General features: G+C 39.0%; 7 protein-coding genes across 21 annotated transcripts; 6 read left to right on the top strand and 1 right to left on the bottom strand.

Moving 5' to 3' along the window:
• Positions 1–8,954: 8,954 nt before the first annotated feature.
• Positions 8,955–21,370, top strand: LOC125019077 (multiple epidermal growth factor-like domains protein 6). The gene is made up of 54 exons (XM_047603581.1): positions 8,955–9,067; positions 9,233–9,259; positions 9,415–9,429; positions 9,778–9,804; positions 9,925–10,020; positions 10,214–10,234; positions 10,350–10,445; positions 10,639–10,659; positions 10,775–10,870; positions 11,063–11,083; positions 11,172–11,267; positions 11,461–11,481; positions 11,597–11,692; positions 11,885–11,905; positions 12,021–12,116; positions 12,320–12,340; positions 12,456–12,551; positions 12,745–12,765; positions 12,880–12,975; positions 13,168–13,188; positions 13,302–13,397; positions 13,591–13,611; positions 13,727–13,822; positions 13,979–13,999; positions 14,115–14,210; positions 14,417–14,437; positions 14,553–14,648; positions 14,842–14,862; positions 15,190–15,285; positions 16,215–16,235; positions 16,351–16,446; positions 16,640–16,660; positions 16,859–16,879; positions 16,995–17,090; positions 17,284–17,304; positions 17,420–17,515; positions 17,709–17,729; positions 17,845–17,940; positions 18,134–18,154; positions 18,270–18,365; positions 18,558–18,578; positions 18,694–18,789; positions 18,983–19,003; positions 19,119–19,214; positions 19,408–19,431; positions 19,547–19,642; positions 19,836–19,856; positions 19,972–20,067; positions 20,257–20,277; positions 20,393–20,488; positions 20,682–20,705; positions 20,810–20,905; positions 21,123–21,143; positions 21,258–21,370. Exons 2-54 carry the CDS (start codon positions 9,253–9,255, stop codon positions 21,368–21,370), a joined length of 2,997 nt encoding a protein of 998 aa, XP_047459537.1. The 5' UTR covers positions 8,955–9,067; positions 9,233–9,252.
• A 4,736-nt stretch (positions 21,371–26,106) lies between these two features.
• LOC125018922 (CUB and zona pellucida-like domain-containing protein 1) lies at positions 26,107–29,092 on the top strand. The gene is made up of 11 exons (XM_047603369.1): positions 26,107–26,132; positions 26,290–26,313; positions 26,425–26,520; positions 26,605–26,640; positions 26,717–26,861; positions 27,063–27,268; positions 27,533–27,708; positions 27,812–28,042; positions 28,136–28,296; positions 28,616–28,860; positions 28,949–29,092. The coding sequence occupies exons 6-11, from the start codon at positions 27,184–27,186 to the stop codon at positions 28,993–28,995; spliced, it is 945 nt and encodes a 314-aa protein (XP_047459325.1). The 5' UTR covers positions 26,107–26,132; positions 26,290–26,313; positions 26,425–26,520; positions 26,605–26,640; positions 26,717–26,861; positions 27,063–27,183; the 3' UTR covers positions 28,996–29,092.
• Positions 29,093–44,512: 15,420 nt separating this feature from the next.
• On the top strand, positions 44,513–48,311 carry LOC125018919 (deleted in malignant brain tumors 1 protein-like). Its single transcript, XM_047603355.1, has 14 exons — positions 44,513–44,572; positions 44,676–44,696; positions 44,929–44,952; positions 45,310–45,333; positions 45,456–45,482; positions 45,596–45,691; positions 45,789–45,824; positions 45,900–46,044; positions 46,249–46,454; positions 46,691–46,866; positions 46,970–47,200; positions 47,294–47,454; positions 47,797–48,041; positions 48,131–48,311. Exons 1-14 carry the CDS (start codon positions 44,521–44,523, stop codon positions 48,175–48,177), a joined length of 1,491 nt encoding a protein of 496 aa, XP_047459311.1. The 5' UTR covers positions 44,513–44,520; the 3' UTR covers positions 48,178–48,311.
• A 21,670-nt stretch (positions 48,312–69,981) lies between these two features.
• LOC125018916 (deleted in malignant brain tumors 1 protein-like) lies at positions 69,982–104,050 on the top strand. 12 transcript variants are annotated; one of them, XM_047603341.1, is made up of 27 exons: positions 69,982–70,050; positions 70,154–70,165; positions 70,876–70,905; positions 71,080–71,106; positions 71,222–71,248; positions 71,430–71,456; positions 71,680–71,709; positions 71,884–71,910; positions 72,148–72,174; positions 72,355–72,381; positions 73,034–73,060; positions 73,767–73,793; positions 74,032–74,057; positions 80,641–80,668; positions 80,906–80,932; positions 83,544–83,639; positions 83,833–83,856; positions 84,029–84,046; positions 84,159–84,254; positions 84,339–84,374; positions 101,617–101,761; positions 101,935–102,140; positions 102,468–102,643; positions 102,734–102,964; positions 103,058–103,218; positions 103,536–103,780; positions 103,870–104,050. In XM_047603341.1, exons 1-27 carry the CDS (start codon positions 69,999–70,001, stop codon positions 103,914–103,916), a joined length of 1,902 nt encoding a protein of 633 aa, XP_047459297.1. In that variant the 5' UTR covers positions 69,982–69,998; the 3' UTR covers positions 103,917–104,050. The 12 variants fall into 12 exon arrangements, with proteins under 12 accessions (XP_047459297.1, XP_047459296.1, XP_047459301.1 ...); XM_047603340.1 differs by lacking the exons at positions 101,617–101,761; positions 101,935–102,140; positions 102,468–102,643; ... (2 more) ...; positions 103,536–103,780; positions 103,870–104,050 and adding exons at positions 84,450–84,594; positions 84,765–84,970; positions 85,407–85,582; ... (2 more) ...; positions 86,490–86,734; positions 86,823–87,003; XM_047603345.1 differs by lacking the exons at positions 71,680–71,709; positions 71,884–71,910; positions 101,617–101,761; ... (4 more) ...; positions 103,536–103,780; positions 103,870–104,050 and adding exons at positions 73,504–73,530; positions 84,450–84,594; positions 84,765–84,970; ... (3 more) ...; positions 86,490–86,734; positions 86,823–87,003.
• Positions 104,051–104,151: 101 nt separating this feature from the next.
• ikzf5 (IKAROS family zinc finger 5) lies at positions 104,152–108,117 on the bottom strand. Of its 3 annotated transcripts, none has more exons than XM_047603636.1 (4): positions 107,697–108,117; positions 107,345–107,504; positions 106,931–107,104; positions 104,152–106,851 (listed from the first exon to the last, which is right to left on the bottom strand). In XM_047603636.1, exons 2-4 carry the CDS (start codon positions 107,475–107,477, stop codon positions 105,887–105,889), a joined length of 1,272 nt encoding a protein of 423 aa, XP_047459592.1. In that variant the 5' UTR covers positions 107,478–107,504; positions 107,697–108,117; the 3' UTR covers positions 104,152–105,886. The 3 variants fall into 3 exon arrangements, with proteins under 3 accessions (XP_047459592.1, XP_047459593.1, XP_047459594.1); XM_047603637.1 differs by having other exon boundaries at positions 107,748–108,117; XM_047603638.1 differs by having other exon boundaries at positions 107,941–108,117.
• Positions 108,118–108,225: 108 nt separating this feature from the next.
• On the top strand, positions 108,226–128,807 carry hmx3a (H6 family homeobox 3a). 2 transcript variants are annotated; one of them, XM_047603640.1, is made up of 5 exons: positions 108,226–108,405; positions 109,404–109,455; positions 123,257–123,392; positions 126,086–126,387; positions 127,248–128,807. In XM_047603640.1, the coding sequence occupies exons 4-5, from the start codon at positions 126,099–126,101 to the stop codon at positions 127,868–127,870; spliced, it is 912 nt and encodes a 303-aa protein (XP_047459596.1). In that variant the 5' UTR covers positions 108,226–108,405; positions 109,404–109,455; positions 123,257–123,392; positions 126,086–126,098; the 3' UTR covers positions 127,871–128,807. The 2 variants fall into 2 exon arrangements, with proteins under 2 accessions (XP_047459596.1, XP_047459597.1); XM_047603641.1 differs by lacking the exons at positions 108,226–108,405; positions 109,404–109,455; positions 123,257–123,392 and adding an exon at positions 125,697–126,002.
• Positions 128,808–134,111: 5,304 nt separating this feature from the next.
• hmx2 (H6 family homeobox 2) lies at positions 134,112–136,574 on the top strand. Its single transcript, XM_047603642.1, has 2 exons — positions 134,112–134,598; positions 135,211–136,574. Exons 1-2 carry the CDS (start codon positions 134,328–134,330, stop codon positions 135,756–135,758), a joined length of 819 nt encoding a protein of 272 aa, XP_047459598.1. The 5' UTR covers positions 134,112–134,327; the 3' UTR covers positions 135,759–136,574.
• Positions 136,575–143,452: the final 6,878 nt, after the last annotated feature.

Raw genomic sequence — 143,452 nt, 5'->3', positions numbered from 1 at the left:
GCCCCAAACCTAACCCTCGGTCTCTAACACGTCTTTTTTGCCCAAATTTGGTTTAAAAATTACAATGAGATTTTAAAATTTAGTTACTGAAAACCAAAGCAGTTTTAAAAAGTAATGAAGCTCACCCCCAGACTTTTAAATTGCTGTGATGGGGGGGTTAAATGAGAAAAAAACTGCCCAGATTTTGTCCTATTTTTTTTTTCAGTTGCCCCAAAAGAAAACAACAACTACATGTAAGAAAATGTTTTTTTGATCAATTTTTTATATCAAAAATTTTTATTTAAATCAGTTACTACACCAAGTCAGTATAAAGATAAAAAAAACCAAAACCCTAACCCTCGGGCCTGAAACAGGTCTTTTTTGACCAAGGGTTTTAAAAAATTTAACGTGATGATTTTAAAATTTTGTTACTGCCCCCAAAGTCAGAAATGAAAATAAAAAAACTCAAACCCCAAAAAACCCTCAGGCCCTTGTAACAGGTCTTTTTTGCCCAAATGGTTTAAAAATTACAATATGATTTTAAAATTTATTTTACGGGAAAACCAAGCCCATTTGAAATTTAATAAAACTCTAACCCTAACCCTCGGGGTCTGAAACCCAGGTCTTATTTGCCCCCAATCTTTAAAAAAAAGAACAATAAAAATCAAATTCGGGGACCCGAAACAAGTCATTATGAAAGTAAAAAAGCTCTAACCCAAACCCCTTTCAGGTCTGAACACTTTCTTTGCCCAATGGTTTTAAAAAATACAATAAATGATTTACTTTATTACTGCACCAATTTCAAAATAAAAGTTTTGAAGCCAGCCCTCAGACCTTTAACGCTGTATGAAAGAGGGTAAAGGATTTGAAAAACTGACAGATTTGCCCCCTTTTTTTTCTTTCAGTTACCCCAAAGCAACAATAACTACACTATGTAAATTTTTTGTTTGTTTAAATTTTTTCATATCAAAAATGATGAGGGTTAAATCGGGTTCTACACCAATCATTTTTTAAATTTAAAAAAGGGCTCAAACCCCCAAACCCCCAGCTCCTAAAAAACGTCTTGTATGCCCAAAAGGTTTTAAAAGTAAAATTTCATAAAAGGAAAAATCATTACTACACTAACCCAGTATAAAAGTATAAAGCTCAAAAACCCTAACCCCTCGGGTCTTTTTAAACATCTTTTTTGAAAAACTTTTAAAAAAAAACAATAAAAACAAATTCTTTGATCGCAACAAGGTCATTATAAAGTAATAAAGCTCTAACCCTAACCCTCGGGTCTTTTAAACGTATTCTTTGCCCAGGGTTTTAAAAAAAATAAAATCAAAATTTTTACATTGGGTTTACTGCACCAAGTCAGAATAAAGAAATGAACCCCTCAGGCCCTCAGCCTTTTAACGCTGTGAGAGAAGAGGAGTAAAGGAGTAAAAAAACTGACAATTTGTCCTGATTTTTTTTTTCGTTACCCCAGAAGCAACAAAACTACACGATGTAAATGTTTTTTTGCCCCAATTTTTCATATAAAAAATGTTTGAGGTTAAATCATTACTACCCCAAGCCCAATAAAAAGAAAAAAGTTTTAACCCTAACCCCCAGGTCTCAAAAATCTTGTATGACCAATTTTTTAAAAAAGACAACCCATGATGGTAAATCAGTTACTACACTAAGTCATATGAAAGTAGAAAAGCTCTAACCCTAACCCCCGGTCGTAAAAAGGTCTTTTTTTTGACCAATCTTTTTAAAAGAACAATAACATAAAATTCGTGATTCGCAAAAAAGTCTTTATAAAAGGGAATAAAGCTCAAAACCCAACCCTCAGGTCTGAAAACCCGAAATTTTTGGGGCCCAAATTTGGTTTAAAAAATACAATCAGGGATTTAAACTTTAAAGTTACTGAAAACCAAAAGTTCAAATGAAAGTTTTGAAGCTCGGCCCTCAGCCCTTTTAACCTGTGATGAGAAGAGGAGAAAAGGGGGTAAAAAAACTGACAGTTTTTCCCCCTAAATTTTTTTTCTTTCCCCCAAAAACAACAAAAACTACAGGTATTAAATGTTTTTTGCCCAATTTTTCCATATAAAAATTTAAAGAGGTTAAACCCTTTACTCCCCCCCAATCAGTATGAAAGAAATTAAAAGCCAAACCCTAAACCCCCGGGTCCTAACACGTCTTGTATGCCACTGGTTTAAAAAAAAATCATGGGGGGGGGGGGGGTAAATCAGTTATACACAAAAGTCAGATAAAAAGTAGAAAAGGGCTCAAACCCCAAACCCTCAGGTCTGTAAAAGGTTTTAAATTTGACCAATTTTTAAAAAGAACAATAACATCAAATTCGTGGATCGAAAACAAGTAAAATTGAAATAAAAAGCTCTAACCCAACCCTCAGGTCTGTAACACGTTTTCTTTGACCAAGGGTTTTAAAAAAAATTCAACCCGGGATTTTTACTTTTTTAAACTGCCCCAAGTCAAAATTTAAAAAAGTAATGAAGCCAGCCCTTTAGCCCTTTTAAAAACGCTTTTATGAGAAGGGGAGAAAAGGGAGTGAAAAACTGCCCAAAATTTGTCCTGATTTTTCTTTCAGTTACCCCAGAAGCAAAAATTAACTACTGTATGTAAATGTTTGTTTATAAATTTTGGGGAAAGAAAAAACTAAAAAAAATTAACTTAGTTACTGCACAAAGTCAGAAAGAAATAGTAAACCCTAACCTTTAACCCTGGGTTCTTTTGGACAGGACTTTTTTGGGCCAAAAAAATGGTTTAAGAAGAACAATCATATGTTAAATTAGGGGTTTGCACCATGTCAAATAAAGAAAGGGAAGCTCGGGCCCTCAGCCCTTTTAAAAAGGGCTGTGATGTAAGGGGAAAATGATTAAAAAACTGACAGTTTTTTCCGGATTTTTCTTTCATTTGCCCCAAAGCAACAACAATACAGTTTTGTAAATTTTTTTTTGATCACTTTTCATATAAAAAAATGATATTTTTTAAATCAGTTACTACCCCAAAAGTCGAAATGAAAGTAAAAAAGCTCTAACCCTAACCCCCAGGTCTCTACCACTTTGTATGACCAAGGGTTTAAAAATAAAATTCATGAGGAAACCCTTACTCCCACAAAGTCATTATGAAATTTGTAAAGCTTTTAACCCAACCCTAGGCCTGAAACAGGTTTTAAATTTGCCCAAAATCTTTTAAAAAGAAAAATTTAAACAAAAATTCTGATCGCAACAAGTCATTATGAAAGTAAAAAAGCTTCACCCTAACCCTCGGGTCGAAAAACTTATTCTTTGCCCAAAAGGTTTAAAAAAAAATCATGATGTTACATTATTACGGGCACCAAGTCAGAAAAAAAGTAATAAAAGCCAGCCCTCAAAACCTTTAACCCTGTGATAAAGGGGAGTAAAAAGGAGTGAAAAACTGAAAATTTTGTCCGGGATTTTTCTTTCAATTACCCCAGAAGAAAACAAAAAAACTCCCCACTAGGGAAAATTTTGGGTTGATAAATTTCATAAAAGGGTAAAACTAAAAAAATTTAAAACTTAGTTATTTGCCCCCAAGTCAGTATGAAGTAGAAAAACCTCAAACCCGGGAAACCCTCGGGTCATTCCCCCAACTTGTATGCCCAAAAGGTTTTTAAGAAAAACCCAATCAGGATTTTAAATTAGTAAATTGCACCATGTCAAATGAAAGAAATGAAGCCAGCCCCCAAAACCCTTTAAACTGTGATGTAAGAGGAGTAAAGGAAAAAAACTGCCAGTTTTTGCCCCTGATTTTTTCTTTCAGTTCCCCCACAAGTAACAACAACTACAGGAAATGTAAATGTTTTTTTTGTTAAATTTTCGTGAAAAAAAACTTAAAAAATTAATTTAGTTACTCCCCCAAGTCTTAAATGAAAGTAGTAAACCCAAAACCGTAACCCTAGGTCAGAAACCAGGTTTTTTGCCCAAAGGGTTAAAAGAAAAACAATCATGTTTTTTTAAATTAGTTACGCCCCCATGTCAGAATGAAAAGTAAAAAGCTCACCCTCAAAACCTTTAGCCTTGATAAAGGGGAAATTGGGGGGTTTAAAAAACTGACAGATTTGTCCGTTTTTCTTTCAGTTGCCCCAAATTTAACAAAAACTACTATGTAAATGTTTGTTTTGATCATTTCGTGAAAGCAAAATGCCCAAGTTAACTTAGTTACCCCAAAAAAAATTTCCATTAAAAAAGTAGTAACCTCAAACCCGAAACCCTCGGTAAGAAACAGGTCTTGTTTAAACCAAGGGGTTTAAGAAGAAAATAATAAAAGTTAAATTTTTTTACTGCCCCCAAATTTTTCAGAATAAAAAATAATAAATTTCACCCTAGACCTTTAAACCCTGTGTGAAAAAGGGGAGAAAAGGGAAAGAAAAAAAGGACAAAATTTGGGTCCTGATTTTTCTTTCAGTTCCCCCAAGAAAGCAACAATAACACACGTTTGTAAATTTTTGTTTGATAAATTTTTTTCTTTATCAAAAATGATAAATTTTTTAAAATCGTTACTACCCCAAAGTCATATAAAAGAAATTTAAAACTCTAACCCAAAACCCCCGGGTCTCAAAAACACCCCGGGAAAGGAGCGGGGGTTTTTTAAAAATACAATCAGATGGGAAAAATCATTTACTACACCAATTCAGTACAAAGTAGAAAAAGCTCTAACCCAAAAACCCCAAATCGTAACAGGTCTTAGTTGACCAGTGTTTTAAGAAGAACAATCATGATGTTAAATTAGTTACTGCACCAAGTCAGAATAAATTAATGAAGCTCGGGCCCTTTCAAAAACCTTTAACGCTGTGTGTGAAGAGGAAAAAGGATAAAAACGGACAAATTTGTCCTGATTTTTCTTTCAGTTGCCCCAGAAGTAACAACAACTACATTTTATGTAAATGTTTTTTTGGGATCAATTTCGTGAAAGAAAAAACTAAAAAAAAATTTAACTTATTTACCCCACAAAGTCAGTATGAAAGTAGAAAACCTTAACCTTTAACCCTGGTCAGAAATGGGCCCTTTTTAAAACCAAGGGTTTAAAGAAGAACAATGATAATTTTAAATTAGTTACTGCCCAAGTCTTTATAAAGTAATAAAGCTCTCACCCCAAACCCCAGGTCCTGAAAACACTCTTTTTTGGGCCCAAATGGATTAAAAAATACAATCATTGATTTTAAAATTTATTTTTACTGCCCCAAGTCAGTAGGGAAGTAGTAAACCCCTAACCCAACCCCTCGGGTCTTTAAACGGGTCTTGTTTTGCCCAAAAGGGTTTTAAGAAGAAAAAAATAAGATTTTAAATTTTGTTCCCGCACCAATCATTTTTAAAAGTAAGAAGCTCGCCTCAGACCCTTTAACGCTGTAAAGAGGGGTAAATAAATTTAAAAAACTAAACAGATTTGTCCTGATTTTTTTGTTTCAGTTCCCCAAAAGGGTAACAACAACTACAGGTATGTAAATGTTTGTTTGATCAATTTCGTTAAAGCAAAACTGAAAAAATTTAAACTTATTTTACTGCCCCAAAGTCATTAGAAAGTAAAAAAAACTAAAACCCTAATCCTCGGGTTCGTAAAAAGATCTTAGTTGACCAATCATTTAAAAAAAACAAAAACTTCAAATTCGTGACCCGAAACAATCTTTATAAACGAAATTTAAAGCTCTAACCCAAACCCCCCAGGTCTCAAATTACTCTTGTATGCCCAAAGGTTTTAAAAAAGTACAATCATGATGGTAAATCAGTTACTACACCAAGTCATAAAAAAGTGTAAAGCTCAAACCCCTCCCCCTCAGGTCTTTTAACGGGCCCTTTTTTGGGCCCAATCTTTTTTAAAAAGGGAACAAAAAACTTTAAAATTTTCGTATCGCAAAAAAAATTTCATTAGAAAGTAATAAAGCTTTTCACCCTTTAACACTCAGGTTGTAACACGTCTTTTTTTGCCCAAAGGTTTAAAAAAAATTACAATCATGATGTTAATTTAGTTACTGCCCCCAAATTCAGTATAAAATAATAAACCCTCAGCCCTCAGCATTAACCGTGATGGGGGGGTAAATGATTTAAAAACTGACAGATTTGTCCGGGATTTTTTTCCTTTCATTCCCTCAAAAAACAACCAACTAAAAGGTATGAAAATGTTTTTTTGATAAATTTTCTTTTAAAAGCAAAACTGAAAAAATTAATTTTAGTTAGGGCACAAAGTCATTATAAAAATATAAAATTCAAACCCCAAAAAACCCTCAGGTTTTCAAACCCACGTTTTTTTTGCCCGGGGTTTAAAAAGTACAATCATGATGGAAAAATCATTTTACTAAAACCCAATCATTAAAAAAGAAATAAAGCTAAACCCCTCCCCCCTCGGGTCTTTACGGGTTTTATTTGACCAACCCTTTTAAAAAGAACAATAACATAAAATTTTCTTGATCGCAACAAGTCATTATGAAAGAAATTTAAAGCTCTCACCCCAAACACCAGGTTTTAAACACGTCTTTTTTTGGCCCAAAATGGATTAAAAAATTAAAATTCATGATGTTAAATTAGTTACTGCCCCAAAGTCATTATAAAAAGTATTTAACGCTCAAAACCCTAACCCTCGGGCTTTAAAACGGTCGTTGTTTGACCAATTTTAAGAAGAACAATCATGATTTTAAATTTAAATTTACGGCCCAGGGTCAAATGAAAGAAATGAAGCCAGCCCTCAGCCTTTAGCCTGGGGGGAGAGGATAAATGGGTTAAAACTGAAAGTTTTGCCTGATTTTTTTTTTCCAGTTCCCTCAGAAGCAACAACAACACATGTTTGAAAATTTTTTGTTTGACCCTTTTTTTCTTTAAAAAAACAAAAATGATGATGTTAAATCAGTTACAAACACCAAGTCAGTATAAAATAATAAACCCCTAACCCAAACCCCGGGTCGTAAAAGGTCTTGTTCGCCCAAGGGTTTTAAAAAGTCCAACCCTGAGGGAAATCAGTTACTAAAACCAAGTCAGTATAAAAGTATTAAAAGTTTAAACCCCTAACCCTCAGGCCCTGCCCAACAGGTCTTATTTAAACCAATCTTTTTAAAAAGGGAAAAAAAAACCATAAAATTCGGGGATGGGGCAACAACTCATTATAAAAAGAAATAAAAGTTTCTAAACCCAAACCCTCATTCTGAAACAGCTTCTTTGCCCAAAATGGAAAAAAAAATTAAAATAAATGATTTTAAAATTTGGTTACTCCCCACCAAGCCCGTTTTAAAAGTAATAAGCTCAGCCCTCAGCCCTTTAACGCGGGGGAATGGGGGTTAAAATTTATAAAAAAACTGACAGATTTTCCTGATTTTTCCCCCCATTTCCCCCAAAAAGTAACAACAATACAGGTATGAAAAAAGGGGGGTTTGTTTTATCAATTTCGTTAAAGTAAAACTGACAAAATTAACTTAGTTACTGCACAAAGTCATCATGAAAGTAGAAAAGCTCCAAACCTAACCCTCAGGTCTTGTTTGACCAATGGTTTAAAAAGTAAAATCATGATGTTAAATTAGTTACTGCACCAAGTCAGTATTAAAGTAATGAAGCTCAGCCCTCAGACCTTTAACGCTGTGATGAGGAGTAAATGAGTTAAAACTGACAGATTTGTCCTGATTTTTCTTTCAGTTGCCCCAGAAGCAACAACAACTACAGGTATGTAAATGTTTGTTTGATCAATTTTTCATATCAAAAATGATGATGTTAAATCAGTTACTACACCAAGTCAGTATGAAAGTAATAAAGCTCTAACCCTAACCCCCAGGTCTCTAACACGTCTTGTATGACCAATGGTTTAAAAAGTACAATCATGATGGTAAATCAGTTACTGCACCAAGTCAGTATTAATGTAGTAAAGCTCTAACCCTAACCCTCAGGTCTGTAACACGTCTTGTTTGACCAATGGTTTAAAAGGAACAAAAACATTAAATTTGTGATTGCACCAAGTCAGTATTAAAGTAATGAAGCTCAGCCCTCAGACCTTTAACACTATGATGAGAAGGGGAGTAAAGGAGTAAAAATTGACAGATTTGTCCTGATTTTTGTTTCAATTGCCCCAGAAGTACTGGTATTTAAATGTTTGTCCTGAAATAATACATGAAATATAATCAATTAATATTATAATTTTTGCTTCAACAAAATTGATCATATTAAATTATAACATCTGGAAACAAAGGCCATATGTGATGTACATGTGTGTATTTTAGAGAAACGTATTTTCAGCCCGTACTTCGCTGGCTTGTTGGGGACATACTGTCTCAGTTTGTAGGGGTCTCTGAAGGTACCAGCTGTCTCTCCCATCCACAGAGATGTTGTCCTCTGGATTGAACGAGAGTGGGACATTGAGTGGACAGAAAAGAACGGACAAATCTGATCCATCCATCTCATGCCGAGATGTTGTGCTGCATTCAAGCAGATGTTGTGGTATGTGGCATCAAGCCGGTGGTGCCTGAATGTAGCGCAGGATCTCTGCATGAGATGCAGTCCAGACTTGTCCATTCTTTGCTGACCACTCACTGTTAGGATGGGCAGGATCCACAGCATCAGAGGAATGGTTCAGACTCTTAGAAGTGAGGGACTCCAGTGATCTTTCCATGTCAGATTCCCCCTGAAGCTTGTGTCTTATTCAGATGGGTCCAGATAAAGGCTGCATGACCATTTCTAAAACATCTTCTGCACTAAGATGCTTCGTCATTTTTGTACCTTCTCTTCACTACAGGTCTTTCTCTGCTCACTAATGGCATGTTGCCCAATATCTCTGTTGTTGAGCAGCTGGTACCTTCAAAGGGCCGCTCCAAATTCAGACAGTACATCCCCAACAGACCAGCTAGGGATGGCTTCCTGTGGATGTACTGTCCACATATCACACATAGCCTTTACAATTTACAATTCCGCGTATGTAAATGTTTGTTTGATCAATATTTTTAAACCAAACATGATATTAAATTAGTTACAGCACCAAGTCAATATAGAAGTAATAAAGCTCAGCCCTCAGGTCTTTACCAATGTCACAAGCAGGGCAGGCTTGAAAACTGACAGTTTTATCCTGATTTTTCTTTCAGTTGCCCTGGAAACAACAACAACAACAGGTATATAAATGTTTGTTTGATCAACGATTTTAAGTCAGAAACATGGTATTAAATTACTTACCGTACGAACTCAGGATAAAAATGAGCTCAGCCCTCAGGTCTATACCACTGTGACAAGAAGAGCAGGAGTGAAAACTGACAGTTCTATCCTGATTTTTCTTTCAGCGGCCCTGGAAATAACAACAATGACAGGTATTTAAGTGTTTGTTTGATCAATCATTTAAAAAAAAAAAGTGATAACATTTAATTAGTTACTAGTTACACCACTATGAAAGTAATGAAGCTCAGGCCTCAAGTCTTTGACACTGATCCTGATTTTTCTTTACTTGCCTCTGAAACAACAACAGCACCATGGACTACAGGTATTAAAATGTTTCTTTGATTAATGATTTTAAAGCAAACATGATTGTAAATCATTAGTTCTACAATACAGTCAACGTGACTGGGGTATTATAACTGTGACGAGCAGAGCAAGAGTGAAATCTGACAGTTTTAGCGTGATTTTTATTTCAGTGGCCCTGGAAACAATAACAACTACATATTTAAGTGTTAAGTGTTTGTTTGTCCAATCATTTCAAAACAAAAATGATAACATTAAATTAGTTACTACACCAACTCACTATAAAAGTAATGAAGCTCAGCCCTCAGGTTTTTACCACTGTGATGAGCAGAGCATGAGTAAAAACTGGCAGTTTTATCCTTTCTTTCAGCAACAACAACACCATCATGGACCACTGGTATGTAAACAGAAATTTATTTTTACCAATCATTTAAAGGTAACAACTACAGTGAATTCATCTTTTCTTATTGAGGATCTTCAATAGCCTGATAACACATTATCCTCCTGCGTTTTCCAGCAACCTCATGTCGTTACAACTGTGGCAGTTACCTGGGAAACTGCTCCTGCTCATACAATTGCCAATACTATGGCAATTGTTGTTCTGACTATAACTGTAAGTCCAACATATGAACAGTATCAGTAGACTCTGCAGTCGTCTCTTGTAGGAACAATAATTCATTCAAATTCCAGTGTAATGCTGTGCATTGTATGAGTCAGGACAATGTCTCTTTTACTGAAAGTTAGTGTTTAATCATTTATTATGGAGCGTGTAATGATCACTTTAATCTTCTCTTTCTGTCAAATAGATTACTGCCCATCAACCACAGGTTTGTACATATTAATTTCATCAAGCTTGTAAACGCAACAAGTCTACTGAATTCATCTTTTCTTGCTGAGGATCTTCTATAGTCTGGTGACACATTATCCTCCGGTCTTTTCCAGCACCCTCATGTCGTAACAACTGTGGCAGTTACCTGGGAAACTGCTCCTGCTCATACAACTGTCATTACTATGGCAACTGTTGTTCTGACTACACCAGTAAGTCCAACAAATGAACAATATCAGTGGACTCTGTAGTTGACTCTTGTAGGAACAATCAGTCTGTCAAGTTCCAGCCTAATGCTGTGCAGAGTATGACTCAGGACAATGTCTCTTTTACAGAAAGTCATTGTTTAATCATTTATGATGCAGCCTGTAATGCCCACTGTAATCTTCTCTTTCTTTCAAATAGATTACTGCCCATCAACCACAGGTATATAAATGTTTGTCTGACCAAGCATTTAAAGGCAACAACTCTACTGAATTCATCTTTTCTTACTGAGGATCTTCAATAATCCTGTGACACATTATCCTCCTGTGTTTTCCAGCACCCTCATGTCGTTACAACTGTGGCAGTAACCTGGGAAGCTGCTCCTGCTCATCCTCTTGTCAATATAATGGCGACTGTTGCTCTGACTACACCTGTAAGTCCAACAAATGAACAATATCAGTGGACTCTGCAGTTGACTCTTGTAGGAACAATCATTCTGTCAAGTTCCAATGTAATGCTGTGCAGAGTATGACTCAGGACAATGCCTCTTTTACTGAAAGACATTATTTAACATTTAGTATGCAGCGTTTAATGGACACTTTAATCTTCTCCTTCTGTCAAACAGATTACTGCTCATCAACCACAGGTTTGTAAATGTTAATTCCACCAAGCAGTAAATGCTTGCTGAGGATCTTCTATAGTCTGGTGACACATTATCCTCCGGTGTTTTCCAGCACCCTCATGTCGTAACAACTGTGGCAGTGACCTGGGAAACTGCTCCTGCTTATACAATTGTCAATACTATGACAACTGTTGCTCTGACTACACCAGTAAGTCCAACAAATGAACAGTATCAGTGGACTCTGCAGTAGTGTCTTGTAGGAACAATCATTCTTTCAAATTCCAGTGTGATGCTGTGCAGAGTATAACTCAGGACAATGTCTGTTTTGATGAAAGTCAGTGTTTAATCATTTATTATAAAGCCTGTAATGAGCACCTTAATCTTCTCTTTCTGTCAAATAGATTACTGCCCATCAACCACAGGTATGTATATGTTTTTTTGACCAATCATTTAAAGGCAACATCTCTACTGAATTCATATTTTTTTACTGAAGATCTTCAATAGTCTGGTGAGACATTATCCTCCTGTGTTTTCCAGCACCCTCATGTCGTTACAACTGTGGCAGTTACCTGGGAAACTGCTCCTGCTCATACAATTGTCAAAAAAATGGCGAATGTTGCTCTGACTACATCTGTAAGTCCAACAAATGAACAGTATCAGTGGACTCTGCAGTCGTCTCTTGTACAAACAATCATTCTGCCAAGTTCCAGTGTAATAATGTGCAGAGTATGACTCAGGACAATGTCTCTTATACTGAAAGTCATTGTTAATCATTTATTATGCAGCATGTAATGACCACTTTAATCTTCTCTTTCTGTCAAATAGATTATTGCCCATCAACCACAAGTATGTAAATGTTTGTTTGACCGAGCATTTAAGGGAAACAACTCCATTGAAATCATCTTTTCTTACTGAAGATCTTCAATAGTCTGGTGAGACATTATCCCCCTGTGTTTTCCAGCACCCTCATGTCGTTACAACTGTGGCAGTTACCTGGGAAACTGCTCCTGTTCAGACAGCTGTCAATACTCTGGCAACTGTTGCTCTGACTACACCTGTAAGTCGTTTGACAGTATCCGTGGACTTGTGGACATCTCTTGTAGGAACAATTATTCTGTCAAATTCCAGTGTAATGTCTGTGCAGACTGTGACTCAGGACAATGTCTTTTTTAATTTAAGACCTCAAAACTGAAAATCATTTTTAATCAATTATTATGCAGTGTGTTATGACCACTTTAATCTTCTCTTTCTGTCGAATAGATTACTGCTCATCAACCACAGGTATGTAAATTTTTGTTTGACTAAGTATTTAAAGGCAACAACTCTGTTAAATTCATCTTTTCCTGCTGATGATCTTCAATAGTCTGATGACACATTATCCTCCTGTGTTTTCCAGCACCTTCATGTCACAACAAGTGTGGCACTAACCTGGGAAACTGCTCCTGCTTGTACAATTGTCAATACTATGGCAACTGTTGCCCTGACTACACCAGTAAGTCCAACAAATGAACAATATCAGTGGACTCTGCAGTCGTCTCTTGTAGGAACAATCATTCTGTCAAATTCCAGTGTAATGCTGTGCAGAGTATGACTCAGGACAATGTCTGTTTTGATGAAAGTCAGTGTTTAATCATTTATTATAAAGCCTGTAATGAGCACCTTAATCTTCTCTTTCTATCAAATAGATTACTGCTCATCAGCCCCAGGTATTTAAATATTTGATTGACCAAACATTTGAAGGCAAAACTCTATTGAATTAATCTTTTCTTACTGAGGATCTTCAATAGTCTGGTGAGATATTATCCTCCCGTGTTTTCCAGCACCCTCATGTCGTTACAACTGTGGCAGGGACCTGGGAAGCTGCTCCTGCTCACATGATTGTCAATACTATGGCAACTGTTGCTTTGACTTCACCTGTAAGTCCAACAAATGAACAGTATCAGTGGACTCCGCAGTCGTCTCTTGTAGGAACAATCATTCTGTCAAATTCCAGTGTAATAATGTGCAGAGTATGACTCAGGACAATTTCTCTTTTATTCAAAGTCATTGTTTAATCATTTACAATGCAATTTGAAATGACCACTTTAATATTCTTTCCTGTCTAATAGATTACTGCCCATCAACCACAGGTATGTAAATGTTTGTTTGACCAAGCATTTTAAGGCAACATCTATTGAATTCGTCTTTTCATAGTGAGGATCTTCAATAGTCTGGTGAGACATTATCCTCCTGTGTTTTCCAGCACCTTCATGTCACAACAAGTGTGGCACTAACCTGGGAAACTGCTCCTGCTTGTACAATTGTCAATACTATGGCAACTGTTGCCCTGACTACACCAGTAAGTCCAACAAATGAACAATATCAGTGGACTCTGCAGTCGTCTCTTGTAGGAACAATCATTCTGTCAAATTCCAGTGTAATGCTGTGCAGACTGTGACTCAGGACAATGTCTCTTTTACTGAAAGTCAGTGTTTAATCATTGATTGTGCGGGGTGTAATGACCACTTTATTCATCTCTTTCTGTCTAATAGATTACTGCCCATCAACCACAGGTTTGTACATGTTTGTTTGACCAAGAATTTAAAGGCAACATCTCTATTGAATAAATCTTTTCTTACTGAGGATCTTCAATAGTCTGGTGACACATTATCCTCTTGTCTTTTCCAGGACCCTCATGTCGTAACAACTGTGGCAGAGACCTGGGAAGCTGCTCCTGCTCAAACAATTGTCAAGACTATGGCAATTGTTGCTCTGACTACACCAGTAAGTCCAACAAATGAACAATATCAGTCACATATTCCAGTGCAATGCTGTGCAGAGTATGACTCAGGACAATGTCTCTTTTACTAAAAGACCCTGTTCATTCATTTATTATGTAGTTTGTAATGACCACCTTAATGTCATCTTTCTTCGAAATAGATTACTGCCCATCAACCACAGGTATGGACATGTTTGTTTGACCAAGCATTTAAAGGCAAAAAATGGATTAAATTCACCTTTTCTGACTGAGGATCTTCTATAGTCTGGTGACACATTATCCTCCTGTGTTTTCCAGCACCCTCATGTCTTAACAACTGTGGCAGTTACCTGGGAACCTGCTCCTGCTCATACAATTGTCAATACTATGGCGACTGTTGCCCTCACGTCACCAGTAAGTCCAACAAATGAACAGTATCAGTGGACTCTGCAATCGTCTCTTGTAATTACAATCGTTCTGTCAAATTCCAGTGTACTGCTGTGCAGAGTATAACTCAGGACAATGTCTCTTTTAGTTTAAGAACTCAGAACTGAATGTCACTAATGTCACTACTATGCAGCGTGTAATGACCACTTTATTCATCTCTTTGTGTCAAATAGATCACTGCCCATCAACCACAGGTATGTAAATGTTTGTTTGAACAATCATTTGAAGGCCACAACTCTATTGAATTCATCTTTTTTTACTGAGGATCTTCAATAGTCTGGTTAGACATTATCCTCCTGTGTTTTCCAGGACCCTCATGTCGTTACAACTGTGGCAGTTACCTGGGAAACTGCTCCTGCTCACCCTCTTGTCAGTTCTATGGCGACTGTTGCTCTGACTACACCAGTAAGTCCAACAAATGAACAGCATCAGTGGACTAAGCAGTCGTCTCTTGTAGGAACAATCATTCTGTGAAAGTCCAGTGTACTGCTGTTGAGATTATGACTCAAGACAAAGTCTCTTTTACAAAAAGACATTTTTTAATCATTTATTTTGCAACGTGTAATGACCGGTTCAATCTTTTCTTTCGGATCAATAGGTTACTGTCCCACAGCCCCAGGTATGTACATGTTTGTTTGGCAAAGGATTTAAAAACCAAAATGATAATGATAATGATAATAATACATGAGTTACTGCAACAAAGTCAGTATAAAAAAGTAAAGCTCAGCCCTCAAGTCTTTACCACTGTGACGAGAAGAGCAGGAGTAAAAAGTGACAGTTTTACTTGTGTTATCCTGTTTCTTTTTTCAGTGCCCCCAACAGCAACTACAGATATTTAAATATTTCTTTGACCAAGCGTTTAAAGGCAACATCTCGATTGAATCAATCTTTTCTTCCTGAGGATCTTCAATAGTCTGGTGAGACATTATCCTCCTGTGTTTTCCAGCACCCTCATGCAGTTACAACTGTGGCAAAGACCTGGGAATCTGCTCCTGCTCGGACAGTTGTGAATACAATGGCACCTGTTGCTCTGACTACACCTGTAAGTTGTCAGCGTGTTCGTAAATTCTTCTGGAAAAACCACTATAACGACTTCTTGCTGTCAATTTCAGGTATTTATTCAAGTAGGTTTTGGAATATAGAAATTCATGTGCATGGACCTTGTCTGTTTAGTCAACCTTGGCCAACGTCCCAGAAAAGGATGATTTTCAGTAGTTTCACACCATTATAACAGTTTCAACAAAATTAATATGATTGGATGGCTACAGGTGGGGAGGAGTCGTGGTTTAGACCTAACTCTCCCATCGTTGGTGGACGGGTCCGTCCCAACCCATGGTCACTAAGGTCCTCCGATCCCCTGGGACAGCGCCTTAGAAAGAAGAGAAAGTCCTTCCTACCTGTTCCTCCCTGACATAGACCTCACATGCTCTGTTCCACGCTCATCCTCCTCTGTCTGACCCTTGCAGCTCTGTGACTCCCTCCTTTGAAACTTTTATCACTTCAGAACAGCTCCTCATTGTTCTCTATTTGGTCTGTCAGACTCGCTATATGTTTCCTTTCTCCTCTGTGCCAGTCAGCTGATTGCTACTTTCTCAAAATGAATCAACCCTACACAAGTAAACTTAAACAGGGTTGATGCTTTTGACCCTCACATTATCTAGGACCTCATTCTTTATTATATGAATGTTAATTACGTTAATATTCACACTTCTGAATACAATCTAGAAAATCACAACTAATTATCACACGTCTAGACAAAAATCAAAAAATTATTCTAACAAACTCCAACAAATGAACAGTATCAGTCGACTTTGCAATTGTCTCTAGTAGGAACAATCTCTTTGTCAAATTCCAGTGTAATGCTGTGCAGTGTATGACTCAGGACATTGCCTCTAATACTGACAGTTAGTGTTTAAGAATTTATTATGCAGTGTATAATGACCACTTTAATCTTCTCTTTCTGTCAAATAGATTACTGCCCATCAACAACAGGTATTTAAATATTTCTTTGACCAAGCATTTAAAGGCAACAACTCTATTGAATTCATCTTTTCTTACTAAGGATCTTAAATAGTCTGGTGACACATTATCCTCCTGTGTTTTCCAGCGCCCTCATGTCGTCACAACTGTGGCAATTACCTGGGAAACTGCTCCTGCTCACCCTCTTGTCAGTTCTATGGCGACTGTTGCTCTGACTACACCAGTAAGTCCAACAAATGAACAGTATAAGTGGACTCTACAGTCGTCTCTTGTAGGAACAATCATTCTGTCAAATTCCAGTGTAATAATGTGCAGACTATGACTCAGGACAATGTCTCTTTTACAAAAAGACATTTTTTAATCATTTATTTTGCAACGTGTAATGACTACTTTAATCTTTTCTTTCGGATCAATAGGTTACTGTCCCACAGCCCCAGGTATGTACATGTTTGTTTGGACAAGGATTTAAAAACCAAAATGACAATGATAATGATAATAATAATAATAATAAATTAGTTACTGCAACAAAGTCAGTATAAAAAAAGTTAAGCTCAGCCCTCAGGTCCTTACCATTGTGACGAGAAAAGCAGGAGTAAAAACCGACAGTTTTACTTATGTCCTGTTTTTTTTTTCAGTGCCCCCGACAGGAACTACAGGTATTTGAATATTTCTTTGACCAAGCATTTAAAGGCAACGACTCTATTAAATTCATCTCTTCCTCCTGAGGATCTTCTATAGTCCGGTGACACAGTATCCTTCTGTGTTTTCCAGCAACCTCATGTCAACACAACTGTGGCAGTTACCTGGGAAACTGCTCCTGCTTATACAATTGTCAATACTATGGCAACTGTTGCTCTGACTACACCAGTAAGTCCAACAAATGAACAGTATCAGTGGACTCTGCAGTCATCTCTTGTAGGAACAATCATTCTGTCAAATTCCAGTGTAATGCTGTGCAGAGTATGACTCAGGACAATGTCTGTTTTGATGAAAGTCAGTGTTTAATCATTTATTATAAAGCCTGTAATGAGCACTTTAATCTTCTCTTTATGTCAAATAGAGTACTGCGTACAAGCCCCAGGTATGTATATGTTTGTTTGACCAAGCATTTAAAGGCAACATCTCTAGTGAATTCATCTTTTTTTACTGAGGATCTTCAACAGTCTGATGAGACATTATCCTCCTGTGTTTTCCAGCAACCTCATGTCAATACAACTGTGGCAGAGACCTGGGAAACTGCTCCTGCTCATCCTCTTGTCAATACTATGACAACTGTTGCTCTGACTACACTAGTAAGTCCAAAAAATTAACAGTATCAGTGTACTTTGTAGTCGTCTCTAGAAGAAACAATCCGTTTGTCAAATTCTAGTGTAATGCTGTGCATAGTATGAGTCAGGACAATGTCTCTTTTACTGAAAGTCAGTGTTTATTCATTTATTATGCAGCATGTAATGACCACTTTAATCTTCTCTCTCTGTCAAATAGATTACTGCCCAACAAACATAGGTTTGTACATGTTTGTTTCACCAAGCATTTAACGGCAACATCTCTATTAAATTCATCTTTTCTTACTGAGGATCTTCAATAGTCTGGTGAGACATTATCCTCCTGTCTTTTTCAGGACGCTCATGTCGTTACGACTGTGGCAGTTACCGGGGAAGCTGTTCCTGCGCATCCTCTTGTCAAGACTATGGCGACTGTTGCTTTGACTACACCAGTAGGTCCAACAAATGAACAGTATCAGTAGACTCTGCAGTCGTCTCTTGTAGGAACAATCATTCTGTCAAATTCCAGTGTAATGCTGTGCAGAGTATGACTCAGGACAATGTCTCTTTAACTGAAAGTCAATATTTAATGTTTTAATACACAGCGTGTAATGACCACTTTTATCTTCTCTTTCTGTCTAATAGATTACTGCTCATCAACCACAGGTATGTAAATATATGTGTGACCGAGCATTTAAAGGCAACATCTCTATTGGATTCCTCTTTTCTTACTGAGGATCTTCAATAGTCTGATGACACATTATCCTCCTGTGTTTTCCAGGACCCTCATGTCAAGACAGCTGTGGCAGTTACCTGGGAAACTGCTCCTGCTTGTACAATTGTGAATTCTATGGCGACTGTTGCTCTGACTACAAACGTAAGTCCAACAAATGAACAGTATCAGTGGACTCTGCAGTCGTCTCTTGTAAGAACAATCATTCTGTCAAGGTCCAGTGTAATAATGTGCAGAGTATGACTCAGGACAATGTCTCTTTTACTGAAAGTCATTGTTAATCATTTATTATGCAGCATGTAATGACCACTTTAATCTTCTCTTTCTGTCAAATAGATTACTGCCCATCAACCACAGGTATGTAAATGTTTGTTTGACCAAGCATTTAAGGGAAACAACTCCATTGAAATCATCTTTTCTTACTGAAGATCTTCAATAGTCTGGTGACACATTATCCTCTTGTCTTTTCCAGCACCCTCATGTCGTAACAACTGTGGCAGTTTCCTGGGAAGCTGCTCCTGTTCAGACAATTGTCAATACTATGGCAACTGTTGCTATGACTACACCAGTAAGTCCAACAAATGAACAGTATCAGTGGACTCTGCAGTCGTCTCTTGTAAGAACAATCATTCTGTCAAATTCCAGTGTAATGCTGTGCAGAGTATGACTCAGGACAATGTCTTGTTTACTGAAGGTCATTGTTTTATTACTTATGGCCTAGTAGGTTATGATCACTTTAATCTTCTCTTTCTTTCAAATAGATTACTGCTCATCGACCACAGGTATGAAAATGTTTGTTTGACCAAGCATTTAATGGCAACAACTCTACTTAATTCATCTTTTCTCACTGATGATCTTCAATAATCCTGTGACACATTATCCTCCTGTGTTTTCCAGCACCCTCATGTCGTAATAACTGTGGCAGTTACCTGGGACACTGCTCCTGTTCAGACAGTTGTCAATACTATGGCGACTGTTGCTCTGACTACACCAGTAAGTCCAATAAATGAACAGTATCAGTGGACTCTGCAGTCGACTCTTGTAGGAACAATAATTCATTCAAATTCCAGTGTAATGCTGTGCAGAGTATGACTCAGGACAATGTCTCTTTTATTGAAAGTCATTGTGTAATAATTCATCATGTAGTGTGTAATGATCACTTTAATCTTCTCTTTCTGTCGAATAGATTACTGCTCATCAACCACTACAGGTATGTAAATGGTTGTTTGACTAAGCATTTAAAGGCAACATCTCCATTGAATTCCTCTTTTTTTACTGAGGATCTTCAATAGTCTGGTGACACATTATCCTCCTGTGTTTTCCAGGACCCTCATGTCAACACAACTGTGGCAGTTATCTGGGACACTGCTCCTGTTCAGACAGTTGTCAATACTATGGCGACTGTTGCTCTGACTACACCAGTAAGTCCAACAAATGAACAGTATCAGTGGACTCTGCAGTTGACTCTTGTAGGAACAATCATTCTGTCAAATTCCAGTGTAATGCTGTACAGACTGTGACTCAGGACAATGTCTCTTTTACTGAAAGTCATTGTTTAATCATTTAACATAAAGAATGTAATGAGCACTTTAATCTTCTCTTTCTGTCGAATAGATTACTGCGTACAAGCCCCAGGTATGCAAATGTTTGTTTGACTAAGCATTTAAAGGCAACATCTCTATTGAATTCATCTTTTCTTACTGAGAAACTTCAATAGTCTGGTGACACATTATTCTCCTGCGTTTTCCAGCACCCTCATGTCGTTACAACTGTGGCAGTAACCTGGGAACCTGCTCCTGTTCAGACAGTTGTCAATACTCTGGCAACTGTTGCTCTGACTACACCAGTAAGTCCAACAAATGAACAGTATCAGTGGACTCTGCAGTTGACTCTTGTAGGAACAATCATTCTGTCAAATTCCAGTGTGACGCTGTGCAGAGTATAACTCAGGACAATGTCTCTTTTACTGAAAGTCAGTGTTTAATCAATTATCATAAAGAATGTAATGAGCACTTTAATCTTCTCTGTCAAATAGATTACTGTGTACAAGCCCCAGGTATGTAAATGTTTGTTTGACCAAGAATTTAAAGGCAACAACTCTACTTAATTCATCTTTTCTCACTGAGGATCTTCAATAGTCTGGTGAGACATTGTTCTCTTGTGTTTTCCAGCAACCTCATGTCATAACAACTGTGGCAGAGACCTGGGAAACTGCTCCTGCTCATCTTCTTGTCAATCCTCGGGCAACTGTTGCTCTGACTACACCCGTAAGTCCAACAAATGAACAGTATCAGTGGACTCTGCAATTGTCTCTAGGAGGAACAATCATTTTGTGAAATTTCAGTGTAATGCTGTGCAGAGTATGACTCAGGACAATGTCTGTTTTACTGAAAGTCAGTGTTTAATCGTTTATTATGTAGTTTGTAATGACCATTTTAATCTTCTCTTTCTGTCAAATAGATTTCTGCTCATCAACCACTACAGGTATGTAAATGGTTGTTTGACCAAGCATAAGACAACATGCCCATTGAATTCTCACTGAGGATCTTCAATAGTCCGGTGAGACATTATTCTCCTGTGTTTTCCAGGATCCTCATGTCAACACAACTGTGGCAGTTTCCTGGGAAGCTGCTCCTGCTTATACAATTGTCAATATTCTGGCAATTGTTGCTATGACTACACCAGTAAGTCCAACAAATGAACAGTATCAGTAGACTCTGCAGTCGTCTCTTGTAGGAACAATCAGTCCTAATGGAGCATTGTAATCAGTGTAATGCTGTGTAGAGTATAACTCAGCATAATGTCTCTTTTAGTTTAGAACCTTTAAACTGGAAGTAAGTGTATGACCAATTATTATGCTGCATGTAACAATCACTTTAATCTTTTTTTTCTGTGAAATAGATCACTGCAAACCAACCACAGGTATGTAAATGTTTGTTTGACTAAGCATTAAAGGCAATAACTCTACTGCATACATCTTTTCTTACTGAGGATCTTCAATAGTCTGGTGAGACATTATCCTCCTGTGTTTTCCAGCACCCTCATGTCGTTACAACTGTGGCAGTAACCTGGAAAGCTGCTCCTGCTCATCCTCTTGTCAAAACAATGGCAACTGCTGCTCTGACTACACCTGTAAGTCCAATGAATGAACAGTATCAGTGGACTCTGCAGTCGTTTTTTGTAGGAACAATCAGTTTGTCAAATTCCAGCGTAATACTGTGCAGAGTATGACTCAGGACAATGTCTCTTTTACTGAAAGTCTGTGTTTAATCGTTTATTATGTAGTGTGTAATGACCATTTTAATCTTCTCTTTCTGTCAAATAGATTACTGCTCATCAACCACTACAGGTATGTACATATTTGTTTGACCAAGCATTTAAAAACAATAAAAATAAATTAGTTACTGCACCAAGTCAGTATGAAAGTAATGAAGCTCAGCCCTCAGACCTTTAACGCTGTGATGAGGAGTAAATGAGTAAAAACTGACAGATTTGTCCTGATTTTTCTTTCAGTTGCCCCAGAAGTAACAACAACTACAGGTATGTAAATGTTTGTTTGATCAATTTTTCATATCAAAAATGATGATGTTAAATCAGTTACTGCACCAAGTCAGTATGAAAGTAATAAAGCTCTAACCCTAACCCTCAGGTCTGTAACAGGTCTTAGTTGACCAATCATTTAAAAAGAACAATAACATCAAATTCGTGATCGCAACAAGTCATTATGAAAGTAATAAAGCTCTAACCCTAACCCTCAGGTCTGTAACACGTCTTCTTTGACCAATGGTTTAAAAAATACAATCATGATGTTAAATTAGTTACTGCACCAAGTCAGTATGAAAGTAATGAAGCTCAGCCCTCAGACCTTTAACACTGTGATGAGAAGAGGAGTAAAGGAGTAAAAACTGACAGATTTGTCCTGATTTTTCTTTCAGTTGCCCCAGAAGCAACAATAACTACAGGTGTGTAAATGTTTGTTTGATCAATTTCGTTGAAGCAAATATGATGATGTTAAATTAGCGATTGCATCAAGTCAGTATGAAAGTAGAAAAGCTCTAACCCTAACCCTCAGGTCTGTAACAGGTCTTTTTTGACCAATGGTTTAAAAACAAAAATGACAACATTAAATTAGTCACTGCACCAACTCACTATAGAAGTAATAAAGCTCAGCCCTCAGGTCTTTGACACTGTGATCTTGAATTTTCGTTCAGTTGCCCTGGAAACAACAACAGTACCATGGACTACAGGTATCAAAATACTTCTTTGATCAACCATTTTTTCAATCAAAAACACAATATTAAATTACTTACTGTACTAATTCAGGATAACAATGATGAAGCTTAGCCCTCAGGTCTTTACCACTGTGATGAGCAGAGCAGGGGTGAAAACTGACTGTGTTATCCTGATTTTTATTTCAGTTGCCCCAGTAACAATAACACCTACAGGTATTAAAATGTTTGTTGGACCATCAATTTTAAAGCAAAAATGATTATCAGACATTACTTCTGCAATAAAGTCCATGTGAAAAACTATACCACTGGGGTATCTATAACTGTGGCTGTAAGACTGTGACGAGCAGAGCAGGAGTGAAAAGTGACAGTTTTGTGTTATCCTGATTTTTCTTTCAGTGACCATGGTACCAACATCAACTACAGGTATTTAAAAGTTTGTTTGATCAACTTTTTGAAGTAAAAATGATAATATCAAGTTAGTTACTGCACCAAGTTAGTATAAAAATAATCAAGTTCATGCCTCAGTTCTTTAAGACTGTGAAGAGTAGGAGTAACAACTGACATTTTTACCCTGACTTTTCTTTCAGTGACCCTGGTACCAACAACAACTTCAGGTACTTAATTGTTTGTTTGACCAATCATTTAAAAACAGAGATGCTAATACTAAATTAGGTTATGCACTTAGTCAGTGTAAGAGTAATAAAGCTCAGCCCTCACGTCTTTGACACTGTGATGAGAAGAGGAGTAAAGGACTAAAAACTGACAGTTTCATCCTGATTTTTCTTTCAGATCCCCCGGAAACAACAACAACTACACGTATGTGATTGTTTGTTTGATCAACGATTGAAAGCAACAATGATAATATTAAACTAGTTACTGCGCCAAGTCAGTAAATACAATTGCCCTTGAATGCATCGCTCAGGCTAGCCAACCGCCAACCTTATTTCATGCTTGCTGTGGATCAACAGCTGAAGCCAACCATTGACAAAACATAGGGGGGCGGGAATGAGATAGAGTGCGGAAGATAATGCTACTGGTGGCGGTGCAGAATTCGCCAAAAACATAAATCATCCTCCATTATTTGGAGGTATTTTGGATTCAAAAAGGACGATGTCAACCGGAATGAGGTGTTGTGCAGGTCATTTAACAATCATTTTTCACCACCTGAAACAACACCATCGCGAAATTCGTGGACGTGATTTATTTATTCGTAATTTATGTTAATGTTGATGACTGATGGCGAGTTGTTAGAAATAAAACTGCACTTTCCAATTTTTTTTTGTATTGATGCAGTCATGTCGTCTCAGATAGATAGAGACAGACAGACAGATAGATAGATGCTTTATTAATCTCAAACTGGGAAATTTCACCTTGCAGCAGCAAAGTACAGGCACTCAACACCATACATACTACATACATACATACAAACACAATCTACTATATAATCGTTATTTACAGAATTATAAAAATAAGTGAATTAAAGCAAAACGTGTACACAAGGAGGGAAAAGAAATAATGTACAGAGTGTTATCTGTCACATGCAGGTGAGGAGTTGAACAGGCGTATGGCTTGAGGCAGGAAAGATTTCCTGTAGCGTTCTTTGAGACAACGGAGTTGTCTGAGTCTCTTGGAGAAGGCGCTCCGTTGTCTGTCTATCGTTTAGTGAAGAGGGTGGTCGGGATTATCCATGACTAATACAGTTTGTTAAGTGTCCTCCTCTCCACTACCACCTCAAAAGTTTCCTGCCTGCAGCCAATGACAGAGCCACCCTTCCCTCCCCCAGAAAAGGGTGCTTGCCACAACAGACTGGTAGAAGATCTCCAGCATCTTACTGCACATGTTGAAGGATCTCAGCCTTCTCAGGAAGTAGAGTCTGCTGCAGGCCTTTTTGTATACAGCTGTACTGTTGGCCTTCCAGTTCTGTCTGCTGAGGGGCTGAGGAGCTGTTCCTTTCCTCCTGAAGTCAATCACCATCTCATTGGTCTTGTCCACATTAAGCAGCAGGTGATTCCTTACAGCCCACTCCACAAATCTGTCCACCAGTCTTTTATACTCCTCTTCATCCCGTCCACCGCTTATACACCCCACATCTGCAGAGTCATCAGAAAATTTCTGTATGTGACATGACTCTTAAGTTGTGCTGAAAGTCAGTGGTGTATAAGGTGAACAGGAACGGAGCGACACCGCTCACTACCACATCAGAGAGGACAAATTTCACAGTTGCAGCAGCAATGTACAGGCACTCAACACCATACATACTATATAACAGGAAAACACAATATAGTATATACACGATACAGTAACCAGAAAAGAAATTAAATAGGACACAGAGCAGGCAGCAAAAAGACATTAAATAGGACAGACACAACAGTCAACAAAAAATCCAGCCATGACGGGCGTACGCAAAGGAAAAGGCATCAGTGGTGTCCACCAAGAAGCACTGTATGCTAAGACTGTCCAGGTGGTTGATGTGATGAACACTGTTGTAAAAACTGTCAACATAATTCGAGCTAGAGGACTGTACCACAGAGAATTTCAAGCTTTCCTATCTGATGTGGAGCTGCGACTCTGTGCTGCAGTGGTTTTATTCACTGAGATCAGAAATCGACCAGTTTTTGAAAGAGAAGGGCCGACCTCTTCATGAACTGAGTGACCCTTTGTGGCTGGCAGACCTGGCATTTTTAGTTGATCTTACTCATCATCTGAATACACTGAACAAAAACCTACAAGACAAAGAACAGCTGGTGCCACACCTGCATGCGCACATGAAAGCCTTCTGTGTAAAGCTCTGCCTGTTTGAGACACAACTACGAAAGTTTAATGCTCCCCACGCTATCTGAAATCAAATCTGCTTTTCCAAAGGCTGACCTTTCTGCTAAAAAGGAAAAATATGTGTCTGTGATTGCATCTCTCATGACAGAATTCAACCTGCGTTTCCAAGATTTTTCTGTCATTGAAAAAATAAATCAAGCTGTTCTCCACCCCCTTTCTGGTGGATGCAGAAGAAGTGGAAGAGAGTAGGCAGTTAGAACTGATTGAAATGTGTGTCTTAATGCACCACACCACATCCAGGGTCACAGGGTCACGGTGTAGGGGCTTGCTTCCTCATCAGGGACTGAGGAAGCACAGTAATAGGGACACTGTCACTTTTCATTATCCATTGGCACGGCTTGGGGGGCCTGGTCCTCCGCTAGCAGGGGGATCTTGGGCTGGCGGTCTGTGGCCCCACGGCCGTTGGTAGGGGTATCTACCTAGGTTCTCTGGTGTCCTCTTGGCCTGGCTTTGTCTCCTGGTGCTGCGTGGCGACGGGTTCGTGGTGGCTTGGTGCTTCCCCTCTCCCTTCGATGGGGGGCTGGGGTCTCTCCCTGGCGGGTGGGGGTTCTCTCTTCCCGTGGTCTCCCTGGCCCGGGTGCGCCAGAGGCATGGGGCCGGCTCCCTGGCCCCCCTGCTCGGATGGCCCGTCCCTGGTTGGGCGCTGGGCCGGTGCCCGTCTGCGGGGGCTTTGCTGGGCTCCTGGGGGAGTCCTCTCGGCTGGAGAGGTGTCCATAGCTGCCCTGCGGGCGGGGGGTGGGGTCTTTGGGGGGGGTGTTGGCGGCGGTGGGTGGACGGGCTGAAAACAGTTTTAATTGTGATATCCTGATTTTTCTTTCAGTTGCCCCAGTAACAACAACAACTACAAGTATGTAAATGTTTGTTTGATCAATTCTTTTGAAGCAAAAATTATCAGCCAGTATAAAAATAATGAAGCCCTCAGGTCTTTACCACTGTAACAAGAAGAGCAGAAGTAAAAACTGACAATTTTACTTCTATGACCCTAACCCCTTTTCTTCCAGCAGCAACAACACCACCAGGGACCACAGGTCTTTAAATTTTTCTTTGATCAAACATTTAAAGCAACTCTACTGAATTCATCTTTTCTTATTGAGGATCTTCAACAGTCTGGTGAGACATTATCCTTCTGTGTTTTCCAGCACCCTCATGTCGTTACAACTGTGGCAGTTACCTGGGAAGCTGCTCCTGCTCACACGATTGTCAATACTATGACAACTGTTGCTCTGACTTTGAGGGTAGGTATCATGTCAGGCAATGCACTATAAATCAGTGTCCCACCCCCCACATGACTTCTAAAACATTTTCTTTTCTTCAAATAGCGTATTGTTCAGTGACAACTTACCCACCAAGCACATGTAAGACCCTCAGTGTTGAAAAATAGCTTTTTGCAATTATACTACTTGCAATGACATCTACCATATCCACCTTCAGCGGCCCCTTGTGGAGGATCATTGTTTAGCTCCGGCACTTTCTCCAGCCCCAACCATCCCTCCTACTACCAGGACAATAGCTACTGTGTCTGGCATCTAAGGACTACATATGACCGAAGAATATTCCTGGCATTCACATACCTGCAGTGAGTAAAGAAGGGCGTGAAAGAGCAGTATTATTATCATTATTACTATTATTACTATCAAAAGTTAGGAAATTATGTGAAAACAGATGTAAGATATAAAAAACAAAACAAAAAAGAACTTAATAAATTTGTACTCATTTTTCAACTTTTTCTCAACAATCACAGTAATTTAGAGCTTTTCCTTTTTTTAAAAAATAAAAGACTGGAGAGCTGCTGCTCCTGTGACTACATATCTGTCTATGATGGGCCAGATACTTATTCCCCATATTTGGGGAAGGTTTGCAACAGCAGCGTGAACTCTTTTCACTCCTCTTCCGACTACATGACTGTGGTCTTCCGCGCTGATGGATCTGTTGTCGCTCGAGGGTTCCAGGCTGAGTTCTTCAGCACTCTGACACCGAGCTCAGGTACAGTTACTGTTCGAATAATAATGGATAATAATTCAGATCTTTACAATCACTCGAAGTTCGTGGTAGACTGGTCAAAGTCACTTTCAATTTTAGCTAAATGAAAATATGATCACCAGTTAACACCGTTCATCCTTTTGTGAATATCTACCAATATTTACCAACTCTCATGCCAGACCATTCAGTAGCTTCACTATAAATAAGCATGTTAACCTCACAATGGCACATTGAATGAATTGTCTTGTGAACATCACTTTATGTCAGGTCACGTGGACTGCTCCTCAGACTACATGACCATTGTGCTCAAGAACAGTTACCTGAACTCTCTGGGCTATAACGGCAACAGTCTCTATGTGAATGACCCGTACTGCAGACCTCAGATTTCCAGTGACCAGGTGGTCTTCAAATTCCCCATCAACAGCTGTGGCAATGTTAAAGGGGTAAGAAATGCTCCACCTTCTGGAGAACACTAACATCTTTTCCCCTTATAATTCTCCCTTATAGCAAGTTTTACATTTTCCAATGCCTTCTTCTTTTTAAAAGTTTCACAACGGCAAAGTCGTGTACACAAACGCTCTCCATACCAGCGACAACAGCTCCGGAGAGATCACACGGCGCTCTTACTTCAAGGTGAACGTCAGCTGTCTAATGGAGCAGGACTCAGTCTCCCAGATTTTGTATGTTGTCCAACATCCTGGTAAAAGCAGCATTATAGGCACGGGCAGATTCAACACCAGCATGGCCTTCTACACGTCCAGCAGCTACTACTATAAGGTGTGTTTGTGGTAGTTAAGGAGTGACTGCGAAGAAAAAATATGTCCTTCTGGAAATATATGATGCTGATATTTTGCTTTCAACCTCTGTCAGGTGACTCAAGATCCTTATGAGGTAGCACCCAATCAGAACTTATATGTCCAAGTGGACCTGACGGTGGGAGACAGCTCAGTGGTCATCTTTCTTGATACTTGCGTGGCTTCACCATCCCGTTATGATTTCCAGACCAGACGTTACTACTTGGTCCGTAACGGGTAAGATGAAAGTGTGCTTTGCTCATTGCCCCATGCAGTCTACAGCATGGGAAAACAAGAGAATTTGTGATGGGAATGCTATACAGTGACATTCAGAGATACTTATGCTTACAGTAATTTTATACCCCTACATTAAAGAAAAAGAAATATTGCACTTTCACCCCACTATTTTATATCGACATTTGAAGATTTTATATTAAATCACATTATAATTAAACTGATGATTGAGTCTTTTTTGGGCTTGTGACTTCCTAACTACAGTTTTTAAATGACTAAATATCTGTATTTTCAAGTAACACCATCTTTGTTTCTCTTTTAGATGTCCCATTGATAACACCTACTATTCCTACGTTTCTGGCAATTGCACCTACGCCCGTTTCACATTTAAGGCCTTCCAGTTCCTCCGAGCTAGTGAGTCGGTCTTCCTCCAGTGCAAAGTCCTGATATGCCAAGCCTCTGACTACAACTCCCGCTGCCGCCGTGGCTGCAGCAATCGTGTTGCCAGAGACCTGGGGTCACAGCACGAAAGCCAAACTCTGGTACTGGGTCCCATTAAACTCAAAGGTTTGTATGAATTTGCACCTGTGAAAAAAGTTTTAGGCTACAAGAAAGAAGTCACAGCAATAAGACTTTTTACTATTCTTTTTCACAGGCCCTGAGAAACAGGAAGAAGGGACTAATGAGCAGAGCAAGGCCTAACTTGACACTGCAGCATCATACTCCAATCAACTTTTAACAACTCTTTCTGTTCCATTTTATTGTGACTTACTGTGATTAAAAGCATCATCAAAAGACAGTCAGTGTATTTCATTATGTCAAACCTAATGAGCTTGAAACATTGACATCCCATAAATAATAATATGTCTCATATATATTGAATATACATATGTGGAGGAAAAGACAACACAGAAGAAACATTCAGTTTTTACTTAAACTCCAAAAAATTTACTTATAAATTCGTTAGATTAATCCATCTCACAATAAAATGATTCACTGTCACACATAGGTAATGGTGAATGTGATCGCCCAAAGGCTTCAACATTCACCATTACCTATGAACCTACAACACACCAAGAGAACATAAGGCAGTCGTTACTGGATGTCCTCGTTACTGGTGAGAAGGTGGCCCTACAAACAGTTAACTATGTTCTCCACACATGTTGCTAAGCAACAGACAACAGTACCCAAGACACAGGACATCCTTGCTTAAGTAGCAGTCTTACTGTGACACGATTTTGCTTTTTTGACACTGAACATCTATCCAACCATTCAGATACAATACTCAGTAAATATTCAGAAAAACACAATAATCCTTATTTGAAACTTGAGAAAATACCGACTGATTGTTTCTCATACAGGCCTATTAGTCTTATGGGAGTAGACACCAAAATATTGTCTTAAGTTTTTGCTAAAAGGCTAGATCCAAGCATCCCTTTTTTGGTGCAAAGTGATCAGTAAGGGTTTGTACAGACTTGTCAGGGACTTCATAATGGTCTAAGTCTAAAAATAATACCGGGATACAGCGCTGTTATCTCTAAATGCTAGACAAGCATTTGATATAATTGAGTGGCATTATGTGTTCAATTGGTTACCAAGATATGGACTTGGGGGAAAATTTTTGAAATGGATAGAATTATTATATACCAATCCTATAGCACGAGTAATAACGAATAACAACTTATCAAGCTAACTCTAGAGAGGTCAGCTCGTCAGGGCTGTCCTCTCTCCCCACTATTGTTCATTTAGGCCATTGAGCCTTTGTCCATGTCCATTAAAGCCAAAGCCAATTTGTCAGGAATAACAATCGATGATCATGAACATAGGATATCATTATATGCAGACGATGTAATTCTCTTTTTGTCAAACTTATCAAACAGTGTCCAGACATTATTACATCTAATCAATAGATTTGTACATTATTGCCAATATTGATACAGTATCAATAATCAAAATCTAGTATCAAGTAAGTATCAAAATCTTCTATACTTTGCTGAATAACGAAAGAACTACTCAAGTTAAAGCAACACCTTTTTCTAATGCAAGGGAGGGCTTTACCTATCTTGGAATTAAGATTACCCCCTGAAAATTAATACAGTTGTTCAAGCAAACTATGACCTGTTGATGAGAGAGGTACGAGAATTACGAGAATGGACAACAATGCCAATATCATAGACATGTCGGTGATACACCTCCCATCTCTCAATTTTCACCTACTTGGAGTAATGCGCAATTCACTCCTGGCCGGGCAGATGGTGGCTTTCAGGTTTGGGCCGACAGGACCCTCCAACAAGAGGGTGCAAAAAAATGGAGACTTATATGTTCAGAGCACTTTACTAACATTTAACGACCTTTGTTTGAAATATTCAATTCCAAAAAAAAAAAAAACACTTTTTTAAATACTTATAATTGAAGCACTTCATTTCATCAAAGTGTCATCAGGATACACAAGAACCGCAGCTGCCCTGCCTTGAGGATATTGTGTTAAAACACATGAATGGAAAACACCAAATCTCTATATTATATACAGTACTTGTCTCACATGATGAGGAATCTAGTCATGACAAAAGGAGGGCATGGAGTTTAGATATTAAGGAAGATATTGAGGAAGCTGAGTGGGCGACAGCTTGTGGGCGACAGCTTGCTTCTACAACACAAGTTTTTTATGCAGATATACACAACCTGTGAGAAACTTAAGAAATGGTCCCCTGGCACTCCAGATACCTGTGTGAACTGTTCGACGGAGAAAGGTACTTTGATCTAGGAATATGCAGGTACTAATCGATTCAACTGCGACCGCCTCTACAACCTCTGGTTCTGGCCTGCTCAAAAGGAGATTGCTCACCTTGGCCTAAACCATGGAGATGGAGACTCCAGACTCTCCGCATAACGCAGTAGTATCGTGTTTCAGTGAGTGTAGCACAGACATGAGCTCCTCCATCACACTCCAGCTGTCACCTGTCAACTGGAGGGTCCGTGCATCTGACAGTTTGATGAAGGCTCTGTGTGACAAGACAGCAGATATTGTGCATTTTTGTTCAAGTAGTTGCTGGAACATATTGTGAGTAGAATTCCACCTTGTACGGCAGTACTGGACTAATTTGTGCTTAGGTAAGTGCTGAAGTTGTTGTTTTTGTTTCAGCGCTTGTGTTGCTGTTGTACCGTGATGGAAATGTGAAACCAAACAACTGGCAGATGCAACCACAAGGTTTATGTGTTGAGGCTTGAATCCATCGTTTATGGCAAGTTGCAGTGAATGTGCGAAACATGGCTCGCACCATGTTGCTTGCGTTGTCATGGACACAGGCTATGACACAGGACGCCGTTTGCTCCACACGTCTGTCATCACATGTACGTCTTCTAGTGGCAAAGCGAGCAATTGACTGTTGCCACGACGGCCCGCAGCTTTCCCCCAGGTGCTTTGCTCTCATATAAGAGTGCATCTATCCAACTATTCAGATACAATACTCAGTAAATATTCAGAAAAGCACAATAATCCTTACTTTGAATCTTGGGAAAATACCGACTGATTTCCTCATACAGGCCTATTAGTCTTATTGGAGTAGACACCAAAATATTGTCTAAAGTTCTTGCTTTGCATCGCAGACTTTACATTGTACCTCTGTTTCACTTGTTTTTTTGAAATAGCTCCACGTAGAAGTTTTTGGTGGCTGCAGTAATCTCTCTATCGTGTCTTCTCCTCTGTTTGTTTCCTTCTACAGCTTGGCATCTAGCCCGCCACGCTACGCTGCTCCCGTGCGGAAGGTGCCAGTAATATAACATATTTTTCATCCAGATACGATGAACTACTCAATTTTTGATGATTTAATGACTATTCGAATATTTGAAAATTGATGCCCATCCCTACTTTGATCCATTGTGTATGGGAATGTCCTAAACTGGTAGCTTTTTGGAAAATGGTTATTCACAGGTATTCAGATACCCCGCGCAGCAAAACTTTGTATCTTAGGGATAAACCCAGATTGCTTTTCTGTCAACTCTAAGTGTAAGACTGATCAACTTTGGCCTCCTGCAGGCCAGGAGGATGGTTGTTTTATCTTGGAGAGAGACTGAAGTATCGTCAACACAATCTTGGATTAGAGAGATGGCAAGGTATGTTACGTTACAAAAGTTAACCTATGTAACCTAACTAACCTAACTTTCTCAGGCAATAGTAGATTATATCTATCTGTAGGGCTATTGAGTGTGACATTTTTATTTTATTTCTTATTATTATTTAACATGGGTATGTATTTTTGTGTGCATGTTTATTTTTATTTATTTATTTCTCTTATTATTATTTATTTTTTTTTTTTTTTGTATGTGTATACAGTGAGGTTCATCTGCATTTCATTGTGCAACTTGTGTGGTATGTGTCAATGTGTTTTGTAGGTTCTTATTGGAAATTAAAAAATTCAGAAAAGTACTGGGACCTGACCTCATACAATATCGAAAGATTGGAATGTGACATGATGTCATTAAAAGATACAAAACCCCTTTAACAAAGTGAGAGAAGTTACTATGATTGTAGTCGAGGAAGGGCGCTGTATTGAGGAGCTCCAAAACAACATAACTTCAACAAAATCTAGTTCAGCAGCCTCACTGGCTGACGAAAGACCACTGATTCAAAGTTTGGCCAGATTTCACTGTAAATGTCATCCATATAGTAGAGCTGGCATTTAGTCTTAAGTTTCTTATCAGCAGTCATGGAACAAAGTTTTGGCAAAAAAAAAACATGGCTACCACAGCAAACTACAATGACCACATCCCCTCGCCCTAAGGTTCTGGTCTGTCCATAAAAGTAAGAAAAGGATACTGTAATAAAAACTACTTGTCTCCAAAGTAACAGTTCTCTATCATTGATACGTAAGAAAGTGACTATGTCAGGCACTGCAAAGAAATTGTAAAAAAAAAACACCAAGCACTGAAACTTACAAAAAGGCTTAAGTAAACAGTGTCAGTCTTCAGTTGGCATCATCAAAAGCAATAATTGCTCCATATTAACAAAATTTGAGTACTCCATATTATGTAGAAGCTGTGCAGTGATTAACTGTATTATTTAAGTTGAGAAACCCTCAAACAAGTGATTAAACATTGATAAAAACTAAATAAAAAATAATAAATAAATAAAAAAATGCGAAAGCTTTTGTTAGTGCCTCTATTAGGCATTTGTAACATTGTTTTTTGGTTATGGAGAATCTTACGGAATAGTGATTACAACAGGGGTGTCAAACTCATTTTAGCTCAGGGGCCACATGGAGGTAAATCTATTCCCAAGTGGGCCGGACCAGTAAAACCATGGCATAATACCTTAAAAATAACAACAACTTCAGGTTGTTTTCTTTGTTTTACTTTGGTCCAGAATAGTACAAGCGCATTCTGAAAATGTACACATCACAAATAATCCTCTTGACAAAACACTTCAACTTAGTGGAAAACTTTGAGGGAAAAAACTGGTGCAATTTCAAGAACACAATGCCTCAGTGACTGGAACTTAGACTTTGTCTCAGAGTATCTACAAAGCCATTGAACTGTAAGTCACAGCCTATCTGGGATTGAAAAAAATACAAGATAAAGAATAAATAAATAAAACAACTCTTCTAGGTATTGTCATTTCCACAAATTATCCTGTGCTAACTCAACAAATCATACAAACTGCCTTGTAGGCTACACTATTGATAAAAAAATAAAAGCTGTGCAATACATGAACAATTTCAACAAACCAAACTTAGAAACTGAAGTGACAGACAGTATTGCAGTAAATCACACACTGTTCGCTTTCTTTAAATTTCCACAGAAGACAATCACAGAACTGTATCAGGGTGCAGTGTGTCCTGCAGCATTTTAAGTGGGGTTACCCACTGTTTATTTTACTCCTGAAACCTGACATCTTTTAGCTTTCACAAGTGCATCAATAACAGGTGTCACATCCTGAGTGGCAGCCAATTTCAGGATGTTATTCAAGTGCTTGTGCGTGAGCCCTTTTATTGATGCTCGTTAAAGAGAAAACTTGCTCACAAAGATATGTGGTTCCAAACATGGACAAAAGTTTTGCAGCAAAGGCTGTCAAGTTGGGTAACCTGGCAAGAGACACTGATAAAATGTGTCCAAGCCAGATGCGGCAAATTTGCCCTTCAAATCGGAGTCACACTGCAAGTCTATTATTTCAAGCTGGATGTTGACGGTCAGATCAGAGGCATTCACGGTGAATGAAGAGCAAAAAACTTTGAAGTCTTTCTCTAGTTCACCAAAAATCTGATGGCGTTGCTCAAACTCCCGCAATAGTCCCGTTATTTTGTCTTTGAACCGCTTCATGTCTGTGGCATGTTGGGTCGCGCACACACCTTTTAGACAAGGAAAGTGAGCTGCATCACCAGCTGCGAGTTGCACCTCCCACAATGACAGCTTTAGCTGCGGGGCTGCCTCAAATCGTGTCATTGGCAACTGTGACATTTTCGGTGGCATCTCTAGATGCCATGGCCGATGCCATGGTCGATGTCACTGTCATCGGCGATGCCATGGCCGTTGCTACGGCCGATGCTACGGCCCATGCCTTTGTTTATGGGAGATGCCACTGTCAATGTCACTGTTTATGCCGCTGTTTGTTCGAGACAATAGGGTCTTGCGGCAGACCTCTAGCGTGATGCCGCTTCTGTGTCAGGCGCTCAGAACAATAAGTACGCGCAAGAAATTTCGAAATAAAATCATTATACACACATTATACACGCGACTCTGTCAGCACCCGCCATTTAATGGGTCACCGCCGGAGCATCATAATGGCCTGGGGTCATCGCGGATGCCTCCCAACGAGAAGGACTGTGTTTGAGTCCAGTTTGGGCCTTTCTCGTGTTAATTTTGATTCTTCTTTATATGTTGTAATATAAGTTGCCAATCACAGTTTTAGCTATGTTCAAATAACAGTGTCAGCATGTGTGGAGGAGAGGAATAATTAAAACTGTATTTTTGTAAAAAAAAAACAAAAACGGCAACTTACCCGTGTTCTTAATGATAATAAGTTATTCTTTTTTAAAAAAAATAATAAAAAATAATAAATAAACAAAAATAAACATAAAATGTCAAGTATTGTATTTATATGTTTACATTTATTGATGATTTGAATATGCTATTGAAATCAAAAGCATTGAGAATACACATAAATTGTTCAATATAAATGGTTTCATAAAGGCACTGAACACATGCTGTATTTCAGTCTACAACAATGTTATCTATTGAATTTTCAATTCAATTGAAAATATCAGTAAGTACACCTGGGTGTTTAAGTGGAAACAGAGCCTACTCTAAATATAGGTCAATGAAACAACATGGTAACTCAAAATACAAAGAGAGCAGAGGTAATCTTTGAATTTACAGCTGGTTTTGGAAATGGCAATTGGCACATAGAACAAAAAATGTCCACACAACGTTCTCTGTCAGTCCTGTGGATGTACAAAGAGTGGTTGTTAGCTACTCCAGCTACGCTTTTATTCAGCATTAGTGCTCCATTTCACATTCACATTATGCCAAGTATCCTTGTCTGTCATTAATCTCCTCAAAAAAAAAAGATCCTCTTTCTGTGGGGCATCGTCATTCTGCCTCAGACCAAAGGATGGCATACTACAGTACAGCCTCTGCCAGCTATTCCTCTCTCATTTTTACATCGGATCTCAGAGTGGGGAGAAACTGTACCCATTACAGGCACAGATAGGATTAAACAATTTCATCTAAAATTAAGTTAGCCCTGCGATAGGCTGGCGACTTGGTGTACTGTTGTATCAAATTATTCCGAAATAGGAGACCCTTGTAAAACTTAGTCTTTGAAAGATGTTCAATTCAGCCTGAAGATAACTTCTCTTTGGAGTCTCAAAAATCATCAGGAGTCTAAGTCCAGAGCATCAGAGTGATCTTCATTGCCGGCAAAAAAGGAGAGCAGCATCACAGGACAAAAAATTGTCACTACGACCCCGCTCTAAGGTGCGAGGGCCTTGGATGCCAGATGGGCCACGTGGCTCTGGAGCATCGTGATCTACTCCAAATACCTTTTCTATTTTTTTCCTCAGGTTCAAACACCTGCAGTTACGTCAGTAGTTTTGGAATTTCCCTAGGCTCCCAGTTTCACAAAGTAACTCCCGTCCATTTTACACCCTTATCTTCTAGTCCACTCTTAAGCCCATTATTCTTTAAAGTAACTTTACCAAGTGCGATAAGCACAACTATCTTCTACATACACACGTGCTCTTGTGAGGAATACAGTAGATATACATTTGGTTCCAGTGCTCTCCCTTTGTGTTCTAGTAGCATATGCCTGGTGAAGGCCCATCATATCAAACTTAATGTTGTAATCAAGCTAATGACATTATGATCGGACATACTGTAATTCAATCATAACCTTATAATTAAACATGATCAAACTAAAGGTATTATTATTCGATATATCATCATAATCAATACAACCTTATAATCAAACATGATGTCAAAGTCATTCAGCATGCATCTTATTCAATTATCTTCTTTGTAGCACATCACAGACTTTAAAATTACACTACAGTACCCCGCCTCCCGCCCGATGCCAGCTGGGATAGGCTCCAGGATTAAGCAGTACGGAAGATGAGATCTTCAGTTAAAAGGAGGTTATTTTCATTTTCACTCAGTTGTTACGCATGGTGTGTGGATTATCGCCTGTAACTTCATTTACTAAAGCTATATTTTGCAACTTAGTTTATTGTCTGTGTTCTTTTTTTGTGTGATTATTAGCCTTTGCCAGGAATGGATTTCCGCTGCCACAGATGCCACGGATGTCACTTTCAGGGGCACATGCCACGGACGATGTCACTGTTTGGGAAGGCTGCTTTTCAGATCCCGAAAGCTTAGTTTATGAACTGTAGCAAACTAACCTAAGCTGATGAAAGCTATGTTACTGGAAAGCTACATCTTGGACAGGTCGCAAGTCTATCACAGGGCTAACACCATTAAACTTGTTAATGTACAGAGGCAATACTTATGAGAAGGTTTGTGGCACTTTAGAACACAAGGGGATTGAGGGGACATTTCATTTTCATTTATAATTTTATTTTGAACATGTAAATAAGATCACATGAACAGAAACATATGACCAGTGTGTTATGTTATGATGCTGTGGAAATAAATATATTGAAAACTAAGTTTCATCAAAAGTTTTATAACACTCCAATATTTCTGCAGTTTAATGTCTCATTTTAATGAAAGTGTAGACCAAATAAACAACTGAAGTTAAAAATAATAATAATAACCATGGAATCAATATATAACCCGAAATCTATCTTACATTTTCGAATCATCAAAGTAACCATCTTTGGAGTTCTTCCCAATTTTGTTGCAGAAGTTCCCAGAAATGTGAGTCACTTGTAGGTTACTTTGCTTTCACTCTTCTGTCCAGTTCATCACAAACCAGCTCCATGGTGTTAAAGTCCAGATACTGGGCCATGGAGACATGGTCCACTCCTTGTTTTCAAGCTTTCCATCTTGTTTTTATCCTGAGGTAGTTCTGGTAGAGCTTGGACTAGAGTTTTGGGTCATTATCTTGCTGTAGGAGGAAGCCAAGCCTGAACAACTATACCAGAGCCCAGTCAGCATGTCCATGTGGGGCCCACGAAGGTGAAATATGGGCTATGTGGACACTGAGTCCGCATGGGGTTGAACTTGGGAAATTTTACAGGTCCCATGTGGTTTGAGGTACATGTGCCCCACATGTGGAACCCATGTGGGCTGGCTGTATGAGCCCCATAAGAGATGTAAGTGGGCTAAGTGGGCTTAGGCATAAAAAGGGCAAATTTGTTGTTGGGCCCCATTTAAGGTCCAGTCTGATCCCCCTTCGTGCCCATGTGGGCAAAGATATGAGGCCTACATGGGTCCTGTGCAACTCAGCAAGTTAGGCCCCACCTGAAACCTGGTCAGAACGTACCTGATGCCAATATGGGCAAACGCAGGTGGAGTTACCATGGAAGCTGCGGACAAACCCACTTGGGACCCTTATCTGCAGCCCACTTAACCTTTATGGGGCCCACATGGACACGATTGGCTGAGAGGATACTGTGTGCTGTTCTAAAACTTTTGACCGGTATTCTATATATCTACACTTTCCCCAAAAAGATATGTTTCTTGAAGAACCTGCCTCCTGTGTTTTGTGGACTCAAACTGTGTCATACTGTACAGTCCCTCGGGATATGAATCTTTTAATGGAGTACAACTCAATAGATTAAGAAGTTTAACTTTTTTTAAAAAAAAATAAATAAAAATAAAATTAAAAATTAAAAAATTAAAAAAAAAAGACTGAATAATACTACTAAGGAGTTTATCAAGCATTTAAATAGTTCCATTTAATGGTGCATGTTATATTTACTCTCAGTTTGTTTAATACATAAGTGCTTCTCATTGCCTGTTACATACATCAATTTTCCATTGGGTTACGATGAATCATCTGAATGCTATCTTACATAAAACTGCATTGGAAATCATATATATTATGAATGTGTAGTGGTTTCAGGCTTTTGATAACAAGTATTTACAGACATGTCAACAAATGCCTGTTTCGTAGAAATAATTAAATGTTTTTTGATGACTTTGAGGATGTATGTATGGATGGATCCCAGAATACGCCTCTAGACTCTGGGCGGTGTCGGCGGTGGCTAAGTAGTATGAAAATACCACCAATTTTTTTTAATGACTGGCATTAACAAACCAACTTACTTCATTAAATTTCTAGAACATTGCTTTGAGCCTAATATCGTCCTTGAAAATTTGCAGAAAATACATTGTTTGCTCTATATTAATTAAATTAGACGAATAAAAGCGCTTCAACAATTCACTGAACTGCTCAGTACCAATGAACAGGGTCTATGTGCCTTATAGCCTTGTTTCAGTGCAAATTCAGTCTTTCTTCTCTCATTCAAAGTGTGAAACGCAGGAGTTGTGAGCATGTATGTGCATGTCCGAAGGCAAGCCAGGGTGTGTGTATGTGGCTGGAGGGGAAAGGGGACGGAGTGTGAGTGATTTACAACAGTGTGATTACAGATGGAGAAGAAGCACCCTGAGTGCCTAAGTTTGTTTGTGTTTGTATAAATAGTATTTTGTAAAGACTAAATTCGTCTAATAGGTTGTAATAATGTAATTCTAGTTCACCAATTCTTTTGTCTTTCATTCCAAGTCTTGTGTGCACGTAGTTACATCACCAATGTTTTTTTTCTATGTTCCTAGTCTTCAGGGTACCTTAAGTGTATAGTTTACACTAATTCATTATTTTTTTTAATCTTCACAAAATAAAATATCACACACACATTAGACTACACTGAGTAAAAATGTGACAGAAACAAAAAACGGCCCGAAACTGCTTGGGATTCAGAGGGTTAATCAAGAAAACCTTGAAGAATACTACTAAAATCCCAATAGCAGAAGCAGTGACATCTTCCCTAAAACAGCGGCATCGGCCATGGCATCTGGGGATGCCACCAGAAATGTCAAAGCTAGTTGCCAATGCCACGATGTGAGCTTGCTGTCTCTCTTAGCTTGAATGCACATACGCTGTCATGATACTGCATGATGAGTTTATTGCGCCCTTGCAGCATTTTGTTCAACTTATTCAGGTGCTCTGTAACATCCACCATAAATGCAAGGTCCTGCATCCATTCTGTGGACTGAAATTCTAAAACTGGTTTGCACCTTTCTGCCATGAACTGTTCAATTTCCTCGCGAAGATCAAAGAAACGCCTCAGCACGGCACCTCGGCTTAGCCATCTTACCTCGGTGTGGTACGGCAGGCCATAGTTGTGGTCTTTCTCTCTGAGAAGGCTGTCAAACTGACGGTGATTCAGGCCTCTGGATAGGAGGAAATTAACAGTTTGGATGACCACCGCTTCAACTGGCTGTCCAAATCCCGATCAGTAATCAGAAATCCCGTCTGCAACTGTGTTTCTTATCAGGCTGATATTTGCAAAAGCCTGGCGCTTTTCAGGGCATTGAGGGTGTCCAAAGTAGAAGATGTAAAAATGGCAGCTACAACACAAGGTAGCTCCAGATTAGATGTGCTTGTATTAACGGTTTGTTTGCTTAACAAAATTACTATCGCGACATCCAGTGGACACATTTAGAACTGCAGTTTGTTTCATGGGAAAAATTACAGCTCATTTTCATACTTTGTAGAATCATCTCACGGGCCGGATTAAACCCGCTGGCGGGCCGTATATTTGACAGCCCTGGATTATAAGATGTTTTTAATTATGTGTCAATGAACGGTCCAGCATAGAGATAAAGTCCAAACTTGAGTTAAGCCCTTACCGGGTATGTCTGCTACGGAGAAAGGTGCTGTATGAGATTTGGACTTCTCTGCTCCCTTACTTTGACCCAGCCAGCCAACCAGCCCTGGTGATCCCTGGTTACTGATTAACCAAAGAAGCACTGAGTGAGGGGCGCTACTGCCATGACTCACAGCCCGCTGTACTGATAAGCTCCAGCTTCAGATAAAAAGGTCTGACAGAGAGCGGAAAGAGACCACCCAGTGTCCCTCTACATGTAGGAGGATGATACAAGTGCATCCTGGAGGGGATGAAAAGGAAAGCTCAAGTAGAAAGCAGTGGGATACGTAGGCTTGTTTGCGTTCAATGTTGTTTTCCCTGTGATTCAAATATCACTATGTCATGGTGTGATGTTTATTAGTAAAGAGGGGATTTTGTTGTGGAAAATTACATATTCTGCTCAACCCAGGGGTCAAACATCTTGTAACATCATGTAAACACATGTCAAATCAGCATCAAAGTAGATTCATTTCAATCTATGCAAGATTAAAAACCAAAGAGAGAAAGTGTCTAATAAGGAGATTTCCCTTTATTATTCTGCTACTGTTATTCTTTATTAATTCAGGTATAACCTAAAACAAAAAGGCCAAACAGGACTACTGGCGATCTCCAACTCAAACTAAAACAACTAAAATAAGAAAACTCTGCCATCAAGGTCAGAGGAAAAACCAAGGGTTAACTTATTCAAAAGAAAGAAAGCAAACCTTCCCCTGCTGCTGCTCCAGAATGAGAGAGAGAGCTGGCCTCTCTCCTCCTTTTTATCCCCTACTTGATTGGAAATGCCTACCAGCCTATGAAGAAGGGAAGAGAGAGAGAGGAGAGAGAGGAGAAACAGCAGCATTCAACATTCTAGGTGTGGAGCTACCTAGCTACACATAACAATTTTTCATTCAACCTTTAATATACATTTCCAGGACTTGTCCAAAGGTGTCTGGACATATGCATTTTTATATTCTTATTGTTATTATAATGTTGCTGGAGTCTATCCCATCCTGGACAGGTTGCCAGTCTATCACAGGGCTAAACAGTTTTATATCTTAATGAGAATCTTAATGAATAGGGTCAGAAGGACAAACAACCCAACGTGTCATGAGAAAGGAGTAAACACTGTTCAAATGTTCATTGTAATAAAACAATGCACTGTAATCCTGTAGATGTATCAAATGATACAACTGCGCATATATTGATATGCTGCCACACCTGATTCAACAGGGCAGGCTACATTGCATTTTCTCAGAAGCAGAATGTGGCGTGTTTTATAGTCCTGATTTTATCTTTAACAAACATTAGCCAGTGATGAACAGGTGAAACTTGAATTCAGTTTTTGTACTGCTAGCCTACTGTTAATTATGTATTACAGCTACATTTATCCATCTTCTCTGGTCTTAGGTTTTAGTTTGTTGATGGCAAAACTAATCTGAATAAATACCTTTTTAATTTTTTTTTTGTCAGTCCCTATGTAGCACCTGAGTCATATCTACTTATTAGGTCTTACTGTTGACACCACTATTCATATACAATATTTTATGTTAATATTAATATCATTATCATGTATGAACATTATGTGGTTATTGCTTTTGTCTGAGATCGGATTAATCAAAGTTATGTGTTAAGGTAGAACATTTTATATTGTATGAACTTTATTTCAGAGCAGCATAGTCCATATAAATACAGGCAGAAATAAAAGTAGCAGACAGAGAAACATCAATAAACACAGTACAACAATTCATATCATAACTAGCTAAAACACATACAATCATTTACTCCAGCACTTCCAGAAACAGAAAGAGTATCTGGTGTCACTCAGCGTAGGCTCAACTAAAACCTGGGTAACTTTGTTATCTGAGTCAGATAATCTGTACAAATAAATTTAAGCACTGCGCACACGGTGGGGACATCACTGCTCACAAACTTTTGACTTGCACTTGTACGCCTTGGAAGTTTAAGCAGTATCCTAAAAGCATCATTTTTCATTTTTGCTTTACTGTAACTGCACCACAAGTGACCTGTATAGAGCCCCCCCTCCAGCACCAGGCTCACCCCACCACCTGGAGAAGAGCCCTTCAGCGTGTCACTGGAGAATCTTAATGAATAGGGTCAGAAGAACAAACAACCCAACGTGTCATGAGAAAGGAGTAAACACTTTTCAAATGTTCATCGTAATAAAACAATGTACTGTAATCCTGTAGATATATCAAATGATACAACTGCGCATATACTGAGGAAAATCCTGCTTCCACACCTGATTCAACAGGGCAGGCTACGTTGCATTTTCTCAGAAGCAGAATGTGGCGTGTTTTATAGTCCTGATTTTATCTTTAACAAACATCAGCCAGTGATGAACAGGTGAAACTTGAATTCAGTTTTTGTACTTCTAGCCTACTGTTAATTATGTATTACAGCTACATTTATCCATCTTCTCTGGTCTCCTCTCAGTAAATTAATCATGATTTGGGTTTTAGTTTGTTGATGATGAAACTAATCTGAACAAATACTTTTTTTTGTCAGTCCCTATGTAGCACCTGAGTAATATCTACTTATTAGGTCTTACTGTTGACACCACTATTCATATACAATATTTTATGTTAATATTAATATAATTATTACAAATAAACTGATTTTGTTTGTTATTGCTATTGTCCAAAATTGGTATTTAACAGAAAAACACAGTTTGACTTTGATCGGATTTGTTCATTTTATTTCAGAGCAGCATGGTCCATATAAATACAGAAATAAAAATAGCAGACAGAGAAACAATCACATCAATAAACAAAGTACAAAAATCCATATAATAACTAGCTAAAACACATACAAACATTTATTCCAGCACTTCCAGAAATTACAAAAACACTTTTGTTACATACAATTTTAACTGTTATACACCAGTATACACAAAGGATGGCCACTCCTAGATATTCTGGCACCCTGTATTGTCATATTTAAATTTGTTGTGGACTCCCCTGCCTCATGGAAATCAATATTGATAGGGTTGAGTTGGTATCTTGAGTAAGGTCTTTTGAATATACTTTATACTAGATGATAGTCATACTGTTGATCATTGTTGTTAATAATCATTCATATATGATATGCTAACCGCCATGTTAGCACGCTAATATTAGCAGATCTGTTTACTGCGTCATTTAACATCTTAACTTGGATTGTTAGCATGCTAACTTTGGCTAATCATAGTTGAGGCTGAATCAGAATGGGGGTAGCTTTTAAGGTATTTGGTGACATAAACCAAAATACTGGATAAATTAAACTACAATGAATGATCCATTTATATGCTTATTATACAGTATGTCATTCGGGTTTAATGGTGAGTAACTGACAGTCAGTTCAAACCACTAGACATTTATAATTAATGTGCTCATAATGGGCATTATTCATTGAGACATCGGCACACTTGATACATAAGTTTGTTTTAAAGAATAAGCCCACAGCTTATCATGAAAAGTGATTTAGTGTAGTTTAGTGCTGCTTTATTTTATGTTTTCCCAGGCTTTTACCAAAACCAAGTCTACTAGTTTCCTCCAGACTATTAGAAAATATTCCCCCTATCAAATCCAGCCGTGTGCAACTGTGTAGCGTTATTTCTTCATCTCTCCTAAGACTGTAAGAGTGCATATTTCATAATCTGCACAACTTCCCCAAACCCCCCATTAAGCATTAAATACATAATGAAACGGGGAGGAGGGGGGTGGGGGTGGGGGGAGTCTTTGCATGTCTTTTATGATAGTTAACCAAGTGTTCATTTCTCATGCACCCTGTGTAATCTGTCAATTTGGCATTCTGTGACATCAATGCCTTTATGGGTGCTATAACAACATCTCCATGTTGGCTACTGACTATATAAGCTGCCATGTTCAGCACCTACAGCAGTTGGTTGGTGAACGAATTCATCATGTGGACTCTCTTGTTTCTTTGCAGTGTGCTCATCACACATGGGCCTCAAGGTACTGTACACTGTCTTCTGTTGTAATATAAAGTATAATTTTTATGTTTAGTCCTCATGTTAACATTTCTGTCTTCTTACCTGTTTGTCCCATCATCCTTCAGGTGCTGTTTCGTATACCACAGGTACAAACTTAACTGATATAATACTAACACGTTCTTCCAGATAACTTGTCGGTAGAGGTTATAAATAACTTTTGTCTGACAATTTTCCTCCTCTAAAAGTATTAGTACATGTGAGAAATGAAGAAACTTTTTAATTGTGTGATGTCATTATTTCTGTTTCAAGTCTGTTAAAAAATATTTAAACATAACAATAAATGTAACTGTGACTGTGTTATCCTGATTTTTCTTTCAGATGACGGATATCCAACAACTACTGGTATGTAAATATTTGTTTATCAACTTTTGAAAGCAAAAATGGTTGTAAAAACATTAGTTAGAAATAACCTTTGTCTGACAGTTTTCCTCCTCTAAAAGTATCAATATATGTGAGAAATGAAGAAACTTTTTTTTTGTCTGAGGTCATTAATTATGACTATGGATGACTTCTGGTTTTTCCTTCTTTTTGAAAATTTACACATCCACAAGAATTTAAATGTTTGTTTGACAAATCATTTAAGCAATGGTTTTCAAAACATCGCTTTCCTTTACATTATCCTCCTGTGTTTTCCAACCATGCATTACTTTCTGTACAACTGTGGCAGAGACGTTTTACTTACTCTGCTTTTTCTTTCAGCTTACCAGGACACAACCACACCAGGTATTTAAATACTTGTTTTGACCAAGTTTATTAAAACAAAAGTTATTTAAAAGTAAAAATAAAGATAACTATGATGAGCAGTGAAATGTGTTTTATTTCGGTTATCCTGATTTTTCTTCCAGCAACAACAATGGAACCATGGAAGACAGGTATATATATATGTGTTTGAGCAAAATTTAAAACAACATCTCTACTGAATTCATCTTTTCTCACTGAGGATCTTCAATAGTCTGGTGAGACATTATCCTCCTGTGTTTTACAGCATCCTCATGTCGTGACAACTGTGGCACTCATTGGGGAAACTGCTCCTGCTCATCCTCTTGTCAATACTATGGCAACTGTTGCCCTGACTTTGAGGGTAGGTATCATGTCAGCCAATGTATATCAGTGCCCCACCCCCCACATGATTTCTGAAACATTTTCTTTTCTTCTTTCTTTTTCTTTTCTTCAAATAGCGTATTGTTCAGTGACAACTTACCCACCAAACAAAGGTAAGACCCTCAGTGTGTAAAAATAGCCTTTTGCATTATACTCCTTGTGATGACATCTACCATATCCACCTTCAGCGGCCCCTTGTGGAGGATCGTTGTTTAGCTCCGGCACTTTCTCCAGCCCCAACCATCCCTCCTACTACCAGGACAACAGCTACTGTGTCTGGCAGCTAAGGACTACATATGACCAAAGAATATTCCTGGCATTCACATACCTGCAGTGAGTAAAGAAGGGCATGAAAGAGCAGTATTATTATTTTTATTACTATATTTACTATCAAAAGTTAGGAATTATGTGAAAACAGATGTTAAAAAATAAAATAAAATAAAATAAAAAAGAATTTGTCTCTAAATTTGTAATAATTTTTCAACTTTTTTCTCAACAATCACAGTAATTTTGAGCTTTTTATTTTTTATTTTTAAGACTGGAGAATTGCTGCAACTGTGACTACATTTCAGTCTACGATGGGCCATATACTAATTCACCATATTTGGGGAAGGTTTGCAACGGCACTATGAACACTTTCCACTCCTCTTCCAACTACATGACTGTGGTCTTTCGCACTGATGGATCTGTTGTCGCTCGAGGGTTCCAGGCTGAGTTCTTCAGCACTCTGACACCGAGCTCAGGTACAGTTACTGTACAAATAATAATGGATAATAATTCAGATCTTTACAATCACTCGAAATTCATGGTAGACTGGTCAAAGTCACTTTCAATTTTAGCTAAATGAAAATATGATCACCAGTTAACACAGTTCATCCTTAGGGCGTTGTGAATATTCAGTACTTTCACTGAAAATAAGCATGTTAACCTCACAGTGGCACATTGAATGAATTGTCTTGTGAACATCAATTTATGTCAGGTCACGTGGACTGCTCCTCAGATTACATGACCATTGTGCTGAACAACAGTTACCTGAACTCTCTGGGCTATAACGGCAACAGTCTCTATCTGAATGACCCGTACTGCAGACCTCAGATTTCCAGTGACCAGGTGGTCTTCAAATTCCCCATCAACAGCTGTGGCAATGTTAAAGGGGTAAGAAATGCTCCACCTTCTGGAGAACACTAACATGTTTTCCCCTTATAATTCTCTCTTATAGCAAGTTTTACATTTTCCAATGTCTTCTTCTTTTTAAAAGTTTCACAACGGCAAAGTCGTGTACACAAACGCTCTCCATACCAGCGACAACAGCTCCGGAGAGATCACACGGCGCTCTTACTTCAAGATGAACGTCAGCTGTCTAATGGAGCAGGACTCGGTTTCCCAGATTATGTATGTTGTCCAACATCCTGGTAACAGCAGCATTATAGGCACGGGCAGATTCAACACCAGCATGGCCTTCTACATGTCCAGCAGCTACTACTCTAGGGTGTGTTTTTGGTAGTTAAGGAGTGACTGCGAAGAAAAAATATGTCCTGCTGGAAATATATGATGCTGATATTTTACTTCCAACCTCTATCAGGTGACTCAAGATCCTTATGAGGTAGCACTCAATCAGAACTTGTATGTCCAAGTGGACCTGACACTGGGAGACAGCTCAGTGGTCATCTTTCTTGATACTTGCGTGGCTTCACCATCCCCCTATGATTTCCAGACCAGACGTTACTACTTGGTCCGTAACGGGTAAGATGAAAGTGTACATGAATCCAGTGTGTTTTAGTAAAAGGACAAGGGATAGCTTAACAATGAATGCAAAATGATGATAATAATGTATATTTATATTTAGCACTAGGTCGAGTTTAATATAGAACAGGACTTCCCTACTTAATTTCTCCATCAGTTTGGGGGTCCTTGGCCTGAAAAACATTGAAGACCCCTGGTCGACACTATGTGGACTGATTTCTTGTGCCTGTTTTGTTTATGAGAACAAGAGGACTTGTTATGGGAATACTATACAATGCTGAGATACTCATGCTTACAGTAATTTTATATCACTTTATAACACCATCTTTGTTTCTCTTTTAGATGTCCCATTGATAACACCTACTATTCCTACGTTTCTGGCACCCGCACCTACGCCCGATTCACATTTAAGGCCTTCCAGTTCCTCCGAGCTAGTGAGTCGGTCTTCCTCCAGTGCAAAGTCCTGATATGCCAAGCCTCTGACTACAACTCCCGCTGCCGCCGTGGCTGCAGCAATCGTGTTGCCAGAGACCTGGGGTCACAGCACGAAAGCCAAACTCTGGTACTGGGTCCCATTAAACTCAAAGGTTTGTATGAATTTGCACCTGTGAAAAAAGGTTTTAGGGTACAAGAAAGAAGTCACAGCAAAAAGACTTTTTACTATTCTTTTTCACAGGCCCTGAGAAACAGGAAGAAGGGACTAATGAGCAGAGCAAGGCCTAACTTGACACTGCAGCATCATACTCCAATCAACTTTTAACAACTCTTTCTGTTCAGTCTTATTGTGACACTGAATTGTACTCACCTTTCATTCTACCTTTCTCATATTACCTGATTAAAAGCATCATCAAAAGACAGTCTGTGTATTTCATTATGTCAATCCCAATCCCATAATAATAACAACATGTCTGATATATTTTGAATATACAAATGTGGAGAAAAAGACAACACAGGGAAAATGTTCAGTTATAAAACACTTTACTTATAAATTAGTTAGATTAATCCATCTCACAATAAAATGATTCACTACCACAGAAAGAGAGAGTGATCACCCAAAGGCTTCAACATTCACCATTACCTATGAACCTACAACACACCAAGAGAACATAAGGCAGTCGTCACTGGATGTCCTCGTTACTGGTGAGGAGGTGGTCGTAAAAACAGCTAACTATGTTCTCCACACATGTTGCTAAGCATCAGACAACAGTACCCAAGACACAGGACATCCTTGCTTAAGTAGCAGTCTTACTGTGACACGATTTTGCTTTTTTGACACTGATCATCTATCCAACCATTCACACACAATACTAAATATACACAATAGTAAATATTCAGAAAAGCACTGGGATCCATATGATGAATGGGGACGTCTATGACGTCTGTCCTAAATGAACAATTTCAACAAACCAAACCAAACTTAGAAACTGAAGTGGCAGACAGTACTTCAGTAAGTCACACACTGTTTCTTTAAATTTCCAGAGAAGACAATCACAGAACTGTATCAGGGTGCAGTGTGTCCTGCAGCATTTTAAGTGGGGTTACCCACTGTTTATTTTACTCCTGAAACCTGACATCTTTTAGCTTTCACAAGTGCATCAATAACAGGTGTCACATCCTGAGTGGCAGCCAATTTCAGGATGTTATTCAAGTGCTTGTGCGTGAGCCCTTTTATTGATGCTCATTAAAGAGAAAACTTGCTCACAAAGATATGTGGTTCCAAACATGGACAAAAATTTTGCAGCAAAGGCTGTCAAGTTGGGTAACCTGGCAAGAGTCACTGATAAAATGTGTCCAAGCCAGATGCGGCAAATTTGCCCTTCAAATCGGAGTCACACCGCAAGTCTATTATTTCAAGCTGGATGTTGACGGTCAGATCAGAGGCATTCACGGTGAATGAAGAGCAAAAAACTTTGAAGTCTTTCTCTAGTTCACCAAAAAAAGCGTTGCTCAAACTCCCGCAATAGTCCCGTTATTTTGTCTTTGGACCGCTTCGTGTCTGCGGCATGTTGGGTCGCGCACAGTCCACTCGGAGCCTGTCCAGCGCCGACGAGTGCGGTGAAAATATCAGCTGTGTCCGTCATTGGCACCAACTCCACCAACTCCTCTGTGACGATCAAAGTGTCATCAGCTCCGCGGATGAACATGGCCGGTTGCGCAACACCAGTAATGTCCGTGCTTTCATTGATTGGAACTGAAAACGCAATGAATGATTTTACTTTGCGCTTCAACTGGCTGTCCAAATCCGCCGAAAGATCAGAAATCCCGTCTGCAACTGTGTTTCTTGTCAGGCTGATATTTGCAAAAGCCTGGCGCTTTTCAGGGCACACAATCTCCGCAGCCTTCAGCATGCATGTTTTCACAAATTCATCCTCATTAAATGGTTTTGAAGCAACTGCAATTTCATTAGCAATAAGGTAGCTTGGCTTTCACTGCAGCGTCACTGATTTCTCGGCTATGAGTAAACACAGACCGCTGTTTCTTCAGAACCGCCAACAATTCATTCACCTTCTCTCTTCTCTGTTGTCCTTGAAAGTTGTTGTATTTGTTGGCATGAAGAATCTCATAGTGGCGACGAAGGTTATATTCTTTCAGCACTGAAACATGCGGTGAACATACCAAACACACAGCTTTCCCATTCACTTTCGTGAATAAATAGGAGGATGTCCATTTTTCATGGAACACTCTGCGTCCATTTTTCTTTTTTTGACACAGAAATCTTGGGGCATTGAGGGTGTCCAAAGTAGAAGATGTAAAAATGGCAGCCACAACACAAGGTAGCTCCAGATGAGATGTACTTGCTTAACATACCTGTTCTGCTGTGCTATATACAGTTTGCTTGCTTAACAAAATTACTATTGCGACATCCAGTGGACACTTTTAGAACAGCAGTTTATTTCATGGGAAAAATTACAGCTCATTTACTTTGCAGAATCATCTCGCGGGCCGGATTAAACCCGTTGGCAGGCCGTACGTTTGACACCCCTGGATTACAAGATGTTTTTTATTATGTGTCAATGAACGGTCCAGCATAGAGATAAAGTCCAAACTTGCTGTATGAGGTTTGGACTTCTCTGCTCCCTTACTTTAACCCAGCCAGCCAACCAGCCCTGGTGATCCCTGGTTACTGATTAACCAAAGAAGCACTGAGTGAGGGGCTCTACTGCCATGATTCACAGCCCGCTCTGTACTGATAAGCTCCAGCTTCAGATAAATAGGTCTGACAGAGAGCGGAAAGAGACCACAATGTCCTTCTACACGTTGGAGGATGATACAAGTGCATCCTTGAGGGGATGAAAAGGAAAGCTCCAGTAGGAAGCAGTGGGATATGCAGGCTTGTTTGCATGCAGTGTCAAACAACTATCATGTAAACAAATGGCTAATCAGCATCAAAGTAGATTCATTTCAATCTATGCAAGGTTAAAAACCAAAGAGAGAAAGTGTCTGATAAGATTTACCTTTATTATTCTGCTACTGTTGTTCTTAATTAAGCCCCTTAACCATAGGGGTGCTGCTGCAAAGATCACCTTGACCTGGGCAGAGAGGCGGGCTCCACACCGAGGTGCAGAACATGTAACCACCCAGGTCACCGGCTTGTTAAATGCCTCTGTTAATGTTGACCGTTTTGGTCTTACACTAGCTGCTGCCACCGCCTGCAGTGCCACAGGGCCCCTCCCTGTTTGGCTCTCAGCATATTGTTTGGGATGCTTCCTCTTCAAATGATTGAACAGGTTCGTCATGTTGCCACCCGACGTGCGAACCTGTTCTGTGCATTAGTTAAGGAAAATCCAAACCAATTCCATATAATGCAAGTGGAATTTTTTTAGTGAGTAACTCCGTTTGGATTTCAACATTGGCTCTCCGTGCGGCTACCGGTACACAGATAAACAAGGAGGCGGATAAGAAAGCGCGTCACTGCCCGTAATTCGCTATGATTGGTCGGTCAGGTTGACGACGTAATACGTCTGGTGCGTCGGTGCATCAGCACAGATGTGCAATTTATAGAATGTGCCCTCGACGATCCGACGATCTCTGCAGTTTGACAGATCGTTTTCACGTTGTAATCGTTCACGATTTAATATCGTCACATCGCCCACCCCTAGCTCCACTCCACTCACCTGGTTGTGACAGCTGCCACCGGCTTAGCCAGAGGATCCAAGAGCTGGAAGGGAGGATGTCCACGCGCTACCAGCTGAGGGAAGAGGAGCACATCATGGACTCGCTGGTCGTCCCTCTGGGTCCCGCTGACAAGTCCAGATCATCCACGGGTGAACTAGACTTAACGGTCCCACTCCAGTCTCCGAACAATCCTGCCATTGCGGCCGCAGCTCATTGGTCCCGCAAGGAGCAAAGCCCAAGGCGCCGATCAACTTCACCTTTTAAACCTTTTAAACTTTTACAGCAGCTGCGGGAAGTCTGTTTTTATTTCCGGGCCGATTCCCACCGTGGCCCGCGGAGCAAAAGGTTTTAGCAGGATTCTCAGTCTCCACACCTGGTTACAGTCCACCTGCTCCACTTGCAACACGCCATCCACACTGCCTCACGTGCATGACTGTTTACCTGCCACACCCCCTCCACTCACCCCGCTCACTCTTCCTCTACGCCCAAAGCTTCACTGGCAGTACAAAGCTCATTCATGACCTACAGCGCATCCCCCTGGCCACATGAGTCATTACACCTACAACCTGTAAATTTTCATATTCAGATCATCACCAGATGCAGAAGCTCCCGTCCACTGAGCACAAGACATATTGATCAGGTTAACCTACGTCCACTTCCCTGGTCCTCACAGCCCCCCACAAAGCAACATCACCTCAAAGTGGCCTTATTTAACACACGCTCCCTCAACAACAAAAGCCTCATCCTCAACAAATTCATAATGGACAATAACCTGGATTTTCTCTGTCGCACTGAAACCTGGCAAAAACCTCTGGACTACTTCTCATTAAATCAAGTCACTCCCACAGGATACACCTACATGGACAAACCCCGCACAGAGGGCCAGGGAGGTGGCATTGCTGCCATTTACAGAAAAAACATCAAGACAACTACCATCTCCATTCCTCCTGTCTCCTCATTTGAACACCTCACCTACAAACTGTGTGGTGCAGAGGGCTTTTGTTCATTTTCAGGGCTCCTGGAGGATCCCTTTTGAGGGCGGAGGTGTTACGCCCTCTGCATTTTCACTGGCTATACAGGTGTGTTCAGCCTGTGCCTAATCACGTTGATCAGCCACACCTGAGAAGACTGACTAAAAGGCCTTGTTGAAGAGGCCTGAGGGATGACTTTTCCACTGCAGAAGCTCACCATGTTCACCTGTTTTTCTGTCCCTTCTTGTAAAATAAGTACTTTTTGAAACTCCATCATGTGTCTCCACTTTTATGTTGCGCCTCTCGAGCCGGGACGTAACAGGCCAGTGCTGGAGGACCTCAGGGTCTGTGAGGGTTGATACAGTAAAAGTAAGTCAGACAAAATAAGAAGGCCCAAGACCCTTAAGACATTTAAAAAATACCAAAACGACCTTAAAATAGATCCTGAAATGCATGGGGAGCCAATGCAGAAATTTTAACTGGTATAATGTGCTCCCACCCAATAGTCCTCGTCAGCACACGAGCAGCTGAATTTTGTAAAAATGGTAGATTAGAAATGGTCTTTTTGGGAAGAGCAGAGTTTTACAATAATCCGGGCGACAGGAGATAAAAGCATGCATCAGCACCTCCGTGTTAACCTGAGAGAAAAACAGACGGACTCTGGCTGGATTCTTAAAACGGTTGTTCTGACTCCCGTCAGTACATTTTGAAATTTAAGTGTTTCCCCCTAGTGGTGGGTTTGAATTACTGCAGTTTATTGCCAAGTCATTTCAGCGTGCCGACAGGTTACAAGTGCTCCACCACAGACCGTTTGTTGTTTAGTCCTGGAGTGGAATTAGCTGTAAATATAAAAGAGTTATTTTATTTTAGTTATTTCACTGGGCTACAAGGTGGTGTTTGGGGCGTTTATTTTAATTTATTTTAAGGTACGCTAATGCTAAGGTTGAGCTTCATTTGTGTTATATAGGGGAATTTACCTTGTGGTACTGCATTTTCTATTGTGCCTGTCTTCCTGTGGGTGCATTTGTGTTGTTGTGTTGTGTCTCTTGGAATGCAGTGAGTGTTAAATATGTTTTATGTATCTGAACTGAAACATGTTGTATTTGATTTGTATTACAGTTTTACAAAAACGGTAATTGAGAAGAGTCAGTAAAGTGACCAGACCAAACCAATCTGCTAACTCTCTCATTTTGTTCGCTATCTGTCGGCCAGGACAGAATAGCAAAAAGCTAACTACTCAGCGGGAAAGGGCAATTGAACAACTGTGAACAGCACACAGAAAGAGTACAAGATGAGCGACAACGACAAAGAAGAACGTCAGTCTGAGCCGGAGACAAGGTCTCGAGTCTCAGCTTCACACAAGTCCTCCAGAACGTCATCTAGGACTTCAGTCAGCGCTGCCACCACAAGGGCCAGAGCTAAGGCCGAAGCAGCAAAAATTTAAGTATCCTTTGCAGAAAAGGAGGCAGCCATGATGAAAGAAAAGGCTTCAATAGAGGCTAGTCTCCACGTGTTAAAACAAGAAAAAGAAGCTATTGCAGCGTCAAAAGAGGCAGCTATATTTGAAGAAGCCGCAGCAGTGATTGGACATAGTGAAAGAGACTCTCTTGGTGAGTTACAGGATTTAGGTCTTGAAGATCCAATAAAACACACCAAGGTCTATATGGAAACTCAGCAATTTGATGTGCATGCTCCACAAGAGCTTCAAAATGCTATGCTGCTGCCAACAATCGTTCACCATGAAACCCGATCCCTTAGTAACAAGGCACAAGATTCCCTGTATGAGTCCTTTAAGGAGGAAAATGAATGCAGACTTATCACTGGTGAATGCTATGATCCTCCCCCTGTGTCAGAGATATTTTTGCCAAAGCAGAAAGGTTCACCTGTTGCTCCTGACATTCAAGGGAGATATACAGCTGCTACTCCTCCACCCTACTCATCACCCTGTCCAGTGTAACAAGTACTCACCTGCAACACCTCAAACACCTAACCTAGCCCAGTATCTCATGAGAAGAGAGATGGTGAGCTCTGGGCTCCTTGCCTTCGATGATAGCCCAAAAAATTACTGGACGTGGAAAGCGTCTTTCCTAGGAGCTACAAGGGAATTAGACCTATCTCATCAGGAAGAGCTGAAACTCCTGGTGAAATGGCTCGGGCCCGAGTCATCACCTCAAGCCAAGTGGATAAGGTCAGTGCATGTAAATAATCCTAGAGCAGGGGTGTTTATGGTTTGGCAGCGCTTGGAGGAAACATATGGTAGCCCAGAGGTGATCGAAAATGCTCTAATGAAAAAAGTAGATATTTTCCCAGCTATCACTAACAAAGATACACACAAACTCAGAGCTGGGTGACTTGTTGAAAGATCTAGAAGCTGCAAAGGCTGGGGGCTTCTTGCCTGGACTCATGTATCTAGATACAGCAAGAGGTGTGAATCCAATAGTGGAAAAATTTCCTTTCTCTCTGAGGGAACGCTGGATCACACAGGGATCCATGTATAAAGAAAATGGTCGTGTCCCTTTCTCACCATTCAGATTTTTTGTTGACTTTGTATGCTCGCAGGCTAAGACACGCAATGATCCTAGTTTTGCATTTAACCCCTCCTCTACCCCTAGTCAACCCAAGTTTGACAGAACACCAAAATACTTACCAAAATCAGCCGTAACAGTTAGGAAAACTGGTGTCACTGCTGCCGTTAATGCACCTCCAGTTAACACGTCTGTGAAGAAAAATGAACCGGACAATGTCCTATACATAACAAACCTCACCCGCTGTCGAAATGTCGTGGTTTTAGAGGAAAACATCTTGATGACAGGAAAGCATACTTAAAAGAACTTTCAATCTGTTTTCTAGGTTGTGCTAGCACCAAGCATATAGCAAAAGGTTGCAAGACCAGAGTGTGAAAGTGACAAACATATCTTTGCAATGCATCCTGGTCCGGCTCCATGGTCATTTGGTGGGCAAGCCGAACACTCACCCGAGGACAAGCAAAGCGGGGAGAGTGAAGATGTTGCACCCCCTATAGTCACTTCCAAGTGCACAGAGGTATGCAGTGCTGCCCCCAGGCCCAGATCCTGTTCGAAAGTCTGCTTGGTCAAGGGTTCCCATGCCAACAATCCAAGTAAGTCTCACAGAGTGTATGCAGTACTTGATGACCAAAGCAACCGATCTTTAGTAAAATCAGAGTTCTTCAGTCTATTAAACATTAACAGTTGTGTGTCTCCCTACACTCTAAAAACATGCTCAGAGAGACTGCAGGGAGGAAAGCGAGTAACATAATAGTGGAGTCACTTGATGGGAAAACCAAGGTGACACTTCCCACCTTGTTGGAGTGTAACTATCTACCTGACGACAGATAAGAGATCCCAACTCCTGAGTGCACCCAATATTTCCCTCACCTCAGACCAGTGGCTGAAAAGATTCCTCCGCTTGACGACAGTGCTCCCATCCTGCTGCTGCTAGGCAGGGATATACTGAGCCTGCACAAGGTACGTGACCAGCGTAATGAACAACTCACCATATGCCCAACGTCTTGACCTTGGCTAGGTCATAGCAGGGGAGTTATGCTTAGGTGGTGCTCACCAGACAGAGGAAGTCAATGCCTATAAGACATATGTCCTTCAAAATGGACGCTCCTCTTTCCTTAAGCCATGCACCTACAACATCCGTATTAAGGAGAGTGTAAAAGGCCTGATCCAGTGCAATTTTCAGATGCTGTCTCACTCAGAGGAAATCTTTCAGGAGACATGTAAAGATGGCCTGGGGGAAAGTGTGTTTCATAAAACACCAGAAGATGACAAACCAGCTATGTCAGTGGATGACAAAAAGTTTCTGAGCATAATAGGAAAGGAAGTGTATATGGACAATGAGAATCACTGGGTGGCTCTGCCACCCTTTCGTTCACCTCATAACCCCCTTCCGAATAACAGAGAACTGGACGCCCAGAGACTTACCTCCCTCCAGCGCTCTTTCAGGAAAAGACCAGAGATGAAAGAGCAGTTCTTTGACTCCATGCAGAAGGTCATCGACAACCACCAGGCAGAGCAAGCTCCTCAACTAAAGCCAGGGAAGGAGTGTTGGTATTTGCCGACTTTTGGAGTATATTACCCCCAGAAACCTGCGAAAATAAGAGTTGTTTTTGATTCCAGTGCTGAGTATAAGGGAACGTCATTGAATGATGTGCTTCTCACTGGACCCAACCTCAACAACACACTGATTGGTGTTCTATTAAGATTGAGCAGGGAGCAAATAGCCGTCACAGCCGATGTAGAACAGATGATAATCCGGACGAGGAGATCGTTGACTACTGGATGACAGTACATGTGTCGGGAAACAGCCTGTCACCAGCAGTAGCAACATATGGATTGAGGAAGGCTGCAGAGTATGGAGAAGCTGAGTATGGCAGTGATGCAAAACAGTTTGTCTTCAGAAATTTTTATGTTGATGATGAACTTGCCTCAATAATGGTAAAAACCTATCTTTGCAATATTGTTGGTATTTGGACTAAAACTCAGCTCAAAACTCACCCATTTTTTTAATAGTTTGTGATATCTTAAAATCCTGTAGTTTTGGTAAAAGTTTCTCCCTCTAGCATTCAGAACCAATGACTAAAACTTCTGTTTTGTCCTAGTTGAGCTGCAGGAAGTTCTCTACCACCCATGACTGGATATCTAAAATACAGTTTAAAAGGGCATCAATAGGTCCTGTCTCATCAGGAGACACGGACATGTATGACTGTGTATCATCAGCATAACTATGGAAGTTAATGAGGACACAACGGAACCTAATTTCTTAAATTAAAGATTTCGATTTATTTAACTTTGTTTAGTTTTATCACATGCACATCAACTCTGATGAAACTGAAAAATACTGGCTGGTTGAAAATATGAAATAAAATTCAACTTGTACATTGAAACTGCCCTGTGTTATGTTTGTCATCAGTGTGTAATGATTGTTGGGATTGTGTTGTCCTGTCCCAGTATGCTGGAGCTCCTATTCCATCCTGGACAGGTTGCCAGACTATCACAGGGCTAAACAGTTTTTATCTTAATGAGAATCTTATGAATAGGGTTAGAGGTACAAACAACCCAACGTGTCATGAGAAAGTAGCAAACACTTTTCAAATGTTCATCTTAATAAAACAATGTGTTTTCGTGTGTGACCTTTTCTACTTGTAAAGAGTTATTTTTCATTGGGAATATTGTCAGTTGAATGAATTGAGTTTTGTTTTGGGACTCTTTTTTATTTGTGATTAAAAAAAAAAAGAAAGAAAAGAAAAAATGCAGAACTTTCCTGGAAACAAAACTTTTGTGCTCTGTGATCCTTATGTCGTTTACTTAGGGTTAAGGTATTGCATTAAATAATGTATTGCCTTTGTGAATGTGTTGGTGGTTCTGGCCTGAAGATCAGAGGTTGTCATGGCAACTTAAGGTGGTTGTCAATGATGACAGAGGCACGCTAGGCAGAGACAGACAGAAACGTGGAGAAAAAGGCCATTTTTCTCCCTCTGCACTGGTCTCACATTCGTGCTTACTGTGACAAAACAGTAGCTCCTATCAGAGAAAAACGCAGACTCACAGTTTAAATTCTGTAAGTCTAACTGCTTTCACAAGCACATTGTGAGAGACAGAACAAGTTTGTCTACAGCTGTGGAAAAAACATGTGTGTAGAGTGTAAATTGTGGCTGGGAGGAACGTGTTTCAGGCGATTTCAGACAGCGTCTCCCACTCTAACTGATGATGTCAACCACTCTGACATGAACATTATGCGCAATACACACCCATTATAATCTCGAAATTCCTCCAAAAAGGATCATGGTCATTGAACAGTGATTGATCAAAAACTATAAACTATATGTGGATTAATACACCAATACACGTATTGGTGTATTAATACACATTTTGATAGGTCATATAGTTTTTCATGTAGAAGAACGTCTGATTTCTACCCTGATGTAACAGGAGGAGGAGGACTTCTCTGGACAGTCCATAATGGACAGGATTGTTTTGTTTCCTTTGCAGATTTCTGAGCCCATAAAACAAAGCCACACCAAATCAATCAAGCGTCAATCCACATTCAGGCAACCCACAGATAAGAAACCAGACCTACAGTCGTCATTTGAACCATCTGGCGAGATAAACGTCGGAAATTATTTAGAACTGCAGCACCTCTCTTTGACTAAAACTAGAAACTATGAAGTGTACAATGTACACCAAAGTACCAAAAGTACAACGTTTAATCTACACCCAGCTCTTGATCTGAGTCAAAACCATGCCTTTGTATGCCTTATAATGACCAAGTTGTCCTTTGAATAGTTTTATCATTTCCATTTCCATCATGGAACCATAGTGCCATCCAGAGGCTAGTTAATGAAATACCTCTGGAATGTAATTCTACCGAGTAATACTGTTAAAGCGCTTTACGTGTATGCGTGTATATTCTACAAAGACCGGTTAGCATAGCCCAAATATAATCTACCTTTCCTTCTTCTTGATATTAGGTAGCGTAGCTTACTATTATTATTTAATTGTATGAGTTAGGATATTCAGGAAAGTCGTAGAAATGAATGACTGTTTCTGATAATGTGCATTCATACCGACATGATGTTTGATTGAAAGTATTTTATTTCATGTGTCTCATCTTAATTCTAAATTTAACATTGTGAGAAGTACAACCATTATTTAATGCTCTTGAAATGAAAGCACTTAAATGTGAAAGATCCCAAAAGGCGCAACGACCAGTTTCGCAACAAAGGGGGAGAAGCCCGGAGAGAAGTGGTGTGATAAACTAGCAGCTGGCCAGTCTTAGCTCACTTCTCTCTTAGTTCTCTCTTAGTTTTAGTTGAGTCTTTGTCTTAGTTCTATCGTAGCTCACTTCTCTGTCAGTCTTTGCTTAGTTCTGTTCTTTTCCTAGTTTGTCCTTGCCTTCGTGATACTTTTTTTAACTCGACATTTTTGTTGCCCGCCTATTGGCGTGTTTTGGCGTCAATATTAATTATTAGTAAATAATCAATCTCACCATATCTGAGGCGTCAGCTCTCAGTACATCTCCCATACTCTCTATTTCCAGATAACAATGACCTTTCTGACTACGACTTAAGTGAAATATGTGTTTTATTTACAATGTTGAATGATGAATAATAAACAATATGATGAATAATATAACAGTTGGAGTAATAGAAAATGGTGAAAATAACGGGATGAATGAGTTTTAAGGAAAGTGAGAAGTATGAATGAAATGACATGTCATGAAAACACATTATCAGATACATTCATTCATTTCTACGACTTTCCCCAATATAATTCATACGATTAAATAATAAGAGTAAGCAACGCTAACTAATATCAAGAAGAAGGGAAGGTTATATTCGGGATAGGCTGACCAGTCTTGCTTTGTAGAATACAGACGCATTAAAACGCTTTAACATGTTACTTGTTAAAATTACATCCCAAAGACATTTCCTTAACTAGCCTCTGGATGGCAGTATGGCTCCGTGGTAGAAACTTATGATTAAACGACTGAAATGCTAACTTCTTTGTTTTAGGGTCTAGAGAGACGGCCAAAACTGTAAATTGACACAGGTCACGAGCTGGATGTAGATTAAACGTTGCAATCAGATTGATCAGATTCAACTACACTCGGCCACAGGGCAACTTCATAAGTGCCACTTTGTCCGTGCAACATTGAGGAAGACTTCTGCTGTAACCGACACTGAGGTCAGGACCTGGATGACTGTCACATTAAAGGGCCCTCAACATCTTGGTACCGCTGCTTTCCCCCGACGGCACCGCAGTGGAGATCTGAGCTCACGAGGACAGCTTGGTCACCCGGAGTGGCATCAACGAAGTTCCCCTGGACATAAGTAGACTCATCATCTTTATCTTTGAGCAGAGTTGATGTGCGTGATAACTCTAAACAAAAATCATATTCGTTTAATCTTTAATTTAGGAAATTAGGTTCCGTTTGCGTGCACATTTTCGCTCACACTACTCACATTCATTAAACTCATTGTTCCCGTTATTCTCATAATTTCTACACTAACTGTATTATTATTCATCATATTGTTTATTATTCATTAGTCACCATTTGTGCACATAAACCATATATTTCACTTAAGTTGTTGTAAAGTCCTTGTGAGCCGGATTAAATGATCACTGTACTAACAACTGATATGATGATACTGATTATTTACTAATAATTAATATTGATCCAATATTAATTGCTTAATTCTTACAGTTTATTTTACATCTATAAGTGGTGTCCCTAGGATGAGTGCATTTATTAGATTTAAATGTTTAATAACTTACACAAGACTTGTGTCTGCAGTTTAAAATTAAATGAAGTCTCTAGGGGAAAGTACCCTGATCCCGCAACATTTTGATATATAACTCGTCCTACAACTCTTCAGTAAAATACAATACAATACAATACAATGTCAAATTCACTTCACTACTGTGGCGTGGAGTGAAAAGTTACATTTTTACTTATACGTTACTACTTGGTCCGTAACGGGTAAGATGAAACTGCACAGTCTACAGCATGGGAGAACAAGAGGATTTGTGATGGGAATGCTACACTGTCTTTGTTTTACTTTTAGATGTCCTATTGATAACACCTACTATTCCTATGTTTCTGACCAAAGCTGGAGGCATAGGTCTATCAACGATTAAAATCATCATAATTCACTGAACTTTCAACCGATTTTCAGTCCGTTCGGTTTATTATGAATATCAGGCATATATTTATGACACAATATAGACTGGTTGAATTCAAAATGCAGACAATGTGCAACACCATTGAGTGTCTAGGGATTTGTCAAAATGGATTGAGATATAACAATAAAAACATAACAATAATAACAATATATTTCATAATAATGAAATAGAATTTCATTTAGTATAGTATTTGTGAAATAACATAATACAACAATAATATAATAGGAATAATAGATTTTATTTATAATGCACTTTACATTTGATGGACAAAACAACTCCATCTGACCAACACTCTTATTAAGTGACTAACACTTATGCAGCTACAATTCAGACACATAACTTACGCTAGCAGTTAAATTTAATGTTATTTTATATGAAATTTATAGATGATTTATACATTTAATACAATTGCATATAGTGGCTGATTTCTAAGTGTCACTTTCTTACCACCACAAACATCTTTTGCTGTTTCATCCTTACATAAGATTCAGTAGCTTAATATATGTTAGCTTTAGAGATAGATCAAATTCAACACATTCATAACACTGACATAAATATAAGAACATATGTATATACATATACATCTTCTCACTTGTGGAATGGCTTTTGTTGCTTGGTTTTGGTGTTTCTTTCACGGGAACATCTGTAAGCAGCGCAAAAGTCTAGCTGTCGTGATCCCTGCCCAAGATGGCAGCCGGGTTGACGTGTCTGAGAAGCCTGAATGCAGCATCTAGTGCATATATCTACGATTTCTGGCAATCTACACCCGTTTCACATTTAAGGCCTTCCAGTTCGTCCGAGCTAGTGAGTCAATCTTCCTCCAGTGCAAAGTCCTCTGACTACAACTCCCGCTGCCACCGTGGCTGACAGCACAGGGAAAACATTCAGTTATAAAACACTTTACTTATAATTTTGTTAGATTAATCCATCTCACAACAAAATGATTCAATGTCCCAGAGGGAGAGAGTGATCGCCCAAAGGCTTCAACATTCACCATTACCTATGAACCTACAACACACCAAGAGAACATAAGGCAGTCGTTACTGGATGTCCTCGTTACTGGTGAGGAGGTGGTCCTACAAACAGTTAACTATGTTCTCCACACATGTTGCTAAGCAACAGACAACAGTACCCAAACAACTGCAAACTACCCAAGACACAGGACATCCTTGCTTAAGTAGCAGTCTTACTGCAACACGATTTTGCTTTTTTGACACTGATCATCTATCCAACCATTTAGATACAATACTCAGTAAATATTCAGAAAAGCACTGGGATCCATATGATGAATGAGGAATCTGTACGTGCGTTATCACAAAGGCTAAAACGTGGCCATTCAGCTAAAGCGTAGATTATACATAAGACACAAGATGTCTGTCCTAAACACAGAGATACTGGATATCAAAGTGACCTCATACAATATCGAAAGATTGGAATGTGACATGATGCCATTAAAAGATACAAAACCCCTTTAACAAAGTGAGAGAAGTTACTATGATTGTAGTCGAGGAAGGGCGCTGTATTGAGGAGCTCCAAAACAACACAACTTCAACAAAATCTAGTTCAGCAACTTCGCTGGCTGACCAAAGACCACTGATTCAAAGTTTGGCCAGATTTCACTGTAAATGCCATCCATATAGTAGAGCTGGCATTTAATCTTAAGTTTCTTAGCAGCACTCATGGAACAAAGTTTTGGAAAAAAAACAAACAAAAAAAAAACATGGCTACCGCAGAAAACTACAATGACCACATCCCCTCGCCCTAAGGTTCTGGTCTGTCCATAAAAGTAAGAAAAGGATACTGTAATAAAAACTACTTGTCTCCGAAGTAACAGTTCTCTATCACTGATACGTAAGAAAGTGACTATGTCAGGCACTGCAAAGAAATAGTAGTTATGCAGCCAACAGTGTCACTCTTCAGTTATGATCGTCAAAAGCAATAATCAGCTAAAGCTCCAGGAGAGCTGAGAATTTATTTGTGTGTGTATGAAATATATGAATAAATAAACAAAATTTGAATACTCCATATGTAGAAGCTTTGCAGTGATTAACTGTATTATTGAAGTTGAGAAACCCTCAAACTTAAAAAGTAATTAAACATTGATAAAAAACAAAAAGTCAAAGCTCTTGTTAGTGCCTCTATTAGGCATTTGTAACATTGCTTTTTTGGTTATGGAGAATCTTAGGGATTAGTGATTACAAGATGTTTTTAATTATGTGTCAATGAACGGTCCAGCATAGAGATAAAGTCCAAACTTGAGTTAAGCTCTTACCGGGTGTGTCTGCTGCTGCTGCTGCTACGGAGAAAGGTGCTGTATGAGGTTTGGACTTCTCTGCTCCCTTACTTTAACCCAGCCAGCCAACCAGCCCTGGTGATCACTGGTTACTGATTAACCAAAGAAGCACTGAGTGAGGGGCTCTACTGCCATGATTCACAGCCCGCTCTGTACTGATAAGCTCCAGCTTCAGATAAATAGGTCTGACAGAGAGCGGAAAGAGACCACCCAATGTCCCTCTACACGTTGGAGGATGATGCATGTGCATCCTGGAGGGGATGAAAAGGAAAGCTCAAGTAGAAAGCAGTGGGATACGTAGGCTTGTTTGCGTTTAGTGTTGTTTTCCCTGTGATTCAAATATCACCATGTCATGGTGTGATGTTTATTCGTAAAGAGGGGATTTTGTTCTGGAAAATTACATATTATGCTCAACCCAGGGGTCAAACATCTACCGTGTAAACACATGTCAAATCAACATCAAAGTATATTAATTTCAATATATGCAAGATTAAAAACCAAAGAGAGAAAGTGTCTAATAAGGAGATTTCCCTTTATTATTCTGCTACTGTTATTCTTTATTAACTCACTTTCCCATTTTTTTCTGATATAGATCAATATAAACTAATCAACTCATTTTATTATTAACATTTTTAATTCAACTTTTAATATAAATTTCCAGGACTTGTCCAAAGATTTCTGGACATATGCATTTTTATATTCTCATTGTTATTATAATGTTGCTGGAGTCTATCCCATCCTGGACAGGTTGCCAGTCTATCACAGGGCTAAACAGTTTTATATCTTAATGAGAATCTTAATGAATAGGGTCAGAAGAACAAACAACCCAACGTGTCATGAGAAAGGAGCAAACACTGTTCAAATGTTCATTGTAATAGAACAATGTACTGTAATCCTGTAGATGTATCAAATGATACAACTGTGTATACACTGAGGAAAATCCTGCTGCCACACCTGATTCAACAGAGCAGGCTACGTTAGATTTTCTCACCAGAAGCAGAATGTGGCGTGTTTTATAGTCCTGATTTTATCTTTAACAAACATCAGCCAGTGATGAACAGGTGAAACTTGAATTCAGTTTTTGTACTGCTAGCCTACTGTTAATTATGTATTACAGCTCCATTTATCCATCTTCTCTGGTCTCCTCTCAGTAAATTAATCATGATTTAGGTTTTAGTTTGTTGATGGTGAAACTAATCAGAATAAATACCTTTTTTTTTGTCAGTCTCTAAAGCACCTAAGTAATGTCTACGTATTAGGTCTTACTGTTGACACCACTATTCATATACAATATTTTATGTTAATATTAAGATCATTATTACAAATAAACAGATTTTGTTTGTTATTGCTATTGTCCAAAAATACTGTTTGACTATGATCGGATTTGTTAATCAAAGTTATGTGTTAAGGTAGAACAGTTTATATTGTATGAACTTTATTTCAGAGCAGCATAGTCCATATAAATACAGGCAGAAATAAAAGTAGCAGACAGAGAAACATCAAAAAACACAGTACAACAATTCATATAATAACTAGCTAAAACACATACAATCATTTACTCCAGCACTTCCAGAAACAGAAAGAGCATCTGGTTTCACTAAGCGTAGGCTCAACTAAAACCTGGATAACTTTGTTATCTGAGTCAGATAATCTGTACAAATAAATTTAAGCACTGCGCACACGGTGGGGACATCACTGCTCACAAACTTCTGACTTGCACATGTACGCCTTGGAAGTTTAAGCAGTATCCTAAAAGCATCATTTTTCATTTTTTTTGCTTTTCTGTAACTGCACCACAAGTGACCTGTATAGAGCCACCCCCTCCAGCACCAGGCTCACCCCACCACCTGGAGAAGAGCCCTTCAGCGTGTCACTGGAGAATCTTAATGAATAGGGTCAGAAGAACAAACAACCCAACGTCTCAGGAGAAAGGGGCAAACACTTTTCAAATGTTCATCGTAATAAAACAATGCACGAGCATGATAGTTCAGAACAGGCGGGTGTATTAGTGTCAATAAATCTATTGTAGTTATAAATCTGAGTCCGACTCGCATTTTACGCCGCAAAACAATGACACGAAGAAGTTTAATTGTGCGCGATGAACAGAGAGAGGTATAGAGAGAGAGAGAGCTGTGGTAGAGATACATAGAGTAATAGAGAGCTGATTAATACAGCTGTTATTAATCAGACAAATAAAAAGTTAATTCAGCAGGTATAGACGCGCCCATGGCAACCCACCTCAGCTCCCCTCATCCCCCCACTACTGCACTCCCTCACCACCGGTTGCCAGTCTCCCTGTTCCTGTCTGAATACAGAGGCTTGTTTGCGTCCAGTGTTGTTTTCATTGTGACTCATTCAAATATTACCACGTTTTCACGAGGGGATCTTGCTCTGGAAAAATTACACATTTTACTCAACCCAAGGGTCAAACATCTTTCATGTAAACAAATGTCAAATCAGCATCAAAGTAAATTCATTTCAATCCACGCGCAGTTAATGAAAAGTAATCAACACAACAAAATTTGTGTTACAAAACTAACTTACGTTAGTGGTCAGCAGTCATGTCCAGGAGAGCAACTAGCCACGTCTGTTGAAGCCAGTGCCACAGTGGAAGCTGGAGTTTGATCTTTTTTTTTTTTTTTTTTTTTCAAATCTACTTTTGTCTCGGTTTGACAGGTGCCCGCTATGAGCTCGCGACACTCACACATGACAGACAATGCACTTCATAGACGTACTAATTTCCAATCCAAATGCAGCAGTCAGTGGCAGTTTTTATATATATATATATTTTTTTTTTTTATCAGCAGCAGCAGCAAAGGTGTGTAGTGACTTGACTCGTAAAAACAGAGATACAACGTTTTACGTCAACTTTTGTTCATATAAAATAGTTTATCAGAGTACAAAAGTTACCCGGGCCGTGCCCCCACTTAATACTTGTAGAACAAGAATCTGGTGGAGTTTGCAGAAAACAATTTGTTTAGTTTTTTTAATTATTTTTTTTAATCTGCCCATATACATCATTCATGGAGCCAATTTCAACACAAGTTTATTTGAAAATGATGCAGTGAATTAAGTTGAAAATCACCACAGTGGTAGCTGGGGGCATGTAGAACACGAATCTGGTGGAGTTTGCAGAAAAAAATTTGTTTTTATTTATTTATTTATTTTTTAATCTGTCCATATACATCATTCATGGGACAGGATTTCAACACGAGTTTATTTGAAAATGATGCAGTGAAATATGTTGAAAATCACTACAGTGGTAGCTGGGGACGTGTAGAAGAAGAATCTGGTGGAGTTTGCCGAAAACAATTTGATTAGTTTTTTAAATAATTTTTTTAATCTGCTCATATACATCATTTATGGAGCATACTTGCAACACAAGTTTACTTGAAAATTATGCAGTGAATTAAGTTGAAAATCACCACAGTGGTAGCTGGGGATGTGTAGAACCAGAATCTGGTGGAGTTTGCAGAAAACAATTTGTTTTGTTTTTTTAATTATTTTTTTAATCTGCCCATATACATCATTCATTGGATAAGAATTCAACATCACATTTTCAGAAAGTGATGCAGTGAAATAAATTGAAAATCACCACAGTGGTAGCTGTAGAGTATGCGGAAAACAATTGGATTATTTTCTTAATTAAGTTTTCAAATCTGACTATGCAGAAATGAGTTGGATTCTGAATATGCTTCAATAATTATGTTCTGTCACTTAGTTTTAATCATTAAATAGAATGTAGTAAAATAACAACAAAGTAATGACTGATATATGTATTTCAACAAGTGAAAATAAGAAGAAAAATATAGACTTCCGAGTTTGCGGGATGCACTTGAATGCACCATAAAACCGCTCAAACGCTTTACCGTCCGATGCGATGTAGACGGGCACTCGATTTTCAAGTGTAGATAGCGCGACCGTGCCTCGCCGAAGCGCAGATGGCGTGACTGCAGTAGATTCAGAACCAGAAAGTGTCTGATAAGGAGATTTCCCTTTAATATTCTGCTACTATTATTCTTAATTAATTCACTCAGTCACGCAGTCTATCACAGGGCTAAACGTAAAAGTTGTATATCTTAATGACAGTCTTGTGAATATAGGGTCAGAAGAACAAACAACCCAACGTGTCGTGAGAAAGGAGCAAACACTTTTCAAATGTTCATCGTAATAAAAGTAAAACAATGTACTGTAATCCTGTAGATGTATCAAATGATACAACTGTGCATACACAAAATCCTGCTGCCACACCTGATTCAACAGGGCAGGCTACGTTGGATTTTCTCACCAGAAGCAGAATGTGGCGTGTTTTATAGATGTAGACTTTGACAGACTTTAATGATCCACGAGGGAAATGACTTTGTCACCGTAACTTCGTTGCAGATAAAAGTAAACACTCATAAAAAACACAATAAATATAAAATAAATTAGATTAAATTAAAGAAAAAAGAAGAATAAACAATGTAAAGAAAAAAATAGCATTAGGCAGTAGACAGTAGTGGACGGTGCATGAGGTGTTCAGAATCAGAATCAGCGAACCTTGATTTGTCCCACAAATTTGGGAAATTACAGGACAAAGAAGAGATACAGAGTAACATGAGGAGAGGGGAGGAGAAAAAGCAACCCCCACACTATGCTCCTGTGAGGAGTACAGTGTGGGAACATAAAAAAAAAACACCTCAGCAACACAAGCACATCGGCCGTTTGACCAGTTGCATAGCAGCGGCGGATCGCACCGAATGGTATCTCCTTGTACTTGTACTTGTACTTGTGACAGAGGGATGTAAATTCAAACAGAGCATGTTCGCCGTAGAGTGTGAATCCGGGCACAGACGTGCTGTGGTCTAATGAACCACATCTCCAAAACACTCCAAAGTGCACACAGTCCATCGAATCCCGCTACCGAAGACCCGACGATCCCCTTGAGGACAAACGGCACCGCCGACAAGAAGCTCCTTCTCCGCTACTCCACCGCCAACTCCAGCCTGGCATCCCCGGGACTTCTTTGGAGGTTCAAAGCACTTAGACCTCAGTTCAGGCTCAGGGGACATGAACAACCATTAACACATAGAATAAAACAAGTTAATCTTCACGGAGATACTGGCGACACGCAGCCACTCTTTCAGGCGCATTTAAAAAAAAAAAAAAATGTTTTATGTTTTACAGCTACATTTATCCATCTTCTCTGGTCTCCTCTCAATCAGTTAGTCTAATCATGATTTGAGTTTTAGTTTGTTGATAATCGATGAAGAAACCAATTTAAAGAAATACTTTTTTGTCAGTCCTTATGTAGCACCTGAGTGATATCTACGTATAAGGTCTTACTGTTGACATCACTATTCATATACAATATTTTATGTAAATATCAATATAATTATTATGTATAGAGAATTTTTGGTTATTGCTATTGTCCAAAATCGGATTTGTTAATCAAAGTTATGTGTTAAGGCAGCACATTTTATATTTATATATTGTATAAACTTTATTTCAGAGCAGCATGGTCCATATAAATACAGACAGAAATAAAAATAGCAGACAGAGAAACAACCACATCAATAAAAAGAGTACAAAAATTTCCTATAATAACTAGCTAAAACATAACCAGACATCACTGCTCACAAATATTTCACTTGCACTTGTACACCTTGGGAGTTTATACACTATCTGTAGCTTTTTCATTTTTGCTTTACTGTAACTGCGCCATAAGTGAGCTGTATAGAGCCATGTGCAGTAAGATCTGAAGACGACTATCTTAACATCATCAGTACACATATGGAATTTGTGTGACAGCATGTTCACTTGTGCATACAATTTACAGCACTGGTGCTGCATCATCACATAGATTATCTCTGATGATGTGGCCCAAGTACCTTACCTTACAATACATCAGTACATCATAAGTAGCACTGATTCTCTATGGCTAGCATGCTTAAGATTTTCTGCTGTTATTTATCTATAGCAAAACACACTTCATCAGTTCGGATATACATACCATCCTTACTAACACCGTTTTAAAATATGTTATATTGTTCTACCAATATGTGATACCAAAACCAAGTCTACTAGTTTCCTCCAGGCTATTAGAAAATATTTCCACTATCAAATACAGCCATGTGCAACTGTGCACGCGTTATTTGTTCATCTCTCATAAGATTGTCAGTGCGTCTTTCATAATCTGCACAAGTTCCCAAAAAACCCCATTAAGCAGGTGTGTGAACAAACACCTTAAAAATACATAATGAAACCGGGGTTGGAAAGTCTTTGCATGTCTTTTATGATAGTTAACCAAGTGTTCATTTCTCATGCACCCTGTATAATCTGTAAATTTTGCATTCTGTGACTTTTATGGGAATGTCTTTATGGGTGCTATAACAACATCTCCATGTTGGCTGCTGACTATATAAGCTGCCATGTTCAGCACCTACAGCAGCTTGGTACGTGAACGAATTCACCATGTGGACTCTCTTGTTTCTTTGCAGTGTGCTCATCACACATGGGCCTCAAGGTACTGTACACTATCTTCTGTTGTAATGTAAAGTATCATTTTTATGTTTAGTCCTCATGTTAACATATTTGTCTTCTTACCTGTTTGTCCCATCATCCTTCAGGTGCTGTTTCAGGTAAAAACATAACTGATATTATACTATATCCTATTGGTTGTCTGTAGAAAATGTGTTGCATTCAGTTGATTTTAGCAAGGAGTTTGAGACTAAATGGATCCAATAACTAAGAATATAAAAATATAATACAATACATACAGTACATCTCTATTTTCTGTTGTTTTTCCAAATAACTTGTAGGTAGAGGTTAGAAATAACTTTTGTCTGACAGTTTTCCTCCTCTGAAAGTATCAATACATTTGAGAAATGAAGAAACTTTTTAATTGTCTGATGTTATTAATTATTTGTTTCACTCCTGTTTTTCATTCTTATTGAAAATTTACACATCCACAATTATTTAAATGTTTGTCTGACAAATCATTTAAGCAACGGTTTTCAAAACATCGCTTTCATTTACATTATCCTCCTGTGTTTCCAACCATTGTTTTACCAAGTCTGTTACAAAAATAATGATTTAAAAATAAAAACTGTGACGAGCAGAGCAGGAGTGAAATCTGACAGTTATCCTGATGTTTTTTTCAAGTCTATTAAAGCAAAACCTAGTTCTAATAAATAAATAAATAAATAAATAATACTAAAGAAAAAAAAAGAAAAAAAAAATGTTTTCCAAAAAAGTCAATATAAAATAGTAAAGCTCAGCCCTCAGGTCTTTACCACTGTGACGAGAAAAGCAGGAGTAAAAACTGACAGTTTTACTCCTATTATCCCAGGATATGACCCAGAAGCAACGTCAATTACAGGTATTTTAATTTCTGTTCGATCAGCCTTTTAAAAACAATGATAATACATTAGTTACTGCAACAAAGTCAGTATAACATTAGCAAAGCTCAGCCCTCAGGTTTTTGCCATTGTGACAAGAAAAGCAGGAGTAAAAACTAACAGATTTACTTCTATAATATTGATTTTTCTTTCAGTTGCCCCAGAGGCAACGACAACTACAGGTATTTCAATTACTGTTCGATCAACCTTTTGAAAATAAAATCGATGATGATACATTAGTTACTGCAACAAAGTCAGTATACAGATTTACTTCTATTATCCTGATTTTTCTTTCAGTTGCCCCAGGAACAATGACAACTACAGGTATTTTAATTTCTGTTCAATCAACCTTTTAAAAACAAAAACAATGATGATACTTCAAATTACTGCAAAAAAGTCAGTATAAAATTAATAAATCTCAGCCCTCAGGTTTTTGCCATTGTGACAAGAAAAGCAAGAATAAAAAACTCACAGTTTTACTTCTGTTATCCTGTTTTTTTTTCAGTGGCCCCACAAGTTACAACAACTACAGGTATTTAAACGTTTGTTCGATCAATCTTTTAAAAACAAAAACAATAGTGATAGATTAGTACTGCAACGAAGTCAGTATAAAACCTTTTAAAAACAAAAACAATGATAATACATCAGTTACTGCAACAAAGTCAGTATAAAATAGTAAAGCTCAGCCCTCAGGTCTTTACCACTGTCAGGAAAAGCAGGAGTAAAAACTGACAGTTTTACTCCTATAATCCCAGGATATGACCCAGAAGCAACGACAACTACAGGTATTTTAATTTCTGTTTGATCTGCCTTTTAAAAACAATGATAATACATTAGTTACTGCAACAAAGTCAGTATAACATTAGCAAAGCTCAGCCCTCAGCCTTTTACCATTGTGACAAGAAAAGCAGGAGTAAAAACTAACGGATTTACTTCTATTATCCTTATTTTTCTTTCAGTTGTCCCAGAAGCAACAACAACTACAGGTATTTAAACGTTTGTACGATCGATCTTTTAAAAACAAAACCAATAGTAATAGATCAGAACTGCAACGAAGTCCGTATAAAACCTTTTAAAACAAAAACAATAATAATACATTAGTTACTGCAACAAAGTCGGTATAAAATTAGTATAGCTAAGCCCTCAGGTTTTTGCCATTGTGACAAGAAAAGGAGGAGTAAAAACTAACAGTTTTACTTCTTTTATCCTGTTTTTTGTTTCAGTGGCCCCAGAAGTTACAACACCTACAGGTATTTAAACACTTGTTCGATTAGTCTTTTAAAAACAAAAAAAATGATGATACATCAGTTGCTGCAACAAAGTCATTATAAAATTAGTAAAGCTCAGCCCTCAGGTTTTTGCCATTGTGAGAAGAAAAGGAGGAGTAAATACTAACAGATTCACTTCTATAATCTTGATTTTTCTTTCAGTTGCCCCAGAAGCAACAACAACTACAGGTATTTTAATTTCTGTTCGATCAACCTTTTAAAAACCAAAACAATAATAATACATTAGTTACTGCAACAAAGTCAGTATAAAATTAGTAAAGGTCAGCCCTCAGCCTTTTGCCATTGTGAGATGAAAAGCAGGAGTAAAAACTAACAGATTTACTTCTATTATCCTGTTTTTTGTTTCAGTGGCCCCAGAAGCAACAACAACTACAGGTATTTAAACATTTGTTCGATCAATCTTTTAAAAACCAAACCAATAGTAATAGATTAGTACTGCAACAAAGTCAGTATAAAACCTTTTAAAAACAAAAACAATAATAATACATTAGTTACTGCAACAAAGTCAGAATAAAATTAGTAAAGCTCAGCCCTCAGGTTTTTGCCATTGTGACAAGAAAAGCAGGAGTTAAAACTGACAGATTTAATTCTATTATCTTGATTTTTCTTTCAGTGGGCCCACAAATTACAATAACTACAGGTTTTTAAACGTTTGTTCGATCAATCTTTTAAAAACAAAACCAATAGTAATAGATTAGTACTGCAACAAAGTCACTATAAAAATTGTAAAGCTCAGTCCTGACTTCTTTTCCATTGTGACAAGAAAAGCAGGAGTAAAGACTGAATGTTTTACTTCTGTTATTCTGTTTTATCATTTCAGTGGCCCCACAAGTTACAACAACTACAGGTATTTAAACGTTTGTTCGATCAATCTTTTAAAAACAAAAACAATAGTAATAGATTAGTACTGCAACAAAGTCAGTATAAAACCTTTTAAAACAAAAACAATAATAATACATTAGTTACTGCAACAAAGTGAGTATGAAATTAGTAAAGCTCAGCCCTCAGGTTTTTGCCACTGTGACAAGAAAAGCAGGAGTAAAAACGGACAGATTTAATTCTATTATCTTGATTTTTCTTTCAGTGGCCCCACAAATTACAATAACTACAGGTTTTTAAACGTTTGTTCGATCAATCTTTTAAAAACAAAACCAATAGTAATAGATTAGTACTGCAACAAAGTCACTATAAAAATTGTAAAGCTCAGTCCTCACGTATTTTCCATTGTGACAAGAAAAGCAGGAGTAAAGACTAACTGTTTTACTTCTGTTATCCTGTTTTTTGTTTTAGTGGCCCCAGAAGTTACAACAACTACAGGTATTTAAAGGTTTTTTCGATCAATCTTTTAAAAACCAAAACAAAAGTAATAGATTAGTACTGCAACAAAGTCACTATAAAACCTTTTAATACAAAAACAATAATAATAGATTAGTACTGCAACAAAGTCACTATAAAATTAGTAAAGCTCAGCCCTCGGGTATTTTCCATTGTGACAAGAAAAGCAGGAGTAAAAACTGACAGTTTTATTTCTGTTATCCTGTTTTTTGTTTCAGTTGCCCCAGAAGCAACAACAACTACAGGTATTTAAACATTTGTTCGATCAATCTTTTAAAAACCAAACCAATAGTAATAGATTAGTACTGCAACAAAGTCAGTATGAAACCTTTTAAAAACAAAAACAATAATAATACATTAGTTACTGCAACAAAGTCAGAATAAAATTAGTAAAGCTCAGCCCTCAGGTTTTTTCCATTGTGACAAGAAAAGCAAGAGTAAAACTGAATGTTTTACTTCTGTTATCCTGTTTTATCATTTCAGTGGCCCCACAAGTTACAACAACTACAGGTATTTCAACGTTTGTTCGATCAATCTTTTAAAAACAAAAACAATAGTAATAGATTAGTACTGCAACAAAGTCAGTATAAAACCTTTTAAAACAAAAACAATAATAATACATTAGTTACTGCAACAAAGTCAGTATGAAATTAGTAAAGCTCAGCCCTCAGGTTTTTGCCATTGTGACAAGAAAAGCAGGAGTAAAAACGGACAGATTTAATTCTATTATCTTGATTTTTCTTTCAGTGGCCCCACAAATTACAAAAACTACAGGTTTTTAAACGTTTGTTCGATCAATCTTTTAAAAACAAAACCAATAGTAATAGATTAGTACTGCAACAAAGTCACTATAAAAATTGTAAAGCTCAGTCCTCACGTATTTTCCATTGTGACAAGAAAAGCAGGAGTAAAAACGGACAGATTTAATTCTATTATCCTGTTTTCTGTTTTAGTGGCCCCAGAAGTTACAACAACTACAGGTATTTAAACGTTTTTTCGATCAATCTTTTAAAAACCAAAACAAAAGTAATAGATTAGTACTGCAACAAAGTCACTATAAAACCTTTTAATACAAAAACAATAATAATAGATTAGTACTGCAACAAAGTCAGTATAAAATTAGTAAAGCTCAGCCCTCAGGTTTTTGCCATTGTGACAAGAAAAGCAGGAGTAAAGACTAACTGTTTTACTTCTGTTATCCTGTTTTTTGTTTTCGTGGCCCCAGAAGTTACAACAACTACAAGCATTTAAACGTTTTTTCGATCAATCTTTTAAAAACCAAAACAAAAGTAATAGATTAGTACTGCAACAAAGTCACTATAAAACCTTTTAATACAAAAACAATAATAATAGATTAGTACTGCAACAAAGTCAGTATAAAATTAGTAAAGCTCAGCCCTCAGGTATTTTCCATTGTGACAAGAAAAGCAGGAGTAAAAACTGACAGTTTTATTTCTGTTATCCTGTTTTTTGTTTCAGTTGCCCCAGAAGCAACAACAACTACAGGTATTTAAACGTTTGTTCGATCAATCTTTTAAAAACCAAACCAATAGTAATAGATTAGTACTGCAACATAGTCAGTATAAAACCTTTTAAAAACAAAAACAATAATAATACATTAGTTACTGCAACAAAGTCAGAATAAAATTAGTAAAGCTCAGCCCTCAGGTTTTTGCCATTGTGACAAGAAAAGCAGGAGTTAAAACTGACAGATTTAATTCTATTATCCTGATTTTTCTTTCAGTGGCCCCACAAGTTACAACAACTACAGGTATTTAAACGTTTGTTCGATCAATCTTTTAAAAACAAAACCAATAGTAATAGATTAGTACTGCAACAAAGTCACTATAAAAATCGTAAACCTCAGTCCTCACGTATTTTCCATTGTGACAAGAAAAGCAGGAGTAAAGACTAACAGATTTACTTCTGTTATCCTGTTTTTTTTTTTCAGTGGCCCCAGAAGTTACAACAACTACAGGTATTTAAACATTTGTTCGATCAATCTTTTAAAAACAAAAACAATAGTAATAGGTTAGTACTACAACAAAGTCAGTATAAAACCTTTTAAAAACAAAAACAATAATAATACATTAGTTACTGCAACAAAGTGAGTATAAAATTAGTGAAGCTCGGCCCTCAGGTTTTTGCCATTGTGACAAGAAAAGCAGGAGTAAAAACGGACAGATTTAATTCTATTATCTTGATTTTTCTTTCAGTGGCCCCACAAATTACAAAAACTACAGGTTTTTAAACGTTTGTTCGATCAATCTTTTAAAAACAAAACCAATAGTAATAGATTAGTACTGCAACAAAGTCACTATAAAAATTGTAAAGCTCAGTCCTCACGTATTTTCCATTGTGACAAGAAAAGCAGGAGTAAAAACGGACAGATTTAATTCTATTATCCTGTTTTTTGTTTTAGTGGCCCCAGAAGTTACAACAACTACAGGTATTTAAACGTTTTTTCGATCAATCTTTTAAAAACCAAAACAAAAGTAATAGATTAGTACTGCAACAAAGTCACTATAAAACCTTTTAATACAAAAACAATAATAATAGATTAGTACTGCAACAAAGTCAGTATAAAATTAGTAAAGCTCAGCCCTCAGGTTTTTGCCATTGTGACAAGAAAAGCAGGAGTAAAGACTAACTGTTTTACTTCTGTTATCCTGTTTTTTGTTTTCGTGGCCCCAGAAGTTACAACAACTACAGGCATTTAAACGTTTTTTCGATCAATCTTTTAAAAACCAAAACAAAAGTAATAGATTAGTACTGCAACAAAGTCACTATAAAACCTTTTAATACAAAAACAATAATAATAGATTAGTACTGCAACAAAGTCAGTATAAAATTAGTAAAGCTCAGCCCTCAGGTATTTTCCATTGTGACAAGAAAAGCAGGAGTAAAAACTGACAGTTTTATTTCTGTTATCCTGTTTTTTGTTTCAGTTGCCCCAGAAGCAACAACAACTACAGGTATTTAAACGTTTGTTCGATCAATCTTTTAAAAACCAAACCAATAGTAATAGATTAGTACTGCAACATAGTCAGTATAAAACCTTTTAAAAACAAAAACAATAATAATACATTAGTTACTGCAACAAAGTCAGAATAAAATTAGTAAAGCTCAGCCCTCAGGTTTTTGCCATTGTGACAAGAAAAGCAGGAGTTAAAACTGACAGATTTAATTCTATTATCCTGATTTTTCTTTCAGTGGCCCCACAAGTTACAACAACTACAGGTATTTCAACGTTTGTTCGATCAATCTTTTAAAAACAAAACCAATAGTAATAGATTAGTACTGCAACAAAGTCACTATAAAAATCGTAAACCTCAGTCCTCACGTATTTTCCATTGTGACAAGAAAAGCAGGAGTAAAGACTAACAGATTTACTTCTGTTATCCTGTTTTTTTTTTTCAGTGGCCCCAGAAGTTACAACAACTACAGGTATTTAAACATTTGTTCGATCAATCTTTTAAAAACAAAAACAATAGTAATAGGTTAGTACTACAACAAAGTCAGTATAAAACCTTTTAAAAACAAAAACAATAATAATACATTAGTTACTGCAACAAAGTGAGTATAAAATTAGTGAAGCTCGGCCCTCAGGTTTTTGCCATTGTGACAAGAAAAGCAGGAGTAAAAACGGACAGATTTAATTCTATTATCTTGATTTTTCTTTCAGTGGCCCCACAAATTACAATAACTACAGGTTTTTAAACGTTTGTTCGATCAATCTTTTAAAAACAAAACCAATAGTAATAGATTAGTACTGCAACAAAGTCACTATAAAAATTGTAAACCTCAGTCCTCACGTATTTTCCATTGTGACAAGAAAAGCAGGAGTAAAGACTGACAGTTTTACTTCTGTTATCCTGTTTTTTGTTTCAGTGGCCCCACAAGTTACAACAACTACAGGTATTTAAACGTTTGTTCGATCAATCTTTTAAAAACAAAAACAATAGTAATAGATTAGTACTGCAACAAAGTCAGTATAAAACCTTTTAAAACAAAAACAATAATAATACATTAGTTACTGCAACAAAGTGAGTATGAAATTAGTAAAGCTCAGCCCTCAGGTTTTTGCCACTGTGACAAGAAAAGCAGGAGTAAAAACGGACAGATTTAATTCTATTATCTTGATTTTTCTTTCAGTGGCCCCACAAATTACAATAACTACAGGTTTTTAAACGTTTGTTCGATCAATCTTTTAAAAACAAAACCAATAGTAATAGATTAGTACTGCAACAAAGTCACTATAAAAATTGTAAAGCTCAGTCCTCACGTATTTTCCATTGTGACAAGAAAAGCAGGAGTAAAGACTAACTGTTTTACTTCTGTTATCCTGTTTTTTGTTTTAGTGGCCCCAGAAGTTACAACAACTACAGGTATTTAAAGGTTTTTTCGATCAATCTTTTAAAAACCAAAACAAAAGTAATAGATTAGTACTGCAACAAAGTCACTATAAAACCTTTTAATACAAAAACAATAATAATAGATTAGTACTGCAACAAAGTCACTATAAAATTAGTAAAGCTCAGCCCTCGGGTATTTTCCATTGTGACAAGAAAAGCAGGAGTAAAAACTGACAGTTTTATTTCTGTTATCCTGTTTTTTGTTTCAGTTGCCCCAGAAGCAACAACAACTACAGGTATTTAAACATTTGTTCGATCAATCTTTTAAAAACCAAACCAATAGTAATAGATTAGTACTGCAACAAAGTCAGTATGAAACCTTTTAAAAACAAAAACAATAATAATACATTAGTTACTGCAACAAAGTCAGAATAAAATTAGTAAAGCTCAGCCCTCAGGTTTTTTCCATTGTGACAAGAAAAGCAAGAGTAAAGACTGAATGTTTTACTTCTGTTATCCTGTTTTATCATTTCAGTGGCCCCACAAGTTACAACAACTACAGGTATTTCAACGTTTGTTCGATCAATCTTTTAAAAACAAAAACAATAGTAATAGATTAGTACTGCAACAAAGTCAGTATAAAACCTTTTAAAACAAAAACAATAATAATACATTAGTTACTGCAACAAAGTCAGTATGAAATTAGTAAAGCTCAGCCCTCAGGTTTTTGCCATTGTGACAAGAAAAGCAGGAGTAAAAACGGACAGATTTAATTCTATTATCTTGATTTTTCTTTCAGTGGCCCCACAAATTACAAAAACTACAGGTTTTTAAACGTTTGTTCGATCAATCTTTTAAAAACAAAACCAATAGTAATAGATTAGTACTGCAACAAAGTCACTATAAAAATTGTAAAGCTCAGTCCTCACGTATTTTCCATTGTGACAAGAAAAGCAGGAGTAAAAACGGACAGATTTAATTCTATTATCCTGTTTTCTGTTTTAGTGGCCCCAGAAGTTACAACAACTACAGGTATTTAAACGTTTTTTCGATCAATCTTTTAAAAACCAAAACAAAAGTAATAGATTAGTACTGCAACAAAGTCACTATAAAACCTTTTAATACAAAAACAATAATAATAGATTAGTACTGCAACAAAGTCAGTATAAAATTAGTAAAGCTCAGCCCTCAGGTTTTTGCCATTGTGACAAGAAAAGCAGGAGTAAAGACTAACTGTTTTACTTCTGTTATCCTGTTTTTTGTTTTCGTGGCCCCAGAAGTTACAACAACTACAAGCATTTAAACGTTTTTTCGATCAATCTTTTAAAAACCAAAACAAAAGTAATAGATTAGTACTGCAACAAAGTCACTATAAAACCTTTTAATACAAAAACAATAATAATAGATTAGTACTGCAACAAAGTCAGTATAAAATTAGTAAAGCTCAGCCCTCAGGTATTTTCCATTGTGACAAGAAAAGCAGGAGTAAAAACTGACAGTTTTATTTCTGTTATCCTGTTTTTTGTTTCAGTTGCCCCAGAAGCAACAACAACTACAGGTATTTAAACGTTTGTTCGATCAATCTTTTAAAAACCAAACCAATAGTAATAGATTAGTACTGCAACATAGTCAGTATAAAACCTTTTAAAAACAAAAACAATAATAATACATTAGTTACTGCAACAAAGTCAGAATAAAATTAGTAAAGCTCAGCCCTCAGGTTTTTGCCATTGTGACAAGAAAAGCAGGAGTTAAAACTGACAGATTTAATTCTATTATCCTGATTTTTCTTTCAGTGGCCCCACAAGTTACAACAACTACAGGTATTTAAACGTTTGTTCGATCAATCTTTTAAAAACAAAACCAATAGTAATAGATTAGTACTGCAACAAAGTCACTATAAAAATCGTAAACCTCAGTCCTCACGTATTTTCCATTGTGACAAGAAAAGCAGGAGTAAAGACTAACAGATTTACTTCTGTTATCCTGTTTTTTTTTTTTCAGTGGCCCCAGAAGTTACAACAACTACAGGTATTTAAACATTTGTTCGATCAATCTTTTAAAAACAAAAACAATAGTAATAGGTTAGTACTACAACAAAGTCAGTATAAAACCTTTTAAAAACAAAAACAATAATAATACATTAGTTACTGCAACAAAGTGAGTATAAAATTAGTGAAGCTCGGCCCTCAGGTTTTTGCCATTGTGACAAGAAAAGCAGGAGTAAAAACGGACAGATTTAATTCTATTATCTTGATTTTTCTTTCAGTGGCCCCACAAATTACAAAAACTACAGGTTTTTAAACGTTTGTTCGATCAATCTTTTAAAAACAAAACCAATAGTAATAGATTAGTACTGCAACAAAGTCACTATAAAAATTGTAAAGCTCAGTCCTCACGTATTTTCCATTGTGACAAGAAAAGCAGGAGTAAAAACGGACAGATTTAATTCTATTATCCTGTTTTTTGTTTTAGTGGCCCCAGAAGTTACAACAACTACAGGTATTTAAACGTTTTTTCGATCAATCTTTTAAAAACCAAAACAAAAGTAATAGATTAGTACTGCAACAAAGTCACTATAAAACCTTTTAATACAAAAACAATAATAATAGATTAGTACTGCAACAAAGTCAGTATAAAATTAGTAAAGCTCAGCCCTCAGGTTTTTGCCATTGTGACAAGAAAAGCAGGAGTAAAGACTAACTGTTTTACTTCTGTTATCCTGTTTTTTGTTTTCGTGGCCCCAGAAGTTACAACAACTACAGGCATTTAAACGTTTTTTCGATCAATCTTTTAAAAACCAAAACAAAAGTAATAGATTAGTACTGCAACAAAGTCACTATAAAACCTTTTAATACAAAAACAATAATAATAGATTAGTACTGCAACAAAGTCAGTATAAAATTAGTAAAGCTCAGCCCTCAGGTATTTTCCATTGTGACAAGAAAAGCAGGAGTAAAAACTGACAGTTTTACTTCTGTTATCCTTTTTTTTTGTTTCAGTTGCCCCAGAAGCAACAACAACTACAGGTATTTAAACGTTTGTTCGATCAATCTTTTAAAAACCAAACCAATAGTAATAGATTAGTACTGCAACATAGTCAGTATAAAACCTTTTAAAAACAAAAACAATAATAATACATTAGTTACTGCAACAAAGTCAGAATAAAATTAGTAAAGCTCAGCCCTCAGGTTTTTGCCATTGTGACAAGAAAAGCAGGAGTTAAAACTGACAGATTTAATTCTATTATCCTGATTTTTCTTTCAGTGGCCCCACAAGTTACAACAACTACAGGTATTTCAACGTTTGTTCGATCAATCTTTTAAAAACAAAACCAATAGTAATAGATTAGTACTGCAACAAAGTCACTATAAAAATCGTAAACCTCAGTCCTCACGTATTTTCCATTGTGACAAGAAAAGCAGGAGTAAAGACTAACAGATTTACTTCTGTTATCCTGTTTTTTTTTTTCAGTGGCCCCAGAAGTTACAACAACTACAGGTATTTAAACATTTGTTCGATCAATCTTTTAAAAACAAAAACAATAGTAATAGGTTAGTACTACAACAAAGTCAGTATAAAACCTTTTAAAAACAAAAACAATAATAATACATTAGTTACTGCAACAAAGTGAGTATAAAATTAGTGAAGCTCGGCCCTCAGGTTTTTGCCATTGTGACAAGAAAAGCAGGAGTAAAAACGGACAGATTTAATTCTATTATCTTGATTTTTCTTTCAGTGGCCCCACAAATTACAATAACTACAGGTTTTTAAACGTTTGTTCGATCAATCTTTTAAAAACAAAACCAATAGTAATAGATTAGTACTGCAACAAAGTCACTATAAAAATTGTAAACCTCAGTCCTGACTTATTTTCCATTGTGACAAGAAAAGCAGGAGTAAAGACTGAATGTTTTACTTCTGTTATCCTGTTTTTTAATTTCAGTGGCCCCACAAGTTACAACAACTACAGGTATTTAAACGTTTGTTCGATCAATCTTTTAAAAACAAAAACAATAGTAATAGATTAGTACTGCAACAAAGTCAGTATAAAACCTTTTAAAACAAAAACAATAATAATACATTAGTTACTGCAACAAATTGAGTATGAAATTAGTAAAGCTCAGCCCTCAGGTTTTTGCCATTGTGACAAGAAAAGCAGGAGTAAAAACGGACAGATTTAATTCTATTATCTTGATTTTTCTTTCAGTGGCCCCACAAATTACAATAACTACAGGTTTTTAAACGTTTGTTCGATCAATCTTTTAAAAACAAAACCAATAGTAATAGATTAGTACTGCAACAAAGTCACTATAAAAATTGTAAAGCTCAGTCCTCACGTATTTTCCATTGTGACAAGAAAAGCAGGAGTAAAGACTAACTGTTTTACTTCTGTTATCCTGTTTTTTGTTTTAGTGGCCCCAGAAGTTACAACAACTACAGGTATTTAAAGGTTTTTTCGATCAATCTTTTAAAAACCAAAACAAAAGTAATAGATTAGTACTGCAACAAAGTCACTATAAAACCTTTTAATACAAAAACAATAATAATAGATTAGTACTGCAACAAAGTCAGTATAAAATTAGTAAAGCTCAGCAGTCAGCTTTGCTAAGAACAAGCTTATGACAGCTGTCTGTGGATCCTGTTCATCTTGCCACAAATTACAAAACCTTCTCGCTGAGACAAACCAGCGCCAAACCCCTGTTTAATTTATCACTCATTTAGCTCGATTTTAGCGAAAATATTAATTTGTTTCCAGATATTGACTGTAATTATCTGTTTTAAAAAATGGCAGTTGGGACAGAATAGAGACACCTTTTATGAAGTGGATATAGTTCAAGTAACACACACTTATTCATTTGTCTTCAGAGATTATTCACAAATGGATTTTAACACGAAAATACTTGTTGTTGTTTTAGACCAGCATCATGTACTGTACATGTGGGGAAGTGCTGTGGAAGCAGAACACTGGGGCTACTTACTGTGTTGCTGATCAAATGCTGGTGAATTGGCTATAAATATGTTAGCTGTGGATCATTTATCATCCTTGAACTGATGTTCAGTGATGCCTTTGACTCTGAGTTGGATATTTTGGTTCATTCTTCTTTTATTCGTAAAAGAAAAAGTTACATTGTGAACCCCTGTGTGCGGTATTGTGAGTATAATCCAATCCATAGTATTGATAGTGATAATTGATAAATTGTCTAAAGCTTCTTGATTTTGCTCTCAAATCGCACCAGGTTGCTCCATTTAAATTTACAATGCTCAAAAAAATTCCGCATGGGGAGAATCCCCCGGACTCTACAGATGGGGTGATCCTTGCCATACCTTGTCCAAAACTGAAATGACGCCACTGATTCAAACATCCAAATACAAAAAAAGACAACACGGAACATCCATGCTCCCCATGGTGCAGAGGGGAAAAGAGGGGACAGTGAGGTGGAGGGAGGAGGAGGATCTGAGGGAGCGTGCTGGAGTGGCAAACTGGAGGTGGTTAGACAGATATGGAGGGGCGAGGTTGTGGATAACTTTGAAGGTGTACAGAAAGATTTGAACTGAATTCCTTTATAATTTTGACAAGCAGCAGAGCAGGAGTTAAAACTGACAGTTTTACTTCTGTTATCCTAATTTTTCTTTCAGTGCCCTCTTGTCGTTACAACTGTGGCAGTTACCCAGGAAACTGCTCCTGCTCATACTATTGTCTATACTATGGCAACTGTTGCCCTGATGCCGCCTGTAAGTACAACAAATGAACAGTATAAGTGGACTCTGCAGTCGTATCTTGTAAGAACAATCATTCTGTCACATTCCAGTGTAATGCTGTGCAGAGTATAACTCAGGACAATGACTCTTTTACTGAAAGTCATTGTTTAATCATTTATTATGCAGCGTGTAATAACCACTTTAATCTTCTCTTTCTGTCAAATAGATTACTGCTCATTAGCCACTACAGGTATGTAAATGGTTGTTTGAGCAATTATTTAAAAACAATAATAATGAATTAGTTCCTAACAAGGTCTGTATAGAAGTAATAAAGCGCAGCCCTCAGGTCTTTACCACTGTGACAAGAAGAGCAGGAGTAAAAACTGACAGTTTTACTTTTGTTATCTTGATTTTTCTTTCAGCCCCGCCAACAACTACAGGTATTTAAGTGTTTGTTCAATTAACCTTTTTAGAGCAACTCTACTGAATTCATCTTTTCTTACTGAGGATCTTCAACAGTCTGGTGAGACATTATCCTCCTGTGTTTTCCAGCACCCTCATGTCGTTACAATTGTGGCTATTACCTGGGAAACTGCTCCTGCTCATCCTCTTGTCAATACTATGGCAACTGTTGCCCTGACTTTGAGGGTAGGTATCATGTCAGCCAATGTACAATACATCAGTGCCCCACCCCCCACACGATTTCTGAAACATTTTCTTTTCTTCAAATAGCATATTGTTCAGTGACAACTTACCCACCAAACACAGGTAAGACCCTCAGTGTGTAAAAATAGCCTTTTGCATTATACTTCTTGTAATGACATCTACCATATCCACCTTCAGCGGCCCCTTGTGGAGGCTCATTGTTTAGCTCCGGCACTTTCTCCAGCCCCTACCATCCCTCCTACTACCAGGACAACAGCTACTGTGTCTGGTATCTAAGGACTACATATGACCAAAGAATATTCCTGACATTCACATACCTGCAGTGAGTAAAGAAGGGCATAAAAGAGCAGTATCATCATTATTATTATTATTATTAAATAATAAAATTAGAAAATAAAATAAAATAAAAAGTATTTGTCTCTAAATTTGTAATACTTTTTCAACTTTTTCCTCAACAATCACAGTAATTTACATCTTTTTTTTATTTTTAAGACTGGAGAATTGCTGCAACTGTGACTACATTTCAGTCTACGATGGGCCATATACTTCTTCACCATATTTGGGGAAGGTTTGCAACGGCACTATGAACACTTTCCACTCCTCTTCCAACTACATGACTGTGGTCTTTCGCACCGATATATCTGTTGTCGCTCGAGGGTTCAAGGCTGAGTTCTTCAGCACTCTGACACCGAGCTCAGGTACAGTCACTGTACAAATAATAATGAATATTTCAAATCTTTAGAATCACTATAAGTTTGTTGTAGACTGGTCAAAGTGAGATTCATTTTTAGCAAAATGAAAAGATGATCACCAGTTAACACAGTTCATCTTTAGGGTGTTGTGAATATCTACCAATATCTACCAATTCTCATGCCAGACCATTCAGTAGTTTCACTGAAAATAGGCGTGTTAACCTCACAGTGGCACATTGAATGAATACAGCCAGATGGCATCAAATACCTGTCAAAAAATTACATTAAATATTTTTGGAAATATCTCCGTCAGGACCAAATTAAGGACCGAGCAACCCAAGATCCACACCACTAGAATGATTAAAAATAAACACAGTGTCATTTTACTAGCTATCCTAAAAGTAATTCGAGCTGTTGTCTTGTGAACATCACTTTATGTCAGGTCAAGTGGACTGCTCCTCAGATTACATGACCATTGTGCTCAAGAACAGTTACCTGAACTCTCTGGGCTATAACGGCAACAGTCTCTATCTGAATGACCCGTACTGCAGACCTCAGATTTCCAGTTACCAGGTGGTCTTCAAATTCCCCATCAACAGCTGTGGCAATGTTAAAGGGGTAAGAAATGCTCCACCTTCTGGAGAACACTAACATCTTTTCCCCTTATAATTCTCTCTTATAGCAAGTTTTACATTTTCCAATGTCTTCTCCTTATTAAAAGTTTCACAACGGCAAAGTCGTGTACACAAACGCTCTCCGTGCCAGCGACAACACCTCCGGAGAGATCACACGGCGCTCTTACTTCAAGATGAACGTCAGCTGTCTAATGGAGCAGGACTCAGTTTCCCAGATTATGTATGTTGTCCAACATCCTGGTAACAGCAGCATTATAGGCACGGGCAGATTCAACACCAGCATGGCCTTCTACACGTCCAGCAGCTACTACTATAGGGTGTGTTTTTGGTAGTTAAGGAGTGACTGTGAAGAAAAAATATGTCCTGCTGGAAATATATGATGCTGATATTTTGCTTTCAACCTCTGTCAGGTGACTCAAGATCCTTATGAGGTAGCACTCAATCAGAACTTGTATGTCCAAGTGGACCTGACGGTGGGAGACAGCTCGGTGGTCATCTTTCTTGATACTTGCGTGGCTTCACCATCCCCCTATGATTTCCAGACCAGACGTTACTACTTGGTCCGTAACGGGTAAGATGAAAATGTGCTTTGCTTATTTTCCCTCACAGTCTACAGCATGGGAAAACAAGAGAATTTGTGATGGGAATGCTATACAGTGACATTCAGTGATACTCATGCTTACAGTAATTTTATACCCCTACATTAAAGAAAAAGAAATATTGCACTTTCACCCCACTATTTTATATCGATATTTTAAGATTTTATATTCAATCACATTATAATTAAACTGATGATTGAGTCTTTTTTGGGCTTGTGACTTCCTAACTACAGTTTTTAAATGACTAAATATCTGTACTTTCAAGTAACACCATCTTTGTTTCTCTTTTAGTTGTCCCATAGATAACACCTACTATTCCTCCGTTTCTGGCACCCGCACCTACGCCCGTTTCACATTTAAGGCCTTCCAGTTCCTCCGAGCTAGTGAGTCGGTCTTCCTCCAGTGCAAAGTCCTGATATGCCAAGCCTCTGACTACAACTCCCGCTGCCACCGTGGCTGCAGCAGTCGTGTTGCCAGAGATCTGGCGTCACAGCACGAAAGCCAAACTCTGGTACTGGGTCCCATTAAGCTCAAAGGTTTGTATGAATTTGCACCTGTGAAAAAAATTTTAGGATACAAGAAAGAAGTCACAGCAATAAGACTTTTTACTATTATTTTTCACAGGCCCTGAGAAACAGGAAGAAGGGACTAATGAGCAGAGCAAGGCCTAACTTGACACTGCAGCATCATACTCCAATCAACTTTTAACAACTCTTTCTGTTCAGTCTTATTGTGACACTGAATTGTACTCACCTTTCATTCTACCTTTCTCATATTACCTGATTAAAAGCATCATCAAAAGACAGTCTGTGTATTTTATTATGTCAAACCTAATGAGCGTGAAATAGTGACATCCCATAAATAATATCTAATATATATTGAATATACAAATGTGGAGGAAAAGACAACACAGGGAAAACGTTCAGTTATAAAACACTTTACTTATAAATTAGTTAGATTAATCCAATAAAATTATTCACTTTCCCAGAAGGAGAGAGTGATCACCCAAAGGCTTCAATATTCACCATTACCTATGAACCTACAACACACCAAGAGAACATAAGGCAGTCGTCACTGGATGTCCTCGTAACTGGTGAGGAGGTGGTCCTAAAATCAGTTAACTATGTTCCCCACACATTTTGCTAAGCAACAGTCAACAGTACCCAAACAACTGTAAACTACCCAAGAAACAGGACATCCTTGCTTAAGTAGCAGTCTTACTGCAACACGATTTTGCTTTTTTGACACTGATCATCTATCCAACAATTTAGATACAATACTCAGTAAATATTTAGAAAAGCACTGGGATCCATATGATGACTGAGGAATCTGTACGTGCGTTATCACAAAGGCTAAAACGTGGCCATTCAGCTAAAGTGTAGATTATACATAAGACACAAGATGTCTGTCCTAAACACAGAGATACTGGATATCAAAGTGACCTCATACAATATTAAAAGATCGGATATGACATGGAATTGATCAATTTGTACTTGTGCTTAGAAAAGTGTGTAAAATTATGCACAACTCTGACTATGCATACAAACAAGTCTCTTTTGGTGACTTGTTTATTTGCATCAAGGTATGTGCCATGTTGGTCAGATTTATTTCCAGATTTGGTGGGGTCTTGTTGATTTTGCAACAACGATTTTCTTCCAACAAGGGCACGGACGGATCCGATGTCCGACTAACGCAAGAGTGGCACGAGACTCCTTTGTTTGGGAAACTGACTGGCGCGAAACGAGGGAGCCGGTAGACAGGGGAGGATGGGAGGAAAGAGGTAAAAACTGTTTATGCCATGGTCCGGATGAATCCTCGACTCTGGTTGGCTGCGGGGTGTACATTAAAAGGGAATAATGGACACCCATATAGACGTTCCGGTCAAATTGCCTGATGACAGTTCTAAATCATTGCGCTGGCTCAAACGCTTTGGTAACCGTGGCAACAGAAACACCGAGACAGACTTTGTCCAGTCGACCAAGGAAGGAGGAGAATACAGTGCTGACAGTGTTAGGAGTCTGAGAGCCGGCATTAATCGCCACTTAAGAGACGTAAACATTAGCGACAAGTTGTTCAAGACAAGTAATGCTGTTTTCAAGGCGATGCCGAAGCGCTACAGGAAGAGCGGGAAAGACACCAGCTTCCACCACCCTCGTATCCCTGAGTCGGAACTTGAAGAAATCAGAAGTTCATCTTTCTTGCAATAAAAACGATTTAGGAAACGATCTGTGGACTCTGTGGAAATTCCGCATGTTCCTCTGGACACACGCGGTAATAAATTATACTTTGTATCACGTCATGTAACGTTAAATAGTCCGCTCAGCCGCTTCTTGTGAAAAACTTGTGATTTAAACGGTGAAACAACAACAACAACAACAACAACAACAAAACATAACGTATTGATAATGGGCCTAATATTTATTTATTTCGTAAGTGACCATGGTATAAGCGCGTTAATGCCCTTCGAGGTGTGAAGCACGCCTCCGCGTCGTCCATTAATTTCAGATAATGGACACCTTGTCGGGCATCAACCCTTACTTAACTACGAAGATATCTATCAAATAATGAAATAATAACGAAAGCACAGTGCAAGTATTTGTTGTTTTGATTTGATTAGAAAGAAAAGATAAAGAAAGAAAATATAAAAAGTCCTAGAAAACAAGTAACACATTATAGTGTCCTAAAGAACAAGTCCCATGTCAAGTGAATAAACAAAGAATGCTCGAAAATGAGCAGGAGGAAGCCGAGCTTTTTAGTTCCCACCCCTTTCTCACTACCACAAGTATACTTATGATGCTGATTTTGAGATGACAAAAATCAGGTTTAATAACGACTCAGTGTTTCCCATACATCCGTGGCTGCCTACCACAAATAAATGACGTCCGCCATGAATGGATTTTTTGCCTCGACCAAATATCGGTCCATTCGTTGATCTCCGCATAGCGCTGTTTCTCCGTTATTGCCCGTTCATACACACTACGTTTTGAGTATGTTGATGTCTAATCTATGTAGTCTATTTCGGTTGTATGTTTTAATTGCCTTTTGCTGATTACTTTTATTTCTAGTATACATGGCATAAATTGATGGCCAATTTATGCCATGTATGCTGTTTTGTTTTGATTTAATTGTTTTTATTCATGGAACTGTGTTGAAATGTTGATTAATGTGCACTTTTTTTTTATTTGGAAAGGCACTAAAATCTGATCTGCCCCCCTCCTCCTGTATTTATATCTTTATTTTGGCAACTGAGAAAATCTGATATCACCTTTAATAAAACCTTGAATTACATAAAGAGCTTAAAATGTGAAACGGGTGCAAATGGTGTAAATCCTGCTGAACGTGAAGCAGCGTTGTTGCTGTTGCTGTTGTTGGTTTTTGATATCTCTTCTTTCGTATATATAGTATAAAACTGTCCAGACACGACCTGTATGAACATACATCACAAAATTTACTTTTTCTGACTGGCAGCAAAATTTATTTTTGTGGGGCTCCTTTTCAGGTTTGTGGAGATTTTGCTGTAACTTTTGTAACTCTGAGGCTTTTTGTGTGATTTGTTGATACGGCAACTCAGATGTACATACATGAAGTATTCCTTTCATGTCGCCTTTACTGTTGTGAATACTGTATATACTGTAGGCCGGCTGTATTTCTCATCGCTTTATCAGTAAAAACCTCATCTGTCAAAAAAATATTCAAGCTTCTGAGGGACAAATGGGGAGAATGTGTGTTCTGAGTAAACAGTTAAAGTGATGTCCAGTTCCTTGTTTGAGTGACATTTATTTCCATTGTGTATTTATGCTGACCTTAGTACTCAGTCCATAGATCTTCATGGGTAAGTTTTTCTTTGGATAGTTTCTTCGTGTACAAATGCTGCTTGCAATGCTGCCACTCTGACACAATTTGCTTCCCCTGTCACACATCTGCCACTCATCACCTGTGTCTTTCTTACCTTAATGCCTTTCCTGTGATAATGCCCCACCTACAGCAGGGTCACTATACTTCTGTGTAACATCTCACTTAGTTACGTGAGATCACATTGTGTGGTCACTTATTCCTAATGACCTGTTTCACATGAAACCTGTTACCTCAAATGCAAGACATTGATTGTTTGTCTGTATGAGTTTGTCAATGGCAGCCCATGTCCTTATTTAGTGTACATATATCTACATGTGGGATACATGTTCTAAGTTATGTATAAAGTCCTGCAAGCAGAAATACTTGAGTGTAAATTATATTGTCTAGGCTACTATTTCTCATCAAACTGCGATTAAAAAAAGAAAAAAAAAACAACAGTGTATACGTCTGCCATATGTTGCCACCCCTCAAAAATTCCTGCCCCCTCTCGCCACCCCATAAATATTTTTCTAGATCCGACCCTGAACAAGGGTGAAAAAAAAAAAAAAAAAACATTCACGCATTCTTAAAGGGATTGTTGCCACCATATATGATCAATTCAGGGCGTTTCTGGATGCAAATAACCCGAACCATGCACGAGCATGATAGTTCAGAACAGGCGGGTGTATTAGTGTGCGTAGGACCTCTAATCATATGTGCCGATTTATATTTTTGCCCGTGGATGCCCAAATTAAATAAACACCATCATATAAAGATCATATAATTCTGACTATATAGGGGTGCTCACTTTTATTTACAACATTAAAGTGAGTGACACGGTCTCTGTCTATCGATCGCGCAGCACCTGTGTACACACACACACACACGCACACGCAAATATCTAATAAATCTTAGTCCGACTCGCAATTTACGCCGCAAAATAATGACACGAAGAAGTTTAATTGTGTTCGATGAACAGAGAGAGATAGAGAGAGAGAGAGCTTTGGTAGAGAGACATAGAGTAATAGAGAGCTGATTAATACAGCTGTTATTAATAAGCCAAATAAAAAGTTAATTCAGCAGGTATACAGCGGCTTGTTTGCGTTCATCGTTCAGTCTGTTTACTTGGAAAAAAATAAATAAATCTACTTTTGTCTCGGTTTGACAGGTGCCCGCTATTAGCTCGCGACACTCACGCATGACAGACAATGCACTTCATAGACGCACTAATTTCCAATCAAAATGCAGCAGTCAGTGGCAGTTTTTTAAATTTTTTTTTTTTATTTACTTATTGATTTTTTATCAGCAGCAGCGAAGGTGTGTATTGACTTGGCTCGTTAAAACAGAGCTTCAACCTTTTACTTCAGCTTTTATTCATATAAAATAGTTTGTCAGAGTACAAAAGTTACTCTATCACAGGGCTAAACGTAAAAGTTGTATATCTTAATGACAGTCTTGTGAATATAGGGTCAGAAGAACAAACAACCCAACGTGTCAGGAGAAAGGAGCAAACACTGTTCAAATGTTCATCGTAATAAAAATAAAACAATGCACTGTAATCCTGTAGATATATCAAATGATACAACTGTGCATACACTGAGGAAAATCCTGCTGCCACACCTGATTCAACAGGGCAGGCTATGTTGGATTTTCTCACCAGAAGCAGAATGTGGCGTGTTTTATAGTCCTGATTTTATCTTTAACAAACATCAGCCAGTGATGAACAGGTGAAACTTGAATTCAGTTTTGTTAATCAAAGTTATGTGTTAAGGCAGCACATTTTATATTACCGGCATTTTATTTCAGAGCTGCATAGTCCATATAAATACAGGCAGAAATAAAAGTAGCAGACAGAGAAATAACATCAATAAACACAGTACAACAATTCATATCATAACTAGCTAAAAACACATACACATACACACACACATACTCCAGCACTTCCAGAAACAGAAAGAGTATCTGGTTTCACTCAGCGTAGGCTCAACTAAAACCTGGATAACTTTGTTATCTGAGTCAGATAATCTGTACAAATAAATTTAAGCACTGCGCACACGGTGGGGACATCACTGCTCACAAACTTTTGACTTGCACATGTACGCCTTGGAAGTTTAAGCAGTATCCTAAAAGCATCATTTTTCATTTTTGCCTTACTGTAACTGTACCACAAGTGACCTGTATAGAGCCACCCCCTCCAGCACCAGGCTCACCCCACCACCTGGAGAAGAGCCCTTCAGCGTGTCACTGGAGAATCTTAATGAATAGGGTCAGAAGAACAAACAACCCAACGTGTCATGAGAAAGGGGCAAACACTTTTCAAATGTTCATCGTAATAAAACAATGCATGTTCATCGTTTTATAGTCCTGATTTTATCTTTAACAAACATCGGCCAGTGATGAACAGGTGAAACTACAAACATTTATTCCAGCACTTCCAGAAATTACAAAAACACTTTTGTTAGATACAATTTTAATGTATCTAACAAAATGCTGCATGCTGACTTTGGCTAATCATAGTTGAGGCTGAATCAGAATGGGGGTAGCTTTTAAGGTATTTGGTGACATAAACCAAAATACTGGATAAATTAAACTACAATGAATGATCCATTTTTATACTTATTATACAGTATGTCATTCGGGTTTAATGGTGAGTAACTGACAGTCAGTTCAAACCACTAGACATTTATAATTAATGTGCTCATAATGGGCATTATTCATTGAGACATCAGCACACTTGATACATGAGTTTATTCACAGTGTATCATGAAAAGTTAGTTAGTGTAGTTTATTGCTGTTTTATTTTATGTTTTCCCAGACTTTTACCAAAACCAAGTCTACTAGTTTCCTCCAGGCTATTAGAAAATATTCCCCCCATCAAATCCAGCCGTGTGCAATTGTGTAGCATTATTTTTTCATCAATCAATCAATCAATCAATCAATCAATCAATCAATCAATCAATCAATCAATCAATCAATCAATCAATCAATCAATCAATCAATCAATCAACTTTATTTATATAGCACATTTAAAAACCACAGGGGAAGCCAAAGTGCTTTACATTGGGACATTAAATAGGTTTAAGATTAAGATAAAAGGCATAAAAAAACACAAACACAAAATCACTTCAAAAACAGACAAACAAAACAAGCAAAGAAAACAGAATAAAGGAACAAACAAGCTCAATGTAAGTGCTTTTTAGCCAATGGCAGACAAACATTAATGTAAATTAAAGGCAAGGGAGTAAAAGTGCGTTTTTAGAAGAGATTTAAAAACAGGAAGCGAGGAGGCCTGTCTGACATTTAGAGGGAGGTCATTCCAAAGTTTGGGTGCAGCAATGGCAAATGCTCTGTCACCTCTGAGCTTCAGCCTTGTTATAGGGATTGTCAGCAACATCTGGTCGGCTGATCTTAGGGATCGGGATGGGCAGTAAGGCTGAAGCAAATCAGATAAATATGGTGGAGCAAGGTTGTTCAAGCATTTAAAAACAAATAACAAAAGTTTAAAATTGATTCTGTGGTACACAGGGAGCCAGTGTAGGGACGCCAGGATAGGAGTGATGTGCTCGCATCTGCAGGTCTGGGTTAGCAGACGTGCAGCAGAGTTCTGCACAAGCTGCAGACGGGCAAGGGAAGCCAGGCTGATCCCTATGTACAAGGAATTGCAGTAATCAAGGCGGATCGTAATAAAAGCAAGGATTAATTTCAAGTCAGGTCTTGATAAAATGGGTTTCACCTTTGCTATTTGACGCGGTTGATAAAGGCTTTTTTGTACTACACCATTGATCTGTTTCTCAAATTTAAAATCAGAATCAAACTTGACCCCCAGATTAGTGACACAGTCCTTGAGATACAATGACAGAGAGCCAAGTTAAACATTGAGGGGAGAATAACAACTTGGTCCAAACATCATTACTTCAGTTTTGTTCTCATTAAGACTAAGACAATTTAATGAGAGCCAAGCTTTAATGTCGTTAAGACAGTCTATGAGTGGTTGGACTGATTGGGCATTATTTAGTGCCAATGGAAAATAGATCTGGCAGTCATTGGCATAAAAATGAAATGAGATACTGTGTTTCCTAAAAACAGAACCGAGGAGGAGTAAGTAAAGAGCAAATAAAACAGGGCAGAGGATTGAGCCCTGAGGGACCTCATGTGGAAGAGGGGCTGTTGAAGACATAAAGTTGTCAAGTTTTACACAGAAGCTTCTGTCAGTTAAGTATGACCAGAACCAGTCAAGGGCAACAACCTTGATGCTCACACAGTGCTCGAGACGAGAGATCAAAAAGCTGTGATCAACAGTGTCAAATGCAGCAGACAAATCTAAAAGCACTAGGACAGCAAACTTTCCAGAGTCTGTTGACAGAAGTATATCATTTGAAACTTTCAAAAGTGCTAACTCTGTGCTATGGAGGGCTTTGAACCCTGACTGGAAAAGCTCAGTGATGCCATTATCTTCTAAGAATGGTAACAGCTGATTGTAGACAACCTTCTCTAAAATTTTGGAAATGTATGAAAGATTAGAGATAGGCCTGAAGTTGGAACAGAAGGAGGGGTCAAGGCCTGTTTTTTTGAAGTAGGGGTCGTACTACTGCACGTTTAAAATCCCCAGGTACTGTACCAGAAGAGAGGCTACTATTGACAATCTCAAAGACGCTTGGTCCAATTGTCGCAAGTACCTCTTTAAACAGATGAGGGGGGATGGCATCTGCAGGGGAACCAGAGGGCTTCATATGACTAACTGTGTCTTTTAAAATGGAGAGGGACACTGAGCAAATACAGATGTGCAAGGCAGAGGAATTGAAGGGTCATAGGAGGGCTGAGAGATACAGGCTCTTGTAGACACAATCTTATCAGTGAAGAAGTTGAGAAATCTTTCACAGATTTCAGTGGAAGTATCAAAACCAATAAACTTGGGAATATCGAGGACAGTATTTATGGTTTTGAACAGAGCACTGGGGTTGTTACTATTGGAAGCAATTATTTCTGAAAGATATTTATTTTTCTGAGCTTTTACAGTCCTAAGATAACAGGACAGACTCTCTTTAAAAATACCAAAAGAAACATGCAGCCTGTTCTTCTTCCACCTGCGCTCCGCTCTCCTGCACTCTTGTCTGGCAGCACGAGTGACGTCATTCAGCCAGGATTCGGACGCAGGTTTGGCGCGTCGGCTTTTCAGGGAACGATCATGTCCAGTGTTTGTAGACACAAAGAATGAAAACTCACTGCCAGCTCCAAGGGTATTCAATCACTTAGAGGCTTTAGAGTTATTCTATAGCTCACAGAGACCAATAAAAGTTGAGGAGAACAGAGCTGGAGTAGAAGAGTTAAACATACGACAGCGTTGGGGAGGAGCGCACGGTTTACCCGGACACTGAATGGGAATGTCAAATAAAATCGGCATGTGATCCGAGAAAACAGCGTCACAAATGTCCAAATTGGAAACACACAGACCGTGCGAGAGCACTAAGTCAAGTGTGTGCCAGAGTTCATGGGTAGGACCACACACAGACTGTAATAAGTTAAAAGAGACAATGACATTTAAAAAGTTCCTGGAGATCGGCTCATCTGGGCAGCAAGTGTGAATATTAAAATCACCAATAATAAGGACACGATCGTATTTAGGCAGGATTTCAGTCAGGAATTCAGAAAAGTCACTGATGAAGTCCTTATTGTACTTGGGTGGTCGATAGATGACAGCACACAAGACAACATGAGAGCGGCCCAGTTCAAATAAGCAAAGTTCGAAGCTTGTGAAGGAGGACTACAGGCAGATGTGCCGGCATTTAAAGCCATTTTTAAAAACAACTGCTATTCCTCCTCCTTTCCGACCTGACAACCGCGGGGAATTTAAATAGCAGCAATCCGGTGGTGAGAGTACAACAAGAGAGAGGGAATCACCACAATTCAGCCATGTCTCCGTTACACAGAGAAAATCCAGTTCACGGGACATAAAGAAATCCTTCAGAATAAAAGTTTTATTTGCCAGCGATCTTGCGTTTACAAGGCCGAACCTGGCACGGATAGGCACATCCAAGGCATCAGCTGTTGGCGGGGCTCGACACAGGGTCCTTAGGTGGCGGGGGTTCCCTCCACGACAGCGGAGACGAGGAGCACGGGGGCCGCGGGGGCGGATTTCCTCATCCGAACCGACGACCTGTACCAGCCAGGAGCCGACCGGGTCCAGCGATCGCGGGTGGAAAAAGGGACCAGGTACCGCTCCGTTTGTCCTCCGGGAGGAGGAGCCTTAAATTTTACAAGCTGGCCGCTGCGTTTACCCCGGCGGCGCCGGCGTTTACGCCGAAGGAGTGGAGCGAGGGTGCGCCACAGGTGAGTAGGTATCCCGCCGGGGAAGTGAGGCGGCTGAAACGTTGTATGACCATCTTAGTCGACTTTCAGGAAATCCTTGGCAGAGGGGCGGTCGTACACAAGCAGTGAGCTGACAGTAGAGATAACAATCGACACAAATAGCACAAACACAAACAGCGTTTCCAGCGAGAGACGGCAGGCCACACACACCGGCGCCATCTCTCCTAAGGTTGTAAGAGTGCGTATTTCATAATCTGCACAACTTCCCAAAACCCCCCATTAAGCATTAAATACATAATGAAACGGAGGGTGGAAAGTCTTTGCATGTCTTTTATGATAGTTAACCAAGTGTTCATTTCTCATGCACCCTGTGTAATCTGTCAATTTGGCATTCTGTGACATCAATGCCTTTATGGGTGCTATAACAACATCACCATGTTGGCTGCTGACTATATAAGCTGCCATGTTCAGCACCTACAGCAGGTTGGTAGGTGAACAAATTCACCATGTGGACTCTCTTGTTTCTTTGCAGTGTGCTCATCACACATGGGCCTCAAGGTACTGTACACTATCTTCTGTTGTAACGTAAAGTATCATTTTTATGTTTAGTCCTCATGTTTACATTTCTGTCTTCTGTCCCATCATCCTTCAGGTGCTGTTTCGTATACCACAGGTACAAACATAACTGATATAATACTATATCCTATTGGTTGCCTAAGCAGTGGCTATCTGTAGAAAATGTGTTGCTTTCAGTTGATTTTAGCAAGGAGTTTGAGACTAAATGGTGAGAATATAAAAGAATATAAAAATATAATACAATACATACAGTACATCTCTATTTTCTGTTGTTCTTCCAAATAACTTGTAGGTAGAGGTTAGAAACAACTTTTGTCTGACAGTTCTCCTCCTCTAAAAGTATCAGTACATGTGAGAAATGAAGAAACTTTTTAATTGTCTGATGTCATTAATTATTTGTTTCACTCCTGTTTTTCCTTCTTTTTGAAAATTTACACATCCACAAGAATTTAAATGTTTGTTTGACAAATCATTTAAGCAATGGTTTTCAAAACATTGCTTTCCTTTACATTATCCTCCTGTGTTTCCAACCATTGTTTTACCAAGTCTGTTACAAAAATAATGATTTAAAAATAAAAACTGTGACTAGCAGAGCAGTAGTGAAATCTGATTTTAAAAAGTTTAATTTTTAATAAAAAACTTTAACTTAGATCCTTCTCATTATCTGCCCATTAACACTAATATAAAGTTGTACATTATCAATCATATAAAGTATTTGTCTTCTTAGAAAATTTAAGCCTGTTCTTTTCATGTGACATTACAGATTATAAACCTACATTTTTCTATCACTATTTATCTTTCATCCCACGATAAAATTAATATTATCGGGTTAACTTTTTACAGTGCAACCTATTTAAAATATTTGTTTACAAATCTAATCGAGATTATTTTAATCAAGACTGTTATAACAAAATTAGGATTATGAAATGCTCCTGTATCCTTCTTTTTCTTGGCACCAGTGAGACTAGGTATATTCAAACAATTGATTAAGTATTCTCAAAATTAGTCAACATGTTAAATAATTATGCTATTACAGTAATTATTTTCCGAGCGTTTTTAAATTTTATTTGTACTACATTTAACCTTTCTTCACTGTTCACTGCTAACCACACGTTTAAATTATTATTAATATTAAAATATACAATAAATATTTAATAGGATAAAATAAAAATTATCAAGCGTTTTTTAATTTTAGACTACAATGAAGATATATTTTAATTTTTTATTTCTCCTTTCCTCATAACTAATGTTTAAACAATTTATACCTACACTCAACACTTTTAAACTTTTATACAATTAACAGTGGAATTTTATGTTTTGAGAACCTGAGTTTATTCATGTCATCCTTTATCTGTTTCCATACTTGATCAATCTTTAACTATAAATCATGACTAACTGATAATAAAAATTAACTTTCAGGACTTGAGTCTCTCTTTGGACTCGATATCTATATTCCATTAAGCTTTCATTACTGTACTAAATCTTTTATGAAGATCATTGTTATCTTATCATGTTTACTACACTTAATCATGCTAGTACCATTAACATAAGATATAACTTTTTACAATGTACTGTAAATGTGTGTTTCAGTCTATAGAAAATTTAGCTCTAAGGTTAAATACAAAATAATACAACTATTTCTACTATTGTAGTTTAGCAAAAATCGTTTTAAGTTTAAATATACATGTAATGAAACTTTTAATTGTCTATTCATATAATTATCTTCTTTAAAATTTAAATAGATTAACATTGTTACAATCATTTCAATGTTATTCAACATAGCCTACAGATTCATTTTAAACCCTTGTTTAAAAGTAACTCTAAATAAAAACTAAAACACATATACAATACCGTGTTTCCAATTCGATGCAACAAACAAGTAGTAAGTATGTAACATGTTACAAATGATTTCAATATTTGCAACAGTAGTAAACAAAGTAAGTATAATGATCATTATGCCGAGCGTTTAAGCTGTACAAATCATTGCAAAGTCCAAAGTTAATAATAATATAACTAGAAAATCTTGTTCTGAAGTCTGTTAATAATAGTTTCATGAGTGATAATGACCATTTTAATCTTCTCTTTCTGTCAAATAGATTACTGCTCATCAATCACTGCAGGTATGTATATACTTGTTTGACCAAGCATTTAAAAACAATAAAAATAAATAAGTTACTGCAACAAAGTCAGTATAAAAGTAGTAAAGCTCAGTCCACAGGTTTTTCCATTGTGACAAGAAGAGCAGGAGTAAAAACTGACAGTTTTACTTCTGTTATCCTGTTTTTTTTCAGTGGCCCCACAAGTTACAACAACTACAGGTATTTAAACGTTTGTACAATCAATCTTTTAAAAACAAAAACATATATAGATTAGTACTGCAACAAAGTCAGTATAAAATTTTAAAACAAAAAATAATGACAAACTCAACAATCAGTATAATATAACCCCATTTTGTTTGACAAGAAAAGCAGAGTAAAACTACATTTGAGGTTATTACAAATCATATTAAAGTTCTTGATTCTTTAAAAATGCTATTCAACAAAGTCCTAAGTGAACAGCTTTTCCCGGAAAGAAGCAGTAGTGACTAATACAACCTGTTCGTTGAACACTGGGTATTAAGTGTTTGTTTATATCAAACAATTTAAAGGAACAACCTAAATTAAATTCATCTTTTCTTACTGAGGATCTTCAATAGTCTGGTGAGACATTATCCTCCTGTGTTTTCCAGGATACTCATGTCGCTACAACTGTGGCAGTTATTGGGGAAGCTGCTCCTGCTCATACGATTGTCAATACTATGGAAACTGTTGCTATGACTACACCTGTAAGTCCAACAAATGAGGGGGAGGAGAGGAGAGAGGGGGTCCGGGACGGGAGCGAGCTGAGCAGGGCTGGAATCAGAGGAAGGAAGAACAGGGTTTCGAAAAGGTGACTTGAAGACAGAGAAACGAGCAACAATCACGAGAGCACCGGGAGAAATCACGTCTTTCAAGGATCAACATAAACACTGGAACGGGAGCCAATCGTAGTTACCGTGAGGTGAACTGTAAAGATCTGGCGACGAGTGAGTGGAGAACCGGTGTGTTTAAGGTGAGCAGTGATGAGCTGATGAAGAACAGGTGTGCGACCTGCAGCAGCTGTCCGCGTCTGGAACCGCCCCTAAGGGGGAGGGAGAAAACTCAGGGATGGGAGGACGTGGATCTGACAAATGGATAGAAACATCAATGGACACAAGAAACAGCATTCAAACATCCAAATACAAGAAACATTCAACACGCAACATCCAAGAAGAATAAGGGCGGTGTTTGAATGAGTAAGCGATTCAGAACAGGTGGGTTTTGAGTCTGGTTTTGAAAACAGCGAGAGAGTCAATATTACGATGTCGGAGGGTAAAGACATCCAGAGCTTGGGAGCAGAGTGGCTGAAAGCTCTGCTCCACATGGGGCGGAGGTGAACAGAAGGGACAGTGAGGTGGAGGGAGGAGGAGGATCTGAGGGAGCGTGCTGGAGTGGCAACCTGGAGGTGGTTAGACAGATATGGAGGGGCGAGGTTGTCGATCACTTTGAAGGTGTACAGAAAGATTTTAACTGAATTCCTTTATAATCCTGACAAGCAGCAGGGCAGGAGTAAAAGTGCACAGTTTTACATCTGTTATCCTGTTTTTTGTTTCAGCGGCCCCAGGTATTTAAATATTTCTTTGACCAATCATTTAAAGCAACACCTCCACCGAATTCATCTTTTCTTACTGAGAATCTTCAATAGTCTGGTGAGACATTATTCTCCTGTGTTTTCCAGCACCCTCATGCCGTTACAACTGTGGCGTTTACCTGGGAAACTGCTCCTGCTCATACAATTGTCAATACTATGGCAACTGTTGCCCTGACGTCACCTGTAAGTCCAACAAATGAACAGTATCAGTGGACTCTGCAGTCGTCTCTTGTAGGAACAATCAGTTTGTCAAATTCCAGTGTAATGCTGTGCAGAGTATGACTCAGGACAATGTCTCTTTTACTGAAAGTCATTGTTTAATCATTTATTATGCAGCATGTAATAACCACTTAAATCTTCTCTTTCTGTCAAATAGATTACTGCTCATTAGCCACTACAGGTATGTAAATGGTTGTTTGAGCAATTATTTAAAAACAATAATAATAAATTAGTTTCTAACAAGGTCTGTATAGAAGTAATAAAGCTCAGCCCTCAGGTCTTTACCACTGTGACAAGAAGAGCAGGAGTAAAAACTGACAGTTTTACTTTTATTATCTTGATTTTTCTTTCAGCCCCACCAACAACTACAGGTATTTAAGTGTTTGTTCGATTAACCTTTTTAAAGCAACTCTACTGAATTCATCTTTTCTTACTGAGGATCTTCAACAGTCTGGTGAGACATAATCCTCCTGTGTTTTCCAGCACCCTCATGTCGTTACAATTGTGGCAGTTACCTGGGAAGCTGCTCCTGCTCATCATCTTGTCAATACTATGGCAACTGTTGCCCTGACTTTGAGGGTAGGTATCATGTCAGCCAATGTACAATACATCAGTGCCCCACCCCCCACATGATTTCTGAAACATTTTCTTTTCTTCAAATAGCATATTGTTCAGTGACAACTTACCCACCAAGCACAGGTAAGACCCTCAGTGTGTAAAAATAGCCTTTTGCAATTATTCTTCTTGCAATGACATCTACCATATCCACCTTCAGCGGCCCCTTGTGGAGGCTCGTTGTTTAGCTCCGGCACTTTCTCCAGCCCCAACCATCCCTCCTACTACCAGGACAACAGCTACTGTGTCTGGCAGCTAAGGACTACATATGACCAAAGAATATTCCTGGCATTCACATACCTGCAGTGAGTAAAGAAGGGCATGAAAGAGCAGTTTCATCATTATTATTATTATTATTATTAAATAAAAAATTAGAAAATAAAATAAAATAAAAATAATTTGTCTCTAAATTTGTAATAATTTTTCAACTTTTTCCTCAACAATCACAGTAATTTACAGCTTTTTTTTTATTTTTAAGACTGGAGAATTGCTGCAACTGTGACTACATTTCAGTCTACGATGGGGCATATACTTATTCACCATATTTGGGGAAGGTTTGCAACGGCACTATGAACACTTTCCACTCCTCTTCCAACTACATGACTGTGGTCTTTCGCACCGATATATCTGTTGTCGCTCGAGGGTTCCAGGCTGAGTTCTTCAGCACTCTGACACCGAGCTCAGGTACAGTTACTGTACGAATAATAATGAATATTTCAAATCTTTGGAATCACTATAAGTTTGTTGTAGACTGGTCAAAGTGAGATTCATTTTTAGCAAAATGAAAAGATGATCACCAGTTAACACAGTTCATCTCTAGGGTGTTGTGAATATCTACCAATATCTACCAATTCTCATGCCAGAACATTCAATAGTTTCACTGAAAATACTACTGAAAATGCAACCCAAGATCCATACCACTAGAATGATTAAAAATAAACACAGTGTCATTTTACTAGCTATCCTAAAAGTAATTCCAGCTGTTGTCTTGTGAACATCACTTTATGTCAGGTCAAGTGGACTGCTCCTCAGACTACATGACCATTGTGCTGAAGAACAGTTACCTGAACTCTCTGGGCTATAATGGCAACAGTCTCTATCTGAATGACCCGTACTGCAGACCTCAGATTTCCAGTTACCAGGTGGTCTTCAAATTCCCCATCAACAGCTGTGGCAATGTTAAAGGGGTAAGAAATGCTCCACCTTCTGGAGAACACTAACATGTTTTCCCCTTATAGCAAGTTTTACATTTTCCAATGTCTTCTCCTTATTAAAAGTTTCACAACGGCAAAGTCGTGTACACAAACGCTCTCCGTGCCAGCGACAACACCTCCGGAGAGATCACACGGCGCTCTTACTTCAAGATGAACATCAGCTGTCTAATGGAGCAGGACTCAGTTTCCCAGATTATGTATGTTGTCCAACATCCTGGTAACAGCAGCATTATAGGCACGGGCAGATTCAACACCAGCATGGCCTTCTACACGTCCAGCAGCTACTACTATAGGGTGTGTTTTTGGTAGTTAAGGAGTGACTGCGAAGAAAAAATATGTCCTGCTGGAAATATATGATGCTGATATTTTACTTCCAACCTCTATCAGGTGACTCAAGATCCTTATGAGGTAGCACTCAATCAGAACTTGTATGTCCAAGTGGTCCTGACGCTGGGAGACAGCTCAGTGGTCATCTTTCTTGATACTTGCGTGGCTTCACCATCCCCCTATGATTTCCAGACCCGACGTTACTACTTGGTCCGTAACGGGTAAGATGAAAGTGTGCTTTGCTTATTTTCCCGCAGTCTACAGCATGGGAAAACAAGAGTATTTGTGATGGGAATGCTATACAGTGACATTCAGTGATACTTATGCTTACAGTAATTTTATACCCCTACATTAAAGAAAAAGAAACATTGCACTTTCACCACACTATTTTATATCTGCATTTTAAGATTTTATATTCAATCACATTATAATTAAACTGATGATTGAGTCTTTTTTGGGCTTGTGACTTTCTAACTACAGTTTTTAAATGACTAAATATCTGTACTTTCAAGTAACACCATCTTTGTTTCTCTTTTAGATGTCCCATTGATAACACCTACTATTCCTACGTTTCTGGCACCCGCACCTACGCCCGTTTCACTTTTAAGGCCTTCCAGTTCCTCCGAGCTAGTGAGTCGGTCTTCCTCCAGTGCAAAGTCCTGATATGCCAAGCCTCTGACTACAACTCCCGCTGCCGCCGTGGCTGCAGCAATCGTGTTGCCAGAGATCTGGCGTCACAGCACGAAAGCCAAACTCTGGTACTGGGTCCCATTAAACTCAAAGGTTTGTATGAATTTACACCTGTGAAAAAAGGTTTTAGGCTACAAGAAAGAAGTCACAGCAATAACACTTGTTACTATTCTTTTTCACAGGCCCTGAGAAACAGGAAGAAGGGACTAATGAGCAGAGCAAGGCCTAACTTGACACTTCAGCATCATACTCCAATCAACTTTTAACAACTCTTTCTGTTCAGTCTTATTGTGACACTGAATTGTACTCACCTTTCATTCTACCTTTCTCATATTACCTGATTAAAAGCATCATCAAAAGACAGTCTGTGTATTTCATTATGTCAATCCCAATCCCATAATAATAACATGTCTAATATATTTTGAATATACAAATGTGGAGAAAAAGACAACACAGGGAAAACGTTCAGTTATAAAACACTTTACTTATAAATTAGTTCGATTAATCCATCTCACAATAAAATGATTCACTATCCCAGAAGGAGAGAGTGATCGCCCAAAGGCTTCAACATTCACCATTACCTATGAACCTACAACACACCGAGAGAACATAAGGCAGTCGTCACTGGATGTCCTCGTTACTGGTGAGGAGGTGGTCCTACAAACAGTTAACTATGTTCTCCACACATGTTGCTAAGCAACAGACAACACTACCCAAGACACAGGACATCCTTGCTTAAGTAGCAGTCTTACTGCGACACGATTTTGCTTTTTTGACACTGAACATCTATCCAACCATTCACATACAATACTCAGTAAATATTCAGAAAAGCACTGGGATCCATATGATGAATGGGGAATCTGTGTGTGCGTTATCACAAAGGCTAAAATGTGGCCATTCACGTAAAGTGTACACATAAGACACAAGACGTCTGTCCTAAACACAGAGATACTGGATATCAAAGTGACCTCATACAATATCAAAAGATCGGAATGTGACATGATGCCATTAAAAGATACAAAACCCCTTTAACAAAGTGAGAGAAGTTACTATGATTGTAGTCGAGGAAGGGCGCTGTATTGAGGAGCTCCAAAACAACACAACTTCAACAAAATCTAGTTCAGCAACTTCGCTGGCTGACCAAAGACCACTGATTCAAAATTTGGCCAGATTTCACTGTAAATGCCATCCATATAGTAGAGCTGGCATTTAATCTTAAGTTTCTTAGCAGCACTCATGGAACAAAGTTTTGGCAAAAAAAAAACAAAAAAAACATGGCTACCACAGAAAACTACAATGACCACATCCCCTCGCCCTAAGGTTCTGGTCTGTCCATAAAAATAAGAAAAGGATACTGTAATAAAAACTACTTGTCTCCGAAGTAACAGTCCTCTATCATTGATACGTAAGAATGTCAGGCACTGCAAAGGAATAGTAATTATGCACCAAGCACTGAAATTATTACAAAAGGCTCAAGTAAAATCACTCAAGGCCAACAGTGTCATTCTTGAGTTAGCATCATCAAAAGCAATAATCAGCTATAGCTCCAGGAGAGTTGAGAATTTATTTCTGCGGCTCACACTGAATTGATCTGCAGAAAACACAAGTCACCTTAGTGATTAAAAGCATCGCAGTTAGCAACTCCAAGTGTGTGGTTTTCCCCAAAATATGTGTTAAATGACCAACTAATGTTCTGTATCTGCTCTATGTTTCAGTCATGATACTCCATTCAAGTATACATCATTAGTCACTGGTTTTCAGGCACATCACTTCAATGAGGCCATACTGTATAACCTGTAGGAAATGGTCACGTGTCTGAATTTTACAACTACTAGTTTATCAATCAGTATATTTCATGTATTTAAAGCAACATCCAACACACGTTTTTTTTTTTCCTTCAACCAGTATTATTAATTTGGCAGCCTGCTATCGAGGGGGAAGTTGTTTTTCAGATGTATGACAGTACGTGTGCATGACTGCGTCCACTATAAATAAATTCTCAACCTGTCCAAAACACTGATCATCCCTTTATACTTGAATGGGCACCTTTTGTTATACAAAATAAAAAACATTTTAATGTTGACATTTTTCTGTGTTAAGAAGAAGTTTCAAAAACTAGGCTACATAAAGGCCAAGTGAAAGACCAATAAATAAAATCATTATGGATTTGATAAAACCAAGCTGTCCGTTAAAAGTCTATTATTTGTGCTGGCCACGTGCAAAGTGGCAGGCAAAGTCGTACTTGCTCTTGCACTTGCAGCCACAGATGTTGCACTGGAATGGGTTCTCGTAGCCGTGGCAGCCCATATGAATGGTGTACAGGATGTTATCGGGGAAGTAGATGTCACAGTGCTGGCAGTGATGCAGCATGTGAGGGTCCTGAAGTGGAGCAGACAGCCCTGGGGCTGGTGTACTGGGCTGGCTGTTGGAGATACTAGGAGTGCTTGTGCGCCCACTGTGGTCGCTGCAGGGTCCCACCCCAGGACTACAATTACTGTGTGCAGGACCACGGGGCTCTGGGGTGATTGGGGAAGAGGAAGAAGCATGAGCCATGCTGGCTGTGACAGCCACAGGAGCTGTGGCAGGGTGTGGCTGCTGGATGAGAAAGGGCTTCTCATCGACAATGGACTCAGCTCCTGGAGACATGGGAGGTTGAGACTGGGCCTGTGACTCTGAGGGGAGGCTGGCCAACTGGCCTGCTAGTGTGGACAATTGGTTGAGGGGGTTGTCCATGACCATGTCATGGTGATGGTGATTTTGATTGGTAGAAAGCCCGTCTTCAACTGCTCGACTCTGGTTATCATAGGTTTCCTGGCGTAAATGGGGCAGCTCATGGGAGAAGTCATTCACATTGTCAGCCTTATGCACCACCATGGAGGGGGGGCTGAAGTTGATGAGCAGCCGGCGTCCATAACCCAGTGAGCTGGCTTTTTTTTGTAAAACACTCAGCATCTTCTTATGGGAGAGGGAGCGAGCACCTTTCATTGGCAGGAGTTTGTGACGTCTGCGGCGATGGTGCGACAAGTTGCTGCGATCACTGCAGCGGAAGGAGCACAGCTCACACTTGTAAGGCTTCTCCCCTGTGTGAGATCGCATGTGGGCCTCCAGGTGACGCTCGTAGGCCGACGCAAATGGGCAGAGGTGGCAGCGGTGAGGTTTCTCTCCTGTTTAATTCAGAAAAAACAGGCTGAATAACAAAATCAGATCAGTGTTAACCCTGAGGATTAACTCTTAAACACTTACCAGTGTGGATTCGGATGTGCTCAATGAGTCGTGCAGTGCCTCTGGTGGCATAGTTGCAGTATCGGCACTTGAGCTTGCCATCATAGGTCCTCTCAAAACCATCCACCAAGATCCCTGAGTTGTCCTCCAGTGACATGTCCACTGAGGGGTGATCCAGTCCATTCTGACTACAGTCTGTTAACACAAAAACAACATACAAACTATAACTATATAGGGAGACAAATACCTCCTAGGTAATGTCTACTTTCAAGTTGATAAAAATAATAAATATGCACTTTAGTTGCACTTGACTTGAACTTGAAAGTGGCACCATGCAACAGATCTATAAAACTGTAAAAGGAGTGTAATGTGTCTAACCAATCCCACCGAGTATAAAGGGGCTGCATTCACAGTAATAGACAAATAGCTGGCTACCTGCTGGCAGCTCGTCCGCCTCCTTGACGCCGCTTACGGAACCTGATATCATGTTGACATGTTGAGTCTGCTGGCTCAGATACTCCTGGAAATCCTTCACAAAGTCCAGCGTGTCCGGCTTTTCCTCCCCCATTGAAATAATGAGATAGTGATGCAAACACTGAAAACGACATGTTGTCACGTGTTACTGTAGTGACCACAAATACGGGGTGGTAAATAGATATTCATCAAGCAGCCAGAAAACGGACTATGTAAAATATTAAGAATAACACACTCTCTGGCAAACAGATCTGAAAATCTGAAAAAGTAAAGTATCGTTAGGGCTAGCTAGCTGGTTTTCAAAGATTCACACCTAGCTCTCAGAAGATAAAAAAAAAAAAAAAAAATCCTGGTCAGATGTAACCTGCAACGGTTGTTTGCTTTAAAAGCTGCTTTGTGGCTTTCAACACACAAAGACGAGTCACTCCTGCAAAACCAAGACCGTCAAAGAGAGGGGAAATCGACGCGATCCGATGTCTGCTCGGTCGCTCCTACACACAGCTCTTCATCATCGTCATGTTGCTACCAGAGCTACGTGTGTTAGCCGGGCAGCTAACCTTAGCTTATCTTGGAGAAAACCATCTTAGTCAACAGCAACGCTTGAGCTTGTTCAAATTATTTGGGTCTAAGTAGCTCCCCGGGAGTACTGCGGCTTTTAAATACTTAGTTAAATTGATAAACTAGCCATAACACAAGAGAAAACAGCGCCCGATAAATCAAAACAATAAACCAGTGTAAGGGGTTAAAGTTCACTGCTTGTGCGCCGATAAAAACAGTCCGACCGCAACAACAACTTTCCGTCGGAAAAAGTTTAGGTTCCCACTAGCAAGGCTAAAACTGTTGTTGTAACAACTTCAGTTAAAATACAAATTAAAACACCTGCTAATATCGTGTGAAACCCGGTAAAATATGGCTATTAAACATTTGTTAAGTACAACATGATCTGACGACTCAACTGCTGGCTGGTTTAATGCCTCTGAAAGACCGCAAATGTTGTTTTTTGTGAGTCGGCTCAGAATGAGGTAAGATACTTTATCACAGACAACGTATTATATTTACAAATACAAATGTCTGCGTAAGCCTTCTCCAGTTTAAGGCCAACTATTCGTTGTCAAGGGAGCAAGACCATTTGGATTTTAAATTCACGTTTTAAAAATAACTGTAATTTGGTAAGCGGTGCTTTCCAAACATTTGCCAACAAACTCCATGTACCTAGCCGATAAAGCACAGAAAATACACACTTTTTTCAGCATATGCAAGCGGCGTCAAAATGTTGTATATTTTCCTTTACACGTTTAATTTAACATTAATATTGAGGCAGCAAACGTGTCTCTTAAAGTGTGATTAGTGAACAGCTTTACAGGCATTTTTTAGGGCCTAAAAGTGAATTTCTGTCTCGGCACTGCACCAGAAGCACAGCATCTACATTTAAAGCATCTTAGACTAGATTAGCAATGGAAAAATAATGCTTTCATGGCTTCCTAATTTGTAAAACGAGTAAATAAATAAACGCATTTATTTAAACACCCATCTCATGCCACAAGCTAATGAAGTCAATCGATAGCCTGCCCATTCACGTCCACGACACGGCACACTTTCAGACATGCAGCTTTCAATTATACTCAAGTGGCAAATGAGGCACAACAATTGTAATACTTTCAAAAGCTATTGACTCATTCATGTTTCATCACAATCAATAATTTACCAGTGAGTGCTCGGTGAAGATCGCGTTGCCCCATTTGTGTCAAAGTTGCAGGAAAGCCAGTGAGGAGAAGAAGATAAATAGCCAAGTAGAGTGAGACCACTGTATCCTTTTACTGAATTACAACTGCTACTGACAGGACAACAGTATTACAGCAGTAATGTAAACCTGTTGCTAATGAACCCTTTACTTTGCAACAGGAGACACTCGGTTAGCAAGACTTGTCTCTGCTATGATTAGTAGCTTGGTTTGTGTATTAGCGTTTCTCTGCTGCCGTGTAGGTGTATTTTAATGTATTGTTTTAACATTTCTTGACAGGTTCAAGTGATCCTGCACGCACACCTGCTCCTGTGCTCCTGCCTGGCATCATGTAAGCGCAGTGTACCAATTTAGCCACTAGATGGCGCACATGCTCCAGTGGTGAAATGGGTGCTTTCTAATAAGCCACATGCAGTTTGGATACACAATTGTAAATGACACAGGCAGGATGCAGTTTAAGAATATGTAGGCTAGCATCGCTCATAAGTCATTGAGACTCACTCACCAAGATGAAACAGGTCACGGTGTACAGACATGGAAAGCTCACAGTACAGTGCTGGTGAGTCGCGTGAGCATCCTGTCCCTGGACCAGTGGAGGACATGACAGTCAACCCCATCATTTGAACCATGACCACCGGAGTAGCCAATTACACCACCTTCTAACAGCCTGTCCACACTAATGTTATTTTATTGCAATTTAATTATGATCAGGTTTCCACTGGGGCCTGATCCCGTTGAATAATTTACATGTAGCTACAATAATTTGTCGGCACGAGAAGACAAAGTGTGCACTTCTTTGCGCTCTCATTTGTTTCAGTAGTTTTCTTTGATATTCCTGCCATGTGAATTAGTGGAACAGTAATCTTGCATCTAGTATTTCATGGAGTTGGAATCAGCGTGTCTAAAAGTAGCCTAAAAATACTCAAGGAAAATAATATGTCGAATGTAATTTTCTACTTATGACGTGTGAAGCAGTGGAGGGGCGTTCATGTTGCTGACAACTGGTGATATTGTAATGCAGCTTCTTTTGGGCTTGCATTTACACTCGGTGTGTGACCTTCTATAGTCAATGTAGAAAATGGTGTTTGAAAGTTATTTTCAGGTATTTGTATTAGTTTTATTACACAGTATCAAATAGATTCTAAATCAAACATAATTATCCAAGTCGTCTAATTTTTTGCTCATATACTTAAAATTTTCTAAAGGTCTGACTTGAACTCCAAACCTTTTCAAGACTTATCTAAATTATATAAGTGAGTTTGAATATACACACCGCCTCACGCAGAATGGGCTCTGGGACAACACCTGCCTTTGAGAAGGTTGCAGTGTTATCCACTTGCTCTGATTCACATTTAAACGGCCTGAATGAAAAGGTTCCCATCGCCTCTTAACCGCTTGATTTACGGGCTGTTTGTGGTTTAACGCCACACAAGACAATTAATTTGCTCTTCCTTTCCTGAATGAAATTGGAATTTAATTTACAGAAGGTCTTAAGCAGGTTTTTAAGACGTGGTGTCATTTGTTGGGCTTGTGTAAAAGCTGCATTAGAGATCACCCTTGTGGAAAAGCTTTTTAATCCTAGACAAGTGCAGCCATAGTAACGATAGACGGGAGCCTCTCGGAGGCAGAAAGGTGAAGGGGGACTTTGACGAGATTTATTCTTCTTCGACTGAGACTGTTTCTTTCTTGAGGTCTCCCGCTCCACGTGGAGCATTTGAAAAAGAACTGAGAGGTGGGGGAGAGGATAAAGGAGGTATATATTAAGCTTTTCTTTCCTCTCACCACTTAATTTCCTTGCAGGCGCGCCTTGCGCCGTTGTAATGAATGTAATTGCCGCCTTTGATGAGAATGCTATTATCTGGATCACACTTTACATGGGCAAACAAGACTGCCCCTCCCTCCACCTCCTCCTCCCATTTAACTCAGCAGTGAGACCCCCCAATTATGCAGGGAACAAGTGGCTTTTCATAAAACCAGCGTGTCGCTCTTGATTGGTGAGGCTTGGAGCCGGCTACATGTGGACAAAGGATAGATTAGATGTGATATAGGCACACCAAAAAACCCATTTCCTTGATTAATTTCCTGCGTGCCTCACAGAAAGGTCCCTCTCTCCCCTCGCTGAATTCTATCTCTCCTTTAAAGACAAACTTTCATCTTTTGATAGATGTAGCAACTCAATGGACAGACAGACATTTTATTGACCTAAGTTTGACCACAGCTGCTTCAGGAGGGAATAGGAACAAAAAGAGAAATGGTTCCCTTCACTGTGGGAGGATGGGCTTATTTTTCTTATAAAAAGCTCAGATCTTTGTAATTCCGCACTGTTTCTACCATCAGCCAGGATCCGTTCATTTTTCATGCAGATTTTTTATTTATTTATTTATTTTGTGCTCTGATGTCATTTCCCTCACACATAGACACAATTGAGGTTGTTCACTTATTCTCTCTCCCTCTCACACACACACACACACACACACACACACACACACACACACACACACACACACACACACACACACACACACACACACTCACCAAACACCCATTTGATAATCCTGGTGAACAGATATGATGGGACTTTATGAGGCGATGCGCAGTAAAGCTGCTGTCACCTCAGGAAGTCTAAGTGTGTTCTTCTGACTGCCTTATTACCGCATTCAAGCACCACTCAACGAATTCACACACACCTCAGCCTGGCTCTGACAACCCACACTGATTCTGTCCAATATTCCACCAGGCTGAAATATCGAGAACAATCAAATAGACTGTCACATGTGACAAATTATTCTATTACTCCTCAAAGATTGTCATCCCTGAAATGTATTCATAGCTATTTCTTCTCTATCGGTGACTGATTATTCCTCTAAGCAAGCAATTCCCCAGTGATAAATTGGTAATCAATTAATTTGACTATTTGAAAATGGCTGCAAGGGATCAGAAGCATTGGTCATTCGTTTGCATATGTATCTAACATTAACTCATGGTGTTGTTGGGTCTGATGGATGCCTACCATGCGACCACCTGACCCTTAAAGGTTTATGCCATCAGAAACAGGTTGCCATCCGGACCCAGTCACGACAGAAAAAGAATTGGCCAATATTTTTGACTGAAGTGGCATTTTAGCAGTATTTATTTGATGGTCCCACTACCAAAACCATGGGCCACAAATAAAGAAGATGGTATAATAGCTTTTGACTGGCCGGCTAGCTCCCATCTTGAAATGAAGTGTCCAGTTGTGAGTTATCGTGGCCAAACGTCATTTGTACAGCCTGAAAAGTGGGGACATTTTTCTAGCTTGTCACTCTCTGGCTATAGCTCATCGTCCTGAATGATGCCTCTGAACGCACAGTTGCCCTAATACGAGCATTTCACTCGTGCCGCAAGAAGGCTCGTAATGGATTAGCCTGTCCATGGCGAGATAATATAGTGCATCCACTGGCACATCCTTAAACAGCAATGGGTAACATGTGGAGTATCAACTCTTAAAATGTTTGCCTCGCTGCTCACATGATCTTAGCCATCATTTTCATAGCTCTGACTAAAACGGAACCAGGATCTTTATCCCTTATTTATGTCAACAGCTTGTATTTATTTTTAGTGATTACAATGGCGGTGCTTTGGTCTAACAATTGATTGTTTGGTCTATGAAATGAAAAAAAGGTACATTTTCATATCCTGCCAAGTAACACTGCACCTGGTTAGCTGTCACATGGACACGCAGCGGATCCTGCATGTTTGGAATTTTTTTGCTTCAGTTATTAATTTGATATCAGAATTGTTTCAGGGGCAGCAGATAGCCTTTCTGTGTGGAGTCTGCATGTTCTCCCTGTGTCTGCATGGGTTCTCTTTGGGTACTCCGGCTTCCTCCCACTGTCCAATGAACTCGTTAGGTTCGTTTGTTCCCCCCAAAGACCCTCTACGGCATAAGCAGTTAAGGAAAACAAACTGTTTTGAACAAACTGTTTCAGATTTTTTTTTTTTATCTTGACTAATTAATTGTTTTTACATTGTTTTTACTATTATTAATTTAATATACAGTTCATGTGCATTTTTCTTTTATTTATTGTCTTAGACATTATGTCATTAGTTTGCGTTGCTTTGTCGTTGAAAGGTGCTACAGTAGATTAATGAACTTCCAATACATCAACTAAATTAGGACAGAAACGATTCTGTTTAAAATCCTGTATCTATGTTGTTAGTATCTAACAACATAGGGATGTTTTGTAAAACATTTTTCTTTACAAATTAGGATCGTCACAATGATCTGAATCTCTATCATTAAAAAATTGCTCCCACTATTCCTTGATCTGTTGGAGTAGCTATTGAGTCTGAGTAAAGAGCAGTCTGAATTGGACGTTCGTGCTAATGTGAGGGAAGTTTTAGATTAATGAGGCTTCTGCCCTTTGAGGATATTGATCAAACGCAATCTGGCTAGCAACGATTTCCCATGCCCCCCGCTGTATTATTAATAATGTATCAACATCATGAACAAAACTGGCCACGGTATTCCTAGGGGCATCTACGGGATAAAAAAAAATAAAAAAAAATCTCACATCAAGACATGTGAGGTATGCTTGAAATTATCTGTTGAGTTTTTTGTTCTGTATAGATCTGCTGGGGTGGCTATTGAGTCTGCATAGTGGAGTGGTCTAAAATGGACAGTCCTAATGGGAAGGAAGGTTTAGATTAATGAGGCTTCAGCCTGTCTCTTGGCAGACTCTTAAAATTCTTATTTATCGTATCGCAAAATAAATATGGATTTTCTTCGGTCAAGATAAAAAAACAAAAACCAACAGATATGGGAAAAGGTGGGAAAAAACATAATGGTAGAAAACTTTGTTTTGGAATATTCTAAAACAGTATTTTAACTAAAAAAACATAATATATATACTTTATATGACACTATACGTTATATACTATATATTAGAACATTTTACTCCTTTACAAGACATTCTTTGGTGTTACTTTTATGGGTATTAACAGTGCATTAGTAGACAAATATAATGTTTCACAAGAACATTTTGATAACAGTGATAAAAGTATTTGGTGGAGGGGGAAAAAAAATATTTTGTGTATTTACTGTTATGGTTTACAGTTGGACAAAGGATAAAGTACTCTGGCTAAGAGGGTGTCTCTGATTTTGAACTGCATTGTTTCAATAAATAGGGGTAATAAATCAAGGATCTACCTTACGACCACTAGATCTGACAGGGTTCATCATTACAAAAAATGTAACATAACGAGTTCAATCAATAGGCTTACAGTTATTGATCAAACCAGTCTGAACAGAAACTATTTGCTATGCTCCCTTGCTGTTCTCTTTGTACTTTTTAGCTAGAGGTCATCACTGCAGATGTACAGTTTTGGTTCTGGTCTTAATCTATGGGTGGATTCATTTAGTTTGATTTTTAATAAATATAATTTTGTACAAGCTGTAATACCAACACATGAGCTCTGTGCTTGACAATGCTTGGACACTGTAAGAAATATTTGACATCATCACCTACGTGATCCAATAACCTGACCAACCTTTTCTCGGTAGTAGAATATACAATCTCAAATAGCCCGGGTTCAGTTCAAGATGCCACACCAGCCCCAGCTTGGAAAAATCAGAAGCTGCTTCCTTTCCCTGCAGAGGCTCCATCGCTGGCCCTCCTGCAGGGATCGTTAGCCCGACGATGATGGGAGTTACTTGGGCCATAATGGGTGGGTTGACTGACCCCTGACCCTTAATCGATCCTCTGGCTTTGTCCAGCTGGGCCTCCCCAAACCCAGTCAGCTGGAGAGGTGTTTAAAAGCTAACAGCCCAGCTCCCATCCACTCCACTACACCCTCATTAATTACATCATTTACCTGTGACAGTGACAAACCTGCCCAACCACGCCGCAGTTTATTAAGGTCACTGTATAAAGCCCAGGCCAAACCCAGATCAAAAGTGAGCTTGTGTGTGTGTGTGTTCAATGGGGAGTGAAAGACCCTATCTCATACAGTATGTGATTATGAGTATAGATGTGTGCTTCAAGGGGAGTGTGACTGCTTTGTCCTGGCCTGTCGAGCTTCTTAGTGGGGAAGTTTATTTAGATTTATTTGATATGTTGAAAGACAAAGATTACCAATTTTCCTCTACACGCAAGAGTATGAGTATAGATTCTGGAAACGTGGGGAAAAATCACAAACAAAACACCCCAGCAGGGTTTATCATTGTAGTCCTTGTAAAACACTGTGCGAAGAATGGTACTTGACATGTTTTTGGATGAAATATAAAATCTTGCAGATTTAAGGCCACTTTCTTTTTTTTTATGTCTTTTCTGTTTTTACTTTCTACGCCAATTTGCTGACTCAGTTCTTCTCTGCTCTTTGTTGTCTTTGCGGCTCTCCAGCAGCTGGATGTTTGTGTGCCATTCATTCCTCCACTTTTGTGTGTTGCCTCTTATTTCTGCAGGTGTCTCCAACGTAACCCCCCTTTCCCCCTGCTCTTACCCCTCTATCGTTTCACCTCTTTCACTATCCCCCCTTCCTTTTCTCTTTACCGTAGCCCCCTACACAATAAAAGACTATTGGTTTCTTCTTGCCATACCTTTCCCTCCGCACACTGGTATTTCAATCTCGACTCAATCGAGAAGGCTGACCTGCAGACATAAAGAATTGGCTTTAAGGCTTTCAAAATGGAACTAAATCTGCTGCAGGTCACACTGGGGGAAAATAAGTGGCAAATGTAAGTAAGCATGAAATAGTTTTTCATAAATAATCTAAATGACAGCAGGCTTTCTAATGGTGCCAGGGGGCTGTAAAAGAATATGTTGCCAATTTCTCCCCTATTAAAGTGAAATAGAAAGCCAAATACATAACGGTGCTGACGGAAAAGTTGCATACTTGGGCCCGTTGGAGTGGAGATTGAGGACACAGTTGGGTATTAGCCGGCGTTGTAGTTGGAGGTAAGGTGGTGGAGTGATTGCTCGCCTTACAGTCAAGGTCTTTCCACTGTGGGGAAAAAGAATGCCCCCCCTTCACATCAAATCAATTGGTCAATAACTGCCCCCTTTTCCTGCATGTGCACAGGTAGGCAGCTCTCATCCGTCCCAATGTAGTGCAGTGCAATGTTGATTTGATTTGCACTTATGTTTTTACAAATAATCAATGTTCCATTTTGACTAATACTAGGCCCGGTGATCGTACACACTGTTAAAGAGGAGGAAAAAGGAGAAAACAAGGAGAGAAGTAAAAGGTATTAATGGAAATGTCATTGACAGGAAAAATAAATGCCCCGAGACCTGGGCAAAAGCCTAAAATGGCACAGAATCAGCATATAAATTCCTTTAGGTGGTCAGAGCATCAAATCATTCACTGAAGTATAAGTAGTAATTCTGTAATACACAAATACAGCATTGCAGTCCTTCCCTGTTGTTGTTATGTAAAAGTGAGAGAATTATTCTTACTTAAAACTGCTCATGATGGAAAAAAAAAACACTCCCTGTGTACATTTTATGTTGCACAATACACCAGTGATGCATTTCACACATTTTGTATCAAAATGAAAGACTAAATTCACACATTTATTTGACACGTTGTATCGTCGTGTGTGTGCGTATACGTGTGTGTGTGTGTGTTTATATAAGTGTGTGAATTTAGTATTTGATTTACTCATGTCGACCTGGTTATATTGATGTCTCCACTTTTAGTTTATTTCTTGTATGTAATTTGCTTGACCTAAATACTAATTATTCCTTCCGAATAACCTGCATTTTTATAAAATATCAATTTCCTATTAGGTCGCTGTTTAAGTAAATGGAGAAACATTGTGCTTTACACGTGGCACACTGACTTGGTCATAAAACATTTGATTGGACTGTTATGAGTTAAGCAGATCCAGTATGTGAGGCGACCCTTTGTTTGTGTGTCTGTGAGGGAGGGAGAGAGAGAGAGAGTGATTTGAAGTCCCCTTGAGTCAGACTCTGTTATTTATTGCTATTAAATGGTTAATTTTCCTGGGTGCCCTGAGGACTTTGGGGTGCGTTAAGATGTGAGGAAGATGGAGTTGCCAAGGGGTTGCTGTGAATGCTTGATGTATTAAAAGAGCAATTTTGAGAGAGCCATTAAGGACTGGCGTTGGTCCCTCATGTATCCCATTTTTAGTTAACAGGAAGGAAAATAATGATATGACACGGGAGTTGTGTTTAATTTTGTGTTTGGGAGCATTTCATAGCCTATAGTTTCTAAGGTCCATATAAAAGGATCTTATATGTTTTTGTATATTCATTTTTCTTGTCTGTGTAAATTACGAATGTTTTTAATTTAGCCTTATGTCTTCTTTGCAAATTTCACCATTGCAATTTTTAATTAAAATTGTCAGGTTAGTTTGAACTTAGTACTTTTTCCACTTGATTTAGGTCACTATAGCTGCATTTTCCTTTCCCGGTTTACTTTTCTCTTTTTTTCATGTCAGGGGATTTTTACCTCTTTACGCTTTAATATGGAAAATTCAATTTCTACTTCACAAATAAATAAAGAACTAAATACATTTACATATATCTTTGCAGAATAACGGAGTAAAAAGAACATTGGTGAAGAATTGACAGTAAGACTCCAGGGTGAGTCTGTTCCTGCTCCGTGCTCTCAACTTCCTCTTACATTTCTAGGAGCAAGTAGCCTGACAACTTCGTCACATCCGAGGAATGAGGCTGGTTACATGTGTGCTTCACATCACACCCATACGTGCATGTGATGAGCAAGATTTTGGTACTTGGCTGCAGGAATTTACTCCTATTAAGCCACAAGAGCTAAGGAGCACTGTCTGGCTCACAATTTGCGTTCCAGGTTATCCCACTGTTGTCCGATGGGCTTGCACACAGATGGCATTGTGTTGATATAACAATGCAGAGATTTCCTCAATCTGCTGTTAACAAAGTTGGCCATTCACAGACTTCTGTCTTTAGCTGTACGACTAAATATTTGACGAATAAATTCATCAAAAGCATCAATGTTTCTACCGCACATTCACCCTGTATGGTCGAATCCATGTCTGCGTGTCTGCGTGTGCCGGCCTAATTTGTCTGTGCTCAAGTTTCCTCTTATTAGGCAGTCCTGACAGCTGCTGGAAGAGGCGCAGGGAACACACTAATCAGCTGACAGTAATAGCAGTCTTTACCACCCCACGACACAAGAGAGGGAGGAAAGAGAGCAAACAAACACCAATTACTGTCTGTCATGAGGAGAAGGGAGGCAGTCGTATTTGGGCGCTCTTTGTAATCATGTGCTCCTCACAGACCAAACAGGACAGGGGGTCAGCAAAGTAGTGTCCACAGGGCGGATATAAGATTTAGCGTTAAGTAGGAAAACACTTTTTTTTTCTTTGCTCTTTGACCTAGAGGATTCTTGTTTGGTTTAATAGTATAAATAGTAGTAAATGAGGGTGCTTGTGTGAGCGAATGGTTAAATGTGTCTGTGACTGTAAAGTGCAATAGTTAGAAAGGCGCTATATCAAAACAAAACCATTTACCATTTTTTCCTCTGTTTTCCTCCTCGGTTTGGAAACATTGATCCTGCTGCCTGCCACGTAGCAGCAGGTTTTCCTCTAAGCTGATGGAAAAGCAGAAAACAAAGAGGCAGTTAAAGTGCTATTAGTTTTGATTGGTTAGTAATGGGCTCTTATTCGTTGCCCAATTTATTGATCTATCAGTAATCAATTCTGCCCTATTCCCAAGCCGTGAGCTGAATCTCAATCCATTTTCTGAAGCGTCCGAGACGAGACGAAACTGACCCCGGCCCTGCTCATACTTCATTCTGCCGAGGAGATCTGGTGACTCTTTAATGTGGATTTCTGTCACGTTACACTGGAGCGCACACATCAGTTACATGTATATGTGACGGGCCTCTTGCTTCAGAGGCCGTCTGAGGGATTGAGGCTATGCTGAGACTGTCGGCCATCTCTGGCCTATGGGTGCACCCTGTCCGCGGTGCTGCTGCTCGCTCGCGGTCCGCTCCTCAGGTCGTCTGGTTGGGTTCTAGGGTAACACTTTCTCATCCCTTTCAGGATCACAACCTTGATAGCAACAGCTCCTCAATTATGCAGTGGCACAGAGAGATCAGCTGTCTCCGTGAAAGAGGACAAGATAATATAGTGACGCTGAGTGTGCATTACACAAGTTCTCTGGGTCAAGGCTCTGGGTTGGTAGCCAACAGTTAACCTTTGTTGAACGTGTCTCTGAATGGGGCTGAACAAATTGTCAGTTTCAAATCTAAATCACTGTTTGAAATGATGCCATTTAGAAGTTACAGTGTGGTTGTCACCCAGTGTATAAGCAAGCAGTCTTCATGCTAAGCTAATTTAACCAACCAGAGTAAATCTGCTCATTTAATTCTCAGCAAGAAGGGGAATAAGCACATTTTCTAAAATATCAAACTAGTCCTTGACAATTTTTTTTTTTTTTGACACTCCATTATGTGATTAATAAGATATGAAACAAACAAGTTCCCTTTTTTTTTTTTTTTAAACTACATTCTTGGTTGAATGGGTCGCCCGGGTCACATTTAGATATTGTTAAGTGGCTTTGAATAGCTCCCCTGATTTCACAGTTCCAAATGACCCGCGATAATCAGGTCATTAAAATGAGCCCATTCTCCACATCTGACACACTTCCACTCCTGCCTCATCTGAATAACAAATCAGCTGCTGAGCTGCTTTCTCAAACTGAATGGGGGGGAAAAAAAGAAAAGAGAGGAAAACCGACTTTCTCTTTATTTCCAGGTTAACCTTATCTCTATATTCAGAAGTAAAGATGGCAAGTAAGCTAGAGGGTGGAAAAGGTCCTGTCAAAAGTGCCAGTGCCTGTGTGAAAGTACCCGGTTTTCTTAATTCATCCCTTAGGACCGGATAAGTCTATCAATCTGTTAAATTGGAAAGCCATTAGGTGCCCTGGTTTATGTGTTTCAAGCTGTTAACTAGAGGCTGATTGATTGTTGTTCCTTTGATGGGATATGCTGATCTAATCTCACTGTGTGCACGTTTGCAATAAATTACACAATTCATTTCCCCCATTTAGACGGGGGAAAATCACACCTCCAGGCATGCCTACGCTCTGCAGGCAAAAGAGCAGGGAACCTATTTTATGGTGCCATTTAGCCGGCAAGCTTTCAGCAATCCCAGCTTTCTTTCTAACCCCCCGCCCCTCCCTCACCCTCTACCCTTCCAAAAAATCGAAGCATAATCAAGGTGTATGTTTAGAAAATTTATTGTTATAATTTTCCCCCATAATCTCTTCCATTTTCCTGCAGCCGTGCTGACATAGATCATCATCTAAAAAGAGAAAATGGATAGCAGTTTAAAATTTATCGGTCTTTGATTCTCAATTATACGTGTTTATGACTTCATCTGTCTTCAGTGACTTCAACCTTTTCCATTATGGTGGAATATTATTTGTACGGAATCCATTAAATTCACAAGGCAGGACTCTAATGGTAGGGCTGCAGCGATTTGCAGAGGGAAAAGTTTTGAGAGGTTGGCTTTAGGAAAAGCGTGGCTGTTATGACACAAGAAATTGCTTTATTGATGGTCTGCTCTGCTGCCTGTGCATTTGGCCATTTGTTACCCAGCCCATATCTATATCTCAGGCTGACACTGATGAGAACTTTTCTGCTACCCTCTCCAGATTACCGAGTTGTAATGACACATACAGGCAGGCTGGGTAAAAGCTGACAATCCAGGGCAGAGTTTTTTGTAGGTACCGAGGATGGACGTGAGAACGCCTGGAGGGCTCGGCTGAAGCTGCTCATAATGGAGAAAAAGGGCTACATCATTCCTGTGACTGTTTCCATCTAAACCTTACAGAGGTCATCATCTCTGCTGAGAAACAATAAAGAAAGAGAAGAGGGGGGATAAGATGTAGATAAAACATGAGGAGGAGAGATAAAAATGAGAATTTATCTGCAATATGCCCACCATCTACTGTATGTATGATACATTCCAGGCAACATCTTTTCTGACTATTTCTTAAACAGAGTGGACATGCGTCGAATATCACAACCTCACGTGCCGCTTATATTTCCCAGAAGAGCTGTCGTCCTCATCTTAAATACATGTTGTTTCCTGTTTACACAGGAAGTAACAAGATTCCTCCCAGTCAAGTGGCAGCTGGACGACATCGAGCTCCTTCGACTGGCTAGTGCAAGGGGCCGAGTAAAAGCTAATCAGGCTGTAACTCAAGACTCGCCTGGCCACTTACAATCAATACCTGCACAATCCCAATTAAAGCTTGCCGGGTCAGCGGACGGCCAGCAATTCCTTTACAAGTTAAATGCAATACTTAAATCTAAGCAATCTCTCGCAGTGGCCTTCGTTTGTTTAATGGCTCGTTCCAACAGTTAAAAGTGCAAGAAGGACGCAGGGTGGACGGGTTGAAGTGATAAATGCTGCCGTCTGTGTGGGTGCAGATTGACACCAAGATCTCGCCCGACAACATTCTGTGCTAAACTCTTCTTCCGTTTCTCATACCGAAAAAGAACAGGATGTTAATAAAGGTTACATGCATGGGTAGGGTTTCATCAGCTAACATCTGTGTTTACATACTACACATATATACTTTTACTGTTAGTCTATGGGTAGATTGTCGTAACAGACTATATATACTACTACTAATAATAACACTACAAGTACACAAACTCATAACTGATCTGTGACAAATCAGAGAAAGATGTTGTACTTTTTGCATTTAACATTTATTTCACAACTTAAGTAAATAGTTAATTTTTTCAAAGCTTTAAGTATTTTTCCACAACATTTTACCTCTTGCTTTTATACTTCAAGTATATTTTCCCAATAAAACTTTTACCATCTTACCGAGTATTTTTACTATCACATATTAATTACAGTAGATAAGCTCTGTAACGTAAGTAAAAGATTCATATACCTTTTCCATCATTGACTGCGTTCATCAGGGTTTTTGGTTTTAAGATTTTTATTTCTTACATTAAAGGAGATGACAGCAGTTTAAAAAAAAAACAGACGAAAAAAACGTGCTTAAGTAAAATTAAAATCAAAGCAGTTTTAAAATTTGCTTCACCTCAACCAACTACAATGGTAAAATGTGCAGTAATGCATTAGCAATAATTTTTTTATGGACATTATGAAAAAAATACAAAATACTTTTTAAGCTTAAAGTTCATTTTGCTTATTTACACTTTTACTGCTGTGACATTTATAGTGGCAGACTTTATTCAATTTACTCAAAAGTCAAAACAACAAATTCACAGTTCCACTGTCAACCCGCCTGTTTTTCCCCGTTCTCTTTCCAGTCTTTTTCTTTCTTGCCATTGCATCCATGTCCTTTATCACAATTTTGACCCACAGAAAGGAATTCTCACAAGATATCAAAACAAAAATCTATATTTAATATGGGAGCAATTACAAAGCAAAGTTGGCTGCACAGGGCTGTTGTCACCAGAGCGCGTGTTTTTCATCAAATAGGTCATTAGGCGATGATGGATGTAAACCTATAAAGTATCTAAACTGGACCTTTTAACAAACCACGAGCAACACTATCATTTCTCTAATAGAACCTGCTGACCGTGTCATTCCCTCCTGCCATTTGTCATTTTTCCTTGTGAAATAATCAATATCTGGGCGCTTTGAAATAAATAATATAAAAGTCATAGTAACCTACCCGAGGAGTAACAAAAATAGACTTATGGAGCGTTCAGAAGGCCTATATGGCCTCTGGGCAGTGTCTACTGCATTTTTGTAATCAATGCATAATATTACAGTGAAGACTACAGGATCTTAGTTTGTACTCTTTCTTTTCAAGCAGTGCTCTTTCTAAGCCGTTATAGTGCGAGAGCATTATTAGTGCTGTAAACATTACTGGGCCGTGGAATTATCTCTGTTCCATTATGATAAATGGCTATTAAAAACAATGCTATCCAGGTTTTTAAATAATAATGGATCGTACACTTTGACTGGAGTCTCAGTTCTACTTTACTGACAAATATTATTTATATTGTGGGTTAGAAAATTGGTAAATTGTTCAGTTTTATTTCTTATATATATATATATATATATATATATATATGTGTGTGTATGTGTGTGTATATATATGTGTGTGTATGTAGCATTAATAACATTTCATATTGTCTTAAAACAGATTACAGAAACCAGAGCCGGAAACCCCAGAACAAGAAACCTTGAGCAGAATCCAGTTCATATTGGGGGACCCATCTTCTTGAGGCTGGTCAAAAAGAGGAAGGTGGGACAGAGGAGAGCGGAGGAGAGCAGCAGAAGTAAGCAGATTAATTCTTACACACGTCTCGATTAAACAAATACTGCGCAATCCAGTGTGATACAAACAAGGGTACATGATTCTTAATGGAGCATGATACACGGGAGACTGGTCAACGATGGAAAGAAGGGATGGAGCCAGAGTTCAAAGTTTAGTGGGTATACGACACTCATAAAGAAACTGTTAGAAGTATAAACATAGGAGCACAGAGGCAGTAAACTCTGTAACGACAGTTGTTATATTACAGGAGTATACAAAAATGCGCATTATGTATGAAAGATGATAGTAAGGAAATAGTAAACTGTTCGTGAATTTTGCAATGTCCACACCATAAAGTAGTTTCCAGGAGCTTTGCGTACGTTTAGTGCCAATTCATCGGGATCAGAGCTTCCGGAGCTTCCATCCAAATCGTCTTTAGGGATATGAACATATGCAAAATTATATATATAATATAATATATACATATATATATATATATATATATATATATATAATATATATATATATATATATATATATATATATATATATAGCATAGTAGTTATTTATGTAATATTAAAGCATATATATATAAGAATTATATATTGTTTATTATATCAAAGTAATTGTTTATACAGTTATATGTAACATATATATGACTATAGATCATTAATATATGTGATTCTGTATGTATAATTGAGAGATATTCATTTTTAGAAGTAAATATGCATATATTATGAGTATATTAGCTATAATTACATCACAGTAACGGATATCTACTTAGCATCCTAATATATAAATGTAATTTATGTGACTGGCAGTGTGTGTACTATGCTGATGGTGGAAAAAACCAAACAAGAACCATGGTACACAGTGCAGCACCTTTACCGTGTCACTCACTCCGTTCTCATATTTTCACATCACATCCCTAATTAATGTTTTTAGGGAAAAGGTGATGACGCAACTGACTGAATGCACCTCTGTTATGTTCTACTGTTTTTAGCACCACACTAACTTGTTTTATTCACTTTGCAAGAAAGTGTTGTGACCTGTGTTTATTCCCTGGAGACTTATTTTAAAGTGGACCAAAATAACTATATGCCAGCACCTAATCTTAACGAGAAGTCTAATGTTTACTCTAAATTCAAAATTGCGTTGTCTTGTGTAATAGTGACCATCTTTTGTTGCCAAATTAGACTCGAGTTCCTATGATATGACGCTTTGATGACGTCGTTGTCGCCACAATCCAAAAGCTTCATTACTCCACATGCATTTTCGCCTCGCGGCCCACAGAGGTCGCTGTCTCTCCGTTCTTCTTCTGCGCCAGCTTCCAACCAACGAGCCATTTATTTTTCTTTTTTTAAACAAGTCAATTAATATCAATGAGTGAATATACATAGCACATTTACAAAGAGTGCAATCTGAGGGAAGAATTAACGAAATCGATTAGGGAGGGGAAAAATGACTGTGCGACCCGCAGACATTGTGGAAGTGGCCCTCGCTGAAAATCAATGAATTAGAAATATGAATCTAATCGCCCATTGGTGACACGTTGAGTAGCTGCAGCCTGATCTCGGGCCTTTTTTCATATTGGGCGTCTGGGAAGCTAAAATCGGGGACTGTTTAACGATTACAGTTCTGGCATTGTCACCGTACACTGTTACGGTGACATTTAATATTGTTTTGTGAATTCAGGAATATTAACGACTCCGTCTTCGCAGGGATTCATTCTGTTTTTTTTTTTGTTTTTTTTTTTTTTAATTCTGAACCTTTCTCAATTTCAGTTCAATTTAATCACTTTGCGCAATATCAGAAGTTTTGAGTTGTTGTTATTATACCTCACACTCTCATTGCAGGATTTCTCTTTACATAATTAACATTTTATTTAACGTAACAGTAACGAAACAGTAAATAGCAATATCTGAAGAAAGGTTTAAGTAAAGGCCCATGGCCTTTTTTTATTTCCTTCAAATATAGGGAACATTATAGGTGATCATTGTACATGCACATTTAAAAAAATAATATCAAGCCTACTAGATTTTATGAAAGGGGTTGAAAATGTGCCATTAAATTAAAACAACTCCCTGCTGTCGATCTGTTAGTTGTGTCAGGAGCTTCTTGTTCTGGTGCAAACCCTCCTCTTTTTTGGCGGTAACAGCCTTGTGTTCATTTGTCGCTAATTGGACTATGAGACCAATAACAGGCGAGAGCACACAGCCTGCAGCCAGAGAGGGAGGACTCTCTCTCTCTCCCCCTCTCTCTCTCTCTCGCTCGCTCTCTTTCTCTCTCTGTCTCTCTCTCTCCTCTCGCCGTCTCTCCCTTAATCCCATTTGCCATTGTACATGCCCAATCGCCTATACTTTCCGCATTTAACTTGGATGACATTTTTATTTCATCATTAGCATCAGACGCCAGACTGACTGACACGGTGGACACAGTTTGCGTTTTGACGGAACAGCCCTGGATGAGACGTTTCCATGTTTGTAAAATTTTTTAACACTCGAGCGCTTTATTTTATTAATTTTCTAGTCTAGGAAGACGCGTGTATTTGCGCGCTCTCCGGGTGTGAAATCGAGTTTCCGAGTAGAATAAAACAGCAACTCCTCCTAGGCAGGAGGACATCGACGGGTCCGTAAGTCAGCTTTGCGTTTTGATTTTTTTTTTTTTTTTTTTTTTTTTTTTTTAATTCCTGCTTCCCTGGTTGTCTGCGCTCAGACCACAACCAGCGATGCCAGAGACAACGCAAGAGACGTGCGCTTCGGCCAAGGACTCTCCTTTCTTCATCAAGAACCTGCTGAACTGTGATAGCAAACCGTCTAAGCCCAAGCCCGTGCTGGCCGCCACAAAGGCGGCCTTGGAGGGAGGATTTTCTCTTTCCCAGGTCGGGGAATTCAACTTTCCACGCTTTGACCTGCCCGCACAGAGGTTCAGTTTGCCGGCTCACTACTTGGAGCGCACCTCGGCGTGGTGGTACCCTTACACCTTGACCTCAGCCGCCCATCTACACAGAACCGAAGGTAAGGAAACTGTCAGCTTTAAAATTCCCAATAGATAGGGACCACATTGTGATTTACACACACATATATATATATAAATTAACAATGAGACCAAGAACTCCGTGTGTTCTGTGATACATAATATCCTCACAGCAACATGTCACTGAACTTCCTCCTCGGAGTTTCATCACATATAAAAGTGGAGTTTGTGCGTTTTTGTGATATGTGAATATTACAGGCATAGTATCACCACAGAGCAGGTTATGATTTAAAACCTCGCCACCCACGAAGGCCTATTTTCTTATGCCACGATAATAGATCAATAAAGTAACACACTGTGCATAAAACGAAGTAGACAACATCAAATCATTGGATGAGCATGACGATGCGCAGCGTGCTTTTGATTTGACATCTTACCCCTGAGGCTTGGACAGTGACGACCTTTTTACCTGCCGGTTTTTCTGATTTATTCACATGGGATTTAAAACTGATAAGAATGGCAATGTCATACCTTAGTGCAAAGAAAAAGGGTGGTTATTTTAAAGCTTGTTTAGCTAGGGCACTGACCTAGAAACATACATTGATTAAATAAACTCAGGACGGGTATACATATTTGCATATTTTATTTGAGATACTAAAATGTGATCATGTTTATTGGGGTACTGTTGACAATTTGAATACTTAAACGCGGCGCCATTGGTCATAACTTGCAACATGGTTTATGTTTAAACCTTTTTACCTGGGACTATTTATTACCATTTTAGTTTTCCTTAAGCTCCATGACTGTCCAGCATCAACAGGCTGTAATAAAAAAACAAAAAAAAAAAAAAACAGACCACAGTGTTTATGACCACGTCTCCTTGCATGTGTTCCCATTTCAGTCACCGAGAAACCAGGAGCCAGAGACTCCTCTCCAACCTCGGGCACCGACAGAGACTCCCCTGACCTGGTGCTCAAATCCGAGCCAGACACCAAAGATGACGACGAGGAAGACGAGCACAACAACAACAGAAGCAGCGACGAGATCATCCTGGAGGAGAGCGACACGGAAGAGGCCAAAAAAGACGAGCTGGAGGAGTGGAAGAAGAGGGACGATGACAAGAAACCGTGTCGCAAGAAGAAGACGCGCACGGTTTTCTCCCGGAGCCAAGTGTTCCAGCTGGAGTCCACCTTCGACATGAAGCGCTACCTGAGCAGCTCGGAGCGCGCCGGCCTGGCCGCGTCCCTCCATCTGACTGAGACCCAGGTGAAGATCTGGTTTCAGAACAGAAGGAACAAGTGGAAAAGGCAACTGGCCGCGGAGCTGGAGGCCGCCAACTTGAGTCACGCCGCCGCGCAGAGGATAGTCCGGGTGCCCATCCTCTACCACGAGAACTCGGCTTCTGAGAGCGCAGGCGCCGGTGCCAACGTGCCCGTGAGCCAGCCACTGCTCACCTTCCCGCACCCCGGCGTCTACTACTCCCATCCCATCGTCACATCTGTGCCGCTGCTCAGACCGGTTTGAGTTTTGCGGCACAACTCGTTGTTTATTTACTTAATCAACATATTAATTAAAAAAAAAAAAAAAAAAAAAAAAAATTAAAATATTTTTATACAACTGCGTGAATGAAGAAAAAAAGAGAGACTGCCACTGTCAGGCCTACATGGACCTAGAGCCTATATGGAAAGTATATTGTCTCATTTTCCAAGGGTACCGTTTACACATGATCTGACAATTGAAATCACATGTTCATTATTATTATTATTATTATTATTATTGTTATTATCACCTCAGGAGTCCACCTGCTCTCACTGCCTGATTGTCTTTTTTTCCTATTTTTATACCGTGACTGTTGCTGGACAGGTTAACTCTGTGTGATGTTAAAACAAACAAAAAAAAAAAGAAAAGAAAAGAAAAAAATTGATTTGATTACAAAAAACTGGCGGTCCTACTTATCACACTAATTTGATTTAATTTTCATTTCCAGAAGTGATAATGCAATGATGTGCAATACACTGACGGTGTGCTGTGAATGAGTGAACCCACTACCACACGAGAAACATACATGCCATCTATTCTTGATGAGGCTCTGGTAGAATTATTATTTTTTCGTCTTTTTGTTTTACGCTTGACGAGGGACAATCAAGACACTGTTACCTGTAAAAAAAAAATATCCATGTAGCTTTATGTTTAGTTTTAGTAATTCTCACTCTTGTTCCCCCCCACACGGACACGTCTTTCAAGCACAAGTGTGAGTCTCCTAATTTAGTCTAATTTGTGTCTTTAGAACAGGGAGGGGGCGGCAAAAATATCGACTACACTGGTGTACAAAATATGTAAATGTATATATTTAATGAGGCGCGGGGATTCCTCATAACGGCTTCTCGTTTGTACAGTAAAAACGACGTTTTGATATTGTATTGCTGAACCATGTTGTGAAATAAATGGAGAATATTCCTTACATTTCAGGACATTTGCTTTGACTTATTTTCTGTAAGCGATTAGCAAATCTCCGGAGGTTGTGCGGAGCAATTTTTAATTAATATGTTTTATATTCAATTAAACATTATATAAAAATAGGTGATCCATTTAAAAAAAAACAAAACGTATGCATATTGAGCATGTGCAGGTGGGTTTCTGTAATCACCTTTGCGCTATGCACTGAAAACCTTATTTTACATAAAAAGGGTCTCGGTCAATTAGATGCGTAATTGCCACCATCTTGCCAAAATTATGGGTAATGTATTCAGATGAGGAAATTACTGCCTAAATCCAAATATGAGCTAGTGCCTTTTTTTCTATCTCGGCGTGTTTGTGTGTGACCAGTATCTCTTTATTTGATGTTGCAGTCGACTTTACTGTTGATCTACCAATTTCCTTTTTAGATTTGTATTTTGCGCGCTCTTCACATTTGAGAAAACAATTTTATTTTTTTGACTCTTTCTCGAGGAAAAGTCTTCCTTTACAAGAAATGCTCGTTCGGCCACTCAGCCTGTATTTAAGTGACGAGGGAGGGCGATGCGCAAATTGTTTAAGGAGATACAAAACGCGCCATGCAAGTACAGTCTCATATGTATTCCACTTTAGTCTGTGATATTGCCCGAATTACAGGACAGAAAATGTAAAAGAGGTGTACAATTTCTAAATAAATTATTAAACTGGTACTTTGTAACACATGATCCTACAGGTGTCACTGGACACCAATTGCAAATATCTCAACATACAAGGGTTACAGATTTTACAGTAACTTAAGTTGATATGAGATAATTCTGATTTTCTCTCCTCCAAATCCAAAACAATCATATTACTTTTTTAGTTGAACAAACAAGCTCAACGTATGGCCCGGTGATATAAATGGCCGTCCCGCATGATTTAAGATGATTATTATTTAAAACTTGATAAGAATCAACATACATTCAGAATCACATTTTGACAGGAATTTATATTTTTTTATTTATTCTTTTTATTTCTTTTTATTTTTTTTTTTATAAGGTTAGCCATCCTACATGAACTGTCAGAACTGAACCAGGGATTGAATTTGGCAGTTGCAGATAACCTACTGTTAAATTATTTTATTTTATTTTATTTTATTTTATTTTATTTTATTTATTTTGCATTTTTTAAGCAGTGGAGATCGAAGTGGTTGATGCGGTGTGGTGGCGGCGCAGTGGTTGAAACATTCCGTTCAACTTCTGTTGAGTTGGGAACAACTCGGTCCATAATGTGCTATAGTCAGTAACTGGTAATAGTAATAACAATAATAATAATAATTATTATTATTATTATTATTATTAAATTAATTCTGAAATAGTTTAATTCAAAAGCTTAATCTGTTTTAATAACTTTGAACATCATGGGAAGAATGCACCTCTGGACTGGTGACAGGTGAGAGAATGGAGGATGCAAGATCCACAAACTAAAGCCTGCAAAAACATCAACTCTCAACAAGGGTCGATTCCACCTTCAGAGTATTTGATGCAGGCTGTGAGGGCAGCTTTAGGAGCCTGTGTAGGTTTAGTCTGCAGTGCTCTGCATAACATTACCTTAAAAACGACCTACTCTCTGCTGCATTTTCATTCCACAAACTTTGGAAATATTACCATGAAGGCGATTATGCGTATAAAAACGACATAGAGGAACGTGTATTTCTCCGTTTATCCGTCAAAACAACCTCAGCCACAAAGGCCATTTTCCGTTTCCACGTGCAGGCTGATACAGTTATTGGAAATGAATCAGTCTCGATATGATGACCTCATCAAGAGACAAAGGGTTCGTTCAGATATCGTCAGATAACCCAAGTATCGACGTACCTACCATGCACACTCAACGCGGTCCCATTACTGCAAATTAATAGATTAGTATGGCATTATTCCTCTGGCACATATCGATCTGTAAACGTCTGCAGCATATTGCGTCAAGTAAGCAACGTTCACACGCCGCTTCGCCTCTGCTTATGACCTTGATTTGCGCGCATAAATTGAAAAAATTACCACTCGATAATTTCCATTTGTGCGACATCTTTATGTAAAGGAGAAAGGGGAGCGGGGCCAAAATCAGATAAAGTACATTTGCAGGAACTGGGACAAGCGGACGTGACCGGGGACCGCGCTCGTTGTATTGCATTAAAATGGAGAGCTGAATGGGTAATTTTAAGCCCTATCATAGGTTTTAGTGCCAGTTTTGGAAACACACAAGTGGCTCGGCCACCTTGCATAATGCTAGCCTCTTCTTTGCTGCTGCTGGTATCTGCTCACCCATGTGTTGGACTTGTAACGTCTGTTAAATGCTGCATGGAGAGATTAAAGCATTTATTTCAACAACTAACGGGTGTTTCGATATGGCAGAGTAGGCCTACTTTTCCGGAAGATGCGAGGTTCTCTGGGGTGGTCGGTAGGTGCATTATCAAGAAAGGAATTACGTGAACATCTTCTGTCCTCGCTTTAAAGCTTCCAATGTCCCTGGCAAATTATGTCAACCAGGAAGCATACGCTGTCTCGTAAATTTGGTACAGACGTGACTGTGTGTAAACAAAAGTTCTCCCCACAAGCAACTTTCGCTCCATCCCTTAGAGACACCCAGGTGCCTTTCCACAATCATAGGCCAAACAAAAGTGATAGCAGCGCCTCACGTCCCTGCTGCGACACGTCAAAGATCGTGTGTTTGAACAACTCTGTTTGACACTTCTCGAGGAGGAAAGCTTGTTTTAAACCCATCCCATTTGCTTTCCTGATTGAATGCGAACATCAGATTTTCATCAAAGTTCTATTAAGTGAAACATAGGTTGCGGGGCACCGTCTGATTGGAACAGTTTAAATTTTAATTGTGTTTTTAATTTGACATATAGTTGCTGTGAAGAATGACACTGAAACGCCGAGGGGCGGTCGATTTTCTTAATTTCTCCCCGAGGAATTGATGAGTCTATCAGGGCAGTAGATTGGAAAGCCATTAAAACTCAATGGTTAGGTTGTTAATTGGAACTTGATGGATAGGAGCCCTTGGATAGGCTGTACTGATCCAATCTTCCTGACTTTGTGTTTTCCAATAAATTACCCAGTTCATTTCCACACTCAGATTACATAAATTGTACACCTCCAGGGCTCGGGTGCTCTGCTTGCGTTTACAACTCTCTCCCTCTCCCTCTTTCTAGCTCTCTCTCCCACCCTCACACTCACGTACACGCGTACACACATGAATGTGCGCGCACGAACGCACAAAACGCCCCCTGAAAAAAGAGCAGGCCCCGCTTTCTTGAATGAAAATCGAAACATAATCAACGTTTATACTTACAAAATTTATTGATATCATTTTCTCTGGTAATTTCCTTATTCTAGACCTGGACACGCCATACATCATAATACACACGTGTAAAGGGTCTTTGTTTAATATTTATCGAAGCTTGATTCCCAGATCAAAGCGCCTCATAACTTCATCTGTCTTTCTCAGACCTTTCTCTCCTGCTAAAGATCTTGTTCTGCTATTGCGGTAGGGCGGCCATACACCACCTATCATTGTGATAGAGCACGAACTTAGGCCCGGTACTTTGAGCTTGGGCCTCGCCAGGCCTCGAAACACTGGTAAGAGAGGAACATTTCCATACTAATAGAAGGCACTGCTCGGCCACTATAGGGCTGGCCTATAAACGCCAGCTCTGACATAAAAGCAGCATATGTAATTTATTCTCTGCAGCACAATAGCAGCCTGTTATGTCAGCCCACTATCTCCGTGATGAACTAATCTCACTTTGCAAAAAGTCGTCTGAAAGTGATGAAGGCGGCTACACTGACAAAGGTCTTTGTTTGAAAAGAGCAGCGTATAAAATAAACCCATTTAACTGTCATTGCAGATTTCACGCCTTATGTGTAACCACCATAAATCCAGCATCCGCCCTCATATATTTGCCCCCCCCTCCTTCGGTAAAGCCTCCCCTGCGTAAGCGTTTTAGTAAGATCGTTTAGCAGCTGCTGGCCCCACTGCCAGTTGAGGATATTTACGCGTGGATCCAGATGCATCTGTCTGACTGATGATGATGAGGATGACGGCAGATTCTGCTGTCAGCATCATCATCATCATCATCATCATCATCATCATGAGCGGCAGCAGCAGCATCACGTCCGTAGTTGCCTTCTTCCCTTTCCAGGCTGTCTTAACAACGAGTGCCGGTTGTGTTGCTACCGGGAAGGGCGCTGACACGATGATTAAACCTGGCCATTTGTAATGTGTCTGGGGCTTCCTTAAAGCAGTAAAAAAAAAAAAAAAAAAAAAAAAAAAAAAAGGGGGGGGATAATGTCCCTGAACCTCCAGCTCAAGCCCCGCAGCTGTCCCACAGCCAGACACAACCACACACATACACACACACACACACACACACACACAGACACACACACACACAGCATGGGTGGTGAAGATGGGAGGAGGGCAGTGGTGGGAAGCGCGCGCCCCTTCCTCTTACACCGCACACACGTGTGTGCACACTCAGCCCCCACCAACTCCAATCAATTAGTCAATCAATTAGCCGGCCTCCACTACACGCGCGGTCATCACGAGGCAGATTAGCTCAGTAATGATCAAATTAATTCTTAATCGCAGATAATGGACGTGGAATGAGTTTATTATTTTCAGGAAAAATGAGTTGGGCCTTTGTCTTAGTTTCATTCCTCTGAGCCTAACTTGCATTGGATAATAGAAAATATAGTTCTTGCATAAGGTCATCACCAGCTGGCTGAGCCTTTTACAGGTCGGATGTGATGGTACATATTTACATAAGGAACATTTAAACTAAAATGGCATTTATATATAAAAAGGACAATTTGCAAATAGCTATATTTTCTGTATAAATGTAAATTTTGTGCAAAAATACACTACATAGGTTTCCACTTATTTAAACGGATATTAGCCTTGCATAGATAATCTACAGCTGCACACACACTTTTTTTGTTTTACCATGAAACATTTGTTGTGAAGATTTCGTGCCGCCAAAAATATAAAATTCAGAAAACTTTGCTGGTGATTGTTATTTTTTTTTATTATTATTATTATTATCATTAAAGTCCATACATATTAGGCTACCTGTAGGAACTGAAGTGCCGAATGCGGACACGCACTCCTCTTCCTGGGCTCCCTCGCTCTCATCTCGTCTCAAAACCTTGACAGGAGTTTGAAATTTCCGGGCTTATGTCGGAGGCTGCGATTGGCCCAGGAGGAGCTTACCTACATGCAAATGGAGTAACGCAACCTTGCTGCCTGTGATCCAGAGCGTGAGGAGGAGGACCAGGAATACATTCACGTTCCCCGAGCTCTAGAAAAAACACCTCCAACTCACTTCAATGTGAAAACTCCACAATTAAACAGGCTAGAGGGGGGGAAATAAGCGGACAAAAGACGCTTTCGTATTTTTTTACGCACCAACCGTGTAGAAAGCAATAACGGAATACAAGGGGACAGACCGATTCAGTCAATACTTCAATACTGTTATGAAGCGAGAATGAGTAGCGCAGAAGACAGCGGGAGCAAGTGCTCGTCGGGCCCGATTTCCAGCTTTACCATCCAGTCTATTTTAGGCACGCCTTCCGATGAGCCTCGCTCCGGGACCAAGGAGCTCTCCAAGGGGCCGCCGCCGCCGCCGCGGAGGCGCTCGCTGTCGGTGTCCTCCGAGGAGGAGTGCAGCGGCGGGGAAGATTCGGCAGATTGTTTTTGCTCCGACACGGGTCACAGCGATCCGTGCACCCAGCACCAAGCCCATAACTTCTGTTTAGGTGAGTATTATTATTATTATCGTCGTCGTTATTATTATTAGTACCAGTATCATTATTATTTCAAGAACTGAAATAATTGAAATATTGTTGCACTTTACAGTTTTTATATTAGCCTATTTATAAATGAAGCAGACATGCTGTTAAGTGTTTTTGTTGGCGTGACTGTGACTGTGACACTGACATGCAGCCCGTCCACTTCCACTTGTTTGTTGTGCGCAGCAGCAGCGGAAGAGTGGAAGGTCGAATAATTAGCCCCCTGTCTTTCCTCTCATTTCAAATTTAATTGAGCCTGTTAATTGATGAAACATGCTTCCAAAATGGCTGCACTACACGTCGTCAATTGAGCGTTAAATAGAGCAGGATTTAATTAATAGCTTACTGTACTCCGAACATACTCAGTACTGTTTATTTAAAAAGTCACGGGCTTATGCAGCAGTCGATTTGGAGAGTCAAAGTTCACACTTGACAAACTCTTAAACTGGGCATGGCTGAAAAATTGTTATTTATTTATTTTTTCTCCCTCCACGCTATCCTTTAAAAATCACGCTGAAAACATCGATGCGTATTTCGCCTGCGATACTAATCGCCCCCTTCTCCTCCTGCTGCGCCTAGGTCCCGCTAAAGGACTTCTGTCCGGAAACGACGGGCTCGCACGGCGGCCGCACCTGTCACAACCTCTGCTGCAGGATTACAAGGAGGAGCAGGAGAGACCGTGCCATCAAATGTCACCTCTGTCGGAGGAGAGACAGACAGACGGTGCGGACAAGCAGGGCAACTCGGCCAAGAAGAAGACGCGCACGGTTTTCTCCCGGAGTCAGGTGTACCAGCTGGAGTCCACCTTCGACATGAAGCGCTACCTGAGCAGCTCGGAGCGGGCCTGCTTAGCGTCCAGCCTGCAGCTGACGGAGACTCAGGTCAAGACGTGGTTTCAGAACAGGAGGAACAAATGGAAACGGCAGCTCTCAGCTGAACTGGAGGCGGCCAACATGGCCCACGCCTCCGCACAGACACTAGTGGGGATGCCGCTGGTTTTCAGAGATAACTCCTTACTGCGCGTACCAGTTCCCCGGTCTATCGCCTTTCCGACGCCCCTGTATTACCCGGGGAGCAACCTGCCAGCATTACCTTTATACAACCTGTATAACAAAATCGACTATTGATTGACTCTACTGTATGTTCACCACGGCAGCCCACGTAAAAAACGCATTACAAAACAACGTTCTTCTAGTGTCTCCACATAAACCCTGTATTATATTAATGGTATCACTTTATTTGTTAAGAACATTTCTTATTATGCAGTAACTGTATGTCTCACAAAAAAGCAATCAAGCTATATGTATAAAATACACCATGTGTATAATTAATTATAACAATTTTGTACTTTTATTTCCCTGACAAAATATTGCAGTTAAACCTTCATATCACATTCAAGAAGACTTGGCCCAAAAAACACCTGCTTTCCCAAGTTTTTATTCACACTTGGTTTGTCAGACATATTATAAAAAGGATCAGTTATTTTATTTCACAGCACTGACAGGAAACACACACAATTCTTCCATTTAAGGAGAAAATATCATTGTTTCTATTGTAATTTAGACCTTCAGTAATAATAACCTTCTCATTCAATAAATTTTCTATTTCAGTGAAAATTGGGCTCGCTTGTTTTTCTTTCTTTTTTTTTTTTGTCTTAGGCAGTTTTCAATCAATTTCTATTTATTTTTTGCAAGGCTGATGTGTTAAATTCCCGAGGAGCACACACACCTTGTCTACAATTTAATTTTTAAGGCATATATTTATTATATGAATTATCACAGCAATTTAACTGTTTTAAACTAATTATTGGTGTAAATTAAGATAAAATCACAGTGTTTACATTTTGGTTCTTACCTCATTTAACTGAATGAGTCTGAGACTTTTTGATGGGTGCATTTCAATCCAGGAAATATGGCTATGGGTATGAAATGTGATGCAGTCTTTCTCCTGTAAGACTCCTGGTATGTTTTTTTTGTTTGTTTTTTTTTAGTAAAATGTCAATCTCAGTTCAAAAGAAATTATGTTTTCGTTACGATCATATTTTCAGGTTCTTTTTTTTTTTTTTTTTTTAAAGCGTTCAAGTTTCCACACGACTTTGCTTTAAATGAAAAGTTGGATGATCTGAGCAAACTGCTACTTCACGAAGTAGATAAAGCAGACTGGAAAAAGAAAAGAAATGCACACTATCACTAGCCAATCATGCCTCTGGGCGGGATCTTCTCTCATTTGAAGTCTGCCTCCTGTGGCTCTCAAGCATCAGGCCTTGTAAGGGGAAACCTAATAAAGGGGGCATATTGTAAAAGTTCAAGACTCGGGCCGTCATTAAGCTGTTCTCTTTTCTCCATCTGTGTAATGGATTACTGAATTCTGCACACCACATGCAGCGGCAATAAGCAACACAACCTTGCAGTATCAAGTTATTGTTACTTCAGTAGCTAGTTTGGATTTTTAAGGAGTCCAGGTCATGAAAAAAAAACAAAAACGTGAATGTAATCGCACACACTTACTCTCTCCCAAGTGCACGCACACAGATGTCCCATGGTTGATGGGTGATGGGGGACGATAAACTTGTATCAGCTTTTCTTGGGTGTCACATCATGTACAAGGAACCCCCCCTACACCCCACCTCCACCCATCCCATCTCCTCTACCCATCCCACCAATCTCTTACTCCGTGCTAATGGCTACATTACCTAGCAGAATCACGACTAGCCAGGCTCTGCTGCCCTGCAGATTATGCCTGACCCAATTTCTGCAACAGCCGCCCTGTGTTTCTCGGAAAATGGATAGCGTTAGACAACAGCAGTGATTTATGGGTAACTCCAGCACCGGCGACGAGGTGAGGTGCAGGAGGATGAATTTGTGACAGATTGGAGAGAGAGAGAGAGGGAGAAAAGAGAGATAGAGAGGGGGATTCGGGGACGGTGGCGCTTATGAAAAGGAGCAACAGCTTTGGCTGAATGAAGCTGTTTATTAGCTTGCAAGTGGTCATTATGTCATCAGGTGTGACGGCAACGTGCCGCTCTTCTGGATGGATGTTTGCACCCCACTGACTTGAGGGAAATCTGCATGACCTGTCACCTGAGGTTTGTTTGATTTACAAGACGGGGAGAGAAGAAGAGCCAAAGTGCAAGGGAGGAATAGGTGGGAGGCCGAGGAGGGGGTTCAATGTAACTATGTATCACCGCAATGGCAGGCGTGAATTACAAATTTTAATAGCAAGGCAATGAAAATGATTTGAAGTGGTTTAAACGGCAAAGAGACAGCGACTGGCATGGTGATGAAGATTTGTTGAGATGATATGTTGTGCCTTAGGATTCATCAAACCTGCCTGGTAAGGTGAAAAGCAAGTGTAATTCAGTCTGCGGTATAATTTATGATGGGGGTAATGGAAACTGTGGGCTACACACGGTGTGTAGAGGGAGAGGCAAAGACAGAGTGCACCGAGCAAATTGATTCCCAGGATAGTTTTTAGAGCGTATTTACAAGATCATAATGAATTATACTAAAACCTCCAGATATCACCTCTTTTACATCGCGAGATAAAATCATGTAGTACAAAACTAACTTAATCGAGGCCCCATTAAATTTAAACAGGCTGCAACAACATTATCTCCCACTTTCCTTTTATATTTCTAATGTTCTCTAATATCTGAAGATCTTATTTTATTATAATTTTTTTTTAACATATTCCATCCTTTCATCATTTATTAGAATGAGGGCTTTCCGACTGCCTCCCAACATATTTACAGCCATTTGATTTAAAGAGGGTATGTGTGGCTTCATATTACAGTGGAAGGTTATGAAGTATAACGCCGCGAGCAGACGCAGAGCCTCGGGTCTGCCTCAAGACAAGAGTTTTAAAAGCGATCGCAATGCATTAAGCCAGACAACTCTCAAGACCTGTTTGCTCCCTAAATGAATTTGAGGGGAGCGTAACAAGGTTTTTGAGGCAGGCCCTGTCATCCGCTGGCTTTAACCAGCTTCTGTATTTATGGGTTAATGGTTAAAAAGGAGAGCTTGGAGCAGAAGTGATTTTTCATGATTCTGTTTTATATCAACTGGAAATGAAGGAGCTGAAGGGAAATTGTGTTTGTCCCCCCGCCCCTCTGCAGCCCCTAACCTGTCCCTTTAGCAAGAGAGGAATATGCTACCAGGCGAAGGGGCCATGGCAAATGCAATACATGGGGTAAGTAAATTAAGTAAAGTACGGTAAAATAATACCTTCAGAAATCATTTGCAGCACTTTAAGAGATCCATAATAAAATCCGAATGAACAACGCGAACGAAAGCCCACTGTGTTATCAAGCTTTTGAATAAAGTTTCCGTCCGTCATGGGTCCAGGATAAAACCCAAAATGTTAAGCTTACTTAACTCCCACTACTCTGACAATACCTGACACATACTTCATATTTTGAGATGTTCAGAACTCAAGGTCAAATACAAGCTGCTCGATGAAAACCTCTCCATCTTCCAAGTTAAAGTACTCAAGAACAATATTTAACCAAAAATGTGGATTAGGGCTTTAATGGCGAAATGCATTATGCTTCATTGTTAAATTACCAACCATTTCTTGAACTGCCTGTTTTGAAGTGCCATTCGCTGTCCAGTATGCATCAAACTATTATAGGCTGCGGTGCGTGTAGAGAATTCGGCTATTACTCTAGAGATAAGTCCATTAGCATTACCTTTGACACAATAATGGATGTGAGATACAATTTTCTGCTCTCCATTTTGTATTTGTAAGGATAATAGGGGGATTATCTTGAAGGCCTTATGCTACACACTCAAGTATGAGACCCCAGAGACAGAGAGCTCTGCAACAGTTGTTTTCACATCCTCCCCTCGCTCCCTCAACCCTTCCCTCTGCTCCAAGACCCTCTCGGATAGAGGCAGGCAAGATAAAGCATGTCATTATTCTATTAAAGACCTACAATTTTTGTAATGGGACTTGCAGTGCTCGGCAGAAGTGCAGGCAGCTTCTTCAATATCCTGGACATTATTTGCTCGTTTAGTTAAATGATGTTTCTAATTCCCTCATAATTACTTGTAATGAGGCCGTCTCCCTCGTTTTGATGCGGCCACATCTTAATACAGCATGGCATTCTTTTTTAGGGATAATTACCTCTCATGAGGCCGGAGAGCAAGGCTGGGGTTTGTTGTGCGCTGCACACGTGGCAAATTGGCTTGTTTCCTGCCATCTTGTCTTCCTGCAAATTGGTAAATTAAGTTTTCTCGGCTGGAGCATTAGAACTGTTAAGTTTGCTTTCTCGGCTCCTTCAAATGATTGGCTTCACTGGCAGGGGGACGGCTGTATATTCTGTCCTTTGTCTCAATAACCTTGTAGACGTTTTATTTACAGAGCACACAGTCGCTGTTAGAGCTGAATATTGGAGGATTAAGAAAAACGGGGACAGTTTTGAACCGAACGCTTGCAAATTCATAAACTCCCTGATTTTTTTAAACGATTTATTCTTGCTTCAATTTTAAAGGCGCAGTCGTAAAACTAGAGAGCTAAAACTGTCATTAGGCTCATTTATTGTAGTGCTGACAGACAACAGTGGTGCCATAAAAGACACCTGCACTGCGACTGTGTCAACAACGTCAGAAGCATAATTTTTCGTCTTGATAATATCATCGAGGGAGATATGCAAGTCATATTTGATTTAGGGTTTCTAAATAAATATTTTAAATTTCAAAGTTCAAATGGGATGGTTTAATGACACAGAAGTCAAACTTTGAATGGATTTTGTCTTTCCTGTTTCCCTTCAGCGAGCAGACCTGTCTGTGTTGCCCCTCTGAAATGATCCAGCTGCCGTACTCAAACCGCAGCCGTTGCAGGGTCGGCTGAGGGGTTTTTATTTCTAAGTGCTGATGTGTCGCAGACAGTTTGGCTCTACAAGGGCCTGTTACATGCCGATTAAAGAGAGGGAAGGAGTGCTCCCACAGGGCGGCCTCGTACATTTACCCTGACCACAAAAAGGTCTAACGTTTACGCCCTGGTGCTGACATGACCTTCAAACAAGGTCCCTCTGCTGCCTGGGTGGATACTGGAACTGTCTGGAGGAGACCTGCAGTGGACCTAACAGACAGACAGGAAGAAATCATATCTTTTATATCAGGAATGACCTGTCTGCTATATCCTGGGAAGAGAGAAGATATGGCTTTTATTGGAATATACAGGAAAGGATAGTTATTTTTGCACTTATGTGGCAAAATGTGATTTTCCAAAAAGCTTTTGTCAGATTCACTGAATGTTGGAACATGATATGACAAGTATCTCTCTATTGAAATCACCTGCATTGAACAAACTGACAAACACAAAGGCCACTAAATAATTCAGAACCAAACCCAGTCATCAGTCATCTATTGGTGGGAGATAAACATATCACTGATTATTGTTTTTATTTTTGAGAACACAGACAGATTCTCAAGCGGGCCTCTTGTCTTTGCTGGGCCAGCGATCTGTTTGTTATGAGATCTGATATCGAGGTCTTCTTAATACGGAGAGTTGGGATCTCTTTGTAAGAACCAAGTGGTCTCTTTCAGCTGCAGGGGTCTGCTGTATAGAGAGATGATCTGTCACTTCAGTCTGAGGCTGACTGCTGACCACATAGCCTGCAGCACAGCAGCAGGGAGCACAATGAAAGCAGCACTATCACCTGACAGCTAATTAGGGATCACTCCCCTGGAAGGGAATACATTGTCTTTGAGGGAGTGAGAGAAAGAAAGCAAGAGGTCACTGAAATCTGTGTGAAGTGTCAGTCAAAGCCACAAGCCACCTGCAATATCTAAAGGCAATTTGTTGAGGAGTGGGCTTGCTCATGTGTTTGTTTGTCAGTGCTGTATAAAGCTAAGGACTTCACATTAATACAGAACTCTGGTTCAGCAACATCAATTATCCCCAATTTTGTCTGCCAGTGTGCCTGCATTTGTTGCAGTGAGTATGTGCGTACATATGCACATCCAAGAGTGTGAGTCTATAGTTTATACGAGAGACCTGGGATTTCTTTGAAAACACATTTGTAACCATTAGTTGAGTGTAAGGTTTCATGTGCAGAGTGCATCCTCTGGACTGGTGTCAGAGTTTCTGTGAGGCTCTGCTGCAGCCTTTCGTGAAGGGACAGTGCCGAGAGGAGGAGGAGGAGGAGGCGGAGGAGGATGGAGGTGGTGGCTGGGGAAGAGGAGGGGGGAGCAGTGGAGCCTAGGCGTCCCACCAACAATGCATCACGGCAGGCAGGGTGTAACTCGAGCCCCCCCTCTGGCCCTGGTGTGGCCTGCCACAGCGCACTCCCTCTCGGCCCCTTTTGCACCCCCAAGATGCTTTTAAAGAGATTTGGTCAGCGAGAAAACAGTTCTTCAAAAGAATCGTCGTCACATTAGAAAGGAATTAGCCGAGCCTGAGGCCAAGGATTCCCTGACCTGAATAATTCTGCACCCCTAAACAATCCGTCTCGGTGCTAGGCGGCTGGTGAGGCACGTTCTCGGCGTACTGGGGAGGAGGTCTTTTACCAGGGGAGATTCCCATGGTCCTTCAGGTGAACAAGCCTTAGAGAGGTCATCGGGAAAGGTTACTGGGTAATCCATCTGGGTAACGGTCTGCAGGTAGATGTGGTGTACAATAAAACAGGTACAGTTATAGGTAAACCGTGAAAGAGATTTTAAGGCATTGTAAAGCAAATGTAAAGTCTAATTTTTCATTCTGCTGTAAAGTGAAGGAAACCACTTACACTGATGCAAACCACGTTTATGGCTAATTTAATTAAGAATTTCATATTAAATTTCGGAACTATCCAAGAGCTAATTGATACTGTAATATTATATAATTGCAAACTCTTTCAGTTGTTGGTCATCTAAAATCCTAACATGGACGCAGGCTTCCATCAACATAATTTTTCAGTTCAGCAAAAAGAAACCATTTCAGCACTTGGCCACCTGTTCCTTCAAGCCTGCAGGGCCCACTGGCAATAACCTTTCCTCTCACTATTAGACAAACTAATCAGATTGGGAAAAAGATGGAAGTGGGGAGGGGCAGAAACTTACAAACCACATGCTGCAGGGTGGGACTCGACACCGCTTCTATTCCAGTGTCTCTGATGGTTAAGGAGCTTCTATAGCCCTCAGCATGTTCGGGCTGAACACACAGTAGGAGGCCTGTGAAAGAAACAAAAGAGAAAAAGTGAAAACATGTAGGACTCCAAACAGCACACGCAAACAACACTGATTCTAACACACTTTAAAGGTATAATTGTATCATGGCACATTTTCTGTTTTCACATAGATTATATGTGAAAGCCCAAAGTACTTGTAGCTTATATTACTGCTTTGAAATTTGAACTTTTCCCATCTATGATGACTCACTAGCAGCAAAGCATATGGATGAATTTGGTAGCTTCAAAGCCATCAGCACTGACGTGGTAAGGCATCAGAGATTGTTAAGGAAAACATACACTTGTTAAACCAGCAGGACCCAGAAATGGCACTGAGCAATTGGCCAATTAGGAAGTGGTCCATCATGTCAAACTCATTTGCAAAGGGAAGGCTTAACCCTTAGGGTTCGAAGGTCAGGATCAAAGGGTGTCCCCCTTGGGATCTCACAGAGATCCTTGGAGAAACGCTGATCCGAAGCTTTTGTAAAGGAATCTTCTAATTACAATAAATCTCCACTGCAAGCTAAAGACAGGAGTGCTTGGTACAGTGGCCATATGATAACTCTTTCCTGAGGGCCTGCAGGTACTCTATAGATGTCTAAGAGACTGATAGGAGATAGTATTTGCCACCAGGGAAGTGGCCTCTCATTTGCTCAGTTCAGAAGCTCTCAG

This window comes from Mugil cephalus, chromosome 13 (assembly GCF_022458985.1).
Source record: "Mugil cephalus isolate CIBA_MC_2020 chromosome 13, CIBA_Mcephalus_1.1, whole genome shotgun sequence".
In the NCBI taxonomy this organism is placed as follows: Eukaryota; Metazoa; Chordata; class Actinopteri; order Mugiliformes; family Mugilidae; genus Mugil; species Mugil cephalus.
Note: the sequence above shows the minus strand (reverse complement) of the source record. Positions and strands in the feature narration are given on the sequence as shown.

What these genes read in the sequence shown, in the direction of transcription:
- LOC125019077 (XM_047603581.1), top strand. An exon ending in TTATTGCCCATCAACCACAA is followed by an intron (nt 11,906 to 12,020) that starts GTATGTAAATGT and finishes TGTGTTTTCCAG; the next exon opens with CACCCTCATGTCGTTACAAC. An exon ending in CTGTTGCTCTGACTACAAAC is followed by an intron (nt 18,366 to 18,557) that starts GTAAGTCCAACA and finishes TCTGTCAAATAG; the next exon opens with ATTACTGCCCATCAACCACA.
- LOC125018922 (XM_047603369.1), top strand. Translation starts at nt 27,184, where the DNA reads ATGACTGTGGTCTTCCGCGCTGATGGATCTGTTGTCGCTCGAGGGTTC. An exon ending in CACTCTGACACCGAGCTCAG is followed by an intron (nt 27,269 to 27,532) that starts GTACAGTTACTG and finishes ACTTTATGTCAG; the next exon opens with GTCACGTGGACTGCTCCTCA. An exon ending in GGGTCCCATTAAACTCAAAG is followed by an intron (nt 28,861 to 28,948) that starts GTTTGTATGAAT and finishes TCTTTTTCACAG; the next exon opens with GCCCTGAGAAACAGGAAGAA.
- hmx3a (XM_047603640.1), top strand. Translation starts at nt 126,099, where the DNA reads ATGCCAGAGACAACGCAAGAGACGTGCGCTTCGGCCAAGGACTCTCCT. An exon ending in CCATCTACACAGAACCGAAG is followed by an intron (nt 126,388 to 127,247) that starts GTAAGGAAACTG and finishes TTCCCATTTCAG; the next exon opens with TCACCGAGAAACCAGGAGCC.
- LOC125018916 (XM_047603341.1), top strand. Translation starts at nt 69,999, where the DNA reads ATGTGGACTCTCTTGTTTCTTTGCAGTGTGCTCATCACACATGGGCCT. An exon ending in CTGTTGCCCTGACTTTGAGG is followed by an intron (nt 84,255 to 84,338) that starts GTAGGTATCATG and finishes TTCTTCAAATAG; the next exon opens with CATATTGTTCAGTGACAACT. An exon ending in CACTCTGACACCGAGCTCAG is followed by an intron (nt 102,141 to 102,467) that starts GTACAGTTACTG and finishes ACTTTATGTCAG; the next exon opens with GTCAAGTGGACTGCTCCTCA.
- ikzf5 (XM_047603636.1), bottom strand. Translation starts at nt 107,477, where the DNA reads ATGGGGGAGGAAAAGCCGGACACGCTGGACTTTGTGAAGGATTTCCAG. An exon ending in GGCGGACGAGCTGCCAGCAG is followed by an intron (nt 107,105 to 107,344) that starts GTAGCCAGCTAT and finishes TTGTGTTAACAG; the next exon opens with ACTGTAGTCAGAATGGACTG. An exon ending in GCACATCCGAATCCACACTG is followed by an intron (nt 106,852 to 106,930) that starts GTAAGTGTTTAA and finishes TGAATTAAACAG; the next exon opens with GAGAGAAACCTCACCGCTGC.
- hmx2 (XM_047603642.1), top strand. Translation starts at nt 134,328, where the DNA reads ATGAGTAGCGCAGAAGACAGCGGGAGCAAGTGCTCGTCGGGCCCGATT. An exon ending in AGCCCATAACTTCTGTTTAG is followed by an intron (nt 134,599 to 135,210) that starts GTGAGTATTATT and finishes TGCTGCGCCTAG; the next exon opens with GTCCCGCTAAAGGACTTCTG.
- LOC125018919 (XM_047603355.1), top strand. Translation starts at nt 44,521, where the DNA reads ATGTGGACTCTCTTGTTTCTTTGCAGTGTGCTCATCACACATGGGCCT. An exon ending in AATGGAACCATGGAAGACAG is followed by an intron (nt 45,483 to 45,595) that starts GTATATATATAT and finishes TGTGTTTTACAG; the next exon opens with CATCCTCATGTCGTGACAAC. An exon ending in CTGGCATTCACATACCTGCA is followed by an intron (nt 46,045 to 46,248) that starts GTGAGTAAAGAA and finishes TTTATTTTTAAG; the next exon opens with ACTGGAGAATTGCTGCAACT.